Below are 141,619 nucleotides of genomic sequence, written 5' to 3' on the forward strand. Positions count from 1 at the left end.
AAGTTCCATAACTCTGACATGTATTTTGGGCAAATTATGCCCCCTTTTGGACTTAGAAAACCCTGGTTAAAGTTTTGCGTGCAAGTACATACAGCTATTACCAAAAGGCATATAGATTTTAAACTTAATTTTTCTTTTTCTAGATCAATTACCAACCTTACTGGGTCAAGTCCCATAACTCTGACATGTATTTTGAGCAAATTATGCCTCCTTTTGGACTTAGAAAATCCTGGTTAAAGTTTTACATGCAAGTTACTATCTCCAAAGCTAATGCAGATATTGAATTGAAACTTCACATGTGTCTTTGGGGTTATAAAACTAGTTAGTAGCATCAAGTCCCATAACTCTGACATTCATTTTAGCCAAATTATGACCCCTTTGCGTGCAAGTACATACAGCTATCATTTAAAGGCATATAGATTTGAAACTTATTTTTTCATTTCATTTTCTAGATCAATTACCAACCTCACTGGGTCAAGTCCCATAACTCTGACATGTATTTTTGGCAAATTATACCCCCTTTTTGACTTAAAAAATTCTGGTTAAAGTTTTACATGCAAGTTACTATCTCCAAAACTAATGCAGATATTGAATTGAAACTTCACGTGCCTTCGGGGTTATAAAACTAGTTGATAGCATAAAGTCCCATAACGCTGATACGCATTTTGGTCAAAATATGTCCCCTTTTGAACTTAAAACTCTTGATATTTAACATTTTGAGTAACATTTTCCTGCTTCTGGGACAATATTTCAAATAGTCCAGCTTGGCTGTCTTATGGACAGCACTTGTTTTTGATGTAGTTGGAATTTTTGCCATGAATTTATTATTAGTTAGATTGAATTGACTATATTTTCTATAGTATAAGAGTATTTGGTAAAGGAATAATAAAATTACTCTTTTATCAGTTAAGCCATGGAAATTTTGTTCATTAGTTAGAATTTAATACATCAAAATGTAATGGTCTTCATTGGCATTAATTTTCAAACATCGTAAATTCTACCATTTGATCAAATTGATACAATGAGGTATACCATTGGTCTACTTCCATCAGTCAGTCCAATTAGCACAGATGATTTTGATAGTTTTTCATCATTTTCGCTCTGCCTTTTCAAACATGTATTGAATGAAAGTGGATGTTACAAAGTACAAATTTAAATTGTTGATGGTATTAAAGTGTAAAGTCTTTGAATATACATCTATAATACTATAGATAAGAGATGAGAGGAACATTTTATTTGGGTTACATGTACAGATATCAAGGGCGTACCCAGGGTGATATGAATTACACGCATGGGAAAGGGGGTAAGTGTGGGAAGGGGTATCCTCCTCTTGCCGGTAGGTGTATGTGGGACATTCTCCGGAATTTTTTTGAAATATCTACTTCATTTGGTGCAGTCTGGCTGCTTTCTATGGTGGTACTTTGACCAAAAAATATACGCATGTGCATATTGTGCATAACAGTTGTTACGCTTATGGATATCATTTTGAAATGGGAAATACAGATTCATCTTATTTCAGACTCTGGTATACTGTTACGTAATCATGCCGAGGGATCTAAGTGATGAAGAAAGAAAATCACCGGAATGTATAGCAAGGTTTAAAGTTAGGGTATGTATAATAATTTGAGCCGTGCCATGGGAAACCAACATATTGGCTTTGCGGCCAGCATGGATCCAGACCAGCCTGCGCAACTGCCCAGTCTCGTCAGGATTCAAGCTGTTTGCTAACAGTTTCTCTAATTGCAATAGGCTTTAAAAGCAAACAGCATGAATCCTGACCAAACTGCGCAGATGCACAAGCTGGTCTGGATCCATGCTGGCCGCAAAGCCACTTTGTTGGTTTTCTCATGGCGTGGCTCATTTCTTGCATACCTATAAGGTTATAAAGCTAGAGTTTGGATGCAGTTTTGTCATTGGTCAATTCAACATTTTGCTTAGAAACAATCAGCCAGAATTTGGTTTTAAACTTGGATTTAGGTTTTTCCAGGGCCTAAAGGCAGATTTCGTAACTTTGGATTAGTTTTAAAACTTACGTCAGCTTTTAACAGTTTTGCATAAGCAGGATCTGCACAGAGCGCTTTCACACTTCATCATGAATGATAGCTCAGGTCAGGTTCCTGACTTGCTTTTTACAAAATTTTGAACTGTTTTAACTTAGAAAATTTGTGTTCAGTATTTGTAAGCTTATATTATGTGAAGAGTTTCCATTAATCAGTGCACAATCATTACCAAGCTCGTGTATATATTTTAGCTATAGATTGGTACACCAATATGTTTTTTCAGTAACTGACTGGTTCATTATTATATTTCAGTTACAGACAGTGCAGAGATGGGTCTCCTCTCAAGAAAGAGATAAGGACAAAGTTGCAGATGATATAACATGAATTCTATTTTTACTGGAAAAATAGTAGACATAATAAAATTTGATATTTTAAAGTTTTGTTTCACTTTCTAGCTTAAGGAAGTCAGCCTGCGTCGCTCAGCTTACGTTCACCTCTGCATCAAGTGGAGAAGTTGGCAGTTACCTGTGGTAAACAGATAGTACTGGTATCAAGTCCAGGAACACTGGCTGCCCCTCCCCCAATTATTCCACTGACATCTGTAGAAAAACAGCACTTATTCCCAAACAAACAAAAATTTAGCTGAAGGAGCCTTATTTTAAAGCTTTATTACTGCAGTTGTTAGCTCAAGGTGAGCTTTTGTGATCGCCCTGTGTACGTCATCGTCAGTCGTCCATCGTCGTCAATATTTTGACTGTTAACACTCTAGAGGTCACAATTTTGGTCTAATCTTAATGGAACTTGGTCAGAATGTTACCCTCAATAAAATCTTGGACAAGATCGATATTTGGTCATCTGGGGTCAAAAACAAGGTCACCAGGTCAAATCAAAGGAAAAGCTTAACACACTAGAAGTCACAGTTTTGGCCCAATCTTAATGAAACTTGGTCAGAATGTTACCCTCAAAGAAATCTTGGACGAGTTAGATATTGGGTCATCCGGGGTCAAAAACTAGGTCACCAGGTCAAATCATAGGAAACTCTAGAGGTCACAATTTTGGCCCAATTTTAATGAAACTTGGTCAGAATGTAACTCTCAATAAAATCTTAGATAATTTTGATATTAGGTGATCCAGGGTCAAAAACTAGGTCACCAGGTCAAATCATAGGAAAAGCTTGTTAACACTATAGAGGCCACATTTATGACTGTATCTTCATGAAACTTGGTCAGAATGTTAATCTTGATGATCTCAAGGTCCAGTTTGAATCTGGGTCATGTAGGATCAAAAACTAGGTCACCAGGTCAAATCGAAGGAAAAGCTAGTTAACACTGTAGAGGCCACATTTATGACCATATCTTAAAGAAACTTGTTCAGAATGTTAATCTTGATGATCTATAGGTCAAGTTCAAATCTGGGTCAGGTAGGGTCAAAAACTAGGTCACTGAGTCAAATCAAAGGAAAAGCTTGTTAACACTCCAGAGGCCATATTTATGACTGTATCTTCATGAAACTTAGTCAGAATGTTAATCTTGATGATCTTTAGGTAAAGTTCGAATCTGGGTCATGTGGGATCAAAAAGTAGGTCACCAGGTCAAATCAAAGGAAAAGCTAGTTAACACTTTAGAGACCACATATATGACTGTATCTTAATGAAACTTGGTCAGAATGTTAATCTTGACGATCTTTAGGTCAATAGGTCAGGTGAGTGATACAGGGCCTTCATGGCCCTCGTTTGGATGTCAGACTGTCCTCAAAGTACACTTGTCAAATAGTCACAAAATAAATTTTAACAATGCAACTTTAGTGTGACCTAGATCCATGTTGTAATGACATTGTTATAAGCAAGGGTCATGCCAGCAGCCAGTCATCTTCTAAAGTCATCTGATAAGAGGATCCATAAGCTGTTTTTTGTGTAACCAGCCTGGAATCCTTGTCTTATTTCTTGGGGTTTTATGTCCCACCAAAACAGTCATAGGTGATAGTGTGACTTTTCACCAACTTCCATAAGCCAGAATGAGATGGATAGCTTCCTCACATGAAGAATTTAACACCACTGTGTTGTGGGAGACATAATTATGCCCAATCTGACTAAAGTACTTTTATCTTCTAAACGAAGATCTGAGAATGACCCATTCTTATTCGTCTTCAGTATATTTTGGATTTCCAATATTATTTTTATTTTCGCAAATTTATTTTTATTTGAACCAATTAGATGACTTGTTCCAATGTCAAAGAGTAAGAAAAATTTGCAGTCAATATAGGGCTCGAACCCGGGACCTCTCGCTTACAGAGCAAGTGGCCTACTGACTGAGCTAACCGACTATCTGTCACATTATGACATAAGAATTGTAAATATCAAAAATCAAGGCCAACTATAGATTTGCAAAATGTTGTAAGTTAAGCTCCGATTGGCTAGCGAAAGGGTCATCAGAACGTGGCTATCAATAGCTCGTTCTCAGATCCTAAGCGTAACGTAATAGGAGATGTACTTTAGTCAGATTGTAATTATGCCAATACCCACCTGAGCAAAATCATTAAATTGACTGAAATTGATTTACTTATGTTAATCATAGACTATGTCAAACCTCTGATAACTATTTAGAAAACGCTCACTGAAATAAAATAGAAAAAATAACGAACCATTTTCTTCAACTGGGTACACATTTATTGAAATTAGACTTTACCATAAAGGTACAATACAAAACTTTCTCATAACACTTAAAAATACTTTTTTGTGTAAGAACAATAACGTCCTTTTAACCTCCTTGCATTCTTAAAATATTATAAATTTAAACTTTTGAACTCCCTTTCATATACATGCCCATAGCTGGCGAATCTGCATGTAATGTTATTTCAGGTATACGAAATATACAATTAAAGAAAATTGTTTTGTACACTGAAAATTTTCTTGATAGTACATTCAATGTATTTTCTTTAATTTTCATTTGATAAAATAACTACCATACATTAAAACATTCCACAAATCTTATTTTTTAAGTCTTAATTTCTGTTAATATTGGTAACAACTAGAAGTCTCATTAAAAGTTCTTTTCTCCTGCTCCAAAGAGCTCCATACGACTTGCCTGATAAAAAATTTTCAATGAAGTTTTGCATGAATGAACGATATTCACTTCTCAGATATTCCAAAACTAGTGCGAGTCGAGGAAGATGCACTGGAAACCGTCACGAGACAAATGGTCCTACTTATATATAACTTGTTAGTACATAAACTATACAAAATAAATATTACATACCATTGGTCCTTGTTTAAAATGCCAAACCTACATTTTGTTGCAATTTCAGTATGTGTGTGGGGTTTTTTTTACACCATAAAATTCGGGATTAATTTAGTATATCTTTTGAAAATGAATAATTTACTTATCTAATCAAAAAGGCTGAAAAGTTAATTCAGTCAATTAATGAAACATAAAACGATGTTTGGTTGAAAAATATAACAATCGATACTACAGATTTATTTTTCTATCAGTCCACTTGCTAATATATGTATTTTAACATAAATTTTGCTTTTATCAGTTTACTTGTGAACATGTTGTTAAACATTAAACTATATCACTTTACTTGTTAAATATATCTGTTTACTTGCGAACATGCATTTTAACAGTCTTCATGATCAGTTTTATGATAGTGAATTAGCCATTATAAATTCTAAACCATTATTTTTCTGTTTAACTTTGAAAAAATAACAAAATCAGTACTCCAGAACAGGAAGTTTGTGTAAGTTTTGTCACCTTGAATGAAGACCAAAGGTATATAAAAAGAATGTCCAACACAAGTAGGCACATCTTGCATTCAAACTATTATAACAGTAAATAGTGGTACTAAATAACATGTACATTATGCATCTATAGGTAAAGTAACTCAAGGAAACTCCATGCGCATCCGATTTCACATGAGTCTCCAAACAGCTAGGAGATGCTATGGATAAAATCATACACACGATTTTTAAAACTTTTTCATGTCTGACTGAAATGGTAATAAAAGGTTTGATTCAATAAATTGTACATGTTTTAATCGGCTAAAATAAACTGCAGGCATAAATACATGTACAGGGTAGGAGATGAAAAAGAAGTTACAATATCATTACTTCATTTATCAGATGACCGTAGTCTGTTTCCATAATACATTATGCCAGTTCTTTCTAGCTTTTAAATGTTAACTTTTATACTAACTGCTTGCAGATTTTCAGAAAAATATGTACTGTTAATTAATACTGGTACACAAGGTGTCTCTGTTGTTTTTGTTTTTTTTTAACAAGGTGTACATTGTACTTCAACAATACTACAACTTTCAAATAACAAGCAGATGAATGAAAAAAATAAAACTTTGCAAAATAATGTTTTTCAAAAATCAACTGCTTATTAATGAATCAGATCATGATAGAAAATACTGGACTGGTTTTATTGGGTCATGTTTCAACTTTACTCCCATTTACTTTAGCCAGATCAAAACTTGGGCAAACTACAGGCCTACTTCAATTCATACGAGAATTGGTAAGCTGGTTGTCTGTTGTAGCAATTAAGTATGCATGTACATTAATGTTGACTTACACTGGTTCCTGACTGCTAAAATTAATGTGCATTTAGACCACAGTTTGCTTGTTCCCGGTCTTAAGGTGAGTCAAAGCAACATAGGAACCAGAAATTTCTATAGAAGATTGGTTTCATTGGCCAACTTTATCGTTACTTATCAGAGAATCACTTAAACTCATTAACAACAACTATGGTACCTGTGGTTGGGCAATCAAAGTAGGCCATAATGATCTCTAGGCATACTGTAGTCCATATAATATACATGTGTATGTTATATACAAATGCGGATGGCAAAATTTCAAGTTAACTTGTTTAAATCGGTCATAAATGAAGATCACTCAAGAAGTTCATTTAACCCAAACTAATGGTAAATAACTATGCAATACGAGATTATTTAAAGAAAAACGAGAAACGCTGTTAACGTGGCAGGATTAAATTTTGGAAAAAAAAACTGAAAAAGGTCCGAGTAAAACCTCATTCAATTCCGACAAATAATAAATGAGACAGGCTATATCTAGAAGACAACAGAATTCCATCATGCACCAGCTTCTCATTCAGTCAATCAAATGGCATCACGAGAAGAAAGAAGGAAAGTCTAAAAAAAATATTATTCACCTTTTACAAAAGGCCCAATATCTAAATATAATTTTTTTTTTCCATTTTAGTTCTTAATTAAAATAATGAGATTTAAAAAAAATACAATACCCAAAATCCTCTCCGTTTGATCAAATGGAATTCTGTTGCTAGTATCACAAAATGTAAATACGAAAATAAATCTAACATAAAATATAAATAATACATTATTTTGACAAAGTGGATTGAGTGAGAGTCTATAAGCAATAAAAAATCATACTCTACTATAAACAAACAATCAACATCATGTACAGTAAAAAAAACAAAAAAATATGATATATATCACAGTTAAGGGTGTATAACTTGCACATAATTGTCAATCTACATAAATATCTTGTAAAATATTATGATATGTTAATATGTCTGGAATGATGAAATATGTTTATGCAGGATATCTATCTCCTCTTTAACACTTTTCTGAGGCAAAAGTATATTACACTAGTTTGCCATTCACTTTAAGGTACTGCACCCATAATCACAACTGACAAATATCTTTTTTTGTAGAGTACTTTTGGATTGTCTTGGCCTTACTTAAACTCATACGAGCCAAGGCTTTGAGGACTTGCCAAAGAATGGCAAAGGTGTACCATATGTTGGGAGAATACATAAAGGAACAGAAATTATCAAAGGTCATTATAGATGAACTACCTTAAAAAATTTTGCTATGCAACCTTTTTCTGTTTCGTCACATATACATCAAGATTTTCTCATGTTTGTTCTTTATCTTTCTCTCATATGAAGGCAAAATGATAGTTTAAATTTTAGAAGCATAAAAAAAAATAAAAATAAAAAATCAAGGAGTCAAAGGAAACTTTTATATTAATGAGCAAATCTTATACATCACTGTCTATTACAATCTGAAATTGTCTTATTGTGGATAATTTTATTTATGCTTTATTTTGTTTAGCGTTGGACAGAAAATTTAAAACAGTTTACTGTATGCAAGGCTCAAACAAACATACCAACGTGTTGTCCTTTTACCGTATTTTGTGTGCTTGTTTTCTTTACACAAAATAGTCCCTTCTGCACACAAAATAGTCCCTTCTGTTATGAAGCATGAAATATGAATTATACTGGATTTGAATGACTGCGTCTATCATATACATTTTTCTGTACTACTTTCTGAGTAAATAAATAAACCTTACTTTCTGTGCAGATAAAAAATATCCCTCCACCCTCACAACCAGATATATCCCATTCAAAACTGTCCAGGGTTTTTTTTGTGGTCCAAAAAATGGATGCACATGATGCTTTATGCATATTTTTTATATATTTTTAAAAAAAAAACGCTTTCAACAAACTAGGCTGTAATAAAACACTTATTTTTTTTATAACAAATCACAAAAACTCTTTAAATAGTGACTTTGTTAAAGACCAAAGAATTTTGATATTCTGACATTGATTGGACCTTAAAACAGGGAACAGTTTTGAATATGACATAGTTTCATGTACTCTTAGAATATATTTTACACTACATGAAATACCTCTAAAAGGGATGGAAATAAGATTTTAGAAACTCAATTAAAAGAAAATGCAAAATGGAGAAAACAAGTCAAAGTAATAAAAGAGTTCAACTCTCAGCGAGTTATTATTTGTAATCACAATGATACAAAAACAAAATTTAAAAGAGAACAAGAAAGTCAGATATAACAAATGTACAAAAAATACAGAGCAAAAGATAGTTCACATATATGTAAATTTCAACCAATCAGAATGTTCTTCATCCGAATAAAATATAACCAATCAAACGTCTTGTTCCAAATCAGTAAGATGCTTGAATTCCCCAAGTTCCAGACTGGTCTAGTGCTCACTCACTGCTGACCCTGAGAAAGTAAAAGAAAAACAGGTGTAAGGTGTGGAACCAGTCACAGCAAAATGTCATTGTGATAAAATAGGGGCTGTCTCAGAGTAATCTTATTTAAAAAAGAAACTTAAACATTGAAATAACAAAGTCTTTTTATTAATAAATAAATTCAAGATATTTAAAAGTAAAGTAATACTTGGTTATCTGAAAGAACTTTTTTTCCAATCTACTTAATAAATGTTTATTGTTAAATATTTTGAAACTGCCATAGATTATATCAAACTTAATTTATAAAACTTTGCACCATTCAAATTTGCACGCACAACACAGTACACGTGCAAACAGGCTGCAAGTTCTGAGACTATACGTAGAACCCCTAAATGCAAGGTGCAGTACTTCAACAGTGCATTACCCTCTACCTTGTGTTTTCCTTTAACCATAATGCAAAGCTGCCTTTCAAACATATTTTTACGTCTGCTTAATTTCTCTCAAGACATAGAATTATAATTATATCAATATATCAATATAATGCATATAATTTGTACACTGTATACAAATTAAACTGAAAAGGAGTCCATCATAAAATATGAATTAAACATTCTTATTCAACACAGTATCATCTGATCATGCCGTCTGCTGCGTATTTTTGACATCACTTCTAGTTGAATTGTAATGTATTTACTAATTTGTTCTACTGTGTTTTCTCTATAATATGAACATGCGAAATAATTTATAACAATACAGAAACCACTACTACTACAGAATGATATTGCACAATTATACTGAAAAATCACATTTACGAAATACTTAACAAAATCTCATCTGCTTGATTTTATCTTAAAGCAATTATTGCCGACTTCATTAGTAATATGGAGATATAAACTACCTGAATTCTAAACAAGCAAGCATTAACTAATTTCTCTAAACAAATCTGAGAGAATAATCAATTTTGCAATTCTCAGGAAAGAACGATTTGCCTAAAGGCACAACTGTCGTGAAAAAGAGTGTGTACATGTGTATAATTCCTTCTATTTTTTTCAGAAAATTTAATAAGGTTTTACTATGAAAAATAAAAGCGAAATGGTTATTGGACAGGTAGTCAGTAAATTGATGAAATTGAATTTTAAATCCATCACTGTCAAAAACAAGAATTGTCCATAAGACAGCATGCTTGACTAATTGACTATTTCCAAGAAGCAAGACGTACATAACTGAGTTATTTCATTACAATTTTATTGGGTTTAACGTCGCACCGACACAACTGTAAGTCATATGGCGACCTTCCAGCTTTGATGGTGGAGGAGACACCAGGTACCCCTCCGTGCATTATTTCATCACAAGTGATACCTGGTAAGAACCAACACCCTTTCATTAGCCAGCTGGATGGTTAGTCAAAAAGGTCCATAACTAAAATAAATAAATTTCAACCAGGAGTTATCTACCTTGGCTTTTTCAGTAGGTGTGATAAAAGAGAAACATTGTGTGAAGTTTCAATCCAGTAAGTGTAGTTGCTACTGAGATTCAGCTAGATAGTTTCATACAAAAATAGACCAAATTCAACCAAAAGTTATCTCTCTTGGTTATTTCAGTAGGTTTAATAATGGAAAGTCTGGAGTGAAGTCTCAGTCCCACGATACAGATATGACCTTGCATGCAAAACTTTAACAAGGGCGTGACAGTGACACTCTGATGAGTAGAATAGGTCTCACTTCCTTCAAAAAGTCGAGCTAAAAAGACCATTTTTTCAAAGCTATACATCAATTTACTCAACCTTTCTTTGAGCTGTCATTATGTGAAAAACAGTTTCTGTCAAAAATGGAACATGTACATGTACATCCCTCCCGATCTTTCCCACCACCATCACACACTCTGTGCTATGTTAAAAAAAAATGTTTTATTGTGATTTCTTTGAAAACAAAATGACTGCACTGGAGCTTATTTTCTGATAACTTTTTTAGCATTTTAAAAAAACAAAAATTAAACCTTGTGCATGGCATGTATTTTAGGCAAAGGTTACAAAATGTATATAACAAAAATATTGTATAATCATATTATCATAAAAAAAGTACCTTTAGACTAAAACATGCTTAAAAATAGAAAGTATAATATATAAACAACAAAAATATACACTGTTCATATAACAATTAAAAGAAAACACCCAATAAACATGCTATATTTAGACATCTCATTAAAAGAGAAAGGTTTACTTGTACTGTGGTGTGGACTTATAAAAGGTGCATATTCAACATGGAAAATTAATCAAAAAGTTAAAACATAATTGTGAAGCTTACATATATATTTTATGTGCTTGTACACGATTACATATTGATTACTTGAGAATCCTGCAAAATATTATGACAAGTTAAAATACACAATGTGAAAATAGTAATACTCGAGTACCTCAGAAAAACTATTCCACTAGAGAACCCCAATGGCATTCCTTGTTTTACACAAAGTATGTATGTGCATAAAAAGTCCATACTCTTCAACAGACTTTCAAAAAAATCATGTGTCGGAGTCGGACTAAATTTGCCGCTGAAATTTTAGTTGGTATCTTGTACAGTGTTGTCAAAATTAAAACTTGACAACAGCTGTCTACAGTTAGGAAAACAACTAGTTACCATATTTGGTAAAAAAGTTTTGTATCCCAGCGGTAGACATCCTTTTGTATGTGCCAGATTACGCAGTAGACAAATATTTGTAGGAAAACTAGTATATCACTTTCATTCAGTTCGGTTGTAAAAAAAAAATCCAGTGACGTATTTACACCAAAAAGAGTGTAACAATAAAAAATTTTGGTATACTAAAAAAAATTTTGGCCAACATGCTAGCCGTATCCTAGCAACATTCATGCATGACTAGAACACAGAATTTCATGCAAAATTATCCTCTCCCAAACAATGTAATGCTAAATGGCACTATAATAAAATACAATACATGGGTTTGCATATAAAAACAAGCATAAAACAAAAAAAGCTTCAGAATATGGTAACGCAAGGTTGACCTACATCCCAATAATTAATAATCATGATATAAGCAGGCATACTAAGCAGACAGTAGGTGATGGTTAAGAAAATTTGCGGTGTATATAACTAAAAATTTAGTGAAATCATTATTCGTGAGCAGCTTGACTTTTGCCTGGATTTTGTTAATGAAATAACATGACAAACTAAGAAGATCCCCATTTATTTAATATTTTATTTTGCATTATGACCCTGAAAATAGCCGTTATGGACAAAACCCCCCAAAAAAATTGGACAATGAAATTAAATGATCCACAATAAACGGAAAGGTATTAATTTTTTGTGCATGCAGTATTAAAGTGTCAAAATATTTTATGCTTGTTTCTTACAAAATATATATAGCTTTTATGCATTCATTAATAAAATACATATAATTATGCCATAACATGAAAACGTAGATACATTTTTGCATGTTATAAAGTGCCACATCATTCAAAGTTCTAACAGTAATAGGCAGAAAGAAGAAAAATTAATTTTTGTAATAAATATCATAAAAAAAATACTAGTATTCAAAAAGGACAACTTACCAAAGTCCAAAAAGTGAAAAAAAGGCAGAATGTGTTTTCAAGAAAAAATGACACTTATTGTGTTATTAACTAGAAACTGACATTAAGAATGGTGTGGCAATTTACACTAAACCACTGCTTGCACAAACTACACTATCGATATAACATACCATGCTTACTATTGCTTTAAAAAGATTATTTTGATTTTTTTCTCTACATATTCTTTTCCTTTAAAAACACTTTCAGCTTTCTGCTTTTCTAATCCAGTTAATTACAAGCATTTAGAATTGCTCTAAGATGCTATATAGCTATATATACAACTAAAATTTTAATTTCCGCCAATCCGCTACAAAATTATTCCAGGCTAATTACATAACATAATACTTAAAAGCTTATAAACATAATATTCAGTTCACCTAATCAGTAACAGTTTCTCTGAACCGCAATGCAATTTTGGGGAAAAGTGTATACTAAATTCAAACATAATTTAATACAGATCTTTACAAAGCATTCTTTCAGATTTCAAATAATTGTAATTTTTTTCCAATGCCATAGCCAATATAAGCATTAAAAATAAAGAAATCTTAAATATCTGTGTCCAAATTTGACAAAAATTTGAGGACCTCATGATTTACATTTCTTAACTATATTTCTGAAGACCTTTTTAATGCAATTTTGACAATTCTCAATGATTCATGGAAAACAAAGTCAAGATTGTAAAATTTTCAAATTGACCAAAAGTAAGTACCAGTATTCAATTTCCAACAACAGAATTACTGTCTTACCAATTCAGACTTTCACATATTAACGAAAATTCACAAATTCAGCAAAATTAGTAAACAATTTCCAACTACAGAATTGTCTTACCAATTCAGACTCGAATATGAATGAAAATTCAGAAAATCAGCAAAATTAGTAAACAATTTTCAACTACAGAAAAGTCTTACCAATTCAGACTTTCAGATATGAATGAAAATTCAGAAATTTAGCAAAGTTGGTAAACAATTTATAACTACAGGATTGTCTTACCAATTCAGACTTTCAGATATGGATGATTATTCAGAAATGCAGAGGAAACTTATTAAAAACTATAAGAACTGAAAAGGTGAATCAAACATTAAATGCAGTATAGATATGCTTGTCAAGCAGGGTTTAGATTTACAACAAAAAAAAACATTAACAAAACATGGAGCAAATCTGTCGCTGGCAAATTCCTGAATCTAAAGAGGCAGCAGTTTTGCTCCAAGTCTCAGAATACATCTTGTCTAGAAACTGCGGTGAGGTTAAACAGGGTCCAAGATGGTTGTTTGAAATACAGTGTCAAGTGTCAACAGTTAATAATTTTTTTTTCTCTAATAAAACATCTGGACTCTGTTTTGGCAACTGTGTTATTCATATCTACAACACCAAAAAGGTCCAGTTCATACAATCTAAATGGCATGACTATACAACTTGTCAATTTTCACACTGTGCACAGCACTACAAGTAGTATTTACTTTTTAATAACATAGTTGCACGGCCCCCTCCCTAGCCCTCCAACACCATGTTTCTTATTATCCACTATGACACTGAGAAACCTACTTGAAGACATAAGCTCAGTTTTACATAAAGTCATTTCACCAATATTTGCAGAGAAGGGTTTTTTATTTCAGTCCAATTAGTCAATTCTACTTCTGAAACTAATTCGAACACAACCTTGTATCTATTGCTTAAAATGTTCATGTGACCATATTACTTATAGTTCAATTTGTGTGAGTGAGAATCTTGTTATTACTGCATAACAACTTTCTTTACAAGCATCATTATTACATTTCAACCCTTAAAGCCTTCTTTTCTTTCCTATGTTGATGACTTCTAAAAGCAAAGGAGATAATATTTGCAGCTTCTTGTTTTTGTCTCCACACCTCACTCATACCTTCTTTCTTTAACCTCATTATCTTTCCACTCTCTTCCACCCTCGCCCTATACCCCTTCACAGCCGCTTGCAAATTAGTTGCAGCATGGTCCCTCAATTTCCTTCTTTGCGAAATAGCATTCTTGTATACCATTCTGTTCCAATAACCCCTGAAAGTTTTCTGGATTAATATTGCTGCTTTTTCTTCTTTAGTTAACTTTTTAGTTATACTTAAAACCCTCCTCGGAGTTTTCTTTGCCACAGTCGTCTTCCTGAAAAGCCTATCTTTCATTTCATTCCTTGAACCATATGCTCTAAAAGCTGCCTGAAGTTCAGTAGCTTTCCTATGGAACAGTATGATAGCTCTAGAGTTTTTCATCAGAACCTCATCCATTGATATTGACAACAGTTTACCTGACCTTGTTCTTGCACTTATCAGAACTGATGGAGGTGGTTCTAGGTTCGCAATCATTTCACGCTCTTTCTCAATTTCTGTCCGGCACCTGTAACCCCTATACAGACACTGTATCTTTGTGGCTGACTCATTCATTAATTCTAGTAATATCTTGTTATCCTGTTTCTTTCTGATGTGTTTTGCTCTAAATACTGCCTGAATTAAAGTGGCAACCATATTTCTCAGTTCCACCTTATCTGTCCTCTTTCTTTCTCTTGCAACTCTATAAGTTGCCTGGATCACAGAAGCATCAGCCCTTCTTTGCCTGGCCTTACCTGTTTGCTTCCTATCTATTTTGGCTCTAAAAGCTGTCTGAATCATAGAGATATTATCAAACTTTTGTTTAGCTTGTTTAGCCTTGTCTGTTTCCTTTCTGTCAGTAGTGGCTCTGTAAGCTGCTTGTATCACAGAGGCATCAGCCATTCTTTGTTTAGCCTCATCAGACAGTTTGCATGTCATCTGATTTCTAGTTTGGTATCCTTTTACAGTCGCTTGGATTCTTTCAGATGAGTCTGTTCTTCTTCTATAATAATCAAATGTTCTGTTGAGTATGAGATTAATCATATCTTCAGATATATTGTGCATTTCACGAACCTGTCTCTCTTTCCTTGCAATTTCCCTACCCTTATGACCTCTATAAACAGACTGGATTTTCAAAGCAGCAGATTCTCGCTTTTCCTTCATGAGTTGTTTCTGTATGTTGTAATCCATTCTAGCTTTGCGCCCTCGGAGTGAACACTGAATTCTGGTTGCAGCTTGTTTCTGTCTGGCCATTTTCTCTTTATACAGCTGGTTGCTTTTCCTCACCGTATAAGCATTGTAAGCAGCCTGAAGCCTGGTAGCAGCATGCCTCTCTCTCTTCAGCTTATCCTTAAGTGCTTGAACCACCTGTCTAGCTTTAAATGACCTGAAACCTGCCATGATTACAATACCTGCCTCTCTCCATGCTTTCATCTTCTCTCTCTCCCTATGACCTGTAAACGCTGCCTGAATTTTACTGGCAGCAATCATTTGTCTACTCTCTTTCTTTCTACTATGTTCCCATCTCAACATAAATGCTTTCCCAGCAGTCTGAATATCTTCAGCTGCTTTTCTAAATCTTCTCTCCTTTTTCATTGCATCATTCTCTCTTCTCTTTCTAAATGACATATACACAGCTTGTATCAAACTAGCTGCTTTTTGCTGTTCTTCTTTTATCACCCTTTTTCTCTCTTCCATATTATCTCTGGCTAAGAAAGCTTTAACCACACTCTGTATTCTTGTAGCACTCACTGACTCTCTTAGCTCATATCTTGTCACAAAACCCTTATATAATGCTTGTATTTTACTTGCAGCTTTGTTCTTCAGATGTCTTTGTTTAGCTGCTTTAATGGCAAATTTTCTACGAACTTTACAAGCTCTAAATATCATCTGGATCTTACTTGCATTTTCATACTTTCTATTTGCTCTCTCAATCTCTGACTTACTTCTACCAATGTTAATTACTAGTAAACCTTTGTCTTCAAGATGAGAAAAGTCATCTTTAATCCTTCCATCTTTGATCTCATTTCCAGTTTCATCATCTGACTTCGTTTTTCTCACAGAATATCCTCTCCAAGTACTCTGTATTGCAACTGCAGCATTCTTTCTTTTGATCTTCCAGTCTTCATACTCATTATTAAGTTGTTTTTTACTTTCAGATTTCTCAACTAGATCCTGTCTAGTTCTATGTCCTCTGTAAACCTTCTGAATCTTAACAGCAGCATGGTCTTCCCTCGCTTTCAAATCATTTGCTTGCCGAGACCTGTCTGTTAAAAGTCTGCTTGATGGAATTGGAGGCAGACCTATAGGTGAATCAGATCTGTCAACTTTTACTTTGCTTGTGTATACAGACTTTGTCTTTCCTGCTTCTTTTGTTTCTGCCTGCTGCTTGAGTCTTATCTTCTCAGCTATGACCTTTCTCCTTTCAGCTTCTAGTTTGATAGAAGCAGTTCTTACTCTAACCATTTCCGTCATTGTCATATCTTCTTTGGTTCTGTTTGGTATATCCTTCGATTCTTGGCATTCTCTAGTTACTTTGCTTGATGTAGAGTTAAGTGGAACTGGAGTTTTCCTGCCAATCGAACCTGGTGTTTTTCTTCCTGGTTTGAGTTTTGCCTTTTTTGTTTTCATTTTCGTTCGAATTAGATATGCTGTTGCATGTGACTGGATAGTTGTTGCTGCAGTCTTTTTCTTGATGAATATTTCAATCTTATTCAGACTATTATTATCTGAAGTATGGCCATAATGTCTAAAGAGATCAGGCTGTGTTTTTGCCTTCCCTTCTGAAACATGAGTTATAGTCATATGATTTCTTAATATACCAGACTTTGGCCTGCATGAATGATCTTGCATATGTTGTACACTTTGATTGATTGGAGGTAGCACCATGTATCTATTCATATTTCTTGGTGAAGTTACACCTTTGGAGTACAATGTTGATCCCCTCTTTGCCTCATGAGCTATCCTATGAGATTCATAGGCAGCTTGTATCTTTGCGATAGACTTATGTCTGAGTTTAAAATCATCAGTTTCAGATAAAGAACCCATTCTTTCAAGTTTATGTCCACTTGTATCGTAATTCGACTTACCATTTTGTTCCACTAACTTTGATAATGACATAAACACTTTCCTTGTCTGATATGCAGCAAAGGCTGCCTGCAGTCTTGTGCATCTCTCATTGATTACATCACTGTGCATTTTTACATGGAAGATTGTTCTCACAGAACCACCGCTAGCTCTACTTCCAGCACTTTTAATACAGCTGGTTCTACTACCACTTCTTTTCCTATCACTTTCTCTACTATTAATTCTTGATTCAGTAAGTCTCGTTCTGTAACCACGGTATGCAGCTTCAATCTTTTTCTTTGCATCCTGCTCATTCATTCCACTTTCTTTTATACCTCTTCTTACTTTATAACCTTTCACTGCAGCTTTTATTTTGGAAATGCTTTCTAACCTTTCAAATTCTAAATCATTTTCATATAAGCCTTTAGCACCCTTACTGCTGTCAGTCTCAGTCAAACCATCATTGCCACCACCCAAGTTATTTCTACTTATATCCATTTTAGTTTCATGTCCATGCAGGTCCTCCTTGTCCTGCACAATAACAGTATCATCTGCATCATCATCAACATTTTCCCACCAATTCTTACTATAGCTAATTGGCTTTTCATTCCCAAATTGATAAGAACCAAGCCGTCTAACTTTCGCACTTCTCAGCCTAAAGTCCTTTCTCAAAGCAGAAACTGCTCTATCTATCTTTGTAATATCCATCAGTTCACCACCACCACTCATCAATTCAGATATCTCTCTCCTCATTTTGTAAGCTCTAAATGCTGCCTGCAGTTGTCCCACTGCATTTACATTCTTCTCTATTGAGCTTAATTCTCCTGCATCATCTTCTACCTCTCTTAAACTCTCACCCTCTCTTTCAACTTCACCCCTTGAACTTCTCACTTTTTCACTACTTTTCCAAGTGCTAAAACTTTTGGCACTTCCACGTCCTTGTTCTTTATCAATGTCACTTAAATTTAAGACAGTTTCAGATATAATACTACCCGCTGTTCCACTAAGCCTTGTGGAACTTCTGAGACTTTCTTCCTTCAAAAGCTTTGGAAATTCAGCATCAATTTTCTCTTTCTCAGTTGCATTGTTTGTGTCATCCCCAAAATCACTACTCTCACCCTTTACTTTTCCTGATGAACCTCTTTGTGCGGCATTAGAACCAAGCTGACTGGAAGATCTAGCCTGTCTACTTGTTGGTCTTCCACTTGAAGGTCTGCCACTTCGAGGCCTCTTTCTCCCACTTAATCTTGAAGATCTAGCACTGACTGGATGGGGAGAACTAGGTGGATGTGGCCGAAGTTCTCTTTCTTGGCTAAGTCTAGGTTCATGTTCAAGTTTTGTATTTTCTTGTATGCCCTTATCACTTTCATTCATATCCTCTTTCTTTGCACTTTCTCTCATCTCTTTCTCAACTCTTGCATTTTTCACGCCTGCCCTCTCAAGATAACCTTTAAAGCAAGACTGTATTTTAGGAATTGCATTGCCTTTAGATAACAATTTCTCAGTTTCAGCTGGTTTAACCATTCCATACCTACTTTTCTTTTGGTCAGAAAACAACTTTCTTGTTTTGTATGCATAAATGATAGCCTGAATTTTTGCTGCAGCCTTGCGTAGGGTTTTATCTGAATACATCTTAATATGAGTATCTTTCCAATATGATATTTCATTATCAGATTCTTGTGATTCAGTAAATTCTGTTGGACCTTGTAAAGATTTTGCAGAATTTGGTTTAGCTTTAGATCTTTCTCTCATTGTGCGGACTGTATGTCTAGTCAAGAAACCTTTACAAAGAGCTTGTATTATGCTTGCATAATGTCCACCATTTACCACAGATGTAACCCTTACATTTGCAGCAACTCTTACATTATTTAATTTCCTGGTTATATAACCCCTCACTGCAGAATGTAACAAATTTACAGCCCTTACTGGATAAAATTTTGTTTTTCTTACCTTATAGCCTTTATAACTGGACTGAATTTTATGAGCAGCACTAGTTTTCTTTTCAAATATTTCTTTCTCAATTTTCCTTGTCCTAAAACCCTTATAAGCAGCTATAATTTTTTCATCTGCCTCATTTGTAACCCTTATATCTTCTTTCCCATAAACATCCCCACCCTTTTCTAGAGTTTTCTTTGCACGATATACCCAAAATGCACTTTGAATTTCTGAGGCAGCATCTCCCTTTATACCTTGTATGAACTGGCCTTTTTTCACAGAAACTGCCGAGTCTGGCAACTGAGCAACGTCAGTTTCCACAATATGCTCATCAATTACCTTAGCTTTATAATCTTTTCTAGCCTTATAGCCTCTAAATCCACTTTGTATCTTAGTTGCTGCTCTGTTTTTTGCTTCTTCATCATCTCCTTTTGGAGAAGGTGCCTGGTCTGGTAGTTGGGGTTCCTTTTTCTTCTCTGAAAGCTCTTTTCTGGCTCGGAATCCTCTGAATGAGGCCTGAATTCTTGTAGCTGATTCAGCCTCTACTTTTGCGTTCTTTTTCTTCTCCGTGTACTGCTTCCTTGCTCTAAAGCCTCGGAAATTGGCTTGAATTTGAGTAGCAGCTTCATGCTGCTTTTTATCAATGTCCATCTTATTTTCTACCCTACTTTCTTCATTCTCAGCTTTTGCCTGAGCTTTTTTCTGAGCAAATTCTTTTCTAGTTTTATAACCCTTAAAACCTGCCTGTATAGCTACGGCAGCATCATCTTCATTCATTGTTTTCTTACCTACGTTGTCATCATCTATATCTTTCTTCTCATTATCATTTATGTCAGTCTCTTTTATTTGTTTTTTTCTGCTATTATATTCTTTTCTGACCTTATATCCCCTAAAACCACTCTGAATTTTAGTGGCAGCCTCAATTTCTTTTTCACTCTTAGATTGTTTATTATCATCAACACGTACCTGTGTTTGCTTTTTTGCTTGATATTCCTTACGCGCTTTATGCCCTTTAAAAGATGCCTGAATTCTTGTGGCTGCCTGGTCTTCATCCATTTTCTTTTTCTGTGCATTCATTTCCCTCTCACGTTCTTGTTCTGCTTGCCAACGTGCTTCCTCTTCTTCTCTTTGACGGTCTTGTTCAGCTTGCCAATGCGCATTCTCTTGACGACGTTCCTCTTCCTCGTTGCGAAGAGCTTCTTCTTCTCGACGACGAGCCTCATCATCAAGTCGGTCACTTTCATTGTTCATGTCTCGTCTCTGGGCCTCTTTCTTCTCCTTGTACTCCTTCCTAGCCTTGTATGCTCGGGCACCAGCTTGGATTTTAGCAGCAGCCTAATGAAAAAAGTTCAAATTTAAACACTGAAACATTTTTGGCAATATTTTAACAAGGAATATATATTTAAAAAAAATAAGTTGGCCTTTTCGAAAAAAAAAAACCGAAAAAAAAAACTTTTTTATTTGCAGATTTGTTATTTTGTTTCTAGTTAAGTTAAACACAAACTGCAGACAAATTAGTCAAGTGTTATTTACTGCAACATAAAGTACCAAAATATTTGGCAATAAAATCCCATAAAAAAATTAATTATTTTTACATAAAGGAATGCTGTCTCTGCTACACATTAACTAACTGGCATTTCCAAACTACTGGTTACAGCTGACTGTTTACTGGTTATAAGTAAACCATAGCTACAAAGCTCTCTTGTAAAAAAAAGTTACACATTTGTTATGGCAATGGCAAGAAAGTGTGTTAGCGGTCTAATTTGTCTTGGAATTTAGAGAATTCTTCCATCACAATAACTGAACGGGAAGAAAATTTCAAGATATTTCAAATTTGATGTACTGTTAATTCTTGAAGAGATGTCCCTGTGGGTTAACTCAGAATATTTTGTACTAGTAGTTACATCCCTTGATTATCTGAGGAGCTAATTTTACCGTATTTACCCATTTATAAGACGATCCTTTTATTACTTCAGAACCAGTGTATTTTAAAACCTCTTTTATAAATGGTTTAGGTCAATGGCACCAACTCACTTATTAGACAGGGTCAACACATAAGGTCAGACTTTTTAGGAGAAAAAAACATCTTACAGGGGAGTAAATACAGTAAATACTACAAAAATTTTGATGTAGCATCAGATTTTTCAAGGTGTAAGACTTACTAATTGGTAGTCTCCATGGCTTGTACACTCCTAATCAACTACTACTCAAGGTTGAAATGTGGAAACTAAATGGATCAATTTGCATTACACTGACTGATAAGATGTGGCAAGCTTCCAGCTTCTTTAGATGTCTTTTTTATTGTATTATTTACATGTAAACAGCATTTACACTACAGTTTTTTTCTTCTTTTAAACTGGTTATGATAGTTTTATAGGGCAAATGTAGTTGATGCCCAGGTGCATGTTGTCTGCAGTTATGAACAGTATATTTTTTCAATTCAAAGTGAGAAAATAATTTGTGTAAATATAAAATGTCATTTTTACTGGACAGAATAAATATAAATGGATAATTTTCAAACATTTAGGGAACATTCTGTACTTCTTAATAAAGATACATGAAAAAGACTCACTTTATCTGAATGTTACACTGTGACCATGGTAATATTTCATTTCAAAGAGAACAAAACTGTATCAATTGTTAGTACATCAATGCCCTGTAAATTAGTACTGTCTTGCAAAATCAACTCTGTACAAGCTTAACAGTAAGGTAATGGATCACATCTGTACAAGTCTAACATTAAAGTAATGGATCACATCTGTACAAGCCTAACATTAAAGTAATGGATCACATCTGTACAAGCTTAACATTAAGGTAATGGATCACATCTGTACAAGCCTAACATTAAGGTAATGGATCACATCTGTACAAGCCTAACATTAAAGTAATGGATCACATCTGTACAAGCTTAACATTAAGGTAATGGATCACATCTGTACAAGCCTAACATTAAGGTAATGGATCACATCTGTACAAGCCTAACATTTAGGTAGTAATATAATGTCAATCAGAAATTTCCGCTCATTTACTTATTCTCAGTTTGTGATTTCTCCAACATGCACCGAAACACCATACAAGGATAAGCTATCGCATGGAAATTGCCAACTGCCATTATGGGTCATTAAAATATTACATTATCATATTTGTTTACTTCCTGAAGAAGACTAATAAAAATAGTCGAAACGTTGAATGAAAATGGAGTTAGCTTTGTAATTCTCCTGTACTCTAAAATATTACATTAAAATATAAGTCAGGGAAGTTGACATGCTTCACTATATATGATATATAGGTTCATAATTCAACTTTTGTTTCAAGTGACGAAAATTTATCATTTTATTTTTTCTTTTAGGTTCATTATAAAATTTTTCATGTTCTTTTTTTTTTCTACGATACTTGCTATCTCAATTAGAATATCTGGCTACCTCATACTCCCGTTGTTCCCTCTTTCGCCTCTCCTCAGCCCGGGAAGCCGGGGTGGAGGAACTGGGGTCTTTGCTCATGGCCCCCGGTGTGTTTCGATCATAACGGTTGAAGGAATCATCTTCAAATTCGTTGGTACGGTGCATGCCCTGATGAATGATGGGTAATGTTAGATATGATACATGTAAGCAATTATTTTAAAGCTACATTTTTTCATTTTATGTACATGAAAACTTTTCAGTCTGCCAGATATTTACACTTACATAGGTTCAAGTTCTTGAACATTTTTACTCTGTTTCTGCATCCTTTCTGTAAACTGGTTAATTTGTGTCTATTCAATGCTCAGATACATATTTTAAGTCAAGCTAGTTTTGTAATTTTGAAAAAAGTACAAGACAGGTGAAACACAATTTTCTTTGTTTATTTTCTAAATCAAACCTAAAAACAAGGGTACTGCATGACCCTTATAACGAGTCTTGTGTTTAAATTAATAATTCTTTTTTGTTCCAGACTGACATGAAACTGAAAAGTTTTCATGTATTTTATTCTTTTAAAATGACGTCAAGGTAATTTTTGAGTGGACTGTCACATTCTGTGGCCACAACAGGGTTACACAAAAACAGGATTCATTTTGATGACCAAAGATTTGGAGTTGATAAAATACACTTTCTGGTACCGTATTGGGATACTAAGGTGGGTGGGAATGCAAGCAAAAAAAATCATAAAAAACTGACTTTTTTGTTCTACTTTTATCTTGTCTTAAGCAGTCACCAAACTTAAGCAGATAGACTGGCTGACTGCTTAATACAGGGTCAACTATGTGTAGTTGAAAGGCAACTACAGGCAAACTTGGTTCACTCGAACTTGGATAATTCGTCACGTCCCGGAAAAATACCTATATAATGCATATTTTTCGATGGCTGGAAATACCAATGACTCGAACAAATTCTGATTGTCCCAGCAAGTTCGAGCGAACAAAGTTCAACTGTAATAATTATATAACTTTGATATAGTGAAGATGACTAAATCAGGGATTAGTGTTGGAGTTGCCATGAAATACAGTGGTTTTAGTGCAAAAGAATAACTTCTTGGTAACTGAGTAATATTCACAAGATCTGGAGCTTAGCCATAAGCTATTTCCCTTTCTACTTCAAATTCAAATGCCTTTCATTACATACAGAAATCGAGTGATTAACTTGCCTATTTTTTATTAATTCTAGCTTTTATTCAATAAAAACGAAGATAAACAATTAAAATAACACTTCCTGAAATTAAACCTCCCAAGTCTAAATTTTATATAAACACTCTAATTTACATTCCTTACACCCATAATATAGAATATCTATCCAGAGTAGATTGGATAATAATCTTGATAGTTTTATTTTACACATAATTCAATACTGAGTGCTTAAATTTGCGAAGTTTTCACATTTTTTATTTTTGGGTCTTGGAGATGGGCTAATGTATGACTACAGTAAATGTAGTTCACAAAATTATACGAAACCAACAAAAATGGAAATTTCATGTCTATTTAAAGTGACATTTTCAAATTTTACCTTCAGGACAATCTGTCTTATCTGTTTTTTCTGTATCAAACTGAGATATTAGAAAGCAAATTTTATACTGATTTGTAACAAGAGCTGTCACTATTGGTGACAAATGCCCCCGAAGCGTGCCCAAGAATGCTATAGTTGTCTACACAAAATATGCCAGAATAGTATAGGTATGAATCATTTTGTGACCTTGACCTTGACCTGACCGCATAATATGATTGACATTTGTGTCAAATTATTTTCAAATCCCTTGATAAATGGCAGAGTTATGGACCAGACAAGAAACAGACCATGTTAACCTTTGACTTCTAAGTGTGACCTTGACCTTGGAGCTAGGGATCTGGGTCTTGAGCATGACATGTCATCTCATTATAGGGAACATTTATGCCAAGAGATTTTAAAATCCCTTCATCGCTGGCAGAGTTATGGACTGGACAAGAAACAGACCATGTTGACATTTGGCTTCTAAGTGTGACCTTGACCTTGGAGCTAGGGGTCTGGGTCTTATGCACAACATGTCGTCTCATTATGGTAAACATTTATGCCAAGTTATTTCAAAATCCTTTGATGTATGGCAGAGTTATGGACCAGACAAGAAACAGACCATGTTAACCTTTAACCTCTAAGTGTGACCTTGACCTTAGAGCTAGGGGTCTGGGCTTTGCGCATGACACGTCGTCTTATTATAGTAAACATTTATGCCAAGTTATTTCAAAATCCCTTCATGGATGTCAGAGTTATGGACCGGACACAACCCTAATACTGCCAATAATTACTGGCTGTTTGATCTTTATCAAATCAGAACAAAAGACAGTCACATCTTTTGTTATCACTTTGAAATGAGAGTTTCAAGTAAAGTTGGTCTATAAATCAAACCAAATGGAAATGATTTCAAAATTCGTCACAGGTATTGTGCCTAACAAATCTATAGCGATGTGGAACGCATTGTGAACTGCACCGCTTAAAGATTATATTAACCCTTACCATGCTAAATTTCTATAATGGACTGGTCCATCTTCTAATTTGGGCAGTACCATTTATCATTTGAAGGGGTGTTTACTAAAAATTTACTGACTGAATAGCGAACAGTGCAGACCATGATCAGACTGCACGGATGTGCAGGCTGATCTTGGTCTGCACTGGTCGCAAAGGCAGAAACACTTGCCACCAGCAGGCTAAGGGTTAAAGCCTCTCACTTGCATCGGTAAATCTGATTACCTGATGTTTACATTTCTGGATGTTTACAGTGTTTCTTACCTTCCCAATTAACGAAAAAAGTCCTCCCCCCTCCATCCCCCCCACTGAATTTTTTTCTTTAGCTCAGCTCAAGTCAGTGTTTGACTATAAATTAATGATTTATAGAAGGAGTCATACATAATAATTTTGATTATTGACTGGCAAGCCATTTGGTAAGTATATGATCATGTAAACTATAAATCTTGTGAATATATATAATACTCAGTAAATCAAGGTAAATGATTTTAAGTGTAAACCTATGACCCTGCTTCAAATAAACACCCTTTTGGTCTGTATAGAAGGGTTTAGTAGTGAAAGAATATGAAGACATTTTCATTTTCATATTCTAACTACACCGATGAAATGTTAGTGCAAATGTTTATGAATATTTTGAAATTAAATTATGATTGTATGATTTCACACAGAGCATGCACAGAACAATAAAAAGACGAGGTTTTGTGTAGAAAAGAAGGATTTAAACCAAGTTTCATGCAAATTTAAGACTGATTTCACACAGGACATGCTAAGAACATAAAAACCAGATACGGTTTTATGTAGAAAAGAAGGATTTAAACCAAGTTTCATGCAAATTTAAGACTGATTTCACACAGAACATGCAATTATCAATAAAAAGTTTAAGTTTTGTGTAAAAAGAAGGATTTAAATCAAGTTTCATGCAAAAATAAGACTAACATACAAGTGCAGCTATCTTCAGAGTTACAGATCAATTGATTTACGCTTAAACTTTTTTGTACTCAGTAACATGGCTATAGATCAACTCTGTCCAAACCTTAATAGTAAATATTCAATAAAGCCCCTTCCCTCCCCTCCCCCGCAGTAGTTTAGTTTATTGAGCTTGGTCTTCATATCGGGCAGCTATATGTTATAATGCAGTAATTCGGTAAAAAATATGCTTCCATGGTGTAGTCGAAAGAAGTCCCTAATAAATAGATCCTAATTTTTCCATTTTTCGCAAATTTGCGCGTAAATCGGGGGCCAAATAGGAATAATTTTAAATAAAATAGGACACTTTTCATGCTAATATTCACGTTTTCGTGTTGTTTACTTGAAAACAAAAGTAGGGTGTTTATTCTGCGGACCGCTTTCTGAAATGCTGCAATATGAGGGTACTTGACTTCAGTTGACTTGCATTTCACTGCATACTATTCAACACCCCTTTTTCTTTTCGTTTTCTTAAAGCAAATGTATGGATATCTTATGGAAAATAGGTCTACAACGGAGTGAAAATCTAGAAACTGTAAAAAAATTGTTCTGAAGTAGCTGAATTTTATATGAAACAAAGAACAATTTCTTTTATTGGTATATAGCCCAAGTTTTAGTCAGAATATGTCAATCCAAACTAAAGTAATTACCAGAGAAACTGTTTTCCTATCATTAGTTACAATGGAACAAGAAAATTTGCTATACAACGAGATTTGGGATATTAACTTTGTCAATAAGATCTAAACCTTAAATTCTTGGCTGGAATCTGTTTTACTACTTCAGTAAAAGGAAATATAACCTTGATCTAAGCATCCTCAAAAAATTCAGGCTATGTCTCCGTCCAAGCTTGCTTGACACAAAATTTGGTCAGAATTAGTAATTTCAGACTAGTTATTTGCAGGAAGAATTTTTTATCTAGTTTTAGTAACAATCATTTTGGCTTTTCACCAAGCAGTCCGAAATGCAATCCCAACCTTTCTTCCATCATAAGCAACCTACATGAGTTGAAATAGTTTTTCTGTTTTTAGTAACAGTGACCTTGGGTGGCACTAACTACAGTTTTTCTATTTTTAGTAACAGTGACCTTGCATGACACTAACTACAATGCCTGCAAAAAAAACATCAACATAACCCCTGTCCAATAATAATGAATTCCATAAAAGAAAACCTGGTTATATACTGAAGGTGATTTACCATTGTCATCTTAACCTTACTCTGACCTTAATTTTGCCTTATATATCTATTGTCTTTAGAACTTGTAGCTCCCCTGAAAGTTGAGTCCTACAATGTATTTCAAATATACTACTATCAGTTCTGTCTTGGTTCCCACATGGTTCATACAGAATATCTTATCTTTCCAAGTACTGTTTTTTCTTATTCAAGGACTATTTTTGTCTTAAATTCCTGATACAACTGATAAAATTTTGTCTTTTATTATGAGTAGATCTACATCACCTCCATCGAGAAATATTACACTTTTCAATTCAATTACTACAACTTATTCCTTCATCCTCTATTTGTCCGATACAATCTTCATTTGGAAACTGAAAAATTCTATACTCTAATTTTGCTGATCCCAGATTTCGGTTTGATTTTTAATTTTGATTAACCCTGACTTTACTCCTATTCATGACTCTGATACGTTGATCTTACACTTATTCCAGTCTAAAATTTTAATTCCTTGCCTTTATGCGAAATTACAATTTACAAATTTTAACTTTGAATGACCTTGAAAATCCTGACCTTGGCCTAAATCACCAAACAGATTTTACTTGTAGGTTTTGTTTACTCTATAAATAGAGCCCGCCGCTTAGCTCAATAGGTAAAAGCGTTGGTCTACGGATCTCGGGGTTGCGAGTTCGATCCTCGGGCGGGGCGTATGTTCTCCGTGACTATTTGATAAACGACATTGTGTCTGATATCATTAGTCCTCCACCTCTGATTCATGTTGGGAAGTTGGCAGTTACTTGCGGAGAACAGGTTTGTACTGGTACAGAATCCAGGAACACTGGTTAGGTTAACTGCCCACCGTTACATGACTGAAATACTGTTGAAAAACGGCGTTAAACCCGAAACAAACAAACTCTATAAATAGCACAGAAGCTGCACTTATTGTGAGTTTCTATTAAGGAAAAACATATATAGTCTAAGAATAGATCATTTCATATAAATGTTTCATTATTATCACATATTAGAAATGTATCTGATTTTTCCTTCAATCAGTACAATTAATTCTTGATTCTAGCTGGTAATACCTCATTTTCTATCTAAGCTGTTAATAGCTGCATCTTTATCTTGGGGCCCATTAAGTAGGGTTTTTTTTTATGAAAGTAAAGATAGTTAATCCTATCATATATGAAATTATATTTCTCTGAAGTTCCCTTACTTTTTCATTTTTCTTTAAGATGAATCCACAACAAGACAAAATGTTAAATAGTTTTGAGTGTTAGGAATATACTTTTGAAAGTTAGAAACAATAATTATAGTTTTTGTGTTAAGAACTATATACAGTTTTGAGTGTAAGGAACTATAATAGAACTGTTCAGAGTGTTACGGAAGGAACTGTATACACATAAAAACAAAGACAGAAAGCAAAACTACAATAGTGCCAGAAGATTGTTAGTCAAAGAAGAAGTGAAAAGCTACAAAAGCAAATTCAGGAAAATCATGCATTAAACCTTTCTGAAACAGAAGCTGGTTTCTTATCACATAAATTTCTATGATGTATGTTTGCATAATACAAATGGTTACAAAATATGACATTTTTTTTTCTTTTCTCAGAGCTTAATGTCCATGCTGGCTTTTTTTTGACAATGACAATGTTTACAATGTTTTTAAAGATGGAGAGCTAGCTCGAATTCCAAACCTGCCTGTGTAGAATTTCACAACAAAATTGTTAGAGAAAAAGCGTTTCCCACTACCAAAAAAAAAAAAAATGTCAAGATGACTTTGAAAAAGACTGCAAACTTTATAGACCTTGACCTTGTGCATATTTCTGAAAAAACTACGTCCCTGGCAACCAAACTTTATAATTAACTGGCCAAAGCTGTGCATTTTATTCCTCAACATTTGTGGAGAAAATTTTTTTTTTTTCAAATGATTTTAGAATGCAAAGCAAAACAGTCATATGGCATTGGAATACAGCAAACGACCTTGACCTTCCTATGTGCATGTTTCCATGGCAACCCAGATTTACCTACCACAGTGCATTTGCTATTTGAACTTTTTTTTAAACATTTTTTTGAATATAAACGCAATTATGTCTGTTATCTCATTTTTCATAATGTGTTGCAAACAATGAAAGAAAATTATGGAAAATAATCAAAATTTCAACTGCTATGAAATGTTGTAAAAAATTTTGAGTAAATTAATATCAAGCATGTATGTTCTGAATGGTGTTGAAAATGTTAATCCTTGATGATGTCTGTATGCAATACTGATGCAGAAGACGGAAAATGTGTCCTTGACCTTGAACAATGATATAAATAGATGCCAGTGTGTAATGTGTAGCAAGAGAATAAAAAAATGGGGAAAAAAAAAACATTTATGGTCATGTGACTTCTCCATTTAAAAAAGGTTTTAACAAAAAATCTAACAACTATAAAAGCTATCCATTTTCGGCATAGATAACCAAAAATTAAAAGAAATGAACATTCAGCTGCATTCATTCATTTCAAAAACTTGCAAAATTTTTCAAGATTCAGTTAAAAAATATTGAATGTAATTACATAAAATTATATCGTAGAAGTAAACATGGCATTATTTAACCTTTGATTACATTTGAGAAGTCACATATAAAACAGCCTAGCAATTGTCATTGCCAAAAATCTTTAAATGTATTTTAAATTTGAAGTTTTAACATTTAGGCATTTACATCCTTAACTAAATAACGAATCCACGACAGACGTCGCACCATTTGATTTCCATTCTCATTATGTTCTGGTTGATCAACTGATGTTCTTCCATTGTTCCGCTACTTGCATTTCAGCACTGTCCGAACCTTCCATTTTTTTTTCTTCTTTAAAATACTCCCGATAAACATTTCACATATATAAAGTTTGCATAATTTTCCTGATTGTAAAGACAGTGAGTTAGTGGTAAATACATAGGTGCTACAAGACATACAGCAAGCTTCATTATAATACGCCATGCACTTTGTGCAAAATCTGAACAATTTTGTAGACAAAGTTTTAACAAACCTTTTTAAAAAGATAATGGAACTACTTATCATGGATTTCGTAGTTCAACAAAATAAAATCCCTATAAAAAAAAATAAAAATCCCATTTACTGAATTTCACCCAGACTGCACTGTGTCAATTTTTCAGTCTAATGTGGACTGTGTCAATTTCTCAGGTACACAGTCTAATGCCGGAGAGTAAAAATCTAAATCCAAAGGAATAGTGTATTTCACATCATCAGTGGGGCATATAATGAAGCTATGCATTTAGTACTAGTAATCTATAACATATAGATTTATTATACCCATGCAAAATAACATGCCATGCTTTTAGTTCATATAAAAAGGATTATTTCAATCAAAGCAGTGCCAAGAAGGCTCAATATAAATTGAAACAGGCTATTAACCCTTACCCTGCCAAATTTCTGAAATGGACTGGTCCATCATTCAATTTGGGCAATACCATTTATTATTCCAAGGGGTGTTCGCTGAAAATTTACTGGCTGAATAGCGAACAGTGCAGACCATGATCGTGCAGGCTGATCTTGGTCTACACTGGTCGCAAAGGCAGAGTCAGTTGCCGCCAGCAGGCTAAAGGTTAAATAGCCATTCATTTAGTTCTACATAGTATTACAGCAGATGTAGACAGTCATTGGTAATACGGGTGCATACATATTAAGCCAAATAAGGGCAAAGACAAACAAGACAAAATGTAGAAACCTGCTTTTAAAAGGGGTATTGCTACTTTTTAAACACGGGAACACTAGCTTTCAGTGCTATTAATATAATTATATATTTTCTAGAAAATAGGTATATATTCTGATGATCATAAAGTAACTGTAAGAAAAAAAAAACATCCATCACCATATGAATTCCTTAAACATGCCTTAGAGTGCATATAACACAGAAAAAAAAAAGTTAAATCAAAACTCCCATTCATACAATAAAGGGGAAATGAGGGTAGAGTATGAAGCCTGTACAGTTAAGATTGCTGCTGCTGTTCAAAGCCTGCATCTCCTGGACTTTGAACCCTTTGCCCTTCTGGGCTCTGAACCCTTTGACCTTCTGGGCTCTGAACCATTTGATCATCATTTGGGCTTTTATGCCTCTGTGGGGTCTACAAGCATGCATCATGTATATATATGAAAATAACACTACACTAACGTTACTGTATGTATTATCACATATGAAGACTTAAAACCTAATGGACATTGATAAACAACTGTAGCAATATATTAGCTATGAAACCATCTTACATTCAAGAAATATAACATTACATAATATATTCTCTGTATTGAGATGGCACTCAATGAAAAACCTAACTTTACAAAAGCATTATAAGCCGACTGGTTCACTTAATGATATCGATACCTGGACAAAGAAAGCTCGGATTAAAATCAATATAGTCTGGCACTAATTCTTTTAAATTAAGGCTTGATATTCTCCGACTTTTGAAAATAAACTCTACTTACCGCATCTTCATCCACTCTTTCCTGCAAAATAAAATAACAAGTGTTTGAAAAAAAAAGGTAAAAGAGGTTCTAAAATATGTTCTGTGCCAATTATGGCACACCTTCAAATTTTTACTATATTCGTTTATTGTGACTGGGCAGGAAAAAATTCCTAATACAAGATTTTTTTTTTCTCCAAAAGTTATGGCCAAATAAGGAGTAACTACTTAAAACTAATTAAATCTAATTAAACAAGTGCTCAATAGAATTTCCTTCCTCTGGTAAAACTTGAAAAGTTTTGCTGCTACTGGAAACCATAACCAAAGAACCAGTCCAATTTCCTGTCTCGTGCATAAATTGCAATCAATGCAGATCTTGCCATTATGATGTTAAATGTCAAAAGGTCAACGTTCAATACATCTGTGTAATACATAAAACTTGCATTAAAAAAAGGTTCATTTTTACTGGCATGAAATATTAGTAATACATAATACAAGAAAAACCATGTACTACATCTATATAACTAAAGGTAGCACCTACAAAAAACACAGCACACAGCCCAAATTATTTATACTTTTCCTGTACCACTTTAGGAAGCAATGATTAGGTTTCTTTTAATTTTCTTTAGATTTCATGTTTTATAAAAAATCTGGTTAAAAAATTCCATAACTTTATATCTCAGTAACCTACCAAAAAAGCCTAAAAAAATCCTCATCAGAAAATGTACAACATCTGATAAGGCAGAAATTCTTTAACTTAAAAGGCATAACTTAAGCCAAAACCTAAAATAAAGTATATAAAACAACATAAAAAGGACTCTTAAAATTGAGGGTGCAATGTCAATATGTTTCTCTGATTTTACAATAAATTTCATACTTAGCTTACACAGAAGCCATCAAGTAGCCCTGCACCTCTTAGCAATACTAAAGAAAAGTAGCAACTCGACATACTAATATATTCCCATAAGTGTTATTTTCACATTTTTTCCCATTCATCCACGTTTCTAAGACATGCACATTTAATTTCAATGAAGCAACACTATTTATAGTAATGGTTACACTAAACGCTTGGGAACAATGCCACATGCTGACAGGACTTGACATTGCATTGCAATTTTTTCCACATAGAGTAAAGCCAACACACAATTACATGCAGTTTTTAACCTTCTACTGGGTTATTTATAAGCAGACAGATGGACAGATGCACATGAAGGCATATTTCATACCTGCACTTTGCCCGAACCCTTTGAAAGTTTACCCTGTGGAGGAGTTGTCGACAAAGGGGGCTTAGTGACCTCCACATTACTGGATTTCAAGTCAACTGGAGTGATCTCCCTTTCTGTCATTTCAATGACATCATCAGTCTTCAGATCGTTGGGGGTACTTTCTTTCTCAGCACTGAATGGGTCATCTAGCCCCAACCCTTCCCCAGTATTTCCTTCAAATTTATCAACAGTTTCTTTCACGACTCCTTCTTTGATATCTTTCATTTCATCTTTCTTAACTTTATTAGCGCCACCATTTTTTTTTCCTTCATCAACAATGGGAGGTAATACACTAAGTTTATTCATGTCTTTGCCATTTTTCCCTCCCTTTTTTACCTCAGTCTTGTTTTTAGTCTGGCTAGCACCGTCAGCGTTCTGTTTAGTTTCTTTGGACGGTCTCTTGTTAAGTTCTGTGCCCGGTGGGATGGGGGTGGTCTTTTCTTTAGAGTGAATCTCTTCCTAATTAAGCCACAGCAAACAAAAGTGCAAGAATTACATATGGTGCAGAAAAAAACTACAATACGTGTGCGAGCGGGCATGATGAAAAGGACCATCTTGATCTCTTTTTTTTTTCTTAAACTTTTGTTTTCCGTACATTCTTTGATCAGTAGACCTGCAATGACACTCAACAATTTTCGAGTGATTGCAATGACACTCAACGATTTTCGAGTGATTACATACTGCGGGGTGAATATAAAAAAAGTCTTAAGACTTAGTGCTTCTTTATTGATAATGCACTTAGGCCTCTTTCTAATTCACCCCATGATATTCTCCTTAGAAAAGTCTGCATTCTTTGGACATAAATGCGGCTAAATGCTCACATGACTTTCCATAAACATCGGGGAATGCTGAAATCACATGAGGACATTTTTATGTAATCTCAATGACATTGACGTTACAGGTCTACCACCTTAAATGCAATTTTTCTGCACTAGATAATATAACAAGAGGGCCAAGATGGCCCTAGGTCGCTCACCTGAGAAACACACCATAACACAACATATTAAACAGAGTAAACATGTTTGACCTAGTGATTTCATGGAAAAAAATATTCTGACCAATTATCATTAAAATTGGAGCAAAAATACTGAGTATAAGTAAATATTTTCTTTGATTTGACCTAGTGACCTAGTTTTTGACCCCAGATGACCAATATTTGAACTTGACCTAGATTTCATCAAGGCTATCATTCTGACCAAATTTCATGAAGATAAATTGAAAAATACAGCCTCTACTGCATACACAAGGTTTTTCTTTGATTTGACTTAGTGACCTACTTTTTGATCCAAGATGACCCATTTTCAAATTTGACCTAGATTTCATTAAGGTAATCATTTTGACTTAATTTCAGGAAGATCAATTGAAAAATACAGCCTCTATCGCATATACAAGCTTTCCCTTTGATTTGACCTAGTGACATAGTTTTTGACTCCAGATGACCCATATTCAAACTTGACCTAGATTTCATCAAGGCAATCATTCTGACCAAAATTCATGAAGATTAATTGAAAAATACAGCCTCTATCACATACACAAGGTTTTTCTTTGATTTGACCTAGTGACCTAATTTTTGACCCCAAATGACCCATTTTCGAACTTGGCCTAGATTTCATCAAGGTTATCATTCTGACCAAAATTCATGAAGATTAATTGAAAAATACAGCCTCTATCGCATACACAAGGCGTTTCTTTGATTTGACCTAGTGACCTAGTTTTTGACCCCAGATGACCCAAATTCAAACCTGGCCTAGATTTCATCAAGGTAATCATTCTGGCCAAAATTCATGAAGATTAATTGAAAAATACAGCCTCTATCGCATACACAAGGTTTTTCTTTGATTTGACCTTGTGACCTAGTTTTTGACCCCAGATGACCCATTTTCAAACTCGGCCTAGATTTCATCAAGGTAATCATTCTGACCAAAATTCATGAAGATTAATTGAAAAATACAGCCTCTATCGCATACACAAGGTTTTTCTTTGATTTGACCTAGTGACATAGTTTTTGATTCCAGATGACCCATATTTGAACTTGGCCTAGGGTTCATCAAGGTAATCATTCTGACCAAAATTCATGAAGATTAATTGAAAAATACAGCCTCTATTGCATACACAAGGTTTTTCTTTGATTTGATCTAGTGACCTAGTTTTTGACCCCAGATTACCCATTTTCGAACTTGGCCTAGACTTCATCAAGGTTATCATTCTGACCAAAATTCATGAAGATTAATTGAAAAATACAGCCTCTAATGCATACACAAGGTTTTTCTTTGATTTGACCTAGTGACCTAGTTTTTGACCCCAGATGATCCATTTTCGAACTTGGCCTAGATTTCATCAAGATAATCATTCTGTCGAAATTTCATGAAGATCAGTTGAAAAATACAGCCTCTATCGTATACACAAGCTAAATGTTGACAGACGACAGACAGATGCCGGACATCGAGCGATCACAAAAACTCACCTGAGCATTGCTCAGGTGAGCTAAAAACCTAAAGTGCATCTTTGGATAATTTAAGGATAAAATGAAGAAAGTATGACCATAATGAAATACAACGCTGCTGATAATTATCAAAACATAACGTCATTCTCAAAGATGATCCTTTTTAATATGACAGCTCTTATATCTCTAGCAGATCCAAGTAATGCGCACTTTCTGTACAAAATAATCTTACAGAGCAAAATTGTTGAAAAATAGAATGTTATTCATCCAAATTGATATGAATTCAATTAATTCTAAGGTTATATTATGTCCTTGTTTTGACCAATTTGGCTATTTTATGGGGATAAGAATTCCTGGATTTTTTATTCTGAACATAAAATAAATACAAATTTCATTTATTTGTTTGGATACAACCGTGAAATCCATAAAAATTCTACAGTTCTAGAAATAAATGCAGAAATCTAAAATAAAAAAGAAAAAAAAAAAAAGTATGATTTTTGCATGATTTTTTTCTATTTGCTATGCTTCACTACCGAACACATTTGGCCTAATTACATTACACTTCAATTTTAGACCTACCAATAAGACTCAAGAGTAGTCTCCCCTTCTAGAATGAAACTAAAGGTGAAAAATATTAAAGTAATGTAAAGAAGAAAAACAGAATGCTGTTATACAGTCAAACCTGTTTATAATCAAAGTACTGAAAGTACAGAAAGGCTGGCTACCACAAAAACCTGAATGAAAACTGTGCGGGAAAGATGTTTGCAAAATCTTAGATATTATGGGTTTTCCATATTAAACTAAGGCAAGCATAGTGTATTGTTGTGATCTTGATTAACTTGTGCATCCAAGTTAAAGTTCAATCCAGAAACCTAGTTTATCGGACGTATACATTGGTCCAAGAGAGTAAACAATAGTTTAAGCCCGTTATACTGTATGTTCGCTCGAAAATTTATGTTAGTATTCGATAATCATAGTTTTTCGACAAAGAATGTAATTGTTGGATAATATGATTGCTGAAAACCATTGTATACGGACGTGAACCTATGTTTACGACCATGAACTTGGGTTTACGAGCGTGAACCATAGTTCATGAACGTGAATTCGAAAAACTTGGTTTCTCGAACAAAACTATGATTTTTGGTCATTATCCTATGTTCACCAGCGTTAACCTATGTTTACAGTTGTAAACCCATGTTCACGGTGGTAAGCTTAAGTTCTCAATCGTTAACATATGTTCACGTACGTAAGCTATGGTTTACACCCGAGAACCCTGGTTTACTCCCGTAAACATAGGTTCTTGCTTGTGAACTTAAAATAACGGCCGAAATTCTAAGTTCAATTGAAAAACCTAGTTGAAACCTGGGTTCACGGGCGTGTTTTCGCCCGAAAATATGGGTAAGTATTAGAAAAACCTGGTTTTACGCTCGAAAACCCTTGTTTACCTGTAATTGTTAATTTTACTTTTTTACCGTAAACCTGGGTTAACGTTATTATTGGACAATTGGCGTGCCATAACCGTTTATATATGTTTCTTACGAAGCGATAATAAACAGTGAGGGACATAATATCAGATAAAATATAAAGGTAACAAACACAACATCTATATTTCGATATGCAATCCCCCCACCCAACACACACATTATGTGTGAATGTATGAACATTGATCAAATGGGGCGATTTTCTTGTCGGTATGAGGTAAATTTTGGGCTCGAACTCCGGTTCAACTGGACTGTTAATGATTATTGTCTAGTCAGGTTGCTTCTTTAATACGATGGTTAGGAAAATTGACGTACCCGTAATAATGTATTTTTTGAAGAAAATTCAATTCCTACCATGAGATTACATTGACTAATTTTTCAGGAGGGCGTAGGTTCAAACCCTACTAGGACCAAACTTTGTTCACTATTTTTCTTTTTTTCGAGTAAGATAAACTGTTGTTTTTTAAGACATATCATCATTGATCTGTCGTACAAAAGCAGAAATGTTTTATTGGATTAGCCATTTCTTAGTCATTTCTTGCTGTTTCTTATTTTCCACGTTATGTCAGGTCATCGAATAATGCGCAGTATAATTCATATCGACGACTGTTTCTCTGAACCAGCATTTGTTTACTTAGCTCCTTATAGACCGAGGTCATAATCTATAACGAAGCGGTCAACGTTGAGTTAGTTCCATTCATACGGACGTTTCATTCATGGAGGCGAATTAATTTACCAACATTATGTAATATTTTCTAATGTTGTCTTTCAAGTACTTACCGTAAGAAAAATAAAACATTATTATAACATGTTTACGCAAGTAGATCTATTGAAACAGGTAAGTTTAACAATCTTTATACAACTCTATGGCAAACTGATTAACGTGGCGGACTATTTGAATTGCGCATGAAATTATATTTTGTGTTGTCAGTCTCAGCACCTGTTGAACTTTACAGAAATTTGATATATGGTTATAATAGTCTGGCAAATATCGCCACCCTAAAAACCACCCTTGGCAACGGGTGGTCTCTAATAACTGGATAAGGTAGCGGAACCGAAGTAAGAGTTGTAATTTACGTATTCTCGGTATACTACAATTTCCGGATTCTACGAAATTATATGGAAAGCCATTTGTGTACTGAACAAACAAAGAATGCCAAAATCATTATTTTATTTTTTTTTTATTTTTGAATTTAACGTCGCACCGACACAGGATTGGTCATATGGCGACTTTCCAACTTTAATGGGGGAGGAAGACCACAGGTGCCCCTACGTGCATTATGTCATCACGAGCGGGCACCTGGGTAGAATCATCGACCTTCCGTAAGCCAGCTGGATGGCTTCCTCACATGAAGAATTCAACGCCCCGAGTGAGGCTCGAACCCACATCAATGAGGGGCAAGTGATTTAAAGTCAGCGACCTTAACCACTCAGCCACCGGCCAAAATGATTAAGATGGAATATAAAATTACAAGGAAATTTCTGAATATCATTACAGGTCCACTTCCTTAAAATGTAAAGTTTTCGTAGATAAACAGGAAATAAAAAGAAAACTTGTGACCATTCACGGCAGGTTACGCAATAGTGGACTTAACTACAGCATAATTAAGAACAGGTTTGACTGTATTTGAAAAAAAGAAATGTAAGTTATTCTACAACTACAAGAATAAAGAATTCGCTACAGTAGAAAATAGTCTTGGTTTTTCAAACGGTTGAGCCAAATCCAAGGAATTTTTTTCCCTTTAGTGTTAGACACAGTCTTTTTTTGAAAAAAGTGGCTACGTTAGTCTTATTATGACCTAGTTACATACTAAGCAAAGAGATTTTCAAACTATATCAATGCATGAAAACGACTAGTTCACATTTAAATTCTCTCCCTTGTTATTTGATACGAATACCTTAAACACTAGACCAGTGTCCCACTTAAATATACATTTTGTATCAATCTGTTGAAAATAGTATGTACCTAGGTCAGTATCTTATGTTAATCATCTTTATCTACAAACAAAAGAATTTTGAATATTCATTCAGTGACTTTATCAATCACACAGGTGACAGATACTAATCAATGTTATAATTTAAAGAGGCATATGTGACTTGGCTGAAGCTGACTTCATGATAATCAGACAAAAAGTGAAATACCAGCAACAGCTCTTTGTAAAACATATACGCACCCCCATCCCTTTCCCCATGACAGCTTGTCAGAGGCAAAAATAATTTTTGGGGCATATAAAGGTTCTATATGGCTAAATATTTTCAAATAAAGACAGATAAGGATGTAGACTTATACCCTGTAAAGGTGCTTTGCCCATAACTTGATTTTTATTGTCTTTGTATTCACTAGAGGGCCTGCCTTCCCAAGCCAAACATACCTCTTTAAACATATAAAAGAAATTATTAGGGATTGGGAAGCTGACAATGTTAAACAGACAACATATACTTAAATCCTTACTAAATTTAGGTTGAATGCTAACCCCTCCAACCCCATTATTATTCAGTTAACAAAATGGCAACGCATGCAGGTTACCATAGAAACAACCAAAAGTACAATGAATAGGAACTACAGTAACAGAGATTAGCATGCAGATCTTCCAGTGATACTTCAAGGTCAAAGTTCAAAAAATGCTGAAATTTCCCTCAATCTGGTATCTATATTGCTAAGTGAACCAATAACCTTGACCTTTAACCTTGAACCATTCTGTTGGAAATTCAGCCTTGACCTTTGACCCTTGTGTTCACTGAGCCCAAATGAGGGCATACCTCTTCGACAATCTCAGCTTCCGTTTGATCAATAGGTTTTTCTGTACGAGTCTCCCGAGATTCATTTACCTGGTGAGCTCCCTTAGCATTGTTCTGATTCTTCGCTCGATAAACTCCACCTTCGTCTGATAAGTAAAATGCAAACATCAATAGCACATATACATACAAATATTTAGAAATAGAATTATTTAGTATACATTCAATTCGCCAATCTTTGATACTAGTTCTATAGAAAGTCAGAACTCAAGAAATTCTTGATCCACCAACTTAAAATTATAATGGTAAATCGTCTTTTTCTTGATAGCAAGAAAACCGATTAAAAAAAATGATGTCTGGTGACACATCTGTAGGGAACTCAGATAAGCAGATCTTGAATTCTTGAAATGTGACACAGTTATGAAAATTCTGATATTCTAATGTTAATATGGAGCCAAGTCCATCTAAAATGATCTATTTATGCAATGATCAAATTATCAGACACCCTTTCTTTTCTGTTTCTGTGTTACTGGTTTCCATTGAGTTACTGGGTTTTAATCTGGACCTACTCAATTCAAACAAAATGCCACTGTCACCTCTTTATGGTGAGAGAAGATGCCAGATGTCCTTTCTGGCATAATTTCAGGCATAAATCTGCACCAGAGTAGAACCACGAGTCCTCCATGAGCCAGCTAGCTTATTTTCTCACATCTTCGATCCTGCCATTCCGTCAAAGGATTAGCCTTCATTTAAACTATAGAGAAACACTTATCAATTGGGTATCTATGGCTCAAATATTCAGGCTCACTTGAGCGATTTTATTGATTAATGTGGTCCCTGGTCACTTTTCGTATATTTTCTGCATCTAGATTCCTCTAATCTTCAAATAACTTGAGAATTCAGCTCAACTCCTTGAGCAATCTGTGTTTTATTGTATTTAGTAATAGAAGTTTGTAGTTACCCTTATCATAATCTACTTCACGTCTTCCACGCCCACGTTTTGGCTTGTTTCCTCTTCTGAAAGACAGACAATATGAATGAGTACTGTAAAATCAGAAAACGTTACATGCAATATATTTCTGCTATATCACCGACTGGCTGTACCTGCTAACCGACTCTGTCTGTTAAAATAAGACCCAGAGTTTAAGTTTCAAGCTTGACCGAGATTTCCTATGAACAAACATTCTGACAATGTTTTATGAAGATCAAGTAGAAAATGTGGCCTGCAACAAGGTTTTTCTATGTTTTGACTTATTGACTTAGGTTTTATTCTCAGTTTCAATTTGACCTAGATTTCATTGAGACAAACATTCTAACAAAGTTTTATGAAGATCAAGTAGAAAATGTGACTATGGGGAGATAAAAAGGTTTTCAATGATTTCACTTTGTGACCTAGTTTTTGTTCTCAAATAACCCAGTTCCAATTTGACCTAGATTCCATAGAGACAAACATATTTGTGTAATTCCTCCTGGTAATGTCAGAGCAGTGCACAGACAAGATAAACTACAACAAATCAAGGGCCATAACTCCACTGAAAATCACTGAACCAGAACAGTATGTTCATTACAGTATGTTTCTTTTACACTAACTAAGCTATTACAGCAGTTTCATACAGATCAAGGGAAAAAATAGTGATAACTGCAATACCGATAAATCTTAGAGGTCAGAATGGCCGAAATTTACATGGGAAAAACCCTATCAAAACCTTTTTTTACCGATCATTTCATAAATACTCAAACTTTTCTATAATTGAAGAACTTGTAGTTAATACTTCACTAAAGAGTTAAGGAGACTGATATATAACATAAATTTGATATTTAAACAAAACAAGAGGGTCATGATGACCTTGAATTGCTCACCTGAGTAATATGAGCCGCATGTTTCAAAATGGCAAACTGATGCTAAAATATTAAGAAAGTAGGTCAGTAGGTCACATTCATGGTAACTGAAAGGCAGTTTTAAGATCGATGTGCAAAACTGTACATGTCATCCAAATTTCAAGGCTATTTCTTAAAAAACAAGTAGGTCAGTAGGTCAAGGTCACAGGAAGGTGACCCCTAATCACTTGGGGTCATCAGGTTATTACAATTCAACAGTAGGAAATATGATCTGATAATTTTTTGGTATTTTCCCCTATATAACTCATATAACAAGTGACCCCCAGGGCTGGGCCTCTTTTCACCCCAGGGGCATAAATTGAACAATCATGTTAGAGGTCCACTAGGCAATGCTACATACTAAATATCAAAGGCCTAGGCCTTGACCTTTCAGACAAGATTTTTTTTTTTTCAGAAATAAGTCTATGTTAAACTTGGAACCCCAGGGGAAAATCTGAACAATTTTGGTAGAGGAACACTAAGAAAGGCAACATATCAAATATCAAAAGCCTGTGCCTTGCAGTTTCAGGCAAGAAGATTTTAAAAGTTTTTTCCTATTAAGTCTATGTAAAACTTGAGACCCCCCGGGGCAAAGCCTCTTTTCACCCCAGGGTAATAATTTGAACAATTTTGTAGAGGACCACAAGGCAATGCAACACACCAAATATCAAAAGCCTAGGCCTTGCAACTTCAGACAAGGATATTTTTCCTACATGTATGTAAGTCTTTGTGAAACTCGAGATGCCCCCAGTGCAGGGCCTCTTTTCACCCCAGGGTAATAATTTGAACAATTTTGGTAGAGGACCACAAGGCAATGCTACATACCAAATATCAAAGGCCTAGGTCTTGTGGTTTTAGACAAGAAGATTTTTAAAAGTTTGTCCTATGTAAGTCTATGTAAAACTTGGGACTACAGGGCAGGGCCTCTTTTCACCCCAGGGGCACAATTTGAACAATCTTCATAGAGGACCATTAGATGATGTCACAAGCCAAATATCAAGGCTCTAAGCCTTGCAGTTTTGGACAAGAAGATTTTTAAAGTTTTTCCTTTCAGTTGCCATGGCAACCAGAGTTCTGCATGGAATTCAATTCTTTGAACAATTTTGAAAGGGGGCCACCCAAGGATCATTCCTGTGAAGTTTGGTGTAATTCTGCCCAGTGGTTTTCAAGAAGATTTTTTTAGAAAATGTTGACGGACACAAAATGCACAACGGATGACACACAATGGACGATGGACAACGGACACTGAGCGGTCACAAAAGCTCACCATAAGCCTAAAAAGGAAGTCTGAACATTTTTACTTAATAACGAGTTAGGAATTTAATATTCAAGATTTTGGGACATTATAATGTAACTGCAAAGCCACCTAATCTTCACGTCACAAAGTTATTTTGGTTTCGGCCTAAACTGCTATCTCCTAGGTATATAAATTCAACATCTGAACATAAAATCAATAGAAACATTACATTACAAGTTTGTAGGAGTTAGTATCTTAGTTTGTACTTATTTATTTTGACTGTGATGAAAGTCTACAGCTTATCTGAACCACTCTTGAGTCCACTTCTTGGAAAAACCAGTACTAGTGTCATATAACTCATGGTCCTGACCCCAGTGGGGCTCAAAACCAACAACCCCAGGTTGAGTGGCCGACACACCTTAACCACTAGACCGCCGCTCAACTTTAAATTAAAGTTAGTATCTTAGATTGATACACCTCAAGAATAGAGGAGGTGACTGAGGGGAGCACAAAAAAGTCATTTGAGGGACAAATACATACCTTTCACCTTGTGAGCCAGGGGGATTAGAGAATGGGGACATTGTATCACTTTGTTTGCTTGATCCTATACTTGGTACTACCTTGTGTCTGAAACAGAAAATATTCTTACCATCTAATATATAATACCTAAGACAGAAAAACTGTACTGTTGTATCAATTGACAAATATTTAGTAATATGATGCAAGAAAAAGTAAGGGTGGAAATAGCCGACTCGAGGAAAACTATAAAAGCAGTAACAAAAAGCTGCTGAGTTACTAAAGTTACTGAGTTACTACAAAACAGTTACAAAACAGCCAGATATATCCATCAGCACTTTCAACAAGTGATACATTCTCTTTCTAGCATAATATATCTTTTAACAGACGGAAGAAACAAGAGGGTCATCATGACCCTATTTCGCTCCCCTGTTGACCCAATACTCAAATGATATGCGTTTAAACGCTATTATCGATTACCTCATTGTTACCTCATTTTAACACATCTCTCAATTCCCCCTTATAAACACATTTTAATGCATTGACCAGTTACCACATAGATACCCATTTTAACACATTCATATTTTATCTGCAAAATACCATTCAAATACCACAGATGTTTATCCCATAAAAGCATCTTTATGATGTCTAATCTGCTTACAATTAATTCCATTAAAAAAAAAAAAAAAAACAATATAGTCATGTGGTTACTAATGGAAGTTTATCAGCAACAGGTAGTTTGTTTTTTCTAAATGTCACGCTGACCAAGCATGCACAAAGCAGTCAATACTGATGAAAAACTAGATGATACTTTTGTAGAAAAGCGGATGTCTCCCCCAATGTATAGTAATAGGCAAGAAGTCAACAGGGGACAGGACCAAAAATCCAAGAGACACTGATGGTTGGCTGCAATAGGGATTATCTACTTGGCATGTCCAATCATCCCAAGAAGTTTCAACATTCTGGGCCTAGTGGTTCTCAAGTTATGTATTAAAAATGGTTTTCCACGTTCTGGCCCCTGTGACCTTGATCTCTGATCGAGTGACCCCAAAATCTATAGGGGTCATCTATTCTCCAATCATTCTATCAAGTTTAAACATTCTGGGTAAAGTGGTTCTTAAGTTATTAGTTGGAAATGTTTTTCCATGTTCAGGCCCGTCACCTTGACCTTTCATGGAGTGACACCAAAAACAGTAGGGGTCGTCTACTCCATAAGCCCTACCACCCTATAAAGATTTAAGGTTGTCGATCAAACGGTTCTCCAGTTATCGATTAGAAATGAAGTGAGATGGATGGAGGGACACTGGGCAAAAACAATATGTCTCCCCAGTGGTTGGGTGGTTGGGGGATAGACATAATTACTGTAGTTCAGCTTCACTTGTGCTAATTTCAGAAAATCAAATTTTCCGTAGTTATCATCAGTTAGTTTTATGCACAGGTGACCTGAATAAATGTGTAAATTGATACCCAGGTTCCAAGAAGAGAAACTGAAATTACCTCACAACTATTTACATATTAAACAACATAACGGTGAACAAGAGAAGTAGCAGGATAAATGTGTGTGGGTTTCTTATGACAGTGCAAATACAATAACCAATGAAAGTGCCTGAAAATCATACAGTACGCTTGCATTACAGAATTTATGCAAATTATGTCAGTGAAAGGGAATTATCAGTAGTGACAATAAAAATAATAAAAAAAAATTGTGAATGTAGCATCTTTTGGAAACATGCCTAGTGATCATCAAGATAAACATTCTGTGCAAACTTGTATCAAATCAAAGCATAAATGAACCTCTATGACTGAAAGAGCCAAAACAGAACATTCTGCCCTTTTCAGGAGCAGTAGCTCTACAACCCATAATGGAATCTAACCGGTTTTCAAAAGGAACCAAGATCTTATTGCAACTTAAGTTGTGTGTAAGTGTGGTTAAAATGAATTGCAAAATATGGTCTCTATCATGTTCACAAGCCAAAATAGCAAACTTTGGCCCTTTATGGGGCAATAACACTGGAACCCATGATGGGATCTGGCCAGTTTGCGAAAGGAACCGAGATATTATGCCAATACAAGTTGTGTGTAAGTTTGATTAAAATCAGTTGCAATATGTGGTCTCTATCGTGTTCACAAGAAATTGTGGACGGAAGGATGGATGGATGGATGGAAGGCGATCACAAAAGATCACCATATCGCTATGTGACAGGTGAGCTAATAAAATACAAGAGGTCTCTTAAAGCCCTGTATGGCTTGCCTGACCCAGTTCTTAATCAAGATAACCTAGCATCTAATCTGACCAAGATTTCATAGAGAAAAACATTCTGACCATATTTCATGTTAATCAGGTAGATTTTCCAATAATTTGACCTACTGACCTAGTTTTATAACCATGTGATTCAGTTACAAATTTATTCTAGATTTAAACTGTACTTTAAGATTATGTTGAAATGTGACCTCTATAGAGTGTAAACTGGGTCTTTCGATAATTTGACTTAAACCTAGATTTTATATAGGCAAATCTGCTGACAAAGTTTTATGAAAGTCATGTCAAAATTGTAGCTTTTAGTGTGTAACAAGGTTTTTCTATTATTTGACCTAGTGACCTAGTTAATGATCTTAGGTAACCAAGTTTTTTAATAGGACTTAAATTTTATAGAGACAAACATTCTCACATAGTTTTATGTTGATTAAGTAAAAACTGTGGCCTCCAGAATTTTTCCTAGGTTCGACATTATTCCAATTTAACCTCAGGTAACCTAGTTCTGAGCATGACCTTCCTGTCATAAGGACAAGCATTCTCAAAAACATTTATAGTGATAAAGAAGAAACTGTGGTCCCTAGAGTGTTGGCAAGGTTCTTTTACAATCTGACCTAGTAATCATAAACATTCTGATGAAGTTTCATGAAGATTAATTAGAAATTGTGGCCTGTCTACAGTGGTCAGAAGGTTTTTTCTATGATTTTATCCAGGGACCTATTTTTCAACTCATGGAATTCACTTTTGAACTGAATGTGTATCAAAACTTTAACCCTTACCCTGCTATATTTCTAAAATGGACTGGTCCATTATTCAACTTAAGCAGTACCACTTATTATTTAAAGGGGATTACCCTGAAAATTTACAGACTGAATAGTAAACAGTGCAAACCATGATCAAACTGCACGGGATGTAAAACCACTTGCCCCCAGCAGGCTTAAGATTAACTAGACTATGTGGTACATAACATAATTGTAGATGTGAGCTAGGACTTCATATACTTTGTAGTTTTTTACAATCTTAGGTAAAAATCTAGGCCTGTGTTACTTTTCATAAAAACAGAGAATCATGGCTGTTTATTATTCATGCCATAAAATATTGATTTAAATAATATTAATTTATAATTTTGGATATTATTTATAAGTTGCAATCTATTTAACAGTGATCCTCTTTAACTTCATTTTACAATAAGACACCATTTGTAATAATACATCTCATACAAAACAAATACCTACGGGTTTAAATTTCTGTTATGCCTAGTTTGTGGTTTATCTGATTGAAACGAGGGGTAATTCCAGTATGGTCCAATCCGAGGTGATGTCAGGACATAGAATGGATTCATTCCATCGAATGGGTACACTTTTACATTTAATTCTTTGCCAAAACCGGTTCTAGGTATCACAAGTAAATGTTCCTGTTGTTCTAACTCTTTAGCCTCTGTCACTGGGATAAAATTTTCTCGCACACCTCCCAGGTTAATGATTTTGTAAATCCTGAAAAACACATTCAACATGCTGTGTAATCACAAATTTTTGTGGGACACTAATTTTCGTGGATTTGTCAATCTGTATAATAAGTATACCCAAATGAATGCTGTGGAAGCAGAAATTTACGTGAAGGTTTAATTCTTGCTATTTTTGCAAGGCCCTACATCTCACCAGAGTTAATCCCATGTAAATATTCACCAATTCAAGTATGACACCATTTTAACAATTTTGCAAATATTAAACCATGCTAACATACTTAAAATTTCAAATTTGAAAAAATTCTGACAAAAGGGAAAATATATGCTCTTACAGGAAATAAAATTCTGATGCACTTTTGATTAACCAGTACATCATAGCATTTGCCAGGAAATCATTTAATCAGAACATGACTTAAGGTTTAGGAGTATATCACCAAAACACAGAAATATTTTATAAACGAACAACATCGTTACCAATATTTTACCTGACCATTACATGTTCTGCCGTACTGTCCCGTACTGAAAATATTCTGAAAAAGTTGTCCCCCTTTGAAAATGAATGCCATTTGTAAAGAAATAAAAATAAACAATTGCTGAAAACTGTGTTCCACCTAGTTATGTGAAATTTCAACACTCGCACACTATTACAAATGCATCAAAACAAACATGTGTAACAGTTCCTTGAAAATGGTGAGTTTTTAAAAACGCTTGACTGTCTGGAAGTGGGGTCTGTTTAAACAGTTCTTTTTTCGGAATTCAATGCTTATATCAGTATACTGACACTTGTTTTGTAGAGTAATATAAGTAATATACACGCTATCATTACAAAAACAACAAAACAAGTGTCAGTATACTAAAATAAACATTGAATTCCGAAAAAAAGACTTCCTAAATGGGACCCACTTCCGGGCAGTCAAACGCCTTCAAAAACTCACCATTTTCAAAGAACTGTTACACATGTTAGTTTTGATTCATTTGCAATCGCATGCGAGTGTTGAAATTTTACATAAATAAGTGGAACACAGTTTTCAGCAATTGTTTATTTTTATTTCTTTACAAATGGTATTCATTTTCAAAGGGGGACAACTTTTTCAGAATATTTTCAGTACGGGACAGTACGGCAGAAGATGTAATGGTTAAGTAAAATATTGGTAACGATGTTATTCGTTTATAAAATATTTCTGTGTTTTGGTGATATACTCCTAAACCTTAATACCGGAAACTCCTCCAAACTGAATGAAATCTGCGGTCCTGAAATTTGGCATTCTTATTTCATTTGAAAAATACCCTTGTAAAATGGAACCACTCTATTCTGGAAACTGAACAATTTTTAAAAACTGTTCCTCCATCTTTTCACAAAATATACCTCTGAAAAGCCAACAATTTCAAACACAATCTGAATTCTGGCATCAGTCTTTTATCATTATTACCTGAATTTTCACTATTGGATAACATATATTATGTCCACAAAATTTTTTTTTATACTACAAATAAACATTCCGCCGACAGAACCCCACTAAACTTAAATATTCATCTGAACCAAACACTTACTCTGGTCTAGAGGTTAACTAATTGTTCAGATTAGAGAGGTTCCACTGTACTGTGAGTTTTCGGTATGTCATACTTACTGTTTTATTGGTGGTAGACCCATAGCTGTTGATATTTCTTCAGCAATCCTCGAAAAATTGTCTTTATCCCTGGGAAGTATTGTAACTGGATGGTATGCCTCAGTATTTTCACCGTTCTTGTGCACCCTAAAGAAAATAGAATAAAGGCATGTAAATTTTACTGCAAACACGAGCTCAGCCAGACACTCAAATTCCAATCCCAGATGTTTTAATTCCAAAATAATAAGTATCAAAATTAGGTTGATAGAAAGTGATATATTTCTATGCATAAGAACAACAAACGAGGGTTATTCTACGACAAATCTAAACAAGATTTTTCTTTGATTCGGACTACTGACTGCAACATTTGGCTTTCAAATTTTCCTCCCGCGTAAGAGATGATGGTGTTAGTTCTTATGGAAAATGTAGATCTAGTGCATAAATGGAATAGCCAAAACACATTGCGCGTGCAGCATACTTCAAGGTCGGATTATTGCAGAATAACCAGAGCTAGATTTTGCTCTACAAGTATGGAGGTTATTAGCTGGTCGTGTTTGAATCTGAAATTATCAATATCTGATAGGGACTTATTTTCATGGTTGGGTCAACAAAATTAAATCCGAATCATTATTATCAATAAAATAACTTCCTGTACATTTTATCTTCGAAAGTTGAAATCCTGTTTTGGCCAAAATAACTAAATTTCATCTCCAGGAAATTTAATGATTTCACAGTATTCACAATGTACGACCAGACCTGTGAAATACATTACAGGACTATTCATAACAATAAAAACACAAAAAATTTTAATACTTATTTTCGGAAACACAGCCAAAACAAAAGCTGTTTGTATAACACATATATGCCTCCCCCTACAGGACAGCCTGTCCCATTTTTTTAGTCCAATGATCACTTTGAACTTGACTTCTGACCTACTAGTCCCAAAAACAATAGGATTTGTCAACTATGTACGTCCAATCATGCTATCAAGTTCGAAGATAATTGGTCAAAAGTTTCTAAAGTTGTTTAATGGAAACGTTTTTCAAGGTTCTGGCCTCTGTGACCTTGATCTTCGACTTACAGACCCCCCCCCCCCCCCCCCCCCAAAAAGAAAAAAATAGACGTCTTCTACTTCATCAAGCCAAATCATGCTGAAAAGTTTGAAGGTTCTTGGTCAACTGATTCTCAAGTTATTGTGTAGAACTAGTTGTTAATGTTCAGATCCCTGTGACCTTGAGCCCTGACCTACTGACTCAAACAAGAGGGCCAAGATGGCCCTAGGTTGCTCACCTGAGAAAAACACCATAACAGTGTAAGCTTGTTTGACTAGTGATCTCATGGAAACAAATATTCTGGCCAAATTTCATTAAAAATGTGGTCGCTTGAGTTTAAATAAGTATTTTTTTAAATATATCCTGGTGACCTAGTTTTTGACCCAAGATGACCTATATTCAAATTCTACCTAGATTTTATCAAGGCGATCATACTGACCAAATTTTATAAAGATCCATTGAAAAACTAGAGCTATCACTAAAGGTGATGAATGTACCCCCCGCATGCACTATGCAGAATATTTACCTAAAAGAATGTAACATGCACCATGCACAACTAAGGTTGGTACTGATCACTTGTGTGAAGTTTCATTAAATTGTGTGTAAGGGTTTGGTAGATTAGGCATGCACAAGATTGCATATGCAGACTGTATGTACATAGTATGTTAACAAGAAACAAAGTCCCATAACTCTGCAATTTTTGTCGCTGAAAGAACCTAACATGCCCCATGCACAACTACTGTTGTTACTGATCACTTGTGTGAAGTTTCATTAAATTGTGTCATGAGGATGAGGAGAGATGGTGCACACAAGATTGAGTCTATGTATATAGTATAGTAACAAAAAAACAAAGTCCCGTAACTCTGCAAAAAAATTTTCTGAAAGAACCTAACATGCCCCATGCACAACTACTGTTGTTACTGATCACTTGTGTGAAGTTTCATTAAATTGTGTCAAGGGGATGAGGAGAGATGGTGCGCACAAGATTGTGTCTATGTATATAGTATAGTAACAAAAAAACAAAGTCCCATAACTCTGCAATTTTTTTTTCTAAATGAACCTAACATGCCCCATGCACAACTACTGTTGTTACTGATCACTTGTGTGAAGTTTCATTAAATTGTGTCAAGGGGATGAGGAGAGATGGTGCGCACAAGATTGTGTCTATGTATATATAGTATAGTAACAAAACATCAAAGTCCCATAACTCTGCAAATTTTTTTTCTAAAAGAACCTAACATGCCCCATGCACAACTACTGTTGGTACTGATCACTTGTGTGAAGTTTCATTAAATTCTGTCAAGAGGATAAGGAGAGATGGTGCGCACAAGATTGCGTCTACAGACAGACAGACAGACAGACAGACAGACAGAAACCTGAAACCAGTATACCCCCCCCCCCTTACAACTTTGTTGTCGGGGGGTACAAAAACAAAGTCCCATAACTATGCAGAATATTTAACTAAAAGAACGCAACATGCACCATGCACAACTAGGGTTGGTACTGATCACTTGTGTGAAGTTTCATTAAATTGTGTGCATGGGTTCAGAAGATTAAGCGCGCACAAGATTGTATATGAAGACTGTATGTACATAGTATGTTAACAAGAAACAAAGTCCCATAACTTTGCAATTTTTGTTGTTAAAAGAACCTAACATGCCCCATGCACAACTGCTGTTGTTACTGATCACTTGTGTGAAGTTTCATTAAATTGTGTCAGGGGGATGAGGAGAGATGGTGCGCACAAGATTGTGTCTATGTATATAGTATAATAACAAAAAACAAAGTCCCTTAACTCTGCAATTTTTTTTCTGAAAGAACCTAACATGCCCCATGCACAACTACTGTTGTTACTGATCACTTGTGTGAAGTTTCATTAAATTGTGTCAAGGGGATGAGGAGAGATGGTGCGCACAAGATTGTGTCTATGTATATAGTATAGTAACAAAAAACAAAGTCCCGTAACTCTGCAATTTTTTTTTCTGAAAGAACCTAACATGCCCCATGCACAACTACTGTTGTTACTGATCACTTGTGTGAAGTTTCATTAAATTGTGTCAAGGGGATGAGGAGAGATGGTGCGTACAAGATTGTGTCTATGTATATAGTATAGTAACAAAAAACAAAGTCCCGTAACTCTGCAATTTTTTTTTCTGAAAGAATCTAACATGCCCCATGCACAACTACTGTTGTTACTGATCACTTGTGTGAAGTTTCATTAAATTGTGTCAGGGGGATGAGGAGAGATGGTGCGCACAAGATTGTGTCTATGGACAGACAGACAGACAGACAGACAGACAACCAGACAGACAACCTGAAACCAGTATACCCCCCCTTACAACTTGTTGTCGGGGGGTTACAATAAAGTCTCTATCTCATACACAAGGCTTTTCTTTGATCTGACCTAGTGACCTAGTTTTTGTCCTCAGATAACCCATATTCAAACTTGACCTAGATGTAATCAAGGCAATCATTCTGACATAATGTTATGAAGATCAACTGGAAAGTACAGCCTCTATCGCATACACAAGGTTTTTCTTTAATTAGACCTACTGTCTTTGTTTTTTAACCCAGATGGCCCATATTCAAACTTGACCTAGATTTTATCAAGTCAATCATTTCGACCAAATTGCATGAATATCAATAAAAAACAAGAGTGCCAGAATTGTCACAATATACGCCCGTCACAGCAAATTTATTTACTCTAGCACCTGTATTTGCAGATGTCATTTTAATTTTGTGGTTGTTTAGTAATCATTGTAATTCTATTTTTTTTTCTAAGTCCACAAAAAAACTCCTTACCAGGTAGAGATACCTTAAAATACACCTAAAATTAGAAAGTAACAACTATGTTGTACCACAGAAAAGTGGTCTTGGTTTTTCCCTACGGTCAATTATAAAAAAGTTACAATATAAGTTATTTATAGTAACAACTAAGGGAAGTTAATCTTAAAAAAAAAAAAAAAAAAAAAAAAAAATACAAATTTTTTTTTTTTTTTAAGTCCACACAAAAATCCTTACCAGGTAAAGATTGGTCAAAAATCACCTCAAAATTGGATGTAACATGCATGTTGTACTACAGAAAAGTGGTCTCGATTTTTCCCTACGTCTAGTAATGAAAAAGTTACAATATAAGCTATTTATAGTAACAACAAAGGGAAGTAATTCTAAAGAAGGGAACTGCGCATGACACTTCGTCTCATGATGGTGTATAATTGTGCCAAGTTACATCAAAATCCCTCTATGCATGGGAAGAAATGCTTCGGACAGTCATTCTTGTATCTGACCTTTGGCCTCTAAGTGTGACCTTGACCTTAGACCTAGGGACCTGGTTCTTGCGCATGACACTCCGTCTTGTGGTGGTGAACATTTGTGCCAAGTTATATCAAAATCCCTCCAGGCATGAAGAAGAAATGCTCCGGACAAAGTTTTCATTCTTGTATCCTTTGACCTCTAAATGTGACCTTAGCCTTAGACCTAGGGACCTGGTTCTTGCGCATGACACTCCGTCTCATGATGATGAACAATTGTGCAAACTTTCATCAAAATCCCTCTATGCATGAAGAAGATATGCTCCGGACAAAGTTTTCATTCTTGTATCCTTTGACCTCTAAGTGTGACCTTGACCTTAGACCTAGGGACCTGCTTCTTGCGCATGACACTCCGTCTCATGATGATAAACAATTGTGCCAACTTTCATCAAAATCCCTCTATGCATGAAGAAGATATGCTCCGGACAAAGTCATACTAGAATTTGACCTTTGACCTCTAAGTGTGACCTTGACCTTAGACCTAGGGACCTGGTTCTTGCATATGACACTCCGTCTCATGATGGTGAACAACTGTGCCAAGTTTCATCAAAATCCCTCCATGCATGTAGAAGATATGCTCCGGACAAGGTCTGTGGACGCCGCCCGCCCGCCCGCCAGGGGCGTTCCCATAATACGTCCCGTTTTTCAAACGGGCGTATAAAAAGCTTCTATCGCATACACAAAGTTTATCTTTGAGTTGACCTAGTGACCTAGTTTTTGACCCAAGATGACCCATATTCAAACATGACCTAGATCTCATCAAGGCAATCACTCTGACCAAACTTCATGTGACTTAGTTTTCGACCCCAGATGACCCATATTCAAACTTGACCTAGATCTCATCAAGGCAATCATTCTGACCAAATTTCATGAAAATCAATTGAAAAATAAAGTCTCTATCGCATACACAAGATTATTCTATAATTTGACCTAGTGACCTAGTTTTTGATCCAAGATGACCAATATTCAAACTCAACCTAGATTTTATCAAGGCAATCATTCTGACCAAATTTTATGAAGGTCAATTGAAAAATACAGCCTCTATCGCATACACAAGGTTTTTCTTTGATTTAACCTAGTGACCTAGTTTTCGACCCTAGATGACCAATATTCAAACTTGACCTAGATCTCATCAAGGCAATCATTCTGATTAAATTTCATGAAAATCAATTGAAAAATGCAGTCTCTATCACATACACAAGATTTTTCTATAATCTGACCTAGTGACCTAGTTTTTGATCTCAGATGACCCATATTCAAACTCAACCTAGATTTTATCAAGGCAATCATTCTGACCAAATTTCATGAAGGTCAATTGAAAAATACAGCCTCTATCGCATACACAAGGTTTTTCTTTGATTTGACCTAGTGACCTAGTTTTTGTCCCCAGATAACCCATTTTCAAACTTGGGCTAGATTTCATCAAGATTATCATTCTGACCAAAACTCATGAAGATCAATTGAAAAATACAGCCTCTATCGCATACACAATGTTTTTCTATGATTTGATCTAGTCACCTAGTTTTTGACCCCAGATGACCCATTTTTGAACTTGGCCTAGATTTCATCAAGGTTATCATTCTGACCAAAATTCATGAAGATCAATTGAAAAATACAGCTTCTATTGCATACACAAGCTAAATGTTGACAGACAGACAGACAGACAGACGCCGGACAACGAGCGATCACAAAAACTCACCTGAGCATTGCTGAGCTAAAAGCAAACAAGAGGGCCAAGATGGTCCTAGGTTGCTCACCTAAGTAACAAACCGTAACAGTGTAAACATGTTTGACATAGTGTTTTCATGGAGACAAATATTCTGGCAAATTTTCATTAAGAATGGACTAAAGATGTGACCTCTTGAGTGTAAACAAGAACTTTCTTTGATTTGACCTATTGACCTAGTTTTTTACCCCATGTGATCAAGATTATAATTCATCCAAGATTTAACAAAGCAGTCTGAAAGACAACTATATCCCCTGCCGCTGTTATGGCCTGTGGCTCAAACCTTTTACCTTGAGTTGTGACCTTGACCGTAAGCCAACATGGCTGACTTATGGGTTCTGCACATCATTTTGATGAGGTGATCCTTTGACCTAGATTTCATAATTATCCTTCAAGGGGTTTAGGCGATACAAAGCGGACATGAAATGGAAGGCTCAAACCTTTGACCTTGAGCTGTGACCTTGACCTTGAGCCAACATGGCTGACTCATGGGTTCTGCACATCGTTTTGATGAGATGATCCTTTGACCCAAATTTCATGAAAATCCTTCAAGTGGTTTAGGAGATACAGAGTGGACACAAAATGTTACGGAAGGATGGAAAACGGAAGGATGGACGGAGACCATTCCTATAACCCCCAACCACTCGTGGTGGGGGATTAATAAAAACAAATATTCTGACAAAGTTTTGGAAAGACTGGAGCAAAAAAGTGACCTTTTGAGTGTAAAGAAGCTTTTCCTTTGATCTAACCAGTCCTGGTGCCCCTTTTTTGTCACCACATGACCCATATAAAAAATCCTCTGAGATTTCATGGAGACAAACATTCAGACTAAGTTTCATGCACATCAAATGAAAAATGCAGCCCCTACTGCATACACAAATGATTTTCTTTGATTTGACCAGGTGACCTAGTTTTTGACCCCAGATGACCCAGATTCAAACTTGACCTAGACTACATCAAGAAAATCATTCTGATCAAATTTCATGAATATCCAGTCAAAAATGCAGCCCCTATTGCACAGACATTTTTTCTTTGAATTGACTGGGTGACACAGATTTGTTACCCAGATGACCCATATTCAAACTTGACCTAGATTTCATGAAGACAAACATTCTGACCAATTCTCATTAGTTTCAAATTGAAATGTGGTTTTAGAGTGTTTAGATTTTCCTTTGATCTAGACTTCATCAAGAAAATCATACTGACTAAGTCAAATGAAGATAGGGTCATAAAATGTGGTCTGTAGACTGTAAGCAAGCTTTTCCTTTGATTTGACCAGGTGACCTAGTTTTTTACCACATACATGTATGACCAAGATTCAAACTTAACCTATAAGTCATCAAGACAATAATGCTCTGACCAATTCTTATGAGTTTAAAACTGTGGACTCTAGAGTATTAACAAGATTTTCCTTTGGTCTAGCCTAGTGACGTAGTTTTTGAACCCAGATGACCCAGATTCAAACTTGAGCTACAGATAAACATTCTGTCACCAAGTTTCATGAAGACAGGGTCATAAATGTGGCCTCTAGCCTGTTAACAAGTTTTCCTTCGATTTGACCGTGTGACTTCATTTCTGACCCCCACATGTCCCAGACAAACATTCCAACTAATTCTCATGACCTAGTTTTTGACCCAACATGACCCAGTTTCAAACCTGACCTAGAAATCATCAAGACAAACATTCTGACCAATTTTCATTAAGATTGGGTCACAACTATGGCCCTAGAGTGTTAACAAGGCAAATGTTGATGGACGATGCATGAAGAAGCACAATGACCGGTCACAATAGCTCATCTTAAGCATTTCGTGCACAGGTGAGCTCAAAAGGATCATCCATTTCAACAGCAAAATTAAGCTACTGAGTTTGAAGGCTCAGAGTCAAATAGTTCAGAAGTATGTGGGCGGGCATCGTTTTCCAGGTTCGGGCCCCTTTGACCTTGGTCTTTGACTTTTTGACAAAAAAAAACAACATTAGAGTCATCTACATACAAAAGTAGAAACGGGCTTCTGAGACCTTAACCTTTGACCTATGTATGCTAACAAGTTTGAAGGTTCTGGGTCTAGTAGTTCTCAAGATATTGGGTGGAAATCATTCACTCTGGTCAGACCAACCAACCAACCTGACCAATATTATGTAACCCCTGATTCTTTGAATAGGGGCAAAAATAATACTGAATGAATCCCTTCAGAAGTTTCCGATTAAACAGTTCCCTGTTACTTGACCCATTGAAAACTTACCGCAATCGTAATCCAATGTTATGTCTATTGAGGTCCTGTGACCGTCCTGGTTCTTTCCGAAGTTTTTCATCCCAAGCATGCGTAACTGGATGAATCTGTGAAAGAAAATGGTGAGACTGGTTTATATATCATACGGATCAAACAGGGCAACTGGATAAAACTGTATCAAAAATGGTGAGACAATGATTTATTATCATGGATAACTGAATGACTCTGTAAAAAACAAGAGCTGTCCGTAAGACAGCACGCTCCACTATTCGGCGATTTGACAGTAAAATGAATATATGTCTCAATAAGAGACTTCTACTTCAAAAGGAAGATACACCAAGGGGCATAATTCTGTCAAGAACACAAACTAGAGTTATTGGGATTGGTTCTACACATGCAGATGATGATGGTAAAAATATATTTTGATTTTCAAGTCATAACCTTATATAGTATCAAAGTTATGTCCAGAAAACAAAGATTGTCAAAAAGTATGAAAGGGGCATAATTTGGTCAAAAATACAAATCAGAGTTATGGGGATTGTTACCACTCATACAGATGATGATGATAAAGATACATTTCAAGTTTCAAGTCTTTATCTTATATTGTACTAAAGTAACATCAAGAAAGCGAAGACTGCCAAAAAACTTTAAGTATGAAAGGGGCATAATTCTGTCAAAAATACAATAAGAGTTATGGGGATTGTAACACACATTATAAAGAAACAATTTTAATTTCTAGTCATTATCTTTTAAAGAACCAAAGAACAAAGCTTTCAAAAAAATTTAAATTCCAAGTATAACAACTTTGTGACCTAGACCTTGGGTATAATGGGCCCAGCCCCTGCACATACTTCGTTTGTATGCTGGACAATGTTTATGTGAAGTTACAGTAAGATATAAGCAATAGTAACAAAGATATGACAGAACAAGAGCACCGCCGTGCGGGTGCTGACACTCATCTGATTTTTTTTTGTATAATAGAAAAATTGTCCTACCCATGATTTTCTAAGTCCAAAATGGGCAATAATTCTTGCAAAAAGCAGGATGGAGTTATGTTTCTTGATGTACATAGTCAGCTTATGATGGTGAACAACTTGCAAGTTCCAAAGCAATAGCTTGAATAGTTTAGGAGAAAAGCTGACTGAAACATAAAACTTAACCAATAAATCTGATATTTTCTAAGTCCAAAAGGTGCCATAACTCTTGCAAAAAGCAGGATGGAGTTATGTTTCTTGCTGTACATGGTCAGCTTATGATGGTGAACAAGTGTTGCAAGTTTTAAAGCAATAGCTTTGATAGTTAATGAGAAAAGATGACTTAAACATATTACTTAACCAAGAAAACTGATTTTCTAAGTCCAAAAGGGGCAATAATTCTTGAAAAAAGCAGGAAGGAGTTATGTTTCTTGATGTACAGGGTCAGCTTATGATGGTAAACAAGTGTTGCAAGTTTCAAAGCAATAGCTTTGATAGTTTAGCAGAAAAGTTGACCTAAACATAAAACTTAACCAAGAAATCTGATATTTTCTAAATACAAAAGGGGCCATAAATCTTTCAAAAAGCAGGATGGAGTTATGTTTCTTGCTGTACAGGGTAAGCTTATGATGGTGAACAAGTGTTGCAAGTTTCAAAGCAATAGCTTTGATAGTTTAGGAGAAAAGCTGACCTAAACATAAAACTTAACCAGGCAACGCCGACGCAGACGCCCACGCCGATGCCAATCAAGTGATGTCAAAAAGTTGCCGATAAACTTTCCTTAAAAATAAACTATAAGTATATAAAGAAAGTGAAGATTGCTAAAAAGCTTTAAGTATGAAAGGGGCATAATTTTGTCAAAAATGCAAAAAAGAGTTATGGGGATTTTAACTACGCATACAGATAATGATTATAAAGAAATATTTTTAATTTAAAATCATTATCTTTTAAAGTATCAAAGATATGTCTATAAACGAAGCTTTCGAAAAAATTTAACAAGAAAATAATTCCAAGTATAACAACTTGGTGACCTTTGACCTTTGGTATAATAGGCCCAGCCCCTGCAAATACTTTGTTTACATGCTGGACAATGTTTATGTGAAGTTACAGTAAGATATAAGCAGGAGTAACAAAGATATGACAGAAAAAACAAAGGTTGCCCAAAAACTTTAACCTTAAAAATAACCTAAGTATAACACCTTGATGACCTTGACCTTTAGTATAATGGGCCCAGCCTCTGCACATACTTTGTTTGTATGCTGGACAATGTTTATGTGAACTTACAGTAAGATATTAGCAACAAAGATATGACACAAAAACAAAGGTTGCCAAAAAACTTTAACCTTAAAAATAACCTAAGTATAACACCTTAATGACCTTGACCTTGGGTATAATGGGCCCAGCCCCTGCATATCCTTTGTTTGTATGCTGGACAATGTTTATGTGAAGTTACAGTAAGATATAAGCAATTATAAGTAACAAAGATATATGACAGAAAAACAATGGTTGCCGAAAAACTTTAAAAAAGAAAGCTCACGTCGACGCCTACGCTAACGTCGATGCCGACGCAGGGGCGAGTAGAATAGCCCCCGTATTCACCGAATAGTGGAGCTAAAAATGATGAGACACTAGTTTATATTTTTTAGGATCATCCATAGTTAGACACTGGTATATATATCACTGGGATTATCTGGGGCAACTGGATAAATATGTACAAAGAACTCTTAATAAGGTGTGTTAGCTATCTTACCAATAGAGTAACACTGGTTTAAAAAGACAATGCCAAGCAAAAATTTGCTCTGTTAATCATAATTGCAGTACCATTAGCCAATGACATTTGCATATGATGGTGCTTCCAGTGATTTAAACTAACAGGTAATGTCAATGACATATAATGAAGCTGTCAATGATTTATAAATAGCAGACAACGTCAGTGGTATTATAACAAAAACATCAATGTTTTATAAAAAGCAGACAATGTCAATGGCATGTAAATGAAACTGTCAATGATTTATAAATAGCAGACAATGTCAGTAGTATTATAACGAAACATCAATGTTTTATAAAAAGCAGACAATGTCAATGGCATATAAATGAAACTGTCAATGATTTATAAATAGCAGATAGTGACATATACATGAAACTGTCAATGATTATTAATAGCAGACAATGTCAGTGGTAAATAACAAAACTGTCAATGATTTATAAACAGCAGACTGTGACATATAAATGAAACTGTCAATGATTTATAAATAGTATACAGTGACGTATAAATGAATCTGTCAATGATTCATAAATAACAGACAATTTCTATGACATATAAATGAAACTGTCAATGATTTATAAATAATTCATATATAGCAGACAATTTCAGTGGTATAAATTTAAGTGAAACTGTCAATGATTTATAAATGGAGTAAAACTGATTTATACTTCAGAGACAATACATTTGAGCCGCACCATGAGAAAACCAACATAGTGCGTTTGCGAACAGCATGGATCCTGACTAGACTGCATATCCGCGCTGACTAGTCAGGATCCATGCTGTATGCTTTCAAAGCCTATTGCAATGGGAGAATTTGCTAACAGCATGCGCAGGCTGGTCTGGATCCATGCTGGTCACAAACGCACTATGTTGGTTTTTTCATGGTGTGGCTCATTTATTGAGCATAATTATTGATTGAACGATTTTGATGATTAAATATGAAAGCGACAATGTAAAACTGGTTTATGGAGACAATGTCAGTGATATTTATAACCGTATACTGTCAATGATTTATAAATGACAGTCAATGTCAGTACCATAAAATGTGACTCAAATGATATTTAGAATGTCAGTGACAAAATTATGACTGGCATATGATTTATATCATGATAAATGCCAGTAACTTTCTTTGACCGTTAAGTGTGACCTTGACTTTAGGCCTATTGTCACGGATTGTGCATGAGGATGAGGTTAACAAATTATGCTCTTCCAGTGGTTTAAAAAATTATGATTCAAACACAAATTTAAGCTATTTTATCTTTGAATAAAATTTTAACCTTGGACAAAGAGACCCTAGTCTTGTGTTCTCTCCTTTTGATAAGGTAAACAATGGATGCCTGTTTTAAGAAAAACTTCTAAGGGGTTTAGACAATATCAAGTGAACATGAAGATGTATTGTTTTTTTCTTTACTTTTGATCTCCAAGTCTGATCTTGACCTTAAGACTTAGTGACCTGGGTTGTGCCCTCACCACATTGTTTTTTGAAAATTTTCCCAGATGTTTTCCCAATATTATATATGCAGCAGACACTAAATACAAATGAATGAACAGAATGGTCTAACAAAAGACACACACCTTGTCTTCCATTGGTTCTGTTAAAAGACAAAAAAAAAAAATTAATAAGTCAACTGTGGGGGGGGGGGGGGACAATAATATTCATGACAAGAGCTGTCCATAAGACAGTGTGCTCCACTATTTGGTGACCTGACAGTAAAATGAATTGATGTCTCAATAAGAGACCTCTACTTTAAAAAGAAGATACACCAACATATAAACAAGAGCACCGCCTTGTGGGTGCTGACGCTCATCTGATTTTTTTTGTGTAATAGAAATATTGTCCTACCCATGATTTTCTAAGTCTAAAAAGGGCCATCATTCTTGCAAAAAGCAGAATAGAGTTATGTTTCTTGATGTACAATGTCCACTTATGATGGTAAACAAGTGTTGCAAGTTTCAAAGCAATAGCTCTGATAGTTTAGCAGAAAAGCTGACCTAAACATATAACTTAACCAAGAAAACTGATTTTCTAAGTCCAAAAGGGGCAATAATTATTGCAAAAAGCAGGATGGAGTTATATTGCTTGCTGTACAGGGTCAGCTTATGATGGTGAACAAGTGTTGCAAGTTTCAAAGCAATAGCTTAGATAGTTTAAGAGAAAAAGTTGACCTAAACATAAAACTTAACCAAGAAATCTGATATTTTCTATGTCCAAAAGGGGCCATAAATCTTGCAAAAAGCAGGATGGAGTTACGTTTCTTGCTGTACAGGGTCAACTTATGATGGTGAACAAGTGTTGCAAGTTTTAAAGCAATAGCTTTGATAGTTTAGGATAAAAGCTGACCTAAACATAAAACTTAACCAAGAAAACTGATTTTCTAAGTCCAAAAGGGGCAATAAATCTTGCAAAAAGCAAAATGGAGTTATGTTTCTTGAGGTACAGGGTCTGCTTATGATGGTGAACAAGTATTCCAAGTTTCAAAGCAATAGCTTTGATAGTTTAGGAGAAAAGTTGACCTAAACATAAAACTTAACCAAGAAATCTGATATTTTCCAAGTACAAAAGGGGCCATAAATCTTGCAAAAAGCAAGATGGAGTTATGTTTCTTGCTATACAGGGTCAGCTTATGATGGTGAACAAGTATTCCAAGTTTCAAAGTAATAGCTTTGATAGTTTAGGAGAAAAGCTGACCTAAACATAAAACTTAACCAGGCAACGCCGACGCAGACGCCAACGCCGACAACCGCTCAAGTGATGACAACAACTCATCATTTCTTTTTCAAAAAATCAGATAAGCTAAAAAGACCCTACCACTCAGAAGGGTTAAAGGTCAAGTATGGAAGGAGTACTGACATTCTTTATTTTAATTTATTTATTTATCTGTTTGGGTTTTATGGCGCAACAACACAGTATAGGTTATATGGCGCCAAACAGGACTACAAATTTTGGTTCCACATCTCATTTACATCGAAATAAAAACATGAGGTATGGAATCAAAATTTGCATACCTGCTGGAATCACAGAGTTACTGCAAAATCAAGTGTTAAGACCTATTAGTCGCCTCTTACAATCATGCAAGGGTAAGGCAGTGGTTCCAATTCTTTTCATACACAGATTGTCCCAGAACCACGTCATGGGGCTCTTTATTTTAAGTTTCAAGTCATTATATTATATTGTACTAAAGTTATATCCAGAAAGCAAAGATTGCCAAAAAACTTTAAGTATGAAAGGGGCATAATTCTGTCAAAAATGCAATTAGAGTTATGGGGATTGTAACCACACATGTAGATAATGATTATAAAGAAATATTTTTAATTTAAGTCATCATCTTTTAAAGTACCAAAGATAATATGTCTATAAACGAAGCTTTCAAAAAAAATTAACAAAAAATAATCAAGTTGGTGACCTTGACCTTGGGTTTAATGAGCCCAGCCCCTGCATATATTTTGTTTGTATGCTGGACAATGTTTATGTGAAGTTACAGTAAGATATAAGAAATAGTAACAAAGAAATGACAGAAAAACAAAGGTTGCCGAAAAACTTTGAACAAGAAAGCTCATGCAGACACTGACGCCGGCGAGTAGAATATACCCCTATTCTCCGAATAGTGGATAATAGAGTGGAGCTAATAATAAAATGATGATGGCTGAAATGCACATTAGAATTAAATATTGAAACAAATTACTGACAATAAATGAAATCATATTGTAACTAGCTTTTGATATACTAAGAATTAAACATTGAAACAAGCAAAATGAAATTGTAACTAACTTCTGATAAATATAAAAATATAATGATATTACTGACAATATTAACAAGAATAAATGGGTGTTACTGATATGCTATCACAGTGTTAATAAAAAAGACAGTTAAAGCAAAGTGCTGAGAGTGTGTAAACGGGTTATTTTAGATTCTACAGAAGCTTTAGTTTACATTCAATCCTTAATTTTTGAACATCAGGGTTCCCAGGGAACTTCCCAGAAATTGGGAAAAATCCTTGATTTTTAAGATTTTATTTCAAGGCCTTGTCCATGAATTTAAAATACAGAGCCTAAAACCAGGAAGAAGTCAAAAAATTTGTATCCACAGGACAGAGTTTTCAACTATATGCTAAAGGTTCCGTTTTGGAGTCCCTTTTCACTCAAAAGTAACAAATAATGGAACATTTCTGGAAAAGTCCATGAATAATTTAGCCAGGAAAGAGTGGGAACCCTGAAACATGTATAGATGTAACAACCCTTTATAACATATATGCACACATAATAATAATAATATATATGCACATTTATACTTGCATAAGTATGCATTTTTATATATGTGTGCATGTGCAGTTAAAACGTGAACAGAAAATATAAAAGATGCAGATTTATAATAATGAACATGTTAAATCCACTACAAGACTTTAACGTCTAATGTACATGGAAAATAATATGTTAACATTTACAAAACAAGAACATGTAAATGCTTACATACAATGATAAACTGCAGCATGCCCTTAGTAGAATTTTACTACAGCACTAAATTGTAGGAAAGTATTTTATTTTCATAACAAATTTTCAAATGAAAAGAATTCTCATAGTACTGTTTCTGCACCCCTCACTTCCCCTCCCCAACCACTTCTCCCACAATTGAAACCAAAACACATGTTTCAACAATGCAAGCAAATTTCATTAAAAGTTTGATTAAATAGAAAAAGTGGAAACTCTACAGGTCGCTCAAAGCCATTCTTATTATTTTTATATTAAAAATTAAAATTATTGTCTTTTTTTTTTTCTCAATTTATTATAAATTATTTGTTTTCTATTCAGGTCCATTTTTCACAGTTGTTGCACAGAGAATCCCTTTACAGTTGTTTCAATTTTATAAAATTATAAAAATTTATTTTGCTTCATCACCACTTGCTGCAGCCATTCAAGTTCACAAAAAAGGGCGGGTGGCAAAAAGCATGAAAAGCAAAAGGTGCAATTTTAAACATACCCCAGGACAATTTTAATTTGTCCTAAACACAATTTGAACAACAAATCATATGCATAATATATTCCAAACTGCAGGGTCAGAAGTTACAAAACTAAGATGAGGACCAGTCTAAATTCAAACTCCAGCCTCTGATTGGTTGTTTCTGAGCTAAGATTCCAAATTGACCAATGGTAAGGCTGCAATCAGAGACTGGTTTCCAAGATCTGTTTTATAATGCTGAACTAAGTCCTCCAGCATGTTGTCTTCAGTTCTCCCTCCAAGACTAAATCTTATTAAATAGTAACCAGTCTCGAAAAGCAACCTAGCTGACCAGTGACAATTTATTTCTGTCCCCGAGTCATAGCCAATAAGATAAAACCATATAATAGACTAGTTTCTACAATATTTGCTTTATTAGTCAAGGAAAAAGGACAACATTTCATGTTGTTTGTTTTTTTGTTTTTAGTTTCTATTTTAAATGAAAGCTGTACATTTTCAATTTAACCATGTGAGTATTGAAAATGAACCATCACATACTGTTCTTAGTTTGAATCTTTGAAAATTTTGCTTTTAGTTTCTATTTTAAATGAATGTCCATTTTCAATTTAACCATGTGAGTATTGAAAATGAACCATCTCATACTGTTCTTAGTTTGAATCTTTGAAAATTTTGCTTTTAGTTTCTATTTTAAATGAATGCTGTCCATTTTCAATTTAACCATGTGAGTACTGAAAATGAACAATCACATACTGTTCTTAGTTCTGAATCTTTGAAAATTGAGTACTTGACAGTATAAAAGAAAAGTAACATCTGGCACTGCTGAATGGAATACATATTTTGTTTAAATCCAAACACCTTTTGAAGTGACCAAACTGGGTAAAAAACAACTAAAATATCTACTGGGATATAACATACACTGTCAGTAGTGATAGAAGAAAGGCACAAATTACTATAAGTCTAAAACTGAAACCTTCTCATTTTTAATAGGCTTTAAAACTATAAAATAAGTTAAACATTATCAGCATTCATCTGAATTTTACGTATTGATGACAATCTGTATTTTAGAAAAGTATTTGTGCAAATTCTCCCATCACTTAATGCTCAAGCCATAACTGTTTCTCACCCAATACCTACCGGTTCAGCTTTACTGAATTTTTTATTACTTTTAACATGTCTGGTTCTGTCTGGAATGTCTTTATAACTGAAATCACAAGTTTTACAAATGAAATTCAAGTCTAGAAGAATGTCTGTGTTAAACATGCATTCACAATACTTACTATTCTTTCATAATCTATTTTCTTAAATCCTTTTCGCCGAGGCTGCCTTGGGCGGTCAGGAATTTCTCGGTAGCTGCAAAAAAAGAACACATTAAACATTTATTGATATCTGTGTTACAATGATACCAATGTTTGCAAAGTGTTTAAATAGGCCTGGTAAACACGGAGATGCATCAATGAGTGCCGAAGGGTTTACAACAAGCAAATTCGATGCATTGATTGGAATCCCCCGCCGAAAGGGTCAGAGGTGAGGAACGGCAAAAAAATATATCCAGCAAAAAGTTAAGAATGTTACCAAGAAGCAAATAATTTCATTAGTCAAAATCAAATTAGAAGAAAATGAATGGTTTGTTTGGGTGGGGGGGGGGGGGGGGGGGGGGTGAGGATACAACAGTTTACATGTTGACTATAAATATTGATAGAAAACGAAAAATGAAAAAAAAAATATATATAAAAAAAATAAAAAAATAAAAATGGGGGGGGGGGGCGGGGAAGGGGAATGACCAAGGTAAGGTGGCGACCAGGTGTAGGTACACAACATCACATGTTTATAATAAATGTTTATGGAAAAGAATGAGAAGTTTAATGAAATTCTTCCCATAAGTTGATTTGTTATGTACAGATCTGTTGATTTTTAAACAATTCAAGGCCAATAACTACATGGAAAATTGACCAATCGAAAAAAAACTTGAAGGGCATCATTGCAGTATCTTGGTTCATGTCTATTTCAAGTTTGATGAAAATCTACCTGCTAGTTACTGAGAAATGGCTGCAGACGGACATTTTTCATTAAATCAAGGGCAATAACTCTGAGGGAAATTGACCTATCAAAAAAAAAAACTTGACGGGCATCAGCGCAGTATCTTGGTTCATGTCTGTTTCAAGTTTGATGAAAATCTACCTGCTAGTTACTGAGAAATGGCTGCAGACGGACATTTTTCATTAAATCAAGGGCAATAACTCTGAGGGAAATTGACCCCTATCAAAAAAAAACTTGACGGGCATCATCGCAGTATGTTGGTTCATGTTTATTTCAAGTTTCATGAAATTCTACCAAGTACTGTGAAATCATTAATATTCGTGGGGGACTAATTTTCGTGGATTTCGTGGTTGAGTTAATCCATGAAATTTAATCCCAACGAGCAAGTACAATTCCCATTCATTTTACGTTCAAATGTTGATATCCACGAATTCATATCCCCACGAAATTGCCATTTTGACCAAAACCACGAAATTTCATGCCCACGAAATTTAATGATTTTACAGTAGTTACTGAGAAATGGCTGCGGACGGACGGACGGACTGACGGACGGACAACGCCATTTCAATACCCCCCTCCCGATTTCATCGGCGGGGGATAATAATGTGTAAGTCCGTTCCCAAGCAAAAGCACAGACCAATTTTTCTTTTTTTGTTATGCTTGTTTTATCATCATGGGGATGCGTAACTGGGTGGATACAGACACAATTATTGATATGGCAACTTTTAGCTTTTGATGGAGGAAGTAAGGAAGACCAAAGGCACCCCTCCTGAAATTTTTCATCATGGTGGGGCACCTTGGTAGATCTGTCGATCAGAGACCTACTACAAGGCTGCTTGATGACTTCCTCACATGAAAAATTCTATGCCCCAAGAAAGGCTGGAACCTATACTGGTCCGAAGGGCAATTGATTTGAAGTCAGCAACATTAACCACTTGGCCACAGAGGATCAACAACTAATTACATTTCCATCTGTCCGAAAGGAGTGACATCTGACGATTACTGATAGAATGGGTAATGTAGTACTGATAAGATTTGTTTTGTTTGTTTTGGATTAGCGCTGAGTTTCAACAGTATTTCAGTTATGTGACTGTGAGCAGTTAACCTAACCAGTGGTCCTGGATTCTGTACCAGTACTATAACCTGTTCTCACCAACTAACAGCCAATATCTCTACATGATTCAGAACTGGCTGATGAAATGACATCTGACACGATGCTTTTTATCGAATCACCAGGGATTTAAACTCACAACCCGGTAATCAAAAATCTGCGCTCTCTCTATTCAGCTATAGCTAGGGGGCGGTTAAGTACCAGTATGACTGCCCACAGTCACCATTGTAGATACAGTAACACCAAAATGCAACTAAACAAGATCAGCTGCCATAAATATAATATCAGAATAAGTCATATAATTTTATTGATAAACACGGTAAAACCTTACCCTTCTAAATTTCTAGAATGGACTGGCCCATCATTCAATTTTGGCAGTACCACTTATTATTCAAAGGGTTTACTGACTGAATAGCGAACAGTTGCAGACCATGATCACAGATGTGCACACTGCTGATCTTGGTCTGCACTAGTCGCTTAGGCTAAATCAATTGCCGTCAGCAGGTAAAATCAAGTCAACTGTTACATGTAAATGTTTGTGGATACATTTAATAAATGTAAAATTGGTTTTTGAAAGTTTTCTCTGTGCAGATATATCTGCCTAATGATGTTCTTGAAAAATATAGTACAGATTTCTAGACGATTTTCTCACTGCTGATCAATATAAAACTCAGATCCCCTAGACCTCTCCATTAATTATTCACTAAGTGTATACTTTCACATTTCAGGTAAAAGAGAAGATGTAACTCATCACAACTAATGCCGATACCGTTTTCTCAATCAACAATCCGTTAAACTGACAACGTGTAGTGATGATACATGTAAATTTTGTGGTGTCCAAAGAACATAGAAGAAAGTTACCATGCCCTCTAGCGGTCCTGTCAGTTCAAGTTTGAACGATCTTCGTAGAGGGTCACCCAAGAAATATGAAAATTTTGAGTGAATTTTTTTTGAAACCTGGCATACACTGTTTGACATGAAAAATTTGAAAGTCCTCATTGTACTATGTTACGGAAAAATGATCATCACTTTCCAACCCCACTACAGTGACTACTAGCAACAATATTTTTTTATCTTAAACCTTACCCTACTAAATTTCTCTAATAAATTTCTCCATCTTTCACTTTGGACAGAACCATTACTTGTTAAAAGGTGTGTTTACCAAAATAATACTGACTGAATAGCAAACAGTACAGATCTTGATCAGCCTGCACAAAGGCAGAATCAGTCGTGTCCAGCATGATAAGGGTTAACAAAGTTGGAAGAAGTTGACCACCAAACAATTTCTTTCTGTGTAACTATTTCAAAAACAAACCAGTGATTTTGTAGAAGATACCTTTTCTATAAATAGTTCTTCTATAATAATGCTCCATTTGCACAAGTTAGGAAGAAAAACGGTCAAAAAAAACATCTATGCAAAATTTCATCAATTTCAATTCATATATAGTTTCAGAGGATGTCATTCGATGAAAATGTGAACAAATTTACGAAGAAAACATAGACAGATGGACAGCAGACAGTCAAAGATTATATATATTTAAACCTTTAAGCACCTAGTGTTTGTATTAAGCTAAACAATAGTTTAAAGGCAACTTTGAATTGCTTAATATGCCTTGTTTCCTTAATTAAACATTCGTAAAAAGCTTTTCACGTTTTGACGTATTTGGTTTGAATATTGTTTATTTAAACTTTCTGTCGAAATAAGTTGTAATAGACTTCTTTGTAACATGAACTACAATAAAGTTTGCAGGCAGGTACATTATTTACTTTAAATCCTGTTTTACGGCTGCAAAGCATCGATTTTATAATTGGTGCGGAATGAGTTTGTATGCATTGTACATAATATGACTCCAAGCAAAAGAATTACAAATTGAATAAGCTACGTTCATTATGCAAATTGGCACTGTCAGTAAAAGTTTTATGATGGGCGGACTTGCTGCATACAGTACAATAAACTGAATAATGTATGATAGCAGATAAAATGTTTTATTTTATGTTTTTCTGTATAATACTTGAATATATCTGTAAAATAAAATTAATATTTATAATGTTTCAAAGCACTGAAAATATCATTTTAATTTTTCACAGGTACTGAACTACACTTGAATGCAAAAGAATATGGATCATAAATAATTGGTAATTCTAATAGGCTTGTCTCTGTTAAAACACGCTTACGCTAGAATGACGTCGTGTTAACGTGCGGAGACGTCAAAGTTTTTGCTGCGACCAAGAAAGAGCGCTACTATATTTTAACTACTATTTTAGATTAAGAGCATATTAGAATCGAAATTATTTATTGCAAAACCATGTTTTAACATTATTTATTCACTCGGGCAGTAATACGTCATACAAATAATTTCACATAAATAGTGTTAAAACACTCTTTTCAAGTTTTGCTGTAAATTATTTCTGAATTCTTTGCAAAATTAACTTCAATAAATATATAAAAATGAACAGGAACATACAGACATATACTCCATCGTAAGAAAGTTGTAAAAGAAATCTGGAAACTACATAGAACTATTTACAAAAATGTAACAATTTTTCAGTAGTCACAGATATCGGGATGTCCAAACGTGACATTATGACACAATGCACATGAAGTTGTGCGTGTAAAATGAGTAAAACTTCGTTAAAACTGAGGGCTGCTTGACACTTGTGTTTTACAGTACAAGGGAGATAATCACTGAAGAAACAAGCAAATTCGATGAATTGGTATCCCCCGCCGAAAGGGTTTGTGGTGAGGAATGGCAAAAAGATATATCCGGCAAAAAGTTAAGGATGTTAATAGGAAGCAAATAATTTCATTAGTCAAAATCAATTTAACAGAAAACAAATGTTTAATTAAAGAGTACACAACAAATGTATGATACTTTGATCCGGACTAAAGAATTTATTTTGAATGGGATATGCTTACTGTAATAAGCTTAGCTTTTAAAATTAAATGCAGTTAATTGAAATGTGAGCTTGAAGTTTAACTGGAATGAAATATTGTCTTTGAGTGGTTTGGCACCAGGTGTTGCTGTTTTACAAGTTCATGTACATTTGAACTTAAAAGATCAGATGTCCTTAAGAGAACACAGATAAGATATCTTGAACATGGCTGAGGGCAAGGTTTGTGCAGTCACAACTTAACATGTTGAAGGTTTGAACATTTAAAAAAAAAAAAAAAAAAAAAGGATGGAAATATATATATCTATATATAGATATATGTATATATCTATTTTTTTAGGGGGTGGGGGTGCAGGGCAATGGGAGAGGAAACAAAATTTCACATGCTGATTATAAATATTGATTGAAAATTAAAAATGAAAAAAAAAATAAATAAATAAAAGGGTGAAGTTGGAGTGGGGGGGGGGGGGGGGCAGAGGATGCATGATCAGTGGTGGGCATGACTGGGTGGAGAAGTGAGGTGGGGGAATAGTACAACTTGGAAGGTTTGAACAAAATCAAAAATAAATGAAAAAAAAAAAAAATTGGGAGGGGGGGGGAGTGGGGTTGGGGAGGGGGAGGGGGTGTGACCAAGGCAAGTGGGTGACCAGGTGTGGGTGCGCAACTTCACATGTTTATAATAAATGTTCACAGAAAAGAATGAAAGAAATTTAATGAAATTCTGCCAAATGGTAAGTTTGTTATGTACAAATATGTGGATTTTTAGACAATTAAAGGGCAATAACTCTGAAGTTACAAAAAGAAATCTGTACAAAATTGTCTGTGAACAACCACATTATAGTGCTCTAAATTCTGTTAAAGTTTCATAGTTCTAGGTCAAATATATCAAAAGTTATGATGCAGAAATTGGCATATCTATAGATCTATAGTACCCTATATAGTTAACACTAGAAACTTCTAAGGGCCATAACCCTGGTGTTACTTGGTCAATCTGTCTGAAACTTGATGGACCCCATAACCTCATAGTGGTGAACATGTATATGAAGTTTGTTTGAAAAAAATCTAAAATAAGGAATGAATTTTTTTTTTTTTTTTTTTTTTGGGGGGGGGGGGGGGTGGGGGGGAGGGGGGGGGGGGTGTGTGACCAAGGTAAGGGGGCGACCAGGTGTGGGTACACAACTTCACATGTTTACAATAAATGTTCATGGAAAAGAATGAAAGAAATTTAATGAAATTCTACAAAATGGTAAGTTTGTTATGTACAAATATGTGGATTTTTATACAATTAAAGGGCAATAACTCTTAATTTACAAATAAATCCAAATGAAATTGTGTGTACACAACCACATTATGGTGATCTAAATTCTGTTTAAGTTTCATAGTTCTAGGTCAAATATATCAAAAGTTATGATGCAGAAATTGCCATATTTATAGTACCCTATATAGTTAACACTAGAAACTTCTAAGGGCCATAACTCTGGTGTTACTTGGGCAATCTGACTGAAACTTGACAGGCCGCAAGAACTCATTGTGGTGAACATGTATATGAAGTTTTAAATAAACATTCCCAACCATTTCCTAGATATGGCTCCGGACAAACGGATGGACGGAAAGACAGAAGGATGGATGGACGGAAAGACAGACGGAAGGACGGACGGACGGACGGACAATGCCAAAACTATATCCCTTCGACTTTCGTCGGGGGATAATAATTACTATTAACATAACTAATACAAATAGAATATGAGCGGCAACATGAGAAAACCAGCATAATGCATTTGCGACCAGAATGGATCCAGACAAGTTTCTTCAATTGCAATAGGCTTTGAAAGCGAACAGTATGGATCCTGACCAGACTGCGCGGATGCGCAGGCTGGTCTGGATCCATGCTGGTGGCAAATGCACTATGTTGGTTTTCTCATGGTGTGGCTCATATTCCGTTAAACATAACAAACTTAGCATCACTGACGCACAATCATGTTTATGTGAGTTTATTTGCATGCAAAATAACTGTCTGATGATATATTTTACAACTGCAGATGTGATCATATTGTATGAAATGTCATAACTGTTATGAGCATCACAGAATGGTTTTGTAACAGTATAATATACTGAACTCTTATGACTTTTTTGTACTAACATTCTTAAAACAACAAGTGAATAAAGTTACTATTGCCATGAAATACGAAGTCCCCTACTGGAAGGTGACTTAAGTTATCTAAACTACAGCATAACCTAATAATCTGACTCTGTCACTGATGTATATACAATATTATGTTATACGTACAATAGGCTTGGATTTCAATTTGTATATTATAGCTTTTAACATCTGTTAATATAATATAGATGATATTTTCTTTATTTCAGTGTAAGATTGAAATATCTTTCAGGAGTGAACATCAGATGCAATATTTTCAGGAGTGAAAACCATTAACCTGCAAGAGTGACCTTGACCTTTGACCTATGATTTATTTGAGTTGCATATGATATTTCACATTATTATTTGGATCATTTATGTCAAGTTTGATTAAAATCCTTTGGTGGGAGCAGACACAAAACAGAAATGACAACATCTGAACTCAAAATGTGACCTTGACCTTTGAGCTAGGGATCTGAGAGTTGTACCTAATACAATCATGATCTTTATATGGGGAACATTTGTGACAATATTTAAATCCCTTAATCGCTGGTTGAGTAGTGGAACAGGCAGGAAAAAATAACTTTGTTAATCATTGACCTCCAAGTGTGACCTTGACCTTTGCGCTTGTGGTCTGAGCACTGCACAGGACTTGTCTCTTCATTATGAGAAACATTTGTGCTAGGTAATATTAAAATCCCTTGATCGATGGTTGAGTAATGGAGCAGACAGGGAAAATAAACCTTGTTTACATTTGACCTCAGAGTGTGACCTTGACCTTTAAGCTCTGGGTCTGGGCATTGCACATGACAATGTCTCATCATTATGAGAAACATTTGAGCCAAGTACTGTTAAAATCCCTTGATGAATGAGCTATCAGCTCAACACTAAGAGTGCAGATGGATGGACAGATAGAACAGTGCTATCCCGATGTATCAGAAACTCGGAAGCAAATAAAGTCACCACATCAAATAATGCCCGTTTGTTAAACTTATACCCCAAAACTGTATTTTTGAGCGCTATGGGATGGGATTCAAAAATATAGTTTAATGTACACTATTTCATTAGGGCTGAAAACAAAAAATATTCTAAATTGCTATATTGCCAAATGGAAAAAAAAAAAATTTCAAACTTGAATTACAATTCTTTTACTTATAGAATCATGGATCAATTAAATACAGACGATGTGGCAACCATTTGGTTGGGTGAAACGAAATGGCCCATGGTCTGCCAATAATTATATAGTCTGTAGATACAACCATAGTACACATACGTATCGTCACTTTAAATAATATCTTACTATTAAAATCAATGTACACTGCAAATTGGCACACTCTGTTAACATAGCCTTTCAATGAGGCTATTTAAACATGTTTTATTAACTTAGCGGATTAGCATTTTAAACTATTCAAAACTTCTTAAATGTACTCATGAATAATGTAATTTTTTTTCTCCAGAAATGAAAAGAATAAACATTCCCATACACTTGAAAGAATTCTAATTTACATACTGATATTGAAATCTGACGACGAAACCTTAAAAGGGTCACCCTTATAGAACTGAGTTGATGCCATTTTTAAACCTATATTCTATCTCTTTTAACACAGTTACACAAAGTTTTAATTCACTGCGTTTGATGACATCCTAATGTTAAAAAAAAAAAATGAAAATTATCACGCAGTTGCCAGGGGGTTCCAGGTTCAAACATCAATGATGCCACAGTAGTACCTTATCAACTATGTACACTTAAATTAAGGATTTAATAATGTGACCTCCACAAGACCATTAACCTTTAGCCTGCTAAATTTCTATAATGGACTGGTCCATCATTCAATTTGGGCAGTACCATTTATCATTTGGAGGGGTGTTCACTGAAAATTTACTGACTGAATAGCGATCGAACAGTGCAGACCATGAGTGCAGGCTGATCTTGGTCTGCACTGGTCGCAAAGGCAGAATCACTTGTTGCTAGCAGGCTAAAGGTTAACGGTAAAACCCCAGTCACACATACGGCGTGGATAGCTACGTCTAGCTACGGACAGAAACGTAGTAATCCGATCCGTACCTGAGCCGTACCAAAACGTGGTCAAATCGTATTCAAAACTTATTCCAAACTTGCAAGTTTCTCCAACTTTTGAACATGCACAAAAGTTTGAGCGAACCGTAGCCATTTGAGCGTGACTTTAGTCCAACTTGGTTGAAACTTATTCATCCGTAGCTGATCGTAGTTATCCGAGGCTGCTCGTACTTAAGCATAGTTCAACGTAGTTTACCGCAGACCTGTCCGTGCGCTGGGCAAGTTGCAAGGCGCAGTAAAACGTAATTCAACGTAGTACCTCGTACCTATCCGTACTTATTTCACGTCCTGTATTGTTTTGTTTGTTTCCTGTTTCTTACCATTTTTCCCGTACTAAGACGTACTGCTCCGTAGTTATACACCCACAGACTAATCCTATCCGCACCGTACCTCAACGCACGGACATATCCATATGTGTGACTGTAGCTTAAACTAGTTGTGAAACTAGTTGCACAACTGCACTTTTTATGCTTTAAACATGGTCAGAGATGTTAGAAATCAACTTACTGATGCTCTAAAGGCATAACCCCTTATTTGTATTCATTTTTTGACACAAAAATAATTTTCGAAAGGTCCCACTTAATAAACAAGAGGACCATGATGGTCCTGAATCGCTCACCTCTTCCCACATGACCCAGTTTTGAGTATGACGTCGTTTTTTCTATTATTTGACATAGTGACCTAGTTTTTGAGCTCATGTGACCCAGTTTTGAACTTGACCTAGATATTATCAAGATAAAAATGCTGACCAATTTTCATGAAGATCCATTGAAAAATATGGTCTCTAGAGAGGTCACAAGGTTTTTCTATTATTTGACCTATTGACCTAGTTTTCGAAGGTACATGACCCTGTTTTGAACTTTACCTAGATATCATCAAGGTGAACATTCTCACTAATTTTCATGAAGATCTCATGAAAAATATGGCCTCTAGAGAGGTCACAAGGTTTTTCTATTTTTATACCTACTGGCCTAGTTTTTGACTGCACGTGACCCAGTTTCTAAACTGACCTAGATATCATCAAGGTGAACATTCAGATCAATTTTTATAAAGATCCATTGAAAAATATGGCCTCTAGAGAGGTCAAAAGGTTTTTCTAATTTTAGACCTACTGACCTAGTTTTTGACCGCAGTTGACCAAATTTCAAACTTGACCTAGATATCATCAAGATGAACATTCAGACCAACTTTCATACAGATCCCATGAAAAGTATGGCCTCTAGAGAGGTCACAAGGTTTTTTTATTATCTGACCTACTGACCTAGTTTTTTAAGGCACGTGACCCATTTCAAACTTGACCTAGATATCATCAAGGTGAACATTCTGACCAATTTTCATGAAGATCCATTCAAGGGTATGGCCTCTAGAGAGGTCACAAGGTTTTTCTATTTCAAGACCTACTGACCTAGTTTTTGATCGCAGTTGACCCAGAAACCTGACCTATATATCATCAAGATCAACATTCAGACCGACTTTCATACAGATCCCATGAAAAATATGGCCTCTAGAGAGGTCAAACCGTTTTTTCATTATTTGACCTACTGACCTACTTTTTGAGGGCACGTAACTTACTTTCAAACTTGACCTAGATATCATCAAGATGAACATTCTGACCAATTTTTATGGAGATCCATTCACAAGTATGGCCTCTAGAGAGGTCACAAGGTTTTTCTATTTTTAGACCTACTGACCTAGTTTTTGACCGCACATGACTCTGTTTCGAACTTGACCTAGATATCATCAAGATGAACATTCAGGCCAACTTTCATACAGATCCCATGAAAAATATGGCCTTTAGAGAGGTCATAAGGTTTTTCTATTATTTGACCTACTGACCTAGTTTTTGAAGGCACGTGAACCACTTTCGAACCTGACCTAGATATCATCAAGATGAACATTCAGACCAACTTTCATATAGATCCCATGAAAAATATGGCCTCTAGAGAGGTCACAAGGTTTTTCTATTATTTGACCTACTGACCTAGTTTTTGAAGGCACGTGACCCACTTTCGAACTTGAACTAGATATCATCAAGGTGAACATTCTGACCAATTTTCATGAAGATCTCATGAAATATATGGCCTCTAGAGAGGTCACAAGGTTTTTCTATTTTTAGACCTACTGACCTAGTTTTTGAACGCACGTGACCCAGTTTCGAACTTGACCTAGATATCATCAAGATGAACCTTCAGACCAACTTTCATACAGATCCCATGAAAAATATGGCCTTTAGAGAGGTCACAAGGTTTTTCTATTTTTAGACCTACTGACCTAGTTTTTGATGGCACGTGACCCAGTTTCAAACTTGACCTAGATATCATCAAGGTGAACATTCTGACCAATTTTCATGAAGATCTTGTGAAATATATGACCTCTAGAGAGGTCACAAGGTTTTTCTATTTTTAGACCTACTGACCTAGTTTTTGAAGGGACGTGACCCAGTTTCAAACCTGACCTAGAAATCATCAAGATGAACATTCTGACCAACTTTCATAAAGATCCCACAAAAAATGTGACCTCTAGAGTGGTCACAAGCAAAAGTTTACAGACGCACGGACGCACGGACGGACGACGGACGACGCTCACCGCACGATCACAAAAGCTCACCTTGTCACTTTGTGACAGGTGAGCTAAAAAAAAATGTAAACAAAAAATTACTGACCTACCTATACCCTAATTTTTTTGAGATTTTTTTTTTTTGACAGAACACTTTAAAATCTATTGTGCCATGTTTAAGTCATTATCAAATGTCTATATATATATATAAGCATATGCCACACTGGGCAACATGTCTGTCTCACTGACACCAGGACTATGTTCTACTTTGTGACCAGCGTTTTTACATACCATAAATACTTAATCCTTACTAAGGCTTTAAAGTGATCATTTATCAAGATATTGATGTACCCACCAGTTGGTATCAATAAAATCTTGAGTGATTAGATACTATGCATCTGAACTCAAAACCATGTTTTATTTGTCAACAAAGCACGCAAAACTAAAATTTATTAATTTTCCAAATTAATCTTCTGCTATCTCTAAAAAGGACTCTTTTGTTTTTGTGCTGAGGATCTGTTTGTCCGTTTGTTATGAACTCAGTGTTTTGAATATGTTAAGTGCCTTAATTTAACCGATCGAATTTCATTATTATCCACATGTAACTTCCAACTTCCCCACATGAATGAGAGTACTGGCTTCTGCCATACCTGTAAACTGGACTGAGTGTGTGTCCCAAGTTTAAACAGGGTGACTGTATGTAGTATAAGGATGGGAACTTTAAAATCATATCTCATGCAGGCATTAAAAAAGCTAGAAATGATCGTAACAAATTAGACAAGATTACTGAGGTATTACCTACAAAAATGTCAGTTTTTGTATAGATCTATCTATCTTATTGATCACATATAAAATTCCAATCAATAACTGCCTTTGTAGTTTTGCTGTTCTATACAGACTAACAATAAATAACTCATCAAAAATCAGATGAGCTTATGAAAAGGTGTATTATAAATGACAACACCTTAGTATATCGTGATTACTAATAAACTTTGATAATGTGGCAGTTGAGTCCAATAAGTCTAGGGGTGTTCAAAGATAATCCATCATAGATATATAGTAAAGCTAATATTGGATTTACCTGTATTGGAAAATAAACAGTGTCAAATGTATTAAGGTCAACTGCCACATTATCAAAGTTTATTATTACTTAACCACAATATCCTAGCATCAACTTTAAAGGGACATAATAGCACTTAAACATACATAACAATATTTCTTTATTTGGACTAACAACTTCTGTAATATATTTAATCCTTACCCTGCTAAATTTCTATAATGAACTTGTCCATCTTTCAATTTGGACAGTACCATTAAGTGTTAAAAGGGGTGCTTACCAAAAAGATACTGACTGAATAGCGAGCAGTGCAGATCTTGATCAGACTGCACTCATGTGCAGGCTGATCATGATCTTCATTGGTCGCAAAAGCAGAATTAATCTGTGTCCAGTACGATAAGGGTTAAGATGGTATTTTATAATTCGCGGGCTTAGCGCAAAACGGTTGTAACTTATATGAAATAAAGAAGGAGTTACAACCGTTTTGCGCTAAGCCCGCGATATGTAAGATATGAAGTAAGCTAAATTCCTGTTATTTTACATCGCATTTTTAAAAAAGCGGGATGAATTAAGGCTTATTTCACAATGTACTTTTCCATGTATTTGACAGACTCAAGTTCTACTAAAACTCACCGGATCTTTTATTTACAATTTGTAACATATAAAAAAGCAGTTTCTAAATTTCAAAAAAAAAAAAAAAAAATATATAATATATATATAATTATATACACATATCTAGTGAGGTGTCCCTTTAAGAAATTTTTTATTTGTTTTATACTAAGAGAAAGTTCATAAGTAATTATTTACATTCCATTTTAATTATTCAAATAACTGAAAACAAGATATCACAATGTATATACCCTGAAACAAAGGACGGAATATTTCCTTTTCATTCATTATGATATAAGTTACAAAAGAACATTAAAATTACAGAGGAAATATAATTTGACATTCACTGTAACAAAATACTTTTTGTATTGACATATTTTTCATAAAATTTCAAAGCATAAAATACAGAAGATCAAGGCAACTTGGTGTGGGGTTTCATGTTATTATTCATTTAACAATCCCTAAACTTTAAACTGTCTTATGGTTCAACTAACTTTCAGTGCCGAATACTGTCACATGTAATTGTACGTAACTTTTTCGTGAGTGTTGTTTTTAACTTTTATTCCTCGAAAAGTCTGTTTCGCAAAAAGTGATCATATTTATTATAATAACAACTTATTCAGTTGTTAGATCTTTCTTTATATGGGGTTCATCTACTTTAAAAAGCATTTACTCACCAGACTGTGTTAATTGCTTTGTAAATAATATTCTATGCTATAAAGTGCTCTTAAAAAACGTCTTGAAATGGGTGAAAAATGACTGTAAGTCAAATTAACAATAAGAAAAGATTAAAATCGATCTTTTAAGCATTCCATGGTCCAAAATCGGTACTTATGGAAAAAGATTTATAGATGTAAATAAAATATTCTGGCGATAATTTATTCTGATATTTCTATTATGGCGCCTGCACATTATAATGATCACATTCATAATTGCATAGAAACGAACTATTCAGATTTTTGCTTTGTGGTAGGTTTTTCGGTGATATAATTTTTTCCCTTAAATGATATATAAAATGGTACGTAATGTTTAATAAGCAGCAAGGTTTTACACAATCAAGATGAATTATTTACTCAGCATGCGAAGTTATGTACCTGGTATTTGACTTGGTCAAAACTATACAAAGTGACAGGAGTGGAGGCACCAGTGTCCTGAGGACACACATCTAGTTATACATATTTCAGCAAAAACTTATTATGTAAACTTCAACATTTGAAACACAAGGCAATTTAGAGTGGATGCAGTGATCCAGAGGCAGACTTCGAAACCTGAAGGATGCGAGTTCAAGCCCCCATTCCTCCAAATAAAATTAACATTCTGATAAAAAATCCCATGCATGGTCATAAATAATACATGATATTCCCTCTCCAACACTGGTAACAACCCCTTCCCATGATACTGACTGGCACCTCATCCTGACCTCAACTGAAAGAATTCTACATTCCAAGCGAGGTTTCGAATCTACAGCGGTGAGTATATAGCAAGTGCAATCTGACTAAAGTACATCTCCTATTACGCTACGCTTAGGATCTGAGAACGTGCTATTGACAGCCTCGTTCTGACGACTCTTTCGCTAGCCAATCAGAGCATAACTTACAACATTTTGCAAATCTACAGTTAGCCTCGATTTTTGATATTTACAATTCTTATGTCGTAATGTGTCAGATAGCCGGTTAGCTCAGTCGGTAGGCCACTTGCTCTGTAAGAGAGGGGTCCCGGGGTCGAGCCCTGGATTGACTGCACATTTTTCTTACTCTTTGACATTCAAACAAGTCGTCTGATTGGTTCAAATAAAAATAGATTTGTGAAAATAAAAATAGCAATATTGGCAATCCAAAATATACAGAAGACGAATGTGAATGGGTCATTCTCAGATCTTCATTTAGAAGATCAAGTACTTTAGTCAGATTGAAAGCTAGTGATTCTAAGCCAGGGACCTTAACCACTCAGCCATGGTGGCCCCCACTCACAAAACTGAAGAATAAAAAAAACAACTCTGATACCTAAAGTTACCCAGCTCGAACTTTATAAATAAGTTCTATTCTTTAGTTTACACCCTTATATACTTTGCAGTACAAAATAATATTCCGCAAAAAGAAATAACCATACCCCGCTAAGACTATATCAGGGGTAGTAGGTTGGCATAATTTTTTTGTTGATACAACTAATGGGAGATATCTAAAATATTTTTTCCAAATCCTTGATAAAAGAATTGATTTCCGTCTACAAATATTGGTACCTGGGGATTTCCAATACCCGATATCTGATTCTCACATCATCATGTGCATTTATCAATCATCGAAATGAGTTAATATGATTACCAACAAACATAAAGCCCATCCCAGCCCACCTTTCAACACTCTGTTAAACCAGGAAAATACCTCCTTTAAGCCCTGTTCAAATAAAAAATGCTCACTGCAATACGGCATTGACAGAATAAAAATTCAGTGAGTGTTGTACGTTACCTCAATAACAATAACACTGAACAAGGCTAATCCTACCTAGAGATGATGGATTCGAAACCTAGGCGGGACAATTTCTCTGTGGTGATTAAATTAATGAAGACAGTGCATCTAAGGTTATAATGATCATCCCTGATTCAAATTGTCAGTAACAGTTACTTTTGTTATATTCTGCTAAGGAATCTAATGTTAGTGAGCAGATATATAACTTCCGTTAAATATTAAGACATTATATACTCCACAAAAATAACAAACCAACTGTCTTTTGAATGTTTAAACTTGTGATAATAATAATATTAATAATAACAATAAATATAATAATAATATTGAAAGAAAGATGACAAATTTACTAGTATTCAACAATAAATTGATTTAATATACAGGAAATGGAAATGACTTTTTCAGATTTCAAGGTACAGTGCAACCTCTGTAGAGCAACATCCTTTGGGAGATACAAATATTGATTGTTATGTAGAGGTTGTTGCTCTAGAGAGGTAAATTTGATAGTAATTTCATCTTAGGGAAATTTTGATGATGTTGTTAAAGAGAGGGTTTTGCTTAAATAGAGGGCCGCTTTGGAGAGGTTGAACTGTACATTTAATTTGAGGGCTGAAGAAAGCTAACGTAGTCTGTCATGTCTGTATAGAATTCATGTTTTTGCCGCAGTTCTACAGAAAACAGTCAGTATCATTCAATTTCAAATACTTATCTGGCTTTTTTTTTAGAAAATATGCCAGCCAGAGCTACAAAAATGGCAACTGAAAATTAATCATTCAACATAAATGAATTTGTCATAAACATACATTAAGCTAGACCCTGTATTGATCTGTCAATATTTAAATGCCTCTTTAATTTTCCTATTAAAGTATATATACATGATTATATATATAAAAGTTCAATTTGCAAGGAATTAACAGCAGCAGACTTCCATGTTTTTTTTTTCAATTATTTTAATTCTTCACTGCAAGCGCTTTCAATTGTACACATATCTCTTCAGGCAGTTTGTGTGTACAAATGCCCCCACTGGTACATTTGTCACAAATAAGGGGAAATAATTCAAACGTTTGCAGTCTTAAGGGGGTATAGTGAAACCGGTCTATGATACGATATGACCAGATATCGCCAGACTAAGGTATCGCAGTGAAGAATTAAAATAATTGAAAAAAAAACACAGAAGTCTGCTGCTGTTAATTCCTTGCAAATTGAACTTTTATATATATAATCATGTATATATACTTTAATATATATCAACAGAAAAGTGCCAGTCATTTCTATGGCCTGGTAATAGAAGTGCATAGATCATTAAACGATATCCCCTTTTTGTCGCTAAATAATGCATGGTCTTTTGTCAAGCATTTGCTAGGTGCTATTCCCAGGCAGTATAAAAGACTGGTTTCATATTGATTTATTTGTTAGATAAACTTACATAATAGAATCATAGAATCAGTCTGCCAATTGATAATTGGGTACTTCAACAATCATGACAATAGATATGTTGCATGGGAATTTTATCAACCAGGAATGTTAATAGAAAATGTTTTTATGTTGACTATTTTCTAGAATGAAAATTAGAATGTGTCTGCAGGGCACAGGGTGTGCCCCCACTGGTACATTTGTCACAAATAAGGGGAAATAATTCAAACGTTTGCAGTCTTAAGGGGGTATAGTGAAACCGGTCTCTGATACGATATGCGTATCGCCAGACTAAGGTATCGCGATACAGTGAGTTGCGATATATCGTTACACCCTTAATTAGAGTTGTAGTTTCCGTTTTCATTGTCCCTTAAAGGCTGAATAATGCTCAATAAATTATTGTTTCTAAATAAAAAGGCGAAGTTTGTGTGTACAACTGTAGAATGTGTACATGGATATATTATACATGGTAATAAAAACAAGAGCACCACAAGGCAGAGCAATATACGACCTAAGGTATGACCTTTGACCCCTAAATGTGACCTAGACCTTGAAACGAGCCAAATAGAACATGCACTCTGCACATTGTCTTGATATGGTGGACATTAGAATTAAGTTTCGGCGAAATCCTTCAAGGGGTTCAAGAGTTACAGAGTGGACACAAGATTGCTAACACACAAACAGATGGACGTACACATCATAACATAATACGTCAGGCATATAAAAATAATAATAGTGATCTGTGAGAAATTATTACACTTTATTATTTATAGTCGTCATTAAAAAGTTTAGTTATATTCAGTACATCTTGTTGTACATGACTTAAAATCTCTCCCATTCAACTTAGCAAACTATTGGATTTTGGATTAAGTTTAAGCCTAATGTGAAGAAAATAGAAAACTCTTTCAATAATCTTTTAAGGTATCGTAAAAACTATTCCGCTTTTCATTGTTAATCAAAACAGCGTGTTGTAAACAAAAGCACAAAATTTATGTCATTATTTGTACAAACTAGCCCAATAGCACACTGATCAAATATCGTCACATTAATTTTGTTATGACCAGTACATGTATAAACCAATACAATAAAACATATTATAATTATGGTAAGCTGCGAGTTTAAGATTTTGAACAAATTTACGCAAATATGATGTCATTCAACCGTCTTCGAAGCATATTCCTGGTTGAATATTATGAATGGTGAAAATGTAAACAGTAATATTGCAGAAATAATTCAACTTTCTACTTGTCCTGCATTATGTCTGTCAACACACACACAATACTAATGTCAGTTGATTATAAGAAAAACTACTTTAAATTAGATGTTATCTGAGTACCTGGATTTATATCGAGTGCTTCCCCGTTGGTGACAGACGTGCTGCACCGGGCTACAACTGATTACACATAAGATCATACTGATATATCCAATCTGACTAAAGTACATCTCCTATATTACGCTACGCATAGGATCTGAAAACGACCTATTCATTGCCTCGTTCTGACGGCTCTTTCGCTAGCCAATCAGAGCCTAGCTTACAAGACCTTGCAAATCTACATGTAGCATTGACTTTTGATATTTACAATTCTTATGTCGTAATGTACCAGATAGCCGGTTAGCTCAGTCGGTAGGCCACTTGCTTTGTAAGCGAGGGGTCCCGGGTTCGAGTCCTGGAATAACCGCATATTTTTCTTATCCTTTGACAACCGAACAAGTCGTCTGATTGGATAACATAAAAATAGCAATAATGGAAATCCAAAATATACAGAAGACGAATGTGAATAGGTCGTTCTCAGATCTTCTTTTAGAAGATCAAGTACTTTAGTCAGATTGCTGATATATCTTAAGTGCAAACTTAAAAAAAAAATGAAAATAATAAATTAGTCAATTCTGTCATTCAAATGTTCTGCTAAATATATATAATAATAAGCATTTAAAATATTATATCTGCAGTTCATTGTGGCTTAGAATCAAATCTTGGTACTATAAAGATTATTGAGACCTTTCGCAAACTGAAATGCTGAATGTTAGTGAATAATATTCAAAAAGCTCTGTTTTTAAGTACTGGAGTCTCTGATTACACTGAAGATACAGACATAGAAAAAATCTTAATTATTTATGAGACACCAATAAAAGCTAGCATTGAAAATGTAAAAAAAAACAACAGAATTTTGTTGAAGGACCGAAAGGGAGCTGACAAATGAGTGAATGATGAGCAATGCATAGTTTGGACAAACACTGGCAACGCTAAATTTATAAAGTAACTCAAAAGACTATTCAAATTGATATTCACGTTAAAATTTTACACAGACTATACTCGCATCAGTATTTGTTAATAAAGACAGTGAAATTACACTCATTATACTTGTGTCATTATTTGTTAAAACAGTTCCAAATAACACTCATTTAATTACTTTAACAACTACATATCCACATGTAGGTCAAGCTACATATTCTGAACCTGTTAAGTTTAAGATTTTGTGTTAAGTATTTACAATCTGGCAATTTATATAAATAATACCACTGAATATCTGATATCAAAGCATATACTATAACATTACAAAAATCGACAATTTCTACTTGACATTAAGCACTTAAAGCATCAACAATTAAGAAATAATTTATAGCGAAACAGTGCTTTATCACTATTTATACAAAATGGGAAGTTATACGCCGGTCGTAATAATTTCACGAGGGTGCAGCCTCGGACAACGTATAACCGCCCGAGTGTATAAATAGCGATAAAGCACTGTTTTGCTATAAATTATTTCGACTCTAATATGTTCTTTATTGTAAAATTTATATCAAATACGATGGAATTGTTTCTTCGTGCAAGCACGGCGCCAATAGTAGGTCTTTGTTTATACTTTAAACACGCCAGGGCAGGAAATGGTAATACGTCTTGCGGCAGAATTTAGTTCGGGTGAAAATTATTGAGAATTATTCAGCAAAGCAAATAACTAACTCAGTATGTTTGTAAACTAATCAACACATTTGTGCAATTTGACATTTCATTTAAAACATGTTATTAAGTAAAATATTTCATGAAATTTGAAAGGGCTATTTCTTGATGCGTACATGGCGCTTAATATCACGTTGATGTGACGTCAACATAATGTCGTTGTGATGATTCAACATAATTTCGTTGTGATGATTAAAGCATTGCTAGTCATATTAGAATTTCGCATGGTGCACACGCCTGCAATACTTTAGCCTTACTCATCCACCTTATCGGAATGGCCTATTTTATTATCTGATACTTTATAGTTGCTGTCCCCTTGACAGCTAGGGCAGTGACAGTCAAAAGTTATCACGCTGTCGTACGAACTACAGTGTGACCAAAAACGAATGTGGGACTTTATGTACCAGTCCACTTATGTACCAGCCCTTTATGTACCACTTTATGAGACTTTATGTACCACATATAAAATAAAATTTAAAACAAATCCAGCATTAATTGATCTCTATGAATTGTTCCTTATTCCAATTTTGTGAAATGCATTGTTAAACTGTTTAATCACTTTAAATATTTAATTTAAGTCAATTTAAAATGTTGGCCCATATTGTTGATTTAATCAACAATTTCACAGTAAATTACAACCAAATTATCACCTATTATCACCTATGCACAATAGGTATATAGATAGAAAGTATAGCTACTATATAATATATGTGATACATTAAGTCTCAAAGTGGTACATAAAGTACCTGGTACATAAATGAACTGGTACATAAAGGGTCGCACCCACCAAAAACATATAAGTTTATGAAATTAAAATCTGACAGGGCATATATTTATAATATGTACAATAGAAATGCTTACGGTAAAGGTTTAAATTTTTCATGATCTATGGCCACAACGTACTGCTCCCCATCCTTTAAACCTTCTATGCTTGTCACTCTTGAACCATTAATCGGAGTGTAAATACTTCTAACATAACCTGTCTTATTTGCCTTTTTACACACAGTCCTTGTAAGTTCTTCTTTAATTCCATCAAAAGTTACTTTGTTTGAAACGCACAATTTTGAACCGGGATAGAACTTATCTCCGTTCATAAAAAAAACACATTTTGGGGGGACTTTGGAATTTCTGTTCTCTATAGGCACATAATTCCTCGGAGAATACGCCATTATAAATTTAAATGACACAAAATCAGCAAAGGATATGTCATAAAATCCTCAATATCTCAAAAATAAACCGCTTTTCACGTTTCCATGATCATGTAAACAGATTCGGAACTTTCGTTAACCACCATGATGTGAAGTGCATTCTGGGATAAAGGCCTCTGACCTCTGACACGCTTTCCCTAGTTACCACGTGTTCGATGTAAACAAACTTGATAGATTTACAGGTGCGTTTCAAAATGTTACTACCTAGGTAAATTCCTACTAATTGTTTGTTCACACTGAAGAGCATGATACATGATTATGCAGCAGCGGACATTTTGAAAAACTGCAGATAGATATACAGTATATAGATACTGTTGACGACTGTATTTAAAACATTGCAGTCACCTTACTAGATCTATAAATAATTGAACTACTGTTGCGTATTAAAAAGCTCTACTTTGAATGCAGTTTGAGATTATACAATTTGTATATGTTTAAAAAGAAACACTATCAGTATTTAAATGTTATTATTCAAATGTTGGATCGGGAATCAATTTAATACAGAAGAATCGTGCTTAAATTGCTTTGCAAATGTTATGGTATACCATAAAAGATTTAAGATTGATTTAAAGGAACAAAATGACTTTTTACAAAGACTAACATCCCTATTTATCACTTTTTCTGAAACTTTATAATTATCTTCCTTTAATTTAATAGTACTTCAAAAGAGGAGTATTTCTTTTGATTTCAATATATTTTCTAGGTTTTTATTTGCATCTGATACGTATCGGGATATTTCAACTACCTGAAACAAAAGACAATATCTAAAACAGTGTATAGCTTCAGGATTCATCTATTTTCAATCTATCTTGGTTGCGCAACCACGATAGGCAAAGGGAGGTAATAATAATTTTACAAATTTGCATTTCTAATGAATTAAAGCAAAATATATACTTGTAAATGCAAATCTTTGGCAAATTTAATACAGTAGTGTTTATATTAACATTATTCCTTCTGCAAAATATGTTTATTACATTTAGACTTATGCTAAAATAAGGCTAACTTGGTTGGGAAACCAGGACAGAAATATTAAATATTCTAGTGAAAAATATAACGTGTATTAAAAACTCAGTGAACACAATTAAGTGTAAATGATCAGTTGTTAAAATTTTGAACAAATCCATTAATTAACCAAACTCTGATTAACCATCTTTAAACAGAATGTGAAAATTTTGATACAACAGAAAACATGGGAGATTTTGTCCGCCTTGGTCAAATTTAGCAAGTCAAATTTTGAAACGGTACTGTACATAAGTGTGTGTGCATAAAAGAAAACAACAGTATTTGCAAGAACAGACTGTGTTGACTGAAAAATAGAAATTTCGGTTAAAGTAGTTAAAACAACTTTTTTTTCTTCAGATTAGTCAGTCACACTCTGTCTGAATTTTCCAGAACAAGGATATGCATATAATTATAAGCTCGGTAGAGAGTTTTACAAGATTCTAGTTGCTGAGAAAATGAGCATTTGTAGTTATTACATGGAGTAAGGATCTACTTACACGAAAGTGGATGCATGTGTCCAGTGAAACGGAGAGTGGGGCAAAATATAAACCGTCATTGGCACTGAAACCGGTCCATTCACTAAAAATTCTTACAGAACATTATTTCATCTCCTTTCCAGAGAACGACAACCTGAATTCTCTTTCATTTGGGAGACGCTGTTGTACGAGGAAAAGGTCTTGCAACTCATCGCGTGTTATTCTGGGTACAAATGTATATAGACATCAGCTGTACCATTCAAGCTGGGTTCTAACCAAAGTTCTACAGGCGAATTCTATAATGACTGAATTGTTAAAGAGGATATTTCTTTTTAAGGATGTTTAGGATCTGCTTAGGTTTGGAGGTAACCTGGTTAACATGTTTGTTCCAGATATGGTCTGCAACAACAGTGATACCGATGTATTTCGCATTACTGGCTGTTCCAATAAATTGGCAGTGGAGTGAATATTTTGACTTCCAAGAATGGGGCTCTTTGACTTTGTAATGTTTAGCTCTGCACATATTTAGGGATGAAACTCCATGTCCCATTTGTTTTCCTAAAGTTTTAACATATCAAGTTCTACAGTAGAACCCTTCCTTAGGAAGTGTTATTTACATAGATGTTGACAGCAGTGTCGTCGGCGAAAAACCGGTCATTAATATATAAAAGAAAGAGAAGGGGATCTAGTACGGAACACTGTGGTACATCATTTGATGAAGTTTAAAATTGGATTTCTAGTAGTTGTATTCTTTATGGCCTTTTCTTTCTAAACCATTGTTGCAAATCGTAAAGGATGTTGTTTAGGCCTACCTGGAAGTGATTTTTGACGTTGGACGCTTCTATATAAAAATGATATTTTACAAAGGACACAAGTGAATACTAGTAGTCTATAACTGGCAAGTGATTGTCCTTATTCCCTTTTAGAGAGTAGGGACGCGTTCGCTTTTGACCAGACATGCGTAATTATATATATATTTGGTACTTTGATACAAATAAGTATATTAATTGAAGCCTGAACATAACCTTATCAAATGAAGTCAGATTCATGTATTGTCTGAAGTAAAGCAGTACATACACAACAAATAAAACCTCTAGATTTAATTGTATAAAGCTATTTCTTGTGAATATTGACGGAAAGGGCCGAGTAACCGTAATTGGTCGTTAATTTGTAGACAACATCTAATTGGAAATCGTTTCACTCTGTTTGCCATGTGAATGCCAAGTACAAATTGCCATGTGTGAAGGCAAAGTACAATAATTTTCCTCCGTCCGTTATTATAATACTTTGACGAAAAATCTGGAAATAATTAATCATGACAAGTACATACTCTCTAAGTGTGCGCAAAAAAAGAATGATTATCAAATTTGACCATAGGCTGAAACTGGATTAAGTAAGTGTATATACGGATGAACATAGTCGCTTTTTTTTCGTTTCGTTAATTATGCAGAACTTTCATGTATTGTTGCCTAGAAAAAGACGCATGAAATCTTAAACTGATAGAAATTCTTAACATATACTTAACCATTTAGCTTTGAAATTCAGTTTCTTACTGAATAAAACTGCACGAACTTGTTTAACCCTCATTAAAGAGATTTGCCGTAATACTGTTTGTCAATAACACATGCTTTAATTATTTGATACAATCTTGTATGTCATTCAAATCGCCGTTTCCATTTATACAATCGATGTTTAAGATTAGCCCCTACAGCCATATAATGCATGAGTTTAGTTGATTAACAAGTTATTACCATTAGGGGAAATAGAAAGATTATTGTAATTGCGATTTCAGGTAACGAGGCTGTTCCTGAATACCAATTTTGCACGTAGTTCTATAATCAACGGATTGGTGCATTTAATATGGTGGCGTATATGCGCCATCTTTTTATCATTCATTCGCCGACACGAGACATCAGCTCTTGATCGAACGCCACCTGACTATAATCACTAGAATAGACAACCGTCCGTTTGCTTATAAATTACATCAGTATTCTAACGCCCTCCAAAGAAATACAGAATTAGAGGCACGGTATGGTGGAGCATGAGAACTATGTAAGACGAGAGGGTATGCAGCTCATCGGTCGCTTGTTTAACATCTTTATAACACAGCGTTGTTTTTAGGTTGTGCTCGACTGGAAACTCTTGATGGAGTTTATTGGGCAGTTGCGATCAGTTCACTCAAATGATCGTGTGGATGAAATCGTATTCAAGAGCAGTTTTTACTATGTCAAGCAGAACAGGCGGCTTAACTGTCATGTAATGAAGAACGACCGAACATCGTGTATGCTGATTCTCCCTCCAAAACGAAAAAAAACTGGGTTGTTGATGAATTCAAACAGCAGGACAGTTACCTAATATCTTGCTGTGCGAGTTCAATCATGTAATGAATTGCATGTGTCCGCAACCATACTTTCCAAGGATGTGTTGTAGAACAAATCTCATTTACTGATTAAAGGAATCCCATAGGTCGATATAAAGTGGCTGATGGATAATTTTTAACTTCCGCGTTTTTTTTTCTATTGCTACTCACGTAATTCAGTCAATGAATTCGACAGAAAAAACTATATTCAGCAACAAGCATGGCCGTCCTTATGAGTGCTTATTTGAAGATGAAATACATTGTAAAATATCCCCCTTTAATATCAAAATCGGTAACGATTTTGAAAGATTTTTCCACAGGCATTCGTCTCATTCGTTTGTCGATGAATGACACAGTAGGTGATACTTCCTAATTATCAAATAAGTATTAACTACATTTTTATTAAGCAAATCGTCTAGAATTTTACTTGCCTTCGGTCATAATCAATGGCTTCGCGTTGTTTATCGTCTAATTTACAACGGTTCAGAATTCAGAAGAGCAGGGACTGAACCAGGAGGCGTTACCCGAGTGTGTATACACAAGCATCTTAACTCTGAACCGTGGTAATCAGAAGATGAACCACAAGGTGGTATTGTTTATTTTCATTCTTACATGTTCATTAAAACACGAAAACAGAAATTATGATAAAGTAGTACCTAATTCGGTTTCATGGAGCTATTTGACGTCATAATGTTCTCTCACTGGTCCGCGCGTCCTTAGTTGTTTATCGCAAAATATATAACGCTTGACTTCCTACTTTGTCTAACGAAATGACAAATCAGATCATTTAAATAAAAGTATTTGCTTTTGCTGACGCTCGACATGAGAATATCGAGGGCTTTGGAAGTGAAACTTGTTTAGATTGATGTTTGATCTCTGAGACTGATAAAAAATTCTGGGATCATGTTTAATGCAAGTCCAGTATTACCTTCGACTACAATTCCATTTCTGTGATCTAGCTATTTAGTATTTCAACACCATATTTTAGCTTGTTTCTACCCGGCAAATCCTACTGGTAATCTAACAATATCCGTACGGTCATCTAGGGACACCCGGGGTATCTAGCAACATCCCGGGGTTATCTAGCAATACCTAATGGTTATCTACTTACACACCGGGCGTCGTCTAACAAAATCCCCACAGCACCCCCGGCAATATCTAGCAACAACCTAATGGTTATCTAGCAATATCACGGGGATTATCTAGCAACATACTAATGGTTATCTAGCAACATCTCGCAGATTATCAACATGCTGATGGTTATCTAGCAACGTATTGGGGATTATCTAGCAACATGCTAATGGTTATATAGCAACATCTCGGGAATTATCTAGCAACATGCTAATGGTTATCTAGCAACAACAAAGGGATTATCTTGCAACAACTCAAGGTTCATCTAGCAACATCCCGAGGATTATCTAGTAACATGCTAATGGTTATTTAGCATCATCCCAAAGATTATCGAGCAGTATGCTAATGGTCATCTAGCATTATTCCAAGGGTCATCTAGCAACATGCTAATGGTCATGTAGCATTATTCCAAGGGTCATCTAGCAACATGCTAATGGTCATCTAGCATTATTCCAAGGGTCATCTAGCAACATGCTAATGTTCATCTAGCATTATTCCAAGGGTCATCTAGCAACATGCTAATGTTCATCTAGCATTATTCCAAGGGTCATCTAGCAACATGCTAATGGTCATGTAGCATTATTCCAAGGGTCATCTAGCAACATGCTAATGGTCACCTAGCAATATTCCAAGGGTCATCTAGCAACATCCCTGGGATGATCTGGCAACATGCTAATGGGTATCGTCTAGTAACATTTCAAGGGCATCTAGCAGCATCCCCGGGATTATGATAATGTAGCAACGGTCATCTAGGAACATTCACGGAGATACATATGAACATCCCGGAGGTCAGCTTGCAACTTTTCCTGGGTTACCTAGTAACATCTCACTGGTTATCAAGCAACATCTCGAGGGTTATCTAGCAAGATGCCGGGGATTATCTAGCAATATCCAAAGGGTTATCTAGCAACATCTCGAGGATCATCTAGCAACGTCCTCTCTTTCTAGTTAGGTGGGACAGACTATAGCAATTTAGCTTTTTTTTACGTTCTTTCCTATCTTAATTTACATTATATTGGTGCTATAGTGATAAATCAGAATAACAATCAAGCTTACTGTGTTTGTTAAAACCACACAAGGGTGAAGGTAAATTATTAATGATACAGAAAATGTCCTTTCTGAATCAATATACGGTTTTGCCGTGATCTTTTCCCGTTTACAAATTTTAGATATAAACTCTACATTATCAATACATGGCGTACAAGTTCGTGCTATTCTAAAATTATTAAACGAACGTTCTCAAAACGAATCTTGAAGATAAGTATCTCAACATTATAAGGTTAAGATGAGAGACCAGCTCTTATTTGTATAATGCCTGAATTTATCTAATTTGTATATATTTCTTACAAAGCCAGTCGATTACTCGAGATATTACATACGTTCAATGCTTAAAGGCACTCCCGTACAGAGTTTAGCTAAAATGATCTTTCTTTAAAACTGAAGTTTGGTAATATTGTGAACATTAGAATATGAGTTTCTGTTTCTAACCTATCATGGAAATGCCACACCAAGAAAGAAAAGACACCCGCGTCCTGAAACAAACACGGGCCACTGTGGCAATAAAAACTTTCCCGCTCTATTTACCAACACCACCACGGAGGATTATATAATGTTAGGGCAGTTTACAAGTAGTAAAGCGTTACAAACGCTTTTCGGGATGTTTATTGTAAAAATTAGTAAAAACAGTTAATTCCCATGTGTTTCCATAGCATGTAGTATGTCAGTAACTAAATTTCAAAGCATTCACCTATATTTTCTGTTTTTTGTTGTCGTACAGTATGGAGGCTAGTGCCCTTTTAAAAGCTGCATTCCATTTTCATTTGTTAGAGTATAGTCCTTTAGAGCATACTTGGTACCGAGACGGAGGTCTTTTGAACATGCTAGTTAACGAAACAGAGGTTTTTCGAACATGCTAGGTAACGATACAGCGGTTTTTCGAACATGCTAGTTAACGATACAGAGGTTTTTCGAACATGCTAATTAACGATACAGAGGTTTTTCGAACATGCTAGGTAACGATACAGCGGTTTTTCGAACATGCTAGGTAACGATACAGAGGTTTTTCGAACATGCTAGGTGACGATACAGAGGTTTTTTCGAACATGCTCGGTAACGATACGGTTTGATCTGCTACTGACTCATCTTGCTCTATAAAGATATTTTTCATTATTGTTTGTGTGATTCTTAAAATGGCTGGTTTTAAGTGTGATATTGTATAAAGTTTTTTAACCTCAACAGAATCTACAGTTTCCTGTTGTGAAGTTCAAATTACGCTCAAAACAAGGATTGGTATTTAATGCAACATATGCAGCATCCGAACAACTGAGTCTACTCAACGTCTTGTCCACGAAGGGCCATCATTTCAGTGTTTTTACTCAGTACAAGAGGATTTCCTTAAACTATAGGTTATAATTTGTACCGAACACCTATTCTTAAAGATACACAATACCAAAATTTCATCTCTCAAAATACGAACAATATCTACCTACATATAGTTTATGTAAACATAAAATTTAACAGTTCAAAGTTTTACGTGGATCAACAGTACAGTGAATAAGATTTAAAATTAGTGCACGCACTTATATATGTATAGCTGAACACAAAGTCTGGTCAGGATCCATGCTGTTAGCTCACGGTTTCTCTAACTGCCACAGGCTTTTGAAAGCGAACTTCATGGATTCTGACCAGAATGCGCGAATGCGCAGGCTGGTCTGGATCCATGCTGGTCGCAAATGCACTAAGTTGGTTTTCTCATGGTATGACTCAATTGTAAATTTCGTGAGATTAAAAAAACTGATGAAGATTCTCTACATTTTAAGTAAATGTCTAACGATGCAATATTTCAGTGAAAGATGAGCATATCTGTATGACCCTTAGCCTGCTAAATTTCTAAAATGGACTGGTCTATCATTCAATTTGGGCAATACCATTTATTATTCGAAGGAGTGTTCACGTGAAAATTTACTGTCTGAATAGCGAACAGTGCAGGCTGATCTTGATCTGCACTGGTCGCAAAGGGCAGGATCACTTGTCGCCACTGAGCAGGCTAGAGGTTAAGTAATCATATTCTTTATCAGCATTATGTGACTGTAACAGAATAAATTCTACAGTTTGAGAGAAACAATATACTGGCTGTTTTGTTTTCATTTTTTTTTAATTCATGTAAATAGCATTCACTCTATAAATTTTCCATGATGTATTTAATCCTCTAATTCAAACGGGAATTCGTATATTAATATTTTATTATAGAAACGCATTACCTAGGCACAAGCATATACATGCAGTGTACAATTTAAAGGCTCATAATGCCTTTGTTTATAACATGGCTGCCTCATTTTTATGAACATAAAATATGTCTATTTCTTGTTAAATCCTATTTTGGATAATTGTTTTCTAATGTATTTGCCAAACGTTTGAGTACTGATTAATGTAGTTGGAAATATAATTGTATCCAAAGTTAATGATTACCTCCTTTTAATACTCCAACTGAATAAGTTCATGTTTTATGTTAAAAGTAGTCATATTCTAAACTTGTCATTATGCAACACATATGTTTGGATAGCTTTTATCATAAAATTAAAAGTCTTATGAAATTTTAACGATTTCTAAAAAAAAAGTAGTGACACGGCGTTTGATATACAGAAGAACATCTTTAAAGACCTACTCCTTATTCTAAATAAATTTAACAGGGTATTAAAAACTAAACAGCGTTAAATTATCTTCGAAAATAACAGAATGATAAAACATAAGTAAGTACATATAAGTTGATAGTGTGTTGCACAAATACTTTTTATTTTAAAACTATTCCTGGTTATTTTGAAAACAAAGAAGAAATATATATGATAAGAAATAATACTGTTTACAGACCGACCAAAAAGCAATCTTCCTATGTGTGTACGCCTATAATGATATCCAACATAGATAGATAGATAGATAGATAGATAGAAGAAGAAGAAGAGAAAGACGTACCTAAAATCTTTCAGGCTCTTGTACCTATCTCGAGCGACAACATACTGACAGCCTCCTTCAATTTGATCCAACTCTCGGATCTCGGTTCCATTTGGGGTGTACAAACGTCTATAGCAACCCCCAAGCGGATTTTGAACACGCAAGTTCAGAAATGAGCATAAACGCTCTAGACTCGGGGTATCATGATTGTTGACGGTTACCACCTTGCCCTTCGAAAAAGGGTCGCCATTTACGAAAACGGTTATCCGTTTTCCCTGCCTAGATTCCGCATACATGAGACAAGTTGGCAAGATATTTCACTTGAAATTCCTGGAATGTACTTGCGGTTAATCCAGCTAATCCAAATATCTTATCGTAAATTAACTACACCATGATGTAATTTTTGAAAATCATATACGGTAAGGACTTTAAAAAATCCACAGTAACGTCCGTTTAACAACCGCGCGAAATGCCTAATGGGAAGGTTGATTGTCTTGACGTCAATGTACACAAACGCTTGATTTCACACAAATGCTTGACGCTTTTCTTATTTTAAACGTGCTAACTCTCTGCGACAGTGATTCTATTCTAGATTTTAGTTTTTATATACGATCATTATATTTCATGTAAGTAATCAATGTTGTATAGAAACTTGTAAGTGTAAAGTCCGCAGTAACATTTTATGTCACATAAGATCATTGAAAAGAAGGTATTTGATCAGAGTAGACTTTCGCATGTAGGATCAAATATGTTTACTTTCAATACAACCTTCTGAAGAATGTGATCATTTATTTTTGCCATCTTCTTTCATATAGACTTGTTATCCGAAAATATATACAAACATACCTCGAATAGTAAAAAAGAAGCGTATACACTTTCTTTTGAATATTGATTCAAAGTCTTGCGTATACATCAATAAATCGTTGATCTCGGTTATTTTATCACGAAACTCATTCATTTTTCATCATTTAAAATAGTTTATTTTTTGTTAGGGCATGATTAATTGCATTTGAATGATATAAACGACATTATCAGTAACTGAATTTCAGCTATGTCAATAAAAAAAATCGCGTGTAACATATTATATTCGTAATGCGGTTTCCATATCTTTATAGTAAGTTTCCCGTGCACTTATTGAAAACCTATATAATTATGGTGATATACAGAACCCTGAGAGTATTGTCTAGTGACTTTTACCTGAATAGACTGGTCTATCATTCAATCCGAGCAGCACCATTTATTATTTGAAGGTGTGTTTACTGAAAATTAACTGACCGAATAGCAAATAGTGCAGACCAAGGTCAGTCTGCATGGACGTGCAGGCTGATCTTGGTCTGCACTGGTCGCACAGACAAAATCACTTTCCACCAGCAGACTAAAGGTTAATGGAAGCAAGAATAATATGTCGTAGATGGTTAATTGATTGGTCAGTCTCGCAAGAGGACTGCGAAAACAGAGATAAATCATTTCCATTAAGTGTAAGATGAACATGAAGAACGTTTTAAAACGTCTATAGTCTTATTTTTGTTGCCACTTACCGCAAACATAACAGTTGTGTTTAAATGAAACAACAGCAACAACAAAAATATTAAAGTGAATCAATTCGGTCGATTATGCATTGGCTATAATAAAACGATTTCTCACGGATAACCATATACGCCGTGACCATAACAACAAAAAAAAACAGTATTAAGATAGAGTTGCATGCTTGCATCTAACAATTTGATAATCAAAATATGGTTGGCCCAGTTTTACTTCTTTATTGGTACAAACAAAAAGTCAGAGAAGAAAGGATGCGCTGTTGAATTAAAAATGAAATTCTCGCTGCACTAGTATTTTGAACTCTAGCACTTACTATTTGTTGTTGCAATAATCCTTTGTATTATTGTCGTCGTTTTAAAGAACGGTTTTGTCGCCTTAATCAGATAGCTACCAGCTTAAATACATGTTTGTCTCTTAGATGTTGTGAAGACAGAAATATTATGTTTCTATCTCATATATCTTAACTCATCGATATTCTATCGACGTTGTGTGTAATATTTACTCAGACACTTATGGGACGCGCCCTGCAATCGTCTCTCGGCAATACACGATTATTTTCGGAATGCCGAAACTGCATCTTATGTATATCGGACTTTCATCTTGCGAAGGCCTTAACGGAACTCCGTACCGTTTTCTGTGGCATTTCATAGATTGAGAAAAGTATAATGTGCGGTCATGTCTTTTTGCCTTAACTTAGAGTGCGCATGCGGGAAAATTTACTTCCGTTTATAAGGATCTCGCGATGTGTAAATCGATATCAAAGTCTCAATACAGTTCAAAGTTAAATCTCAATCTGCAACTTATGGAAGCATATAGAAGCATATTTTTATGTACCTTAAGTTGATGGTCGTTCTTCATCAGTCTTTTTATAATGCAATTTTTAATTGAAGCATCTAGACTGTATTTTGGTTCTATTTTTCCGCAGGAGATAAATCCCGAGGCTATTCAAATATTGTATGATAATGTCAATTTTCTTCTCAGTTCTTTTTTTCTGAAATGTTAAAAGCGAAAAAGTAAAACTATGAACGGACTGTCCAGTTGGTAGCCAGGTCATTGAACACCTCGAAAAATGTATGTACTTAGGAAGGAATCAAGTTCTTATGAATTGAATCAATACCATGTTGCTATGTTACCCTATTTTTACTTAAAAATTGATAGGTTGTTATATTGTTTTAGTTAAAAAAAATATTTCAGTTCTATTGGTCTATGAAAAATATAGGCCTACCATTCTGAAATTTGGTAAATGTAGAAAGTCAGGAGGGAGAACATTGTGGTTGTCCACTAAAAATACTTCCAAGGATACTGTTTTAAACATATGTACTTTAGTTGTTAATGTCAGGATAATCTCTGACGAACTTATGTTTACTGATTCTGATTCTTTTTTTATTCTTTCTTTCATAAACAGGTAGTGCCAGCAACGACGGCGGCATTTACACAAGGACCAAACTTCTGTATGACCAACAGAGTTTAAAACAATTCCTGCTTTAGCTCCGAGACCTCTTGCGTGTCACATGTAATTAGTTGACACAATTCAAGATAAATGGTCTCATAGATTATTTATGTGGTGAATAAAGTTGTTTTAAAAACAGTTGCTTGTTTAAATCAATTTCATCCGTTACATGTAATATTTATTTTAAAGCATTCCTGAACATTGTGCTGATAATGCCTGCCATATTTTACCATTTTTTTTAGATTTTGGCCCAATTGTTATTAGCATCAGCAAATATGTTTCACTGCGACCAACACATTCTGTGCTGCTGTATTCACACACAGTGTGTATTACACCCAGGCTACTAAAACCGTCGGCTCGTTGAGCATTACCGGATCGTTCTGCGCTGATAAATATTATACGAGATACTCATAGGCTAATAAATTTTTGTATTATTAGCCCTTTTCTTTCAAAAACATAGATATCAGGCAAGAAAGCAGTCGAAATTATGGTGAATCAAATAAAAGAATCAAAACAGAATCTAACAGATACGCAGGATAATAATTTCAATGGAATTCGAAACTATAGAGAATTATTTAACTACACTTGGGACTAAACATTATTGGGTTATACAAACCAGCTAGAACCATAGAGATTTCTAAACACCGCACCTGAATGTTATTTTATTATTTTTTGTTTATTATTAGAAGTTATTTGTATTTGATAGGAAACATAGATTTCCCAAGGGACACTAATTACAGTAAACGAAAACATACGATCATAATAAGAATTAGTCTTTATTTAAATGGACTTTTTAAACATTTCAAACAAATTCGTTAATAGGAATAATTACGTTTTTATAAAACACAACAAAATCAACAAAAAAAAAAAAAAAAATAAAATAATACAACAAAACTATACTATATTTCGACAAATAAAGCTCTATTTAATGATTATTTGGTTTCTAAATAGACCATATATATGGAAGATTAAACTTATAAAATGTGCTTATATAAGTGACTCCCTTAAATAACGAAGTCGAATCACGTTACTAATTATAGAAACAACTCAAAGTTTTATAAAGGTAAATCCTGCAGTACTACATATTGCAGTGTTCGCTATTCAGTCATATTTTTTGGTTTTGGTAAGCACACCCTTTAATGCTTACTGTAAATTAAAAGTTAGACCAAGTTCGTTAAATAGAAAATTATAGCAGGATAGGTTAAATTTCGTAGCTCATAAAAAGCGAATCTCTGATCAGAAGTAGAACAAATTCGGACCTTTATTATGTGAATCGAATCGTAATTCGCGGCACTTTATTTGTAAAGTATAAGGTCATTAAAGAATTTTCCTCACATGCCGAGTTCCTCCAAATAAGAAAAGGACAACAAAAACAATTGATTTACAATGAGAATAAGAATACACGACATCTGTATTAATCAATTTATAAACTTATACAAATATCCATAAGGTCCGTGCAAACGTTACACCGCTTAAATAGATTTAGGACGATTTCTACGGGATTAGATCTTACATTACATACCTTTTCTTCAATAATCTTCAAGTCAATATTATGTACAACATCGATAAATCTTGCGACACTTATTTCTCAACAAATGGCGGTAATCGCCATGTAGCAAACATTTATTCATTAAAATTAGTCCTTAACACCGATGGTGTAACAAAACTGCAAGATTAATTCCCCTTTTCAATATTAAAACGAAGTTGTAAGGAATTTCTCATCGTCTGGCTGTAATGATAAACCTTTCGGTCGAATGTCTTGCAACTTTGACAATAAAAAGAATTAAATTGTAACAAGGGATTTCAGAAAGGACCAAGAAATAAAAGAAAAATTTTAATTCTCCTTAATTAGATGATTGCCGACGCAATGTAAATGCATTTTGTCATTGATAAATGTTTTTTTAGTATAAAAATTCAGATAAAGGAAACAACTTTTATAATAAATATTGCCGTAAGCTTGACAAAGCTTTCTTTTACAGCGTCCGCTGTCTACAAATTCAATTGATACAGACTAACCTAATGTTGTAGAGTAATGTGACATTTTCTTTATTATATATGAGCCGCGCCATGATGCGCAGGCTGGTCTGTATCCATGCTGGTCGCAAACGCACTATGTTGATTTTCTCATGGCGCGGCTCATATATGTTGTATGTATGCTGTATTTCGAACGCTAATGTTTCCATAAAATAATGTTAAATTTTATTTAAAAAAAACAACAGCAACAACAACAACAACAATAAAAAAACAAAAAACAAAAAAAACAACAACATGCAGTTGTTTTCATTTTGTGACTTTTTTTTTTAGTAAACAGTAAACATTTTAAATAGCGACTGTTTTGTTGTTCATTTTTTGTTTCTTGTATATACCTAATGAAGCTTAAAATTTTAGAATGTAATCTATACTGATTTTTGTCAGGGCTTTAACTCTATTTTTGGAATTTTTTTCTATGTACAGATCGTGATACGCATTATATCTATTACATTATGTCTTCCTATGTCTTCCTATTGTGCCATAGAAAGGTTCATTAACAGACATTTAAGACCATTACACATATACACCAAACCGAACTCGAAACTGAACAAAAAAAAATAGAACTGCATTATGATCAATGGGTCATTTCACATACTCTATCCTTTCCGCAGCCTTAACGTACTAAAACGTATTAGCGTCTGATGGCCCTTTCACGCTTCGTAGAAACAACATTATATTAAACAAATTATTTAAATATTGTGAAATCGTCGTAATTGACGCACTCTTATTAAATATAATACGTCATTAACATTCCTAGGCTTCCTGTACACTCGCAAATGAAACATCAAAATAAAAATTGATTGACGATGATTAGAAGTTCCAAATTATTACATGTTACACTAATCTATCCAGTCGGAAACGACACGCTGGGTATTTGTTTTGGTTTAAATCCAATACTCCCAAATATTTCAATCATAGATTAACAGCTGGACATGCTGTACTACAAAGCCGGTAATTTCCATTGTAAAAACATTTATCTTAAAAAATTACGTCCCATTAGCAAAACAGTTAAAAAAAAATAGAAGTTCTTTCGCCTTTTACATATTAAACGAGTTATGGGATACTTTGACAGTATCTACGAATAAAAGCCTTTCGTTTCAAGTTTTGCATTTCTACATTTTGGCATCGGATTTCCAATTAGGACGGACAGTAATATTTTGTTCCAATACATCTGATGAGGCAGAATATTGAGTTTTGACACGATGTTTTGATGAGATTCAGATTGGAGCGCATTATAAATATTGCCAGGCCCTTTCTTTACATACCGATTTACTAAATTTTGAACGAAAACCTATTATTAAATGTGACCTTTTTTGTAAACATGGTGATACTTGACTCGAACCATTTTCCATTAATATTTAATGCTATTTAAAAAGAACGGACAACAAAAATATGTATTTTTTGCCGTTGCTTCGTAACAACATTTTAATACACTGTTCTGGGCATTGGCAGAAACCATCAAGTCTACAATTTAGATGTACTATCGTTTTGTCAGGCAACCAGAATTTTATGACGTCTGACTACGAATACTTCAGCTATTCTTCCAAGTGATAAAATGTAAAAGATTAAGAATTACAACTAAACAAAGCCGCAATTATTGATTCTAATATCAATGGGTCATTCACTCAAGAGGCCGACCGAATGAAATGTACTTGCCTGAACTGAAATTCTAGTTGTTTACCGAATTTGGTCAAAGGTTACGTATTTTCCACGTGTTGATGGGTTAACCTATTTTCGCCTTGTACCTATAAGGGGAAGTAACTCTGTCCTGAACCTAGATATTTGGCTAAACATTCGGCGTATATATGTGAAGCACTACGAAAAGAGGCACTGGTTCGGACTCTGATTCGGGTCTATGTATATGTGAAATGGCATATTAGCCTACCGGTAATTTCTATCTGTATGCTCAAAACTATTGTTTTAGTATGTTTTTTTTTTAATTCAATAGAAAATAAATGTACATTCCGAACCAGTTTTTAAAATTTTCTTGTTTTATTTCGTCAAGTTTATATTCAAAAATATCAATTTCATCTTAAAAGCTGGACAAATGTGTCACGATCGAAATAGTATGAAAGGAAATTCGAAACAAAACATTTTTTTTTTGTTACAGATTTCAGTCATACTCGCCTGTTCCGAATCACCACAAATGAACTGAAATGGTCTGAAATGGTTCTTAATTACTACTCTACAACAACATAAAACTACAATCTTGAATCGAAAACTGAAATTATTTTATGTTAGGAACATATAAATAATCACATTGAGGGCCATTGTAAAGTAACTGTTTGTTTTCCATCAAAATGGAAATATTGTGTAAGTTTATACACCATGTCAACGATGAATCTTCGGACAACCCTCTAAAGAACTAGGAGCCTATTACCTAGTTAATGCAGCTTAATCTGAACTATTTACGTCAAACTATGACTATTCTACGGAAGCATGGAGGGGACATCGGAGTTTTTTTATTTTAATTTATGTCGTGACCACGAGTTATAACTAACAAAATTCAGCTCATGAGATCGTCACATATATACATAGAAATGACAGAATAATCAACTGTTTGTGTAACATTTTTTGTTAAAAACCAACTGCATATATTACATGTTAAACTTCATTAACGATTTACTCCGTTGAAGGTGCAAAGATATTGGTTTAAATAAACAACTATATTGTATATATTGTACACGTCTCAATGACAAACGGAATGAATTGAACTCGTCACGACATCCTTCTCTGGCATTATTGAAATATGCTGTTTTAAAACAGCCATGTGGGCAGTCTTGTCCTTCGTGTAAATAAAATAGTCACATGGTATAATAATACCTCCGCCATATTCTTTAACATCTGGCCATTGGTAATAATAATAAAATAATTTAATATTTTGGACGCATTGAATCAACTTTTTTTTGTGTGCAATCTTTAAACAACATGCAGCAAAACAGAACTGAAAATGTGTGATTGGGAATGCGCACTATGTATGTCATCTATATTTCCTCTTTAGGCACCTTAATAGTCAAGTTGTTTTTAAAATGGCATATATGACTGGAAAGAGCGTAAATTTTTCTTCTTTTTAATCTACTTTCGTTTTATTTCGTTAAAAACGGAAACGCAGGCGCCTCTTGAATCCGACACTTTTGCTTACATTCGTCAGATTTCCGCATACGAAAAATATATGGCATTTGGACATGTTGCAAATATGGATTATGTAAACATAATTTGAAGATACACCATCAATGAGTTATTGGTTGTATGCATTAAATATTTAACTAAAACATAACTTATGGTTTTTTTAAGTATGCGCGGAAATGAACCCGATTTATAGAATGGTTCGGAATAGGCAAGTTCACTGTAGCTGATTTTTTTTTATATATAAAGCACGGTAACTATTATGTATTATTATCTAACAGTGAATTTTACAAATTGAGAAGTTGTTAGCTATGTGTTTAGCAGGAACAGACCTTCTATACATATTTCGTAATTTTCGTGTTTCACAGCCTATATCCGTGTAGCAGCACCAAGTAAAAGTCCCTCGTTTTGTCATAACAGTAACAGTAGTCATTATCTGTTACAGTGTTACCGTAGCTGTTACAACCAATGGGATAAAAACTGTGAAATTTACGACATTTTGTATAACTGGTGCTGAAAGTGAAAACAGGTGGTTAGGAAAAAATGAGTACAAATGTAATGTTTGGTAACACTGTACTGAGAAAGATACAGCGACAGTGTAACAGATGCCGTTGTGACATACGTAACGGTAACACTCACATCTCCCGGAACTTAAAAGTTTGTATTGCTAGCCACTTGATAAACATCCATTTGTGTTCAATACAAAATTCAAGGTTGTTACAATAGAGAACGCTAATGTTCAAATAAATCAAACATTTCCCTATCAATGTAAACATGTATTCGCAAACACTCGAATCTTTTCTAAACTCTTATCGGTGGAATGTGAAAGTAGATTGGCATATTTATAATAGTAAGTTGGCAGTGTCCTTCACAGCTGTATTGTGTACCATATAATAAGCATTTAAGAATGAAATATCAAAATGAAATAAATAGCATGTTTGAGATACAACATATTTTATTAGTGTGGCAAGATAAAGTTGTTTGTTTGACACCCTGACCCCTTATCTTTACAGCCATATGTGAAGTAGGTACGGATTTTTCCAAGATCTCTTTCAAAGGCAAGAGTTTACTATTAAAAAATTATCAAATCTGAAACATCTCAAAAAAAGTGTTTGTATGTTATTTAAAGACACGGTACTTCTTATAGCGTAGAAAGTGAATTTCAGACAGAAAATTATATAAGTACTACTGCTGTATACATTTATAATGAAAATGATAATAAATGTAAAAAAATCCATCCACTGTATATGTAGACCATCATCAAACCATACCGTAAACTGTTCCTTTTTAAAGCAAACATTTGTATTTGTAAAACGTTTTAGCACGGGAACCTTAGGTAAAAGGTCAAAGGTTTTTATTTATTTTGACCTAATGCTTTTATTCAAAGGAGTGGATGATATATAATCAAAGGCTTTGATCTGATTAATCTACGAAAAAAGCTAATTAATGCACTGAATACTATCCTTTATCTGGTAGTTAACGAAAACGTTGCCGTGACAACCGCAGAAAAGAATCATCCTCAATTATCAAGTTAGAATTGTGGCTTGAGACGCTACGAATCTAAAAAAATGACTTGTTCTGTACTAATTAATACGGAAATGTACATGCCGTTTTCTCAGCATGAACTAAATAAAGTTAATCAGTATCCCACAGTCTTGTATATTTACGCGTGTTGTCATAGAAATGTAATTTGCCCAGAAGTGTCTATTGATTGTACGAGTTCATCCGATGATTTAGATATATTAAATCTGAGCCGCACCATGAGAAAACCAATATAGTGCATTTGCGACCAGCATGGATCCAGACAAGCCTGCACATCCGCGCAGACTGGTCGGAATCCATACTGTTCGCTTTCAAACCCCTTTTGCAATTAGAGAAACCGTTAGCAAACAGTATGGATCCTGACCAGACTGCGCGGATGCGCAGGATCCATGCTGGTCGCAAATGCACTATGTTGGTTTTCTCATGATGCGGCTCAAAATTTTGTGTGTTGATAATTATATATTTAATGCTAGTCATATGGCGACTGATTCAGCGTTTTTATGGTTGAGAAAGACCCCAGCCCAGGTGCCCATCTTGGTATTATTTCAAAGACGGGCTTCAAATAATCCAAAAAGCCAGCTATAGAGGACTTCCTCATATCATTATACGAGGACAGAAGTGGAGTATAGGTGATGATTGGGACGGGTGGCAAATGATTTGAAGCCGGTGACATTCCACCCAGCGGGCCTAGTCGATATGTGTTTTGCAGGTACAATGATCTGTGAAGTTATGCGCGAACATCATGGCAGTAATGTGATTAAGGTGGCGTTAGTGTTTATCACAATTAAATAAATATTATCATATAATCAAATCTATGGGAGGCAGTAAACAGTTTTGAGCTGTTAGTGTCGAATTGGCAAATTTACAAATAAGAGGCAATTTACGGAATGAAGTGCATATTTGACCTTCAAAATAATAATAATTGCTAGAATTGAAGTTTTGGCGGCTAGAATTGAGTTTCACTTATTTAAAGAAAAATAGTTGAGTAGCCTTGATCTTGGTATTATGACACAATGACCTGCAGATGCGAATACATGCCTCCGCTGAACTAGCTTAAAGTGGAGTTGTCATTTTAGCAGGGGCCTCAGGAAAACTGGAATAGTGAAAAAACAGTACGGATGGCACATATAGTTGAGCTTATTTTCAGATTTTACAGTGTTACCAGAGTATGAAACCGTGTAGCAGTAGGGGCTATCATTTGCAGGGTGCAATTTTCTACAGCGATTTGAAAATTGGCAAATTTCGCCTTTTTCGTCATCAGTTTCCGCGACCGGGAGAGCACAAAATTCAGGCCTTGTAAACAAAAAACTAGATATTAGGGATGTATTGCAGATGGTTTGTAACGATAGACATACAGTCATGTTAATGTTGCAATATCTTTATTTCAGGTGTGTGGTTACAGACTTTTGTGTGAGGTTTTGAAAGTTGGGTAGGCGACTCTAGGCCGAGAAGCTGAAAACTGTTTACTGCCTCCATGACGTTTCCATACTTAAGGTAGTGGACCCGAAAAGACACAAAAGACACTCGATATTTTCCGTTCGTTTACATATTCTCTGTATGCGATTTCGGCATTCTTTGGTTGTTATGGGAAATCATTACTGTGATGGCCGAAGGATGCTGAAATCGTATACGGATGATATGTAAACGCACGGAAATTGCCGAGTGTCTTTACGGGTGCATTAACAAATACAAATACTGGCAAGTCGTACGTAATGCAGCTCAGCCACTGGCAAGTCAGATTTATGACAGATTGAAAGATACGTTTGGGTATACAGATACTAAATAGGAAATGGCTCGAAAAAATGTTAGTAACATAACGGCGGATTCAAATAGTTTAGTTCCAAGTTTTTTTGGGGGGGGGGGGTTTATTTTTTTTTTTTTTTGCTCTGTAGAGCTATTTTCCTTATTTACTTTATATTTTTGATGGAATAGATCTATGCTTGACATTTAGGTAACATTTTCATAATGAAATAATAGCATGACAGAGTTTGCCACGGAAACCTCAGTCATATACCACTACTACAATTTGGGGGCTCCGGGGCGTTTGACAAAAATAGTTTTCTTGCATCAAACATCGTTTTTATTCCTCACAGACACTTTTCTTCTTAATGTAAGTTACAGACATTTAAAATGGGTCCTGGTGTGTGCTGCAGCCATAGGAAATTAGTCAATTTTATATAGAATAAAGAAGACCAGCTATTTAGTGTGTTCATGTCTATAACCCACTTTTCTTCAAGCTAATATCTTATATAACTCGCGGGATGTCCGTAGAAAAATACGGAAAAATAGAATTTACGATTACGTCTTTCTCTATTTGTTTCAACTCGAATGATTGTAATAATTGCAAGCATTTTGAGAAACTCTTCAATTTGCCTCCAGAAATAATATCACAGATATTTATAGGAAGGCGAATCGTAGCCACATAATGGTCACGACCTTCAGGGCGGAGGGCCACCATCTTTATCCACTTCGCCACCCCGATATTTTAAAAAAAAAAAAATCTACATCAATGCATCGGTAAGTAAATAAGCTCTATACTTATTATGCGGTTCTTCTGGGTGGCGCGCCACTTAGTTACCCACTGTATTTATTATTCCTTATTTATATACATAATAACAATTAGTAACTAGCCATTTCAATAGCTCTGATTTAAATATTCGTTCCTTTATAGAAACCCCTTTATTGACACAAATAATAAAGTTAATCAAATTTAAGGACTCTGTTTACTCTACGGGAATCCATATTTATCTTTAAGAGACACGGAGATGAGCAAGGTTTAAGGCACAGTGGACAACTGTTTAAACTATTACTGTATATTGATATAAAGATCTATCATCATTATGCTACTATTTAAACATCGCAACATTTGTAAATACATGATATATCGATGTCATATATATTAAGAGATCATTCAATAGATCATTTAAACGACAATGCTAATCAATAAACATTTAGTCCTTGAAGATCTAGATTTTGGAGATTTTACAGGGATAGTCTTAGTCACAAAAAAATACCTAAGTTAATCTAGATAATCATGTAACCATAAGTGCAGAGATAAATACTTCATCTTCAGGAAAGATTGAAAACGAGGCCAATAGAAAAAAATCTGTTTGAGACAATGCAGCCATATTTAATAAGTAATCAATGCAAAAGAACTTGTATAGTGAAAAGGTAAGATATTTCGTTTCAAATGCAAAAGGCCGTAGGATTTTCTTTAGCGGAGATGCATGTGTGCCTTTACAAAAGGGTCGCAGTTAAAGGTCGTACAAATCTAAACTTTGGATGGTGGAGAGGCACATATGGTGGGGTGACAGGCTTACGCCGTATATTAAGACAACAAAGGACGCATAGACAAATGTCTGTCACCATAAATAGCTGTAAGTCAACAGAACTTGTTTCATAATCAGAATAAAATAAATGATTTATAAAACTGGAGCAGTATTTTTGTACAGGCTTAATGACGGAAATTTAATGTCCAGAGCATTGCCGTGATCATCTATGTTTTCTTGCAAACGAATGCTGCAGCATGGCATATATAACAGGGAAACTTTGCCTCAAAACATGATTTACCCTATGTCAGTCAGCACATTCGCATCATGAGAACAACATAACTATAATTCCAACTGTCCGGGTAGATCTTTGAAACCAAACACACTGAAAACTGGAACTATGTTTAGTATGCTGATATTCCTGCAGTTTAGCTTTTGAAAAAATATGATTCTTGTATCAAAGTTACACAGGAGGTTCAGTTAAGCCCTGCTTGTGTACCAAATATCGTTTTGCAAGGCACTGTTGTCTGTAAAATGTGACAGGCATTACAGGCAACACTACTGAGGTAGAATCAGTTTAGACTGAATAAGTTGTTGAAATAGCTGAGAATTTTATAGTATCTTTTTCTTTCAATAACAAAAAATGATGAGATGTGAGCCGCACCATGAGAAAACCAACATAGTGCATTTGCGACAAGCATGGATCCAGAGCCGCCTGCGCATCCGCGCAGTCTGGTCAGGATCCATGCTGTTCGCTTTCAAAGCCTATCCGTTAGCGAACAGCATGGCTCCTGACCAGACTGCGCGGATGTGCAGGCTGGTCTGGATCCATGCTGGTCGCAAACGCACTATGTTGGTTTTCTCATGGTGCGGCTCAATTGTGTCTTTCGACATGTCAAAGATGGCAAAAAAGCATTTTAAGGATAATAATAAGGATTTGAGAAAGAATTGATGGATATATAATCAAAGGCTTTGATCCGAATTAACCTACGTAAAAGCCAATATATCGCTGAGCAATCTGTGAATTATACTCTTATATATCCAGTCATTAACAAAACGTTACCATGGCAACAACAGAAAATTACAGGCAGCCAAGTTCAATTAAACATATCATTCATTAAGGTAAAACTGTGACACCAGACAGAACGAATCTATGGAAGGCCGGTATGGCATGCCATACTAATTTCCAATTTTGATTGTTTTGGGTCTATACAGCCCGGTTTTCAACAATGTGTCAGTTGTATAACGGCGGGCAGTTAACCGAACCAACGTTCCTCTATTCTATACCAATACTAACATGTTTCTCCATTTTATTATAGATTTATTTTTTGAAAGGGTATCTTAACGTGAAAATACTGTAGCATCTTGTCCAGATACTTTCGTATCGTTTCGATAAGAGTACTGATAAAACAGGGATGTCCATATAATTAAGATACCATTAAAAGATGTATGATTAAGATACCATTAAAAGATGTACATTTGTAATTACATGTATTTTCACGCACGCCTTATGAAAAACAATATATTCGATAATAACCATGTACAAATAGTTTGGTATTTCATGTACAAATGTAATTATCATTTTCTATTAGTCTGTCCAAAATATTATATGTTACGTAAAAAATTTTTGAAACCATATTTTTGCCACTGGCCAACTGTTCATAAGTTTGAAACATTAATGTCTTCAAAAAATTCTGTGACACTTCATAATCTATCCAAGTACCTTTATTTTGCTAATAAGGAACGAAATAATGTGTAATAGATTCTATTTTGTGCTTTACTTTAAATAGTTTGCATTGTTATAGAAATGCTTTTTTATCTACAAGTATTCTTATTATATTTGTCTTACTTTGTAAACATACTTCATGTTAGGACTTTCTCTGAAAATGTCACATGTTCAACTCCATGCATGCATTGAAAAAGTTTTGGCTATAAATGTAAATGTGTTTAATGCCAAATAAATGATATGTTATGTTATGTTATGTTATGTTATGTTATGTAATTATCATTTTAAAATATGTTGTTTGCTAAATAATGGTGTACTTTAATAATATCAATATTTTTAGCCCCTGTGTACCTTTATGCTATATCATTTCTTCTAAGATTTCTCGTATTCACATTGTAAATTTTACGTGACTATTCAAACTTGGAGGAAGTAAAGAAATCTATCTTTGTCCTTTTTACGAAAACTTATTAAAACAGCACCGTTTTTTTTCCAGAAAAATGATGTGCGTATTTTTCTACGAAATAATTACTCAAATATTATCGCCAAAGCATGAAAAGAGATAAGTTTATGTACATTTTAACTGTCAAACTTCAAAATATTTATCAAACATGTTTGAAAACGTGTAAACAATGAAATATGCAAATTTTATGAAAAGGCTCCAAAGCTTACGTGACTGAACTTTGAACAACTTCACATGATATATAGAACAAATTCAAAAGCCTTGTGCCTACTATCTGTAATCAAATATCTCACAAAGTAATTAAATTAAAGCGTACGAATCTATAATTGAGCCGCGCCATGAGAAAACCAACATAGTGCGTTTGCGACCAGCATCGATCCAGACCAGCCTGCGCATCCGCGCATTCTGGTCAGAATCCATGCTGTTCGCCTTCAAAGCGTATTGCAATTAGAGAAACCGTTAGCGAAGAGCATGGATCTTGACCAGACTGCGCAGATGCGCAGGCTGGTCTGAATCCATGCTGGTCGCAGACGCACTATGTTGCATGGTTTTCTCATGGCGCGGCTCAATTAGTATGCAGATCCTAAGTTTTTATTCAAAGAATATAACTTCTGAATTTCTTAATACATATTACAATTGTGTCCCTTTTCTTCCAGACTTAAGTTTGTTGATAGTAAAAGGGAAATATTGAAAATAAGACTTATTCATGTTATTTAGTCGCTACCCAGATCATTTTTTAAATTTCGACTTTCTTGGACTGTGTCCAAGATTTTCCAAGATGTAAGGTTTAGAACAGGAAGACACGAAAAAAAAAATGAATACTAGACCCAAATTTCACATTCAAAACTATGATAATTTATTTATCTTGTAAAGTTAATATATCTGATAAGGATTTTCAACATTTGAAGTAAATGTCTAATGATAAAGTATTTTAATGAAAATTGGACACTGGATACCTTTACGATTTATATTTGTATAATTATTAACAAAATATACATGTATTAATAAGTATGTTTCATCTTGTCGCAGTTCAATGAAGTTCTTCAATTATTTTGCAACTGAAATATGTACTTCTGGCCTCGTTAAGAATGATCTTGATATCAGGCCAAGGGTTTAAAATTTAAGCCTCTCTTTTGTACTCTATAGTACATCGTCTGCTACATTCTTTTCACTGATGTCAGAGAAGACTAGAGTAAACCAGTCAAATACCTACTGGTGGTCTGTCCTCAGATATTCTTAATCCATTGAATTTTACCAAAGTCAAACGAAACAAAGGATTTTTATATATACATTGTAAACAGGACAGACTGCATTTTCTAATTCAGTAATTTGGACTTGCTTTATCTGAAGTAAACTGGAACAACACATCGGTGCGTAAAATTAAGGTATTTGCTGTAAAGACGTCCAAAATGGTACTCAAGCTATCCATATGTTTAACATATGAGACGTACAGGGTTAAATTATGAAAGCACACAATATGAAGGCCAACCAAACCAGCCACGCAAAATAACTGCAAGAGACGCAACATCACTCACTCCCCTTATGGGCACTGGTTTTGACTACTGACCGGCAAGCCATTTGATAAAATGTTTTATTGCATGACATTAGCAAATATATTTCACAGTTTTATATTCAAATGTTTATAATTAACTTATTAATCCAGTTAATAAAACTATGGACCAGCGATTTACATAAGGAGTCGTGTAATAATACTGGCACGAGAGAGGGAGAGAGGGAGAGAGTGTGAGCTAATATGAAAGTTCTTGTACTTTGTCACCATTGCCTTGACTCGAATAACAATTCTACCTTATTTTAACTGCACGATTCATTGTCATTGTTACAATGATTGTACAAACCGACATATAACAGATTATCCACCGCCCTTCATTATCCCGCAACAGGCTCCATTACCAACATAGAAACATGTCAGAATGTTTTCCGGCGTTTCAAACAGATATTTCGAAAATCTTCGTGTTTCGAATATTTACTGAAAGAATGATTATTATAGGGAACCAGGCCGCAGCCGTCTTTGATGTCTAGCTTTTGCTGAGGAGCGGTAGATGGCCGGGTACCATAGCCAACTTCCGTCCTTTGGCATGTTTGTTTCATGAGAGTCCGGGAAGTGTAGAAAATAATAATTTTATGTAACGCAGTTGGAAAACAATAGTATATATAAAAGTAACTCATACTTGTGTAAAACTGATGACATACAATTGCAAGAAGGCCTTTAAGGTACTGTATCACTCACCTGACCCAACTTTTAACCTCAGATGAATACGTTTCAAACCTGATGTAGATTTCATATAAAGAAAAACAGTCTGGTTGAATAATCTGTAAACCAGGTACAGAATGTGGCTTCCGGTGTGTAACCAAGGTTTTTTCTTTGATTTTTCCTTTTTTATTTCAGATGTCCCAGATTCGAACCTGACAAAGATTTTATTGGCATAGTATTACGTAGATCAGGTAGAAATTCTGACCGTATTGGAGTGTCAATATGATTTTCTATAATTTGACACGTTGACGTACTGTTATTTACCCTACACAACCCAGTTTCGAACTTTACCTAGATTTCATATACTAGGACCAGGTTTCATGTAAATCAGGTATAAAATGCGACCTGTATGCGTAGTTGTAGTGTTTCTCAGTTTTTCCTATAATTTGACAAAGTGACCTATTGCGGTGACTTCAGATAACGCTGTTTGAACTTGAATAATATTTTGGAGAGACAAATATTCTGACGTGGTTTTAAAAAAATGTGCATATAACAATATGTGTAAGATTCATGAACATCGCTCGAGAAATGTTTGATCTCTAATGTGTTAACAGTATATTGTTGACGGACGGGTAGACAGACGTGTGGACGGACGAAGGGCAATCACATCAGCTCACACTTTGTGCTCATGTGAGCTAAATAACGTGATCATTTAGGTATGAAATCATGTATGCTACCTCTACTTACTTGACATGTTCGAATTGCTCGTTGCCTGTTATAACATAAATGCTGTCCTGATTTAGCTCTTCTAGTGACTGTATTCTGTGCCGTCCCCTTGCCGTATACAGACGCCTAGCACTTCCAAAATAAGGCTTACATTTGTCAGTACATTCGTTAAGAAAGTTTTCAAACGTTTTTAATTTATGCTTAGCTATAACCATTTTCTTTCCAGGTTCAAATTTATCCCTGTTAACGTGTACACGCACGGATAATACTTTTGGATTCGGCGTCATATACGCAGGCGACGTTTGAAAATCGTCACGTGCGTCGTACGCATCATGTCCACCTTTATTACTGATGTAACCGTTAGGTAGCCGTTGCTTTGAGTGTCCTTTAGCGGCCATTTTGAGTATTTCTTACTCCACTCGCGATTGATAACGCGAAAGTTCCAGTCAAGTCGCTTATATCCACGACTACCTTACAATTCCAGTCAAGTCGCTTCTATTCGCGACTGCATATAAATTCTTCGTTCACCTCGCCTACTCGTCACAGCACCTTCTATGAGAAGTCCAATGATTTGGAAATTAAGCCCGTCATCTGTAAATAGACATTTATCTTAAATTAAGCAGTTTGAAAAGGAAGAATTATAGATGAATTCAACAATATTTACTCCATCAATTTTCCGCTTTAAAAAAATCTGTAATTAATGGGTTTTCAGGACATATCATCTCTGTATACAGCAATATATACCTATTTAATACATCCATCACAAATCCGCGTTGTTACTGTTAACAGCTCTCTGTAGATATATTTACATTCTAAAGCGTAGCTTTATTATATATGAATGTCAGCATGTATATATGCAAATGAAAAAAAAACATTACCTACAGATATTGGCTAAAAATAACAAGATGTCCAAGATTCACAGTTGTTACGCTTATCATACTTTGTTGCTAGGCATAACAAACAATATATATTTCTCATCCACTTACTTTTGATTCGAGATAAAGCCAAATATATACCTCTACCTTTCAACTAAAGATGAATTTGAGCGTAATAGTCAATGTCGCAGAAATCACATTAAAATCACTACTGAAATAAATCAATTTTTAGAGAAATTCCACATCGAATCTGTCATGTAAACCTTTAAGATCTATATACCCATTTAACTGGATAGGATTTTATTTCATTGTTTGTTATCTTCCAAACCAAATATCTTGTTTCGGGTTTGATCTGAGGGGGCTCTCGAGGGATAAAGACTAGATTAAAACGTTTTCAAATGTATAACGAGTCATTATGTTTTCGGGCAAATATCAATAAAATACAATTTCAGGCTGCTAAAAATACAACCGTATTCGCATGTCAGCGACTTTTATTATTTCAAAGAAAACACACCGAAAAAAAAAGAAACTCTTAAAATAGGATTTCCAACAGAATCATAGTCATCACCAGCATCAGAAGCAGCAACAACAACTGAAACAACATAATCGTCATCATCATCATCATCTCATCAGCATCATCATATCATTATCACCATCATCATTAGCATCAGCAGCAACAACAACAACAACATCATCATCATCATTAACAGCAGCAGCAACAGCAGCATTAACCAAGATGAGGACAGCAATAACAGCAACAATAGCCATATCATAATCAGTAGACTTAACAACAGGGGTAATAGCGGCGGCAACGACAACCACCACCAACACCACCACCAACAACAACAAAACAATAATTACAACAACAATAACAGAAGCAGCCACAATAGCAACTAAGTCACTTTCTTGAATGGCTCTCTACTATGAAAACCAGGAAAAAACGGCAGTATTGATTCACGAAACATTTTTCACTTGAACTTCATTAGTTGTAACATTTCAACTTTTTATAACTTTTGAAGAACATAAAAGGCGCATTTATCAAATCTGTTTACCCTAACGTATAAAAATGGAAACGATTTGAAGAGTTTCAAGGGTCTTCAAAAGCTGGTCTCCGCTCTTAAATGCTGTACTTTATTTGTTTGTTTTATTTGCGATAAACGGCATTTGATGATCATAAATAACCTGTGTGGCACAAGTAAGGATTTAACCTCTCCATTTACATCCCACGCGATGGTTAGATCAACTGTTGAAAGACCAATTTTCACCTTGAACTGGAATGAACCGCGACAAGATAAAACCAACCTGAATGCGTAGCTATTCATTTTTATGGCGTTTGTTACTCGGAAAAAAAAAAGTATCAAGGTGGTGGGATAGCAATCGGCATAAAAAATTAAGGTAGTTGGTCCGTAATCAATCGTCATTTTCTTTCCAATTACGTAATCTCCATATGTGATTCCGATGTTCTCCGTTTGTTATATGACCGAAGGATACCGAAGTCACATACGGGTAATCGGTAATCGCACGGAAGCTGTCGGTTGTCATCATGGATAGACGTTAAAAGAATTAATTGATGTCGCATGCGTTGTTTTGGACATATACAAAGTGAAATGCCTGTATATATACTGAGACGTTTGTAGCTACTTAATACACATTCCTGCAAAGTTTCGTTACGATTGGTGATATTTTTACAATGCTAGAGCAAAAAAGAAATTTTAAGAAAAAAAGAGAGAGAGAATTTTTTAGCATTTTGAAGTCTAAATTTCAGATTGAAAACGTTGATGAATACGGAACCTGGTTCTGGTGAGCACTAGCGTTCCGACTTAAACGATAGCAGTAAATAAAAACCACCTGCAAAAAAATCCTTGTCTCGTCCATACGTACTATGGTATGAATTTCACTTCAAACTTCCATTTTTCAGTTTAAGAGTAGCTCTGAAATGTACTGATTCTTGTTCGCTTTTGAATTTATGAGAGGGTTAAATTAAGAGTTTTGGTAAATAATGTGAAATCTCCGTGATTTCCATATCGTACTAGCAGTATTCTGAGTCGTGGGTCCTCAAATCATAAATGGAGTAAATATCTTTTCATTATTTAAAAAGTAAACATTTGTTTTTGTACAAAATTGCTTAACTAATATAAACAGTTAACACTGATATTATACGTAGGCCATCTGAGATGTAAAGTAACACTGACCTTGAGCCATTTCTAAAAATAGATTTGCATTTAAATAAGAAAATTCGAAAAAAAACAAATACAATTTATGAAAATATATTATCAAATGACTACTCCAAAAATACTCATCATACATTTAAAAAGAAAAGTAAGAAAGAACAGATCAGTTAACGAGTCTATCTTGTTTAATTAACTTAATATTTTTTCTTCTCCTTTAATTGCCTCAGATATTTTAGATAATTACGTATTATGTTTAATGTTAGGAAATGAACCGAACGATTTAAAACAATACATTGACAATACTGCTTTATTTATACAAAACTAAATTTGTAGATATAGGGGGTACTTGAAAAAAATATCACATGTCAAATACCCGGTAGGCCTATATCTATGGAAGACCGGTGCGCCATGTTATTATTGCCAAGTGTTAAATAGCCACATGCTTAAATATTGACTTTTTCCGTACTGTCAAATGTTAAATGCTTTAACAGATAATTATTGCAAAATAATAAATGCCTATTGCTAAGTACTTATTCAAATAAAGGAATATAGTTATGTTCTCTAGTAAAATAAATTAATGTTATTTTGAGTAGGCACGAAAAACTATTATTTCCGATTAGTCTGCTTATTCTGTTTATTATTTCAGTCCTGTCCATATACATGTAGTATAATGTTATTACATACTCGTTTCTTGTGCCCGTTAAGTTACACTGGTATAATTTTCAATATACTGACCATCGGGTGCGTGACGTAATTTAATGTGTGTCGTTGCATTGTCTTATTCAGGCTATTGAACAAATTCATAATGTTAACATTACATTTATACGTGTAGATACGTATGCAATAAAAAAAAGGATCTCTTTCTTTAGCGGAAGAATACTGCCCTCCTAAAGTCGCGCACTATTTCCGCTGCAGAACTCGTGCATATTCCCAATACAGAGCTAATAACCTATATAAATGTTCCTCGATTAATCAGTATCGAGCACGAGGAATTGACGGGTGTAGTTAGTCTATATTTAAAACTGGTTCATTCTTTCACTAACATCTCAGCAAGCAAGTCGACACTTGGTGTGCAAAAGTGCCTACCCTCCTCACCCCAACAATGTTTAAAAAGAATTTCTGCTGCCGTGTTATATTTTCAGCGGCAACACACCAGGCCATGCCAAATACTGCCATGACGATATACAGTGCCTTTTGTGGATAAAGATAATCTATCGTGCCAAGAACTTCCAAACCTGCATCTAAGTGTACGTAGGCTTTGTCATGGACTCTGTGGACTGTGAACATTTAAGGACACTTACTATTTACTGAATATGAGAAATGTTCAATTACGTATTAAGTACAAACTTCTTTCGAGTGTACAACAGTGAACATAGCCTGGCTCCCTGGCTGCATGGTTATTTTTTTATATAAATACTGCAAGCAAAATAAGAAAATCTTTAGCCTCTAAAATAGCACATTTTATCTGATGGCTGAACCTATGTTCGGATCCAGGGGCAATAAAAAAAGTCAATGTAGAAACAACCTGCTGGAGTTACTTCCCTCTTAATGAATAAACATATATATGTAGAACAAACATAGGGACGGGAGCCAGTCTACAGTGAACAGTGCACCTTGCAATTATCTTGATAGCTTCAGTATCATAGCAGTAAGATATTTTACTGTAAAGTATATTATTGTGTTTATATATAAGAAAGCAATCATTGTATATAGCCTTATATATGAACAATTTGTAGCCGTTTTCCTTTTTGTCATGTGATATATTACTAAATGTATGTATAATAGAAATGTATATGCTGATGCTGCCCACATACAGTGGGACTCATGCTTATTTGTAAATAAACTTGGAAACTATTTTGTTTCTGTGCATTTTAGCTAGAAATTATCATTTCACACTTAATTTCATGATAATTATATTTCGTACAATATGCCATAATATTTTGGTAATTTTCCGTAATGATATTACCCTAATAAAGTCACGGTCCTATCTGAATTAATCAGTATTTTTTAATAGTCAGAAGTGACAGGCTGTTTTTACTGATCTATGTCACTTTTCATCATGGTAAAAAAAGAAACCTTAGTGAGGGTGATTCTAATAAAATAATGAGCCGAATATATCAGCAGACGAATGCATCCTTCAAATTGGCATTGATGTTCGTCATATAACTTTGTTAAAAACATATTTTTCTAAACATTTTAGAGTAAATAATTTCAGTCCCGTGTTTCTGTAACCGACGTAACATGTTATTTCTTCAATTAAAGTTTAAGAGATACCGATCATTAACTTATAAAGTTAATTAAAGTATATAAAGATTTGCATTTATCTTTTGGCAATAATCATTACCTTTTTGACATTTAGCATTGGGTATTTAACAGTAAGTATATTGCGTGTAGCATTTGGTATGTAATATTTAGCATGAATTATTTAGCATTTAGCATTACGCAATTTAGTATTGAGTAATTTGCATATAGCACTAAGTAATTGGTATTTAGTATTTTGCAAGTAACATGATGCATCGGCTTTCCTTATACATCAGTATATAAAGTACGCCATATACTGTGAAATCATTTTTATTCGCGTAGGACGAATTTTCGCGTATTTCGCGCTAGAACTGACGCGCGAATTTATTATTTTTTGTTCATTTTTTTCATTTATAAATTGAAAATGCTCGAATTAAAGCCCGCGCGAAACAGCCCTTTTTCACGTTTGCGCGAAATTTCATGCCAGCGAATTTAAATGATTTTACAGTATATCTTTTCTTCCAGACTTATGTTTGGTATATTTGGTAAAATGTAAAATTAAAACCAAATATACCTTGAGTAAGTTGTGTTCAAGAGAGCAAATGAACTAGCTCATCGCCTTTTGTTACAGCATGCCTCCTTAGTCAATAGTGTCTGCTATTGACCCATCTCTATTTTCACAAAAAGTCAAAACTCGAGGGAATGAAACGTTGAAAATTATTACTGATGTAATGCAATAAAATACATATGTCTTACCGCATGGCTTGCCGGGCATAGGCAGAACTATTGGCCTTTCGAACCTTGGGTAAATAGTTTTGACTATTTACTGGAATGTCATTCAAAAAGTGAATATCAGTAGCCCTTTGTTATTCTAATCTCGGGCTAACAGTTTTGAATATTGACAGGCAAAACATTCAATAACATTTAATTGACTTGCCGGTTTACAGTCTAAATTATTACCCGATACCTGAAGGACCTGCAAACCATTTAATGTGTGTATAGTGTGTTACAGTGTAAGACAGAAAGACATTGGCGTAGATTTGTTGATAAAGATATCTTGATAATCACGTGTTTATGTTACTTTTAACCAGATTTCACCGATACAGTCAACACAATCTGACTAAAGCACTTGATCTTCTAAACGAAGATCTGAGAACGACCCATTCACATTCGTCTTCTGTATATTTTGGATTTCCAATATTGCTATTTTTATTTTCGCAAATCTATTTTTATTTAAACCAACCAGACAACTTGTTCGAATGTCAAAGAGTAAGAAAATTTGCAGCCAATCCAGGGCTCGAACCCGGGACCTCTCGCTTACAGAGAAAGTGCCCTACCGACTGAGGTAACCGGCTATCTGACATCTTTTGACATAAAAATTGTAGATATCAAAAACCAAGGCTTTTTAAAGCTTGCAGAATGTTGTAAGTTAGCTTTTGATTGGCTAGCGGAAGGGTCGTCAGAACGAGGCCATGAATAGCTCGTTGTCAGATCCCAAGCGTAGCGTAATAGGAGATGTACCTTAGTCAGATTGCAGTCAAGATCACTTTTTGGAAAGAAAGGGGAAGCAATCACTGAACTGCTATATATAAGCTAGTTGGAGTTGTCTTTCAGAGGTGTATGATAACATAGGGTGTTTTTTTTCCAGAGGATTTTATTGCAGAGAGATTTGGTGTAAGCTTGGTTTATTTTATAACTCGAGCAATGATTTCTATCTACTTCACAGTTTATATGTAATTCATGCACGGCAGTAACAAAACATGAGTTATGTAGATATGTTCAAAGGATTTAATGGCAAACAATTTCTTAAACACCAGGGTTAAAGTATAAAAGGCAGACAAGCTCAGAAAATGTCTACTTTTCAGCTGAACACAGTACTGTGAACAACAGAAAACTGATACATTTTTTCTAAATATCTCTACTTTTATTGAACTTTATTTTCTGAAATTTGGAACATATGTTCTCTAGTATGACAGAATTCAGTGTGTAAAATTTTGTAAATTTTTATCAAGTAATTACTGCCTTTCTGAAAAAAAGTTTTTTGTTGTCTGCTAGAAATTCAAATTTACCTCTACTTGCTAAAGCCAGACCACATAAAGGTTATGACCTCCCTTTCAGCCAATAACAGAATAGGGAAGTTTACATGAGTAACATCTTTATCTGACAGATGGCGGGAGATGAAAAAATAACTCAATTCAGCATTTAGATAAAGAAAAGAAATAAAATATTCTGCTTTTTCTATAAACAAGCTAGATTTACTCCATAAATGATAATTCACTTTCTGATTTAACCTTCAAAATGTTGAGCACATATTATATCCCATTGTTCACATATTCTACATTTGTTCCACTCAATTATCAAGAGTTATAATCCCCAGCATCCCTGTATTGCACACATTACAGTAATTAGTTACATCACCTGAAAGCTGTAGATAAAAGTGATTTATATCTAGTTCCCAAAACATTGGTTGACCCATTAGGTTAGAAGGTTATTTCACTTCCTTCAGTATTGACCTACAGTAGGCTACTTCAAACAAATGAACAGTAACTGTATGATTTGAAACTGTTACAGTTAAAATATATAGCTCTTACAACCAGATGAGTATTTTTGGTATAATGAAATAAGTACTAGTAAAATTAGAAGGTCTGATTATTCTGAGTACCCTACTTTATAAAATGGGGGTATTCTGGTCACTGTGATAAGCTGAACTAAAACATTTCTTGGATATTTAGTCTAGTCACCAGGTGTATGTTTTTAGTGCAGTTTGTTAGTATTTACATGCATATTAAATATGGATATCAGAGCCAGTAGTTTCAAAATTCAATTTCTGGGAGATGTAAAAACAAATATTCAAACATTCATTATGTAATACACATACTGACATATATTGTTATAACTCTGAGAGATTAAAAAATTCTATGGAACATGTTTCAAAGAACTGTGTAAGTAAGCAAAAATATTTCCACATTTTAATATTTATTACATGAAATGCTAATTCCTGTGTACCATTGCTCTGATACTGATACAAAAGCAAAGTTAAGTTTAAACTTCTTAACTTCATCCAGTCATGTAAATTATTAGTATTTCAACAATGGAAAATATTTGTAGATACCCTTGTAGATACATAGGCTTTTTAATTTGTATATGAGTATTTACTACAATTTATTCAGATCTGAAAAATATACAAAAGCACACGTGGCTCTGTTTACTAGAGATAAAGTTTCAGTGTTATCACCCATCATCTGTCAGATAAGCCCAGCCTACTCTCTAAATATGCTTAATGGCTTTACCACTGCAATATCAGCCAGGTAGGACCCGGCGTCCTCCACACAGACGTATGCAGGAGTATAAACTCATCCTCTGTATGTATATGATTATTTTTGTCGCTATAAGCCTCCACCATCAGACGAATTATCAAAGTTGAAAACAAAATGTTGAATAAAAAGGGATTTTAATAAGGGACTGTATCATTGACCGATTAAAATGTTTCCACATGTTTCATGTTCGAGTGCTATAAATAGACCAGCCATATGGCTTATCAGTAAGTGTAAACATCACTCATAATCAGATGTTGGGCACCAGCCGATGCTATAATGTACGGTAGACAGCATAAGTGTTATTCGGGAACCAGCGAGGATATAGCAGCATCAGTAAACAAAAAAAGTAAGTTTATTATTGGCATGTATACATATGAATGTGTTTTGCGGTATATAGAATTTATTTCACTGTGTCTGTACGCGTTTTTCACTGAGCTCCAAAATGCAGCACTGTATAAATGATCGTAAGTGCACGCGTGCTTTATTACAGTATTCATGCATGTAGCTGTGTAAATAACGTATAGCTACGAAAAATGCATATCACTTTTTTTTTTTTTACTGTGGATTATTTCATTAACTTTTTTGATGTACATACATTTCTAGTAATATTCATTAACTCGACATCCGTCGCCTAATCGTGATTGATGTGATTAAGGCATTTCTCCATAGTTCTGTTAAAGGTCATTCACGATTCTGTTGTCTTAAGACGTGAATAAGAGGTGGAGAAAGTGCGAGGTAGAGGTGGAGAGTGCGAGAAAAACCGATGAATTTCAAGTAGAAAATGCGTAAATACGAGAATTAGAGTTAGAGAACGTGTGAATAAGAGGCGGAGAATGCGTGGATTTGAAGTGGAGAAAACTTGGATCAGAGGCGGCGAAGGCATTCAACAGGGGTTGCTATTGCGTGAATCCCAGGTGGAAAAGGCGTGAATTGGAGGTGGAAAAAAAACCAAACACGAATCAGATGTGGAATGCATGAAAACATGCCAAACCGCTGCAGAGAGATTTCGCCTTGCATTTTGATCGTCGGGATTGCGAGATCTGGATTTAGTTTTATACTTTGAAGACTGACCTGACCACAAGGTATGAAATAACAGCTTCGAACTGTCCCTCTCTGACACTCGCCCTGTCGAAGTCTAGCTATTTATGTGACCATAAGTATGCAATAACAGTTTTAACTGCCCCCCATCCCCCAAACTCCGATAATGTTTTATAACTGTTTTATTTAAATGGAAAGGCAACGTTGTTCTAATGTTAACTAATATTAATTTTGTCAGCTGGGATTTCTTAAACCATTTAAAGAAGTGAAAGAATTTTCAAAATTGGAGTAAAAATGAGAAAGTTATGAGCATTTAAATATTGGGTCAAATTGGCGGCCATTTTGTTTCCATGGCAACAAAAAACAAAATGGCGGCCCGCGGGTTTATTAATTTTTTTAGATACACATTAGTACTGCATTTACTTATTACTGTGAAATAATTGCTCTACTTTTTCCAGCTATAATGAAAGAAATTATCATGTTTTACACTCAAGAAACATAATTATGAAAATTAGTCTTTGTAACGGTTATTTGCTAAATAAAGTATCCAGCAGTGTGTAAATGGCGTCATAAACACACTAAAATGGCTGCCTCCATTATCAGCCATTTTCTTAAATTTCAAACTGCCATATCTTTTTCAATAGTTGTCCGATTTTAAAAATTCTTTCAGCGTGGGTAGCTTGATGATGGCTTTCATATACAATTAACTTAATATGAAATAAGGCAAAGCCTCAAAGCGAGCTCAAAGAATTCGGATTGAGCTAAATATAATATGCATCATTTATTTGTCACAAAGAAACTATTCCCTACTCACAAGAATTCAGGAGAACCCATTCACTTGAAGAAGTCTACATTTAGTGTCACCATACCTGTAACAGTAAATATCATACGTTGCAAAAATTATGGGAAGCCGGTGTCACGGTGACGTCATTACCGCGTTCCCGTTTCTTTCTGCTTATCAATGACATTTTTTTCCATTTTCTGACCGATTTTAAAAATTCTTTCAGCGTGGGTAGCTTGATGATGGCTTTCATATAAAATTAACTTAATATGAAATAAGGCAAAGCCTCAAAGCGAGCACAAAGAATTCGGATTGAGCTAAATATAATATGCATCATTTATTTGTCACAAAGAAACTATTCCCTACTCACAAGAATTCAGGAGAACCCATTTACTTGAAAAAGTCTACATTTAGTGTCACCATGCCTGTAACAGTAAATATCATACGTTGCAAAAATTATGGGAAGCCGGTGTCACGGTGACGTCATTACCGCATTCCCGTTTCTTTCTGCTTATTAATGACATTTTTTCCATTTTCTGACCGATGCTTGATCTTTTAAATGAAAATATTTTTTTTTCAAACAACTGGAAAGCATTCTTTCATTATTGTTGAGTGATGAATATTTTTTAGCAATTGAATGAAGTTGTGCATTCACTCCGGAAAGAAGTACTTCCTGTGAGCACCTATCCGTTAGGGTGCGCATTTTAAGAACTTCCGACGAAACTTTTCAAATCCATCACCAAGTGTTGTTCAAAGTATACCTGCGTTACCGTAAAGCTCGATTCTCGAGCAGGCCCTTCGGCTCTTCGAGCTCGCTATTATCAGGCTTTCCTTAGTCCTTACCCTTTTTAATGTGATTGATGGTAAATATTTGACCCTACGACAAACCTGTTGTACTCTGGCTACAGAAATGACCATCATGTATGAGTAGGGTAGACAAACATTTAGCCGGGCTGCGTCTCGAACCTGCACTGGCATGACTGCATTTGAAATCAGTCTAAGTCTGCAACAACTGAGCTTCTGGGTGGCTAACACATAGGGACAGCGACAAAGTTTGATAATAAGTTAAAACACGATAATAATAATTATTATTTATGTCTGTAGTCAATGAAAAAAATCGTACAACAAGAAAAATGTATGGACTTTGACAAGTCTAAGCGATACATTCACCGAAGTTGAGAGCGAATATTCACCACCATTTGACATTTGAATAATTGCAGAATAATTTGATCAATGTAAGCGATATGTCAGATGTGACAGTTTTTAACGAGCGTGTAAATACGAGTATATGTGTATTCCGCCCAAAGGCGTCAGAATTGCCATATGTCTTAATTAGTTTGGTCATTCGTCAATTTTAACTGCAAAGAAATAGTACAAAATGTAGTTTCAATATGATGGCAAAATGAAATGAATGTTCGAGAAAAAAAAATCACTCTAATCAAGTACCCCATCCCTGTTTATATGTTTTCAGTCAGTTGAAATGTTAATACTACGATCAATTAATATAAGCAAATAGTATATTTCAAAATTGTTGAGCTAACACTAAGAAATGTAGCGTAAAAGTTCTAATAAAGATAACCGGTTCTATCTTGGACCAAATAAGTATAAAATACATTTTTTATAACTCTTTGCACGTGCTAAAGCACAGACAACAATATATGTAAACTTACTCAAGATTACCAGACTTACATTTTATGGTTTTGAAAACAGCGATATATATATTAAATGTCCAGTTAAAGTAATATACATATGTAGCTGGACTACTGATAATAAATTTTTTTCTCTTGAGCTAGCACGACAACTCCCTTTTTTTCGGTTCACACTGCACGACATGCGGACACGTAAGTTAAAGTCTGAATGTGAGAAATGAAGTCGCATTTACGGATTATGTAGATTAGCTATCAAAATTGTACATGTCCTTTCTTTCTATTTATTGACGGCTTACTAGTTATACATTTATAAAGGATTTTGTGATTATAAGAAGAAAAAAAACCTTTGTCAGGTAACATTTTCATTATTATCAACTTCTGCGTGTTTCTTGTATTAGATAATAATTAAAATAAAGGCAGCTGAAATGTAACGTACATTTTATGATACGTACAAAATAACAAATTTAATATACATTTTTTCATGAAGTTTATTGTTATTATCAGGCAATACATTATATAAAATCGTTAAAATGTAGACAACATGTACTTGCAGTATGGAAACTAATTAAAATAATACCAGTTTGTGTTTGCGGCATAACCCGTATTTATATGAGCCGCGCCATGAGAAAACCAACATAGTGCATTTGCGACCAGCATGGATCCAGACCAGCCTGCCCATCCGCGCAGTCTGGTCAGGATCCATGCTAACCGTTAGCGAACAGCGTGGATCCTGGCCAGACTGCGCGGATATGCAGGCTGGTCTGGATTCATGCTGGTCGCAAATGCACTATGTTGGTTTTCTCATGGTGCGGCTCAATTATGTGGAATCATCTGGACTATCTGATACGTTATCCCAGACATGATGCGATACTTTCCATGTCCATGAAGATTCCATTCCCACAGTAAAGATAAACAAATTGTTCCACGTTTTTCAGTGAATTATCCAAATATTAGAGCGAAATATATCTGGTATTTTCACATTTATCAAATATATTTTTCACTGGTAAGAAACTGAGGTGGGTAAATTTAGTTAAAACATAAAATAAAAAGAAAATTTGTTTTACATGCAAGATGAAAATATATTTCACTCATGAAGACCAAATTTTACATTTGCCACTCGTGAAAATATCACATACAGTCAAACCTGTCTATAAAGGCCACCCTTGGGAAAGCCAAAATGTGGTCTTTATTGGGAGGTGGTCTTTATTCACAGGTTAAAATACACTGTAAATATTAAAATGGGAAACAAAACATGTGGTCTTTAGAGCCAGGTGGTCTCTGTTCAGATGTGGTTTTTAACACAGGTTTGACTGTATAGTGTTCAACTCGTGAAAGATATTTCAGTCTTATACTGAAACAAACGATTAACATCGATATGCAATTACTTGATTTTGCCGCCGTGCATGAAATATGATAAAAATGTGACAACCTTCACAACATGCAAAGGAGGGGTTTAAGATGGCCATCGTCATCATGACAGTGTCATAATAGCTCATCTTTGAACATTACATAATATTTTTCACACAAAGGTGTATTGTAACGAACATTGCCAGCGGTCAAATGTTGTATTGACCATGTGGACAGTCTTTTAATTGTCAACATTTCTTGTTGTCCAGTCACAGGTGATCAGATTTGAAGTATGACTTGTTACAAAAGAAACGCTTTAAACACGATTCGGGGATTTTGCATGTTTTAAAAAAGTCCCAAAATAAAGTTGACATCATGATGGACATCTTGGTGTGGTTCTCTAAAGACTTACATATAAATGTATAAACTAACTGTCGTTAAACTCGTGTCTTTTAAAATTATTTTGTGTGCTTGTATCCTTCGTTTTACATTAGTCTACGTTTGACGTTTTTTTAGCAGATCGCGTAGCGTGGTCAGTTGACATCACATTTCAGTAGATATTTCATGGCGCGATTTGGTTTAATTCTGATAATGATAATGTTTTGGATGTATTTTGTGAAAAGTTTTGGATGTATTTTTTGAAGAAAAAGAGGTAAATTTTCATTTTTGTTTCCCTATGAGCTCTTTCTAAAAAGTACTTTTTTCAGTAAATTACTGGATTCTTACAGATATCCAATGTCTATTTTACACCAGAATATTTTATCTTTCGGTATTTACTTCAAACGTTGAACATTCTCTCAAATGTATTCAGTTTTACTTAGTTTATTAATTAGTTGTTTATATAGTAATACATTCATAATTAAATGTTATGCAGTATCACTTGACTATCATAAAAAATTCCAGTTTTTGTGGTAGTACGCATTCTTAACCTAACCAGTGTTCCTGGATGCTGTACCATTAATTGTTAATTTTGTGTTTACATTGACTGTATGCAATAACTGTTCGTATTTTCAGATACGAATCATTGGGCTAGTATACCTTTAAAAATGGCATATATCTGTGAATTGTTACTTTCCTTTGGTAACAAGCCGTTTGTCTTGGTTAAAATTTGAAAAACAAAGCCTTTGTTAAATACATGTAAGAAACAAACAAAACAATCTTTCGCTCATGCATTTCCACTCATGTTGAGGCCACTCGTGAAAAAATTGCATCACAAGAGCCGTGATGAAAATAGAGGATATTACATGAGTGTCTTCTCATATTGAATTCATTAAACGAGTAGAATAAAATAATAATAAGCTAGGTTCTGTCGAGCATTTTATCAGTTTTATCCAACGAATTTGATAAATTCAGTATTGAAAGGCACAAATCAGTTTAATATTCTTTTTATCACTCTCACATCGAGTTTCCATCCTTTACTGAAACAAACAAACAAACAAACAAACAAACAAACAAACATTTTTTTCTGCAGGATTTTAAATAGAGAAACATTTAGGCATACAATGTTACAACTCGTTTCTAAAGATTTGATTGACTGATGAACCAATCTTTTCATACTCAAGTTTTATCCATTTACACAATATATAATTATACTACTCAGCCGAGATTATATAGTATGAGCGTAACACTTTGGATTATCCAAAGACATAGTAATGCTGTATCAACAGCATTAATGGATTCTTCAATGTTCACGAATAACGCCCACTACCTCGACAAAACTAAACAGAGATTAGTGCACGGCTCCATAGAATCATGGTGCTTTAAAGCTATGGAATGGAGAAACTGTTAGCGAACAGCATGGATCCTGACCAGACTGCGCGGATGCGCAGGCTGGTCTGGATCCATGCTGGTCGCAAAGCCACTATGTTGGTTTTCCCATGGCACGGCTCATATGTATTAGTAATTTAATGGTAAACACTTTTTCGGATTTATGTCCATAAAGAACATTCCAGTAACATGCTTGTATCTAACATGCTTTATTATTATGTATTTTCTTTTCATATGTTCATCGAATAAACGCCCCTACCCCTACTCCTCTACAAAAACTAAAAACAAAGAGATAGATGCACGGCCTCATTAAGAATCATGGTGGCTGTGACAGTATAATGATTTTCAACTTTTAATTAATCAAAATGCAGCTTTCCCACTGGCTAGTTCAGAAACGGCAGAACAAAGCCTTGCGTTTTAAGACTGGTCTAAAGAACCTGACTCGAGTTTAAACAACGTTGGATCATAACTCTAGTTTAAACAACCTTGGGCCATGAATCGAATTTAAACAACCTTGGACCATGTCTCGTGTCTAAACAACATTGGCCCATGACTCGAGTTTAAAAAACCTTGGACCATGACTAGAGTTTAAACAGCCGTATACAGTGACATACTTTGCTTCAAAAGTCATTGATTTTGACTTACACTTTTCTGAAATGGCTGGTGATACATGCCTCTTATTGTGGACTTACGATCAGGCAGCGCTTTATATAGCGAAACTAGACAAAGAAAAATACACGTTCAGTAAAGGTTTTGAATTTGCATACTATGTACTGGACCGAGCGCATAGCGAGTGCTTGCTCCTCCTTAACCTTTTCGTTCGGCGTGACTGCGAATAAAATTTATTTATAGCACGTTGTTTAATTGTTTCATTTTTTTTTTCGTTACAGATATGGATTTAAAGAAACGGAAAATATTTCTTGTGCTGTTGGGAGCTTGTGGGGTTATTCTCATATTGCTGCCAAATTTGTTAGAGTTCGGATCGACACATGAAATCTTCGTATTAGCGGCAAATTTTCACAATAGTTCTCTTTCATATTTAACATCACTGAACTTAAATCCCAGCGTTCTTTCAAAGGATAATCACGGACTCCAACATGCAGTTACCGAGGATAGATTTAAAGAAAGTTTAAATAAATTGTTGAGGAATCCGAAATTAAATGTAACAAACGAAATTTTACGTTACAAAAATATGCATAATAAAAGTAACATACATAACGATATTCCTAATGCTTTAAAAGATGTAGTGAATAATGACTTAGCGACTGAACAACCAAACAGTGATGAAAGAAGCTCAGAAAAGACAAAACCATTTAATCCTAGTAAGGATTTTTCTTCTGAAAGTGATTCATATTTAGAAACGAGAAGAGATTCTAAGGTTAGAATAAAAATTGTGTCATCTGATCCATTTGTGCGAGATAGATCACGTGAATCCCGTCCTGTAAATAGCCAATCAGTATTAAATTATCAACATTCCAAATTCAGTGACACTAGTGAAACATCGAAGAAAGCCCAAAATGTTGTAGAAGATCCACAGTCGGATCAAGATGTGCCAGTGTATGAAAGACAGACAACACAGACTGCCAAAGCTTCTGATGTAATCCGAAGCTCAAATGATATTTCTGAAGAAGTTCATCCAGTTAACACTGTATCTGTTCAAGAAGAGGTTAACATACAAGACAATCATGGTTCATACAACGAAAATCCCATTCAAAATGGAAATATACCATATCAAGTGAATAATGAAAATACAGAAGACACGGGCTTAGATAAAAAGTCAGTTAACCGACCGAATGACCACGCGGAGAGTGATATAAATAATGCAATTGCATCTCAAGAAAACACGAATCCTAGAGAACTTACTGGAACTATGAGTGATTCTAGACCTTTTGATCAAGAAAAGTTTAATACGATTCCATCCCAAATTGAACAGCATTCTCCTGGAAATAATGTTTACCAACAGACTGAGAAAATCTCCAAACCTGAACCCTTTGAACGTCAAGCAGATCATGTTGATACAAATTACGGTAAAGATTTAGTTAGAGAAGTAGGGTTTACTGTAGATTCAAGCTGTATAAGGCGTGTAACTGGAGTGGAAGATATTCTGTGCATGGTGAGTATAACATATTAGTAGATATGCAAACATTATTTTCCGTTCGTTTACGTTTTTTTCCGTATGCGATTTCGGCATTCTTCGGTTGTTATGGAAAAACAATTTGTGTTATTGCCGGCGTTTGCCGGAGGATACCGAAATAGCATACGATGATACGCGATCGTACGGAAATTACCGATCGTCATTACGGTTCAGTATCACTTTGTATGTTTGAAACGTATATCTGGTTTTAGTCCGCATTTGAATTGTTTGACGATGTCTGATCAAGGCATAGAGTTGTGTACAACCACACGCTATTCTTGCATGAATGTATAAGATCTACTATGCTTAGCGGTGCACCAAATTACAAAACACATTTACGAGTCGAAAAGGAAATGAATTTCAGAAATCATTTAATTCCCGCTTATAAAAGACATTCACATGTATTCCAGTCATTTAAAATATTAAATGTAACTCGACAATGTTTTCCAGAATCGACCACAGTTCTTACCGGATTTCCGGAATCCTTGCTGGTACCAGCGAGGTTCTTTGAGATGTCTGCCATATTTCCATATCATCGGCGTGTGTAAAACGGGAACCACTGATTTATTCGAGCGACTTTCCCATCATCCTCAGATACTGAAAAACAATGGCATTTTGGGTAAAGAGACCTGGTACTGGACCTGGCAGCGGTATGGCCACAGTAAGGAGATTCTATACGATTCTTAGCATACATTTAATAACATGACCTTTTATATAAATCGCTGGTCTAGACATTGTTCTTTTTGGTTGCAGGTTTTGCTGAGATAAAACTAAACATTTAGAAAAGTAATTCTTAAATCTATTTCTAATGTCATTTGATAAATGCACTGCAAAAAAACATATTTGAGGTCATGCAGAAAACAATAATGTTTTGCCGGTTAACTTAGATAATAGTCAAAACTAATATGAATTAAGGCACCGCCTAGCATTGGGGATTTATCTTTTATATATCCGCTTAGAAAGAAATATTCAACGCTCAGGAAAGTGAAACTTTGCTCTAAACTGTAGTTTACATTTAGTGTCATCATACCTCTTACAGCGAATATCATACTTTGCAAAATTTACGGAAGCCATGCCGGTGACGTCATTCAGCGTTCTCGCACTAGCTTTTAGAATTTTGTTTTGTTTGTTTGCACTCCACGTAGAAACTTGACGGGTCTTTACACTTCCTTACTGTTTTAAAAGTGTTTTTCAGTTGCATGTACAGTTTTCATTACGAAAAAGAAGTAAAATAATCATGTTAGCGCGGTTTACGAGTTTCGATGACTGATTCGGGGTGCGCGGATGTTCATAAAGACAACCAGTCAGCGGATTTTACATAAACCGGAACCGGAAAACATCGAAAAAATTGCCTCAGTATATGCAAACAGCAAAGACGAATATCTATATACGGACGTTACCGTCTCGGGGATTTTCATCCCCGGCGCTTTGCGCCGGTGATAAATCCCCTATTAACCTTTGTTCCGTCGCACCTCGGACTATTACCGAGTTTCAAAATAGTTTTGAATATTGATAGGCAAGTCATTCAGTGAGTGTCTTATTGCATAAAATTAAAGTATGTATTTTCATAGATGTTTTTCAAGCCAGCAAACATTTATTGAATATAGAAGTGACCTATTGCATAAACCATTGACCTGTGATGGGCTAAAGCAGATACTAGTTTTATAAAAGATTTTTTTTAGACTTTTGAATTAAATCTTTTTAAAGAAATATGAAAATATGTTTCTCGTTATAGCACTAGATTTGTGAATTATTTTTTTTTAAAGAAATAAAAATACATGTATTGTTACCGTTGTAGTCACTAGATACATTTCAACATTATTAAGTGATTTTTTGGGATTGATTGAAATGTTACTGTTTATATGGATTCATGAAATACAATTTGGTTGGACTGAACTACATTGTTTGCAGTTAACCAGTTGGACCGATCAAACTTGTAACTTCACAAAGGTAAAAGTACTGAACTTTTATCAACAAGATCTTTCTTTAAGCAGGAGTCAAGATACAAAATAGAAAAAAACAACGATACAATCTCCGCCACCACCGCTAAACACAACAAGTCCCCGAAATTACAAAAAATGATAAATAACTCTGTAATTTTCAGGTAACTTCTACAAGACAATTACTGACCGTAAGACACTTGACAACTTTATTGACCAATTTGACGCTGATACCATAGAACGCTACACAAAGAGAATGCCCAACGGATCATTGTACCACCCTGTTGTGACCGGTATGTGGGTTCATGTGCTTTTTATTCTGGCCAAACAAGTGGATAGTGTAAGACTTGTTCAACCTAGGCCTAGAGAAAAAAGATTGTTAAACTTTTGTTTTCGGTAACATGCTCAAAAAATTGGGGTAGGTAGGTCGGTATTTTTTTTAATAAGTAGTACTTTTCGGAAATTATTTTTGTGTCAAAAAATGAATACAAATAAGGGGGTTATGCCTTTAGAACATCAGTAAGTTGATTTCTAACATCACTGACCATGATTAAAGCATAAAAATTGCAGTTTTTTTTTTGAAAAAAATCTCCAAGGCCATAAAAAAAATTAGGGTCGGGCTAAAAATTTAGAGTAGGTCGGGATACCGGAAACAAATATTTTTTTTTAGGCCTTAGAGTGACAAAAATGCTTACGTTATTACATGTTTACACTTTTCAGTAATTTGCATAACTGCTGTAATAACGTATATTGTAATTATACATGTGTTATTTTATCCCTAAAGCTATTGGATTGACATTTTACACATGTCTTTATATGAGGTCATTAGATAAGGTCATTAGATAATGTCAAAGTACTCTGACATATGTTTTAGCAAAATCAATCATATAACCGTCCGTTTTTAGACAAGATATATGAACCACCAATCATATCACACAGTCATTTAAAGTTTTATTAGTAAAAACAATATTGTGTATTGAACAAAACAGCCGACCCGCCATTTGTTTATTTTGTCAATGTCTTAAAAATTAGTACTTTTTAGATATAGCTTATGCTAAGGGTAATATGTTGTCGATAATATTCAAAACTTGCAATAAAATCAAATAATGCCATCATACAAAAGTTCTTCGACCAAGAAAAAAAATACACACAGTTGTTTAGAACGCAAAAAAAAGTACTTGTCTTTCCCTGTTGAATACGAGTATTATTCCAGAGAGTCTCTTGCGCTGTTGCTTAGCTGGCCAAAACCAAGTTAAAACTACATCTATGCCCTTCTAGGTTGATACAGTTTTCCATTCTGAGGGGTGTATTTTCATTATTAAAAATTTTGCATTATTGTACGTATACATAAACACATTTATGACACTTTAATTAGGACATGGTGACCCAATGGATTTCTGGGACCAGTCGTCATGGAAACGGATTCCACAGAATGACCCCACCACTGACACTCCGGAAGTTACCACACCCAGTCTTATCAAGCATGTGAACCCCAGTGTAAAATTGATCTTGATTTTAAGAGACCCAGTAGAAAGGTAAGCAAAGTATTTATTTTTTGGCAAATTTAAGAATGTTTACGCTTTTAGGTACGACTTTTCGAAAGTACGTAGAACTACTGAATTCACATTTACGCCGATGCAGATGACCGGATTTGATTAAATTTTGTGTGTTAGAACCATGGATGGGAATGTATTGAAATTTCACACACATTTTCACTGTGGTGAACTTGTAGTGCAGAGATTCCACAACTCTCTTTCACTTTTTTTTAAAAACAAAATTATGCTCCTATTCAGTCATTAAATTTTCGTCAGTGTTAAGGTTGTTGAATAGTCAGAAGTTATATTTCGACAGCTGTTGTTGACGATTACTCTGAACATTTTGTCAGATATAGCGCGGGCATTTATGTAGAGCTATAACACGTCATTGTGTCAAAGACGTGCATTTAAATTTAACAGCTTCTTCTATTTAACGAATCAGTCACTTTTTCTTCAGATTATTCAGTAATTATTTGCACGGAAAATTTGGAACGACAGCAGCAGAATTCCATAGGGATGTACTGATGTCACGATCACTGCTTACGTCATGCACGAGAAACCGGAGCATGAAGTCATGTCTGTACGATGAGAATATAATCAGAAGTCTAAGGGTAAATATTTAAATGAGATGCTATAAGTTTCCCTTAAAATGTTTGACTCTTCTTAATATCGTACATGTTACATTTACATAATAAAATTTAAAAAAAAAAACGGAAACCCCATCCCCAAAAAATCACCGCCTTTCACGGAACTCTTTTTATACAGATACATTGAATCATTGAATATACATTGAATGATCCTCATGTTGATGTCAACTGAAAATCAAAGCACTGAAGTACTGATGGGGCGATTTTCTTGTCGGTCTGAGGGAAATGTTGGGTTCGAAACCCGCTACAAACCAGACTGTTAATGATTATAGTCTAGTCCTGTTCCTTTCATAAGATCTATCTTAAAGAGACCTACGGTTTTGTTGTTTTTTTTTAGTAATTACTAGTCATTCTCATTCATTCCATGCAGGTACCAATATCCGGAAGTTTCTACTCCGTCCATTTACAAGAATGGTTAAAAGTGTTTCCTAGGAAACAGATATTCATACTCAAGACTGAGGAGTTTTCACAAAAGATTGCAGATACATTGCTACGCATTTTCAGATTTCTGCATCTAGGTAGGTATTAAAAATACATTTAAAATAGAAAGTTGAAAATATTATAAAGCGTTTGTATTACACAGAATGGAATAAAAGCATCCTGATAAATACTTAGTGGAAGAGAGAAAATTCACTTATCAATGTAGTTTTTCTTTGCTTTGGGTTTAGCGCTATTTTTCAACAGTATTTCAGTTATGTAACAGCGAGCAGTTAACCTAACCAGTGTTTTCTAGATTATCTACCAGTACACACAATCATGTTCTCCAACAGCAACTGCCAACTGTCCCTGATGAAACAGAGGTTGGGGAGAAGGTGGAGAATAATATAAGTTTATCTAAAAAAAGAATACATGCTTAACATTCGTGGGATATTTCGATTTATATTTGAAAAACTATTTTATATCTTTTACAGACCCACTGCCAACTAGAGATCTATACCGCATAGCCAACATGCCACATTTTTACAACACCAAAGCCAAGGAAACTTCCGGCGAGATTCAAGACGAAACGAAAACTATTCTACGCTCTCTGTTTGAACCTTACAACAACGAACTGGCTGCTATTCTAAATGATCAGAAATATAATTTCAATAATATCTGAAAATACCTAATCGGCAATGATGTTATTTCAGTAACGTTTTAACAGAAAGCTTATATCTGTAGAGCATGACCGGGAACCGTTCAAATTTTGAAATTTACACATAGGCTTTAAATATCTAAAACCTGCATTGAATACTCATATGCTTATAAAATAATGCCGACGTCTCGCATAATGAAATATTAGCAGTGTAAAGTCTAAGTTCTAGGTCGTGCGGCGTTGAGGAGTCCGAACGTGCTCGTGCAAGTGTAATACCAGTGACAGTTGAATGAATTTGTGCAAACTTGAGTCAGAGCAGATATTTATGTAACTGTGCGGATTTGCTTTTCATTTAAGAATCGATGTGTTTCAATAATTCATGAAACCGTATATAATAGACAAATCTGTAATGTGTTGATATTTGGAGTGAACTACAAGGATGCCAGGGTGAAGGATATTAAAGGAGAATTAGTATGGTTATTATCACATTACATCTGAAGAGACTTCTGCTGTATAAAGACCGTGGGATGGCATCAGAATTGTATAACAAGCTCTTTGAAATATAATCTACTTCCAAGTGTTGTTTCAAATTTAAGGATCTGATAGATGCACATATATAATGTTGACAGATGTGAATATTGCTGCACTGAAATGACCCGTACTGACCTAGTGCAATAGAGAATGTCGGCGCTTCAAAGAACTCCATTTTTCCGTAGCTGGAAACCTTGAGTAGTACTTTGTGTAGACTAGCTCCTAGACTATGATATATCTTTTTACAATTTTATGATTGAATGTAGTGAACTGAGCCAGTGTATATCCTATGTCCAATATCAGTCCTGTCTGAAAATCTCTAAAATAGACTGGCTTTTGTCTCTATGAAATTGAATTTGTCAAAAAAGGGAAAATATAGAAATATAGTTATTATCAGTCTAGTGGTTAGTCTATACTTTGTGATGCGCATGCATATTATATAGGAGGGGAGATCGAAAAGTTTTTTTTTTATTATTCAGTTTTCGTTTTATTGTATTTTATATAATGTTTCTACATGCATCGAGGTTTTATGAATACAGTCTTTCAAAATGTACGTTCTTCCGTCCGTTAACACTGATTAACGTTTCTGTATCATAAACATGTCATATTAACTTTTTTTGAAGTCGGTAAAATTGCTTTTGAAAACAAAAACCAGAACAGCTACAGGTCTCTAATTAAACATGGCAGCAATATAAAATCTAATACCAAACATTTATAGGAAAGTCATGCCTGACTAGCTATTTGGTATAAGTTAAAGACATGAAAACTTTCATTACACAGACTGGCAACATATAGCCACTTTAAACGGAGGAGTTTTAGACTAATTATATCTCCAAGATCTATTTCAAATTTTTATATTGTAAGTTATAAACTTACCCTACAGGCTACGGTGCATAATTAAAATCAGATTATGAAGAGATGAATGCTTACTGTCATAATATGCATTTGATTTACCCATTTACTTGTTTATGCTACATAGAGTTAACGGCTGTTTGCTTCGTGTTAAAACATCTGCAGAACCCCTCGTGATACGTTTTCGCCCGAGCCTTTATTACTTACAGTCACTTGAGATTCTGCAAATGTTATATAACACGTAAAACATGCGTCATCCCTACATTTGTTACTTTCAAGTATGGTGAAACCGCTTACAGAGATTGTTTACATTTGTATTTTAAAACTTTTTTTCATCTTTTTAACCAGTTCAAGCCATCTTTTTACAATGACAGAAATTAAAGTTTTACAAAGTTAAATAGTTTGCTTTTTATCTACTACCTATGAAATGACTCGGAATGTATATTAATACGAGCCCTTTGAACTAAAGTTCCGCTCACGGACTAGAGCTGTAATATGCTAATGCGAAAGAGTATAACGATAGGATTTTACTATGAAAACTACCTAAAACGCCGAACATCTCCAATTCCTGGCTCCCAGCTCTTTCCTTCAATTACAAAGAGCAAGCCAGCAGCCTAAAACAATTGACGTTTCGTTTATGAAAAGTGACCAATCGAAAGTATAGTGCCCGACAAGGCCGCGGCCATCATCAATAAACGAAAAAAGGCCAATTGCACGCAAAGGACCAATCTATCGCAAGTAGAATATTGCATCAATCGCTTCTCCATAATTGCAGAAATGAACTTAACAGTCAGAGGAACTTTGGGTAAATAAGCCAGTTGAGCACTTAGAAGCTTGTGTATTTGAAACGAATATCATTAACACTGTAATATTTCAGGGACTGGATAAATGTTTATATTCATTTTGAAGCAGAATGATTGCTTCTTTGGTGGTAATAATGAGTGATGGCAAAATTTGCATTGGCACTATGTGGACACCTCTTATATTGAGGTAGCACTATTCATAGACCCATTTTCAATGGCATGTCACTTTGAGCTCCGTCCCTGCCCTCTCATAACCAGCCAGTTTCTCGCTTTTTTAAAAGCTATACTTGTTCTTTCTTCCTCCACAGAAGAGCGGAACTCTACTAATTCTGCTATGAGGCAGAATTGACTGGATCCCGGGTTATTATTATATTGCTGAAATGGTTTCAGAAAAATGTACACACTTCCTGGAAAGTTTACAATAATATCGTGAAGGCTACCTAGCTATCTCGTGGCAGAAATATGTCACCTTGGTGACAGCATTGTTTTCAGCTGAAGGTACATACTTTGAATACTTATTTACTCAAATACGACTCAAAGTATGTCATCAGCTTTTGGTAGTGCTTTATAAATACATGTATGGTTTAATACCACATTTTCGTGACTTTACACCGACTGGAGAGCTCACAAAATGCTCCTTTGGTGCGATTTAAGATACTAGTAGCTGCTTGGGAAGAACCATCGATCCTCGACGAGCTAGTTGGATCGCAAGTCTTCTATTTAGGTAGGTCATAAAACAGTTTCCAGTAAGTTCACTACTTCGAGCGACACTAGATACTGCTGCGTTGATGCTGTTTCGGATGGACGGAAATCATTAAATACTCGCGTGTACACTGACTCGTGTTTTCAGTTGGGCTAGAGGAACAATTATACCAGTATCGATATGACGACAAGTTAGTATTAGATTCGTAAAGTCTTCTTCTACATCTTAAACCAAAACCTGCTGCACTCTTCTTTCTACATTGTATATTAACTTCGGACACACACTTACAACACAATGATGCCCTTTTCAAACACGTGCCTTCGATTTATTGTCGACTGTAAATATCCTACGGAGTACGATACCAAATACTGAAAATGAAGTTTTTTCTAAACTTTTATTTTTTATTATTAGAGTCTACTCTACTTTATTGACTTTATTTTCCTTTTGATTTTACACCTGGAGGTACACATATTTGGCAACAAGGCTCGGGCATTTCTTCAGATATTGTGAATACTCAAAAAGCGACTACTACTACTACCCAAGAATAACTTTTGGATGATACATAACGTATACCTAGACCTGCACTTCACGAAGAAAACTTATCCATATTTCGATTAAAGTCAACGCCTCTTTCAGGTGTTACAGCTATTGGGTGCACGCTGATTTTTTGGCAGTTAAAGCATAAACAAATTATAAGTTTAATGTGTCCAATGTAAAACAAAAAAAAAGAGCATGCCTGCATATTTAGAGGCGAACAGAAATGGAAAAGTTGAAATGATAAATAACGGTTACCGTGGCCGATGAGGCAGGTTTTTCCATAATACATTAATGAAAGAAAAGAATGACAATTTATGGTAATCAGAAGCAACTTGTACTTTTCGAAGCATCTGTCTAATCGATCTCGGTGACTTTTTAACGTGAATATTGAGAAACTCATTGCGAACAAGCCGATGGCCAGCCAGACGGGGATGTAGCCATTTGTGTTCAAAGGTGTGCCAACCCGTCCAACTTGCATGGCAGTAACGCTGGAAAGAGTAGAGAAATATCGTCTGATCCATCAAATTGCAAGACGTCTCTAAAGCAGTTTCTATTTTGTTTTTAACGTGTGTATATAAACACCATGAATCGTGTTTATTTATGACATCTTTGTTGAAATTTTAAGGTGATATGTTAAGGAAGTGTCTAGGGGTACGGATCCGTACCTCTAGACAAGACTGTTAGGGGTTTTCTAGGGGTACGGACCTCCGATTTTCTAGAAATTAAGGGTCATTTACATTTCAAATTTTGTTGAAAATGAAAAAACAAATAAGACTTAATCAGAATTCACCCTAAACTTGGATCTCAATTGTTTACAGATAACACCGTTCACCCGATTTGTTACATTTTCTTTCGAAAGGTAAATAACCGAGGAACATCAAATAATTAAATCATGAGCATTCGAACTGGCAGAAAAATATAAAGATTAAACAAAATAATGTTAAATATGTTGGGGAAAAACTATTTTTAATGATAATTTTATGTTTTCCACACATTTGGTAGCCGTTACGAGATACAAGGGACGTTTTCACAAACAGTTTCCTTTACTTTAATTTACTTAATTGATTATTAAACAATCAGTTCCATGCCAATTATCATTATATCTTGTTAAATAACAAAATTAATAGATGCATATTATTATGCTTAATTGATTTATTTTTCTGCTAAATTTCATTTAACATGTTTAAGGGTTACATGCACTCATTTATCTGTTATCAACAGTTTAGTTTACAACAAACTAATCGGCACGGAACAGTGTATTCATTTGGAGGTCCTCGGTTATTTAGGTTTTGAAAGAGAAGGTAAACAATTGGGTGAACGC

The 141,619-nt window shown here is 34.8% G+C and overlaps 3 protein-coding genes across 23 annotated transcripts in view; 2 read left to right on the forward strand and 1 right to left on the reverse strand.

Moving 5' to 3' along the window:
• The window catches only part of LOC123540598 (tRNA-splicing endonuclease subunit Sen2-like), a 15,231-nt gene extending 12,795 nt beyond the window's left edge, over positions 1–2,436 (forward strand). The window contains exons 9-10 of one of the 2 annotated variants that reach the window (XR_006684217.2): positions 1,520–1,609; positions 2,313–2,328. Coding sequence is in view for 1 of the 2 variants with exons in the window: in XM_045325776.2 (XP_045181711.2) it covers positions 1,520–1,609; positions 2,313–2,384 (162 nt within the window). In the remaining variant the exon portion in view is untranslated. Of the gene's footprint in view, positions 1–1,519; positions 1,610–2,312 lie in introns of both variants that reach the window. The other variant, XM_045325776.2, reaches the window with a different exon arrangement.
• Positions 2,437–8,747: 6,311 nt separating this feature from the next.
• On the reverse strand, positions 8,748–115,522 carry LOC123539991 (doublecortin domain-containing protein 2-like). Of its 18 annotated transcripts, none has more exons than XM_053526696.1 (15): positions 115,378–115,522; positions 114,377–114,946; positions 66,115–66,187; positions 57,157–57,251; positions 48,849–48,974; positions 46,991–47,248; positions 43,526–43,612; positions 40,832–40,887; positions 39,895–40,019; positions 33,172–33,669; positions 31,968–31,988; positions 22,808–22,954; positions 19,725–20,720; positions 11,279–11,329; positions 8,748–9,006 (listed from the first exon to the last, which is right to left on the reverse strand). In XM_053526696.1, the coding sequence occupies exons 2-14, from the start codon at positions 114,751–114,753 to the stop codon at positions 11,306–11,308; spliced, it is 2,883 nt and encodes a 960-aa protein (XP_053382671.1). In that variant the 5' UTR covers positions 114,754–114,946; positions 115,378–115,522; the 3' UTR covers positions 8,748–9,006; positions 11,279–11,305. The 18 variants fall into 18 exon arrangements, with proteins under 18 accessions (XP_053382671.1, XP_053382672.1, XP_053382681.1 ...); XM_053526697.1 differs by lacking the exon at positions 66,115–66,187 and adding an exon at positions 65,972–66,038 and having other exon boundaries at positions 115,342–115,514; XM_053526706.1 differs by having other exon boundaries at positions 33,547–33,669; positions 39,964–40,019; positions 115,342–115,513.
• Positions 115,523–122,958: 7,436 nt separating this feature from the next.
• LOC123540782 (uncharacterized) lies at positions 122,959–138,653 on the forward strand. Of its 3 annotated transcripts, none has more exons than XM_045326058.2 (8): positions 122,959–123,305; positions 130,432–131,654; positions 132,126–132,336; positions 133,780–133,908; positions 134,991–135,150; positions 135,608–135,761; positions 136,168–136,315; positions 136,709–138,653. In XM_045326058.2, exons 1-8 carry the CDS (start codon positions 123,236–123,238, stop codon positions 136,894–136,896), a joined length of 2,283 nt encoding a protein of 760 aa, XP_045181993.2. In that variant the 5' UTR covers positions 122,959–123,235; the 3' UTR covers positions 136,897–138,653. The 3 variants fall into 3 exon arrangements, with proteins under 3 accessions (XP_045181993.2, XP_045181994.2, XP_045181995.2); XM_045326059.2 differs by lacking the exon at positions 122,959–123,305 and adding an exon at positions 123,341–123,423; XM_045326060.2 differs by lacking the exon at positions 122,959–123,305 and adding an exon at positions 123,445–124,041.
• Positions 138,654–141,619: the final 2,966 nt, after the last annotated feature.

The sequence above is a fragment of the Mercenaria mercenaria genome, chromosome 16, assembly GCF_021730395.1.
Source record: "Mercenaria mercenaria strain notata chromosome 16, MADL_Memer_1, whole genome shotgun sequence".
Taxonomy (NCBI): Eukaryota; Metazoa; Mollusca; class Bivalvia; order Venerida; family Veneridae; genus Mercenaria; species Mercenaria mercenaria.

What these genes read in the sequence shown, in the direction of transcription:
- LOC123539991 (XM_053526696.1), bottom strand. Translation starts at nt 114,753, where the DNA reads ATGGCCGCTAAAGGACACTCAAAGCAACGGCTACCTAACGGTTACATC. An exon ending in AACATTGGATTACGATTGCG is followed by an intron (nt 48,975 to 57,156) that starts GTAAGTTTTCAA and finishes TATTTTCTTTAG; the next exon opens with GGTGCACAAGAACGGTGAAA. An exon ending in AAGCTGAGATTGTCGAAGAG is followed by an intron (nt 33,670 to 39,894) that starts GTATGCCCTCAT and finishes TGGCTTAATTAG; the next exon opens with GAAGAGATTCACTCTAAAGA.
- LOC123540782 (XM_045326058.2), top strand. Translation starts at nt 123,236, where the DNA reads ATGTACGGTAGACAGCATAAGTGTTATTCGGGAACCAGCGAGGATATA. An exon ending in TGGAAGATATTCTGTGCATG is followed by an intron (nt 131,655 to 132,125) that starts GTGAGTATAACA and finishes AATGTTTTCCAG; the next exon opens with AATCGACCACAGTTCTTACC. An exon ending in GTACCACCCTGTTGTGACCG is followed by an intron (nt 133,909 to 134,990) that starts GTATGTGGGTTC and finishes CACTTTAATTAG; the next exon opens with GACATGGTGACCCAATGGAT.